The 118,771-nt window shown below is 42.4% G+C and overlaps 1 protein-coding gene and 1 pseudogene across 14 annotated transcripts; one reads left to right on the top strand and one right to left on the bottom strand.

Annotated features, from left to right (window-relative positions):
- Positions 1 to 27,486: 27,486 nt before the first annotated feature.
- LOC147620109 (Nucleotide-diphospho-sugar transferases superfamily protein) lies at positions 27,487 to 103,635 on the bottom strand. Of its 14 annotated transcripts, none has more exons than XM_086772283.1 (14): positions 103,291 to 103,627; positions 73,017 to 73,072; positions 72,764 to 72,938; positions 72,451 to 72,567; positions 61,230 to 61,301; positions 60,113 to 60,229; positions 59,935 to 60,012; positions 59,745 to 59,807; positions 59,513 to 59,609; positions 58,389 to 58,467; positions 58,081 to 58,289; positions 57,462 to 57,607; positions 57,239 to 57,361; positions 27,487 to 28,050 (listed from the first exon to the last, which is right to left on the bottom strand). In XM_086772283.1, the coding sequence occupies exons 1-14, from the start codon at positions 103,375 to 103,377 to the stop codon at positions 27,901 to 27,903; spliced, it is 1,569 nt and encodes a 522-aa protein (XP_086628409.1). In that variant the 5' UTR covers positions 103,378 to 103,627; the 3' UTR covers positions 27,487 to 27,900. The 14 variants fall into 14 exon arrangements, with proteins under 14 accessions (XP_086628409.1, XP_086628412.1, XP_086628413.1 ...); XM_086772286.1 differs by having other exon boundaries at positions 27,487 to 28,046; XM_086772287.1 differs by having other exon boundaries at positions 59,955 to 59,996.
- Positions 95,814 to 96,504, top strand: LOC147620110 (uncharacterized; annotated as a pseudogene).
- Positions 103,636 to 118,771: the final 15,136 nt, after the last annotated feature.

Below are 118,771 nucleotides of genomic sequence, written 5' to 3'. Positions count from 1 at the left end.
GGTATTAACCACTAGAGGTTCTTTTATACAATAGATAAAAAACCTCTGCCTTTGCTCTCCCTTAGAATTTAGCCTTGTACTTATTCTTGAGGTTGATGTAAATCCCTTTTTGTAGGCCCTACAGGCTTTTGCCTCTTCACATGTAAGAAAATTTTAATTTGTTGAAGCTTCACAAATGGCTCACAAACTTTTGTGCTTCCGCTAAGAATTGAATTTTTTCTTTTTCTTCACAAATGTCCATGCTCAAATTCTCTCTTAAATTTGATCATGCTTTGATACCACTTTCAAAGGGTCTTGTACATGGAGATTTGCCTTGACCATATTAACCAAATAAATAGTGGAATTCAAATAGTATAAATGGAACATCAAAACTTGCACCAACACATAAGATAATAATCAAATACACAAGATTGGGTGCAATTTCCTTCCCAACATGTGTGGCTCCTTCTCCCGCACGTGGTATTTCAATCATATTATAAAAATAGCCCTTGGAGCTATTAATAAAGGGCTTTTTCAAAATTGGGCTTTTTCTTTTACAAAATTAACCATTGTCGAATAACATAACATTACCCAACAATTATGTAAAATGGGCCTAAAGTTAATAAATAAAAATTGTGCACACATGCACTTAGAACTTAGACAAAAATAATTCAGACACCTAGGTAGGTGTTCACATCCAACGCTTATCAACATCATCCTCATACATATAGCCTAAACTCATACAATCCACAATGTTAGGTCATAATTAAATTGGAACCACTCACCAAAATAATGCTAACATGTGGTAGCAAGTAATTGGACTCACTCACAACCAACTACTATCATGTAAATACAAAATTGTTTGGATTCGCTTAATAAATCAACTCTCACATGTATGGTACAAGCACAAACACAACAACCTAAATCCATGCAAGCATATATTATTAAATAAATCACCCATGATACTAACCTAAATAAGCCTAAATACAATGACACATTATGCATCTCTAGTGCACCACAGAGAGAGAGAGAGAGTAGTTATCAATGGAGTGAGTGGGTGTGAAGCAAAAGAATGCTAAAAACATGCAATGAATTATTGTTTTAATTGCATAAGATTTTTTGTCCATTCACCAATTTGCATTTGAACACGTGAAATGCATTGCTTTTGTCTTGTTGAATGCAAATTTTTGAAGAAATCTTTGGAGGAATAGCCCTTGTCAACAAACAAGGGTATTTGTCATGATTGAATTTGCCATTTTTGTAGCTTTCATTGATCATTTTTGTCTAGTTCATGCCTGACATAATTCATCTTCATTTCTTCATGGAATGATAACAAACGAATATGGCTTAACCTTCAAGAACTTAGACTTGATTTTTTAGCCCAGTGATTTGTTGTTTTTCTTCCCTAAATACGATTTTCCATAATCTATTATTACTCCTTGTATATGCATTGCAAAATGATACCAAGAAATGTTTATGTCCTCATATATTTCAGCTTTTAAGGCATCCACAATAGCACACACCATTTCCTAAAACTATTATTTACCATAAAAAGTTGTTTGGTAGGCAACTATATATCATCAATGGGAGCATCCAAACAAAGACCCAACCATAAGGAGCATGATCAGAGAGTTTGAGGGAATAGTCAACCCACATACGACATGTATGAAGATCAGCATGATCAACATTTAAGATATACCAAGGATCCAAACGAGCATGGTAATCAGTAAGAGCTTTGTGATGAAAAGTGAACCCTTTTACATCCAAAGTTTCTTTCCATATATTTATTGCATTAAGATAACATAAATGTTATTGCTTGGCTAAGTCAGTCTGGTCCACAAATATTTTTTAAGGGCAGGGATCTAGACACTACCATAATGATATGTAGAGGTTTGGCCCAATGTTCATACACAGTATATACCACCTCTACTAAAAGGACCAATACCACTTCAGAGATCATTGCCAATATCACAGCTTGGCACATTTGGAGGGTCAGATGCTTAGATCCTAATAAGAGAATGTAAATATATGACAATTAGTCCATATATATTATATATGGGGAGATATTATTCACACTCTTATGGTCACACGGCTCATATACAAGGACCATCCAAAGCCATGCAAGCAAAGTGCACGAGGGAGAGGGATTAAGGGATCTTTTTCTCATTGACCCCCACAAGACTCTCTTGGCACCTTTGTGGATTCTACTATTTAGAAGCAATAGCATTTCCTTTCAAGAGCATCATCGATAATGGTTTTTTTTCCTTATGAAATATTTGAGACACCTTTTTCGAGAGCCAACACATATGAGGTTGAACTAGCTCTCTTTGTCATCCAATTTTCCTCTTTGATGGCATCTCCTATCTACTACCTTGCCACGTTTTCCTCTCATACGAAACATCAGCCCATTCCATACCCTCATTGTTGTTATGGCTCACCGTAACCCTCCTTGAAACACATCCAAAAGAGATTACCTGGTGAACCGCAACTGTTGTGAGAGGATCTTTCCAATGGCTGAGCTCGTAACCCTTGAGGTCTCCAAGCTCTACAACTCCTTGAGAAGCAATTCCACCGTGCCTCTTGCGAGCGTTGTCACACTGCCCCATTGCACTATGGGTACTTGTCCCTCCTCTCACCTCACTTCACTCACACACACTCACTAGCATGTATTAGGGAGAAAGATTAGCAAGAGGATTAGCAAGAGCAAGACTCAATTTCACAATGGGAGAGTATGTTGTATTATGAGAGATATTCACTTATATACATGGCCATAAGTGTTCACACTCACTTAAACTGTGGTCGGACGGGCACTTTAGGCTCATATAAGAGGCCTAATGCTATTATAATGACTACTCTTATAATATATCTATGAAGTACATCACTTAGGAATTCATCCTATCTTACTACCACACGCCCTTGAAGCGGGAGTCACCATAAATACTCTGTCACACCATTACGGGCGCCCGTCCAAGTTGTAGATTTGGACACTATTGCTTCATATCTTGAAAGTATGACCCTTTGGTGTATCTATCTAAGATAATGGCAGTAGATCTTGTTAACCCTAGAATTGGGTTAACATCCCCTCCTTCATGATGGTGATCGTGTCCTCGTGATCGCGTTGAAGACCTTTTTTGTGGGGAGAATGGACAAGCTTTGTCGATGGCTTTGAAGTTGATTGACGCTCAATGGTCTTTTGCCCTCCGAAAGAAATAAGAAAAGCTAGTTAATGAATGAAAAGGTTAGTGGTTTATTGGGAATTCCTAACGGGGTGGGGGGTGGGGTTTTTTGCGAATGATTGCATATTTGTGTGAGTATGTCTTTTTTGGGCTTTTTGCTCACCTTGTTTTTGGTAATCATAAGCAATGTTACATGTGATCTGTGTTAGTGTGGGGATACTAAGAGATGTTAATAATGGAAGAGAAGAGAGGGAAGGATCCGGAGGAACGTAGACTTAATCATCAGAACGAGATGGTGATTCTTAGTTCCTCATTTGATAAATTGAAGCAACATTCATTATTTGAAGAAATTGGCCTTCAATGATATCTCTTTGTGCGGCAGGATTCTTGTCAAATATTGTCGAGTAGGACCTGTTCCTGCTTTCTTCTATCCATGTGTTTTATTTTTAAATGTATATTTAAGTGCTCTTATGAAGCAGACATACATGGAGTACAAGAAGTGAGTCATATAGACTCTTATTGAAGTGCTCTGTGTTGAAGCAGCCACTTGTTGGTGAGGATTGAAAGACTTACGTCGATTTGCGAGGCTAATATAGATATCTTCACTAAGGATTGAAGATCATTGATTTGTGAAGATGGTGGCATCATTTGGAGAGCTTTGTAATTTGAAGGAAAATTCCAGGCGATGGGTTATACCATTGACCAGGCTTTTGTCCACCATGGCCCCCCCATCCAGAGATGTACCTGGAAGTTGTCGATGTTGAGTCTTTGGTGTAAATGTTCTCCAGTGCATGAGTATGGATATGTACTCATAGAACAGCTGCTACATTAATTTAGCCATAAGAATAGTAAGCAATAAGCTTAACAAATATATAATGGCTATTGAAGATCGTTGGGAAAGTGTTGGTGTGTGAGATGGCTTAATCCGTGGTGATGTGGATTAAATCGTGAAAGTGCGCATTCTTAAGCCGATAGACTGTAATTCGTGAGAAACCTAAACTCATGAGATTGCAGGTTTTTTGGTCGTGAAGGGATATTCCGTAAAATAGTCTAATCCCGTGAGATTGCAGGTTTTTTCGCCCCGTGAGTGAAGGGATATTCCATGAGATGGAATTCCGTGAAGTTTCATTCCGCGAGATGGAATTCTGTGAGGTTTAATTCCATGATATGGAATTTTGTGAGATGGAATTCTGTGAAGTTTAATTCCGTGAGATGGAATTCTGTGAAGTTTCATTTCATGAGATGGAATTCTGTGAGATGGAATTCCGTGAGATGGCATTCCGTGAGATGGCATTCTGTGAAGTTTAATTCCGTGAGATGGAATTCCGTGAACTTTCATTCCGTGAGATTGAAGGTTTTTATTTTATTTTATTTTATTATAAAGGCCGTGAAAGGTTATTCCATGAAATGGCCTAAACCCCTGAAAGTGCAGGTTCTGACCTCAATGAATTTTGATTGAAATTATTCTATGGGTCAGCTAGAGCATGACATGTGAGCAACAAGTTCTTTTGCACTTATGGTTCATATCCAAAGGGGTGACAAGAGCATTGTGAGTTTATCTTTGATTCGCTCATAAGTCTCCATTGCAGACGTGGGAATCGATTCTTGAATTTTTGGCTCACATATGTTGTTGAGGCCGTAGATAAGACTGCTCGTTGGTTACCATTGGGGTTGCTTGAACATACAAGCTCTTGTGTAGGTGCTGAATGCACGAGATTGGTTGAGCGATTTGCTTGTTGTTGCTTGGGCCTCCATTCTTGTCGAACTTTAGGTAAAGTTGTTGGGGTTGAAGTTCATGGGTGGCGAGTTTTTCTTCACGTTATTCAATTTTGGCAACCATATGATGGGATTACCATCATAGTATCCTTGTTGTTGAAGCACATGCACAGGCTCCTATCTTTGATGAACATTATAAACTGGTGGCTGATGTGCTTGGTGCTGAGGCTTCCTTCTTTGTGCAAGCTTAGACTTTTGTGGACGGTGTTGTGGAGTACTTTTATTTTTCCTTGGCCTTTGAGTGCTGCGTTGAGGAATAGGTTTTGACTGTCGAGGCACCCAAATTTGACTGGCACCTTCATAGTAGCCTTGAGCTACAAGTAGCTCCTTCTCCACCCACCTCTTGATACTATTAAGATGCCTTGATTGTGATTATCTTGATACTATTAAGATGCCTTGATTGTGATTATCTTGGTGGAGTTTTCTTTTGGGTTGATGTGGAAGGCTTGGGGACCTCCTTGACTTTGGTTGGTGCCGAGGCTGCAGGTTTGAGACTCATGGGCATTGTTGACAATGATGAGGCTAGAGTCTCTTGTGGAGGAGTGGTTGTCGATGTGACGAGGCCTTTGAGCATGTGGTCGTCTCCTTTGGTGAGGTTTGTCGATGAAGATGCATAGGCTCCGGGGCCTTTCCTTTGAGTTCCTTGTTAGAGATAGATGGTTGGTGGGCTGTAGAAACTTCTTCAGGAATAGGTCTTGATTGCGAGGTTTTGGCATCGAACTTCATAGGTGAGAATGGGGTTGAAGGAGTAGATGCTCTAACAGTGTCGGTTGTTGACATAGATGGTAGGTCATTATGTAGAGGGGCTTTTGTGGAAGAGGCTTGTAACCTTTTGCATTCAGCATCATAGAAATCCATTAAAGTTGGATCTTCTTCCTTGCAGTATGGTACTGTTAACTTTTTATTATGTTGACCACCATGATGACTCTATTGCTAGCAAAGCACAGTGGTGCTTGGTAAGCAATAATCCAACCATACCATGATAGAATCTTCCAAAGGAACCATGGATGTTTCAGTTTTTGTTTCGGCTTGAGATTCCGTTTCTGTTTCATATTCCCATTCACTTTCATCCTCATTTTGGCTCTCAGCTTTTTCAAGTGTACCTAATGTGTACACTGGCACACTTCACTCTCTAACAATTCTTAATGAGGTCTATTTGGAAGCTTGCGAATCGTCACAGTCTTGTTCTATAGAGTTCTTTATGTCTTGGTATAACTCAGGTTGAGCCCTTAAAGGTGCAAGTGTGGATGTTATGCTGGCTTCACCATGAGAGAAGAGCATTCCTTCAAATGGGCTTTTGTGAGAGACTGTTTTAATCTTGTAAGGGAATTATCAAATTCCTCACATGCTTTCTCAAGCGTATAGTTTGTGCAATCTGTCTCAAATGACTCTTCTGTAGAGAGTATGTCTTCCTCTTGAAAGGGGAATCGGTACTCCTCTGGGCTTTGTATTTTGGTTGCTTTTTTAGGATTGGCATTATGAGCCTCAATCACAATCGGTGACCCTGTAAAACATTCAACCAAGCTAAGCATGCTCTCTTGAGCTTGCTTTTTGCATTCCGCATATGTCATGTGATCATTATTATCAAATTGTGGTGGTTGGGTTAATTTTTGTTTCTTGATTGGTGCATGTGGTGCACTGAGTAAAGAGTCAGAACTTGTTTCATCCTCACTCAGTGACGTACTAGAACTTGTTTCATTTTCAGACTTTCTTTGGATTGTCAGTTTTTCATTATATTTGCCCATGCGACGAGATTGAATTTTATTTTGGGCTTTTGTACCCTGTGTTGCACATATGGGTTCTGTGGTTTGTGTGGTGGCCTTTGATGTGGATGCTTCTACATCATGTGTGGCTTTTGGCTCTATTGGGTTTATGTCCTCCACAAGCTCATTTTCCCTGTCCTTTACTTCAACCTTGGTTTCGATAGTTTGTTGTCCCTTATTTTTCTTGGGATTAGAAGGTTTTACTTTTTCTTTTGGGTTCTACTTTAAAGCATGTTCTTCTTCTTCAGATTGATGTTCCTCATGCTCTTGATTAGTCCCCTCTAAAATGTTTTCTTCATCGTCTTCTTCCAATGTGCCGATTTGAGGTAGTACTTGCACCTCTCATCCAGAGATTCAACCTCCACATGGTCTTAAAAGATATGTTTTGAATGAGGGGAAACTTGTATAACATACCACCACTTTGGATCAATTCAAGTGGCATGAAACACAACTTAATATCACAAAGAAAAAGAATTATACTTTTATTATACTATATCAAGATTTATTTTGGGATTAGTTGCGTTGCTAACATGTTGATAGTGTTGAGGTAGTACAAAAGTATCTTTCTCATCATTCCAAAACTTGGTGGAATCAATTTGAAATAACCCATTTGTCTCTTCACGGTTGCTTGAGCACCTCTATATATCACCTTGAACCATTTGATATCAAAGTTGAATAGAGTAAATGCTCTAAATCCAACCTCAAGAATATATTGAATAGTTCCACAATACTCAATATTGTCATCTATGACATTGGTATCATGTCTACTAGCTCGACTTTCTTGCTCAAAAGTTTCCATCACACCACAATCAAATGTGTTTCTCTTAGAATCCACACGTTTCGTGTGAAAGTGCCTTCCCTCTGACCATATTACATTATATAGTTTGTACTAACATTAAACAAAAGCATGACATTTAGTATAGTGTATTAAACAAGGTATTTTACATGAGACATAGATGAAGAGTGTACTTACTTGAGGGTCACATCCTCTTGCATACTCATTATCTTCACTTGTAATCATCTCTCCATTTTGCTATACCATCAATATTGCCATACGAAGCAATTCTATATTGATCACATTTGGTAGAGGTTCCAAGCTGGGCGGGAATGCCAAGCGTCTATTTACTCTTCTGAAAGCTCTTCTCTCATCCTTTTGTCCTATGGATTGTGTCCTTGTATCTCCCAATCCACTTCTCCATGATGAGACTATTAAGAATGCACAATGTATTCACCTTGTGGCATAATGCTTCATCCAGTCTTTGTTGCCTTCCTTTTCCCTAAGGCACATTAGTGATTAGTCGGTCATCCTTCTCATTTCTCCACAATTGTGGCATGAAAGGATGTATGCAAGATAAATGTTTTGAGATATACATAAGAGACTCTTGCATCAACCATACCTCTGTCATGCTTGCCTATACACGAGACTCTTGCATCAACCATCCCTCTGTCATGCTTGCTTATGGCCTTTCTCTTTGTCTCACAAAGTCCTTTAAGGTTTTAATGAACCTTTCAAGGAAAAACATCTATCAAACATGAACAACACCACACAGCACCACTCTTTTTGTCTCGATTTTCGGGTCGAATTTTGAGGCTATTGGTGGGAGGCCAAAATGATCGATTTTGACTTCGGATGGTGGTCCAAAGTTGAAGAGCTCGATGTCAGCTTTTCAATGAGCCCTAGAGTGCCTTCATTGCATATACGATTTAGGAGATACGGGCCTCCAAACATGGGTGTTTTCTAGAGTCTTTTTTTTGGGGCCGACTAACCCCTTTTCACGCCATGAAGCAAACTTCATGGATTTTATAAATTTTGATTTATCATTATTAATTTATCTACGGACCCCTTTTCACAAAATGAAGCGAACTTCACAGATTTTATAAAATTTAAATTTTTTTTGGCGCGGGTTCCAAGGGCGTGAACCCTTAGGCCGTGAAGTTGTAGAAAATAGTTCACACGTGAACTGGGCCCGCTTCACGGAAAATTAAATTCGAAGGGTCTCACGTCGTGAAGTTGCTGAAAATGGTTCATGCATGAACTGGACTTCACAAAAAAATTAAATTAGAAATTTTTTTTGTTCGTGTGAACGAAGAGTCACACGCCATGAACCCTTATCGGTTCATGTCGTGAACCGAACTTCACAGAAAAAAAAGAGTCGTTTTTTTTGTGCGAGTTCCGAGGGCGTAAACCCTTTGGTCGTGAAGTTACAAAAAATGGTTCACGCGTGAACCGGACTTTACGAAAAAATTAAATTCATTTTTTTGGCGCGGGTTCAGAGGGCATGAACCCTTAGGCCGTGAAGTTGTAGAAAATTATTCATGCGTGAACCAGACTTCACGAAAAAATTAAATTTGTTTTTTTTAAAGAGTCTAGTAGAAAATATGAGTTTTTCTTTTTTGGGGAGATATTTTTTGAATTTAAAATTAAAGAGATGGACATTTTTTTCCAAAAAGGTAAGTGGAAATAAAAAAGGTAAGTGGAAATAAAAAAGGTCAACTTTTTTATGACACCCCTTACACCCTTCATCATAATCCCCAAAATGGACAATTTGACAACTCATGAGCATCTACTCATTGAATGCTCATTAGCCTTAATGAGGTATGTAAAAAAGTGATTAAGAGTTAATACAAGATTAATCCTTTCACTAATCTTTCTCTCTTTTATAGTAATCAAAGACTCTAATTAACCACTAATCTCTAATTAATTCACACAATTGAGCACATCATTGGATAAAGCAAGGGAATGCTAATCTTTATACATCAACTAATTTGTAAATTAATCTAAAATAGGGGATTAATTAGATTCTTAATTATGGTATCTTTTTTAAAGGTAAAATTAAGCAAAGAGAGTCAAATTTCTCCAATTAATGAAAAAATTTATGTAATTAGGTGTTTTGATGCATCTAGATGCTCAAAACACCTAATTAGGTGTTTTGATGCATCTAGATGCTCTCTAAACACTCAAAATACCAATTTCGACTACTCATATGATCAATTTAGATCTCAATTAACACACTATCTAAATTTTTTACCTCTTGAACAAGATTAATCACCCTTATGACAAAAACCAATCCATTAAGAGAAATTAGTCAAATTCAAGGGTTTTTTATGGTTTTAAGAAATTTTATGAAAGATTAAGCTACTCCTAATGCTTGCTAACACTCTAATGTAAACAATTTCAGTAAACAAACACACATTTAAACTAAAATTAATTCTATGTTTAACACTAAAGAGAGCAAACATTCACTAAAAATTGCACTCTATTGCATTGTTGGATGCAATGGATACAAACTAAGCGTAATACAAACTATGGGCAACAAGCCCTAAGAACATGAAAAACCATAATAACAACAACAAAAACAATAAATTAAGCTAAAAATTAAGCAAAAAATATTCTTTTTGAAAACAAAAAAGAGAGCTATTCTACACCAAATCACACACAAATCACCATCAAATCCACATCTTTTTCATGGAAAACCATTAATCAAGATAATCGGCAATAGGTAACTCGTAGATTAGAGAAAAATCGATGGAAAAGTCCAAGGGATGGCTCCCCAGTAGTGGCACCAAAAATGTTATGGCGCACCCTAACCCTCCTTGTCCAAAAGAGATGAACCGCAAGTGTCTCGTGAGGATCTTTCCAATGGCCGAGCTTGTAACCCTTGAGGTCTCCAAGCTCTACAACTCCTTGAGAAGCAATTCTCCTTGAGAAGCAATTCCACTGCGCCTCTCGCGAGCGTTGTCACACACCACCGTGTTGCACTACGGGTACTCGTCCCTCCTCTCACCTCACTTCACTCACACACACTCACTAGTATGCATTAGGAAGAAAGATTACCAAGAGCAAGACTCAATTGCACAATGGGAGAGTATGTTGTATTATGAGAGATATTCACTTATATACATGGCCATAAGTGTTCACACTCACTTAAACTATGGCTGGCCGGGCACTTTAGGCTCATAAGAGGCCTAATGCTATTACAATGACTACTCTCATAATATATCCATGAAGTACATCACTTAGCACTTCATCCTAGCTTGCTACCACATGCTCTTGAAGCGCGAGTCACCATAAATACTCCATCACACCATTACGAGCACCCGTCCAAGTTGTAACTTTCGACACTATTGCTTCATATCTTGAATGTATGACCCTTTGGTGTATCTATCGTGACTCCTTGATGTAAGATAATGGTGATAGATCTTGTTAACCCTAGAATTGGGTTAACAGCTGTCCATGTAGAAGAAGCTGTTAAGTAAACCTAAACCATAGACACAAGACTCAGACCAAAAGTAAAAAACAGTGCAAAGCTGGGCATTGCTTTGTTGCCATAGAAATGCAAATACAAAAAATGGTTTGGTTACTCTTTCTAGGAAATCTAGCCACTTGCACATTCATAAACATCACGTCAAGCTAGGAGCATTTTGAGGATGATGTTGAGTATGGTACGCATTTTGAGGTTGAAAATGATGGGGAGGCAAATGAGATGGCTACATATCAAATTCCATGAAAAACTATAGAGGGTGGTGGTAGACTTTCTAGTGGGTCAAACGAACATTACTCTCCTTGATTGAAAGCCTAGTTGAAAAAAAAAACTGCCTAACACCCTACATTTGACCATAAATCAATCAAGAATAAATCTTTATGTGGAGCCCCAATCACATATATATCTAGTATATCTAGAAGCTACAAACCTCAAACATAGCTAAAGTTCAAGCTAGGTGGAGAGAGTCCACAAACATAAAATAAAAGAGGAAACATTGTGAGTAAAAACCCTAACTTCAATGGAACCATAATTTACACAACCAAGGGATTTTTGGTCTTTTGGTAGACAAACATAAAATCCTCAGAGAAAGAACCGTACCCAAACATAGTTTTCTTACCCATTTGTTGTCCAAACCCTAGTTCAAGCTCCCTTCCCACAGGAAAGACCTTAAACATCTTCAACCTTCAAGGCTTAGAAAAAAAAGGAGTTCAAACAAGCTCCTTCTCAAGTGAAAACGAATATGATACCTCCTATAGCTCTTCTCCTCCAATGTTTAATAAAAATATTTTTTCAACCAATTCAAAATAAGGATAACTCCTCAATCTACTCGATTTTTATTCACACACACACACACACACACACACACACACACACACACACATGAAACCTTGATAATATAAGGGGTTAAAAAATAATCAACCATTTTTTCATATATGATAAAAGGGGGCATTGATGACTTGTGAGTTGGCACATTAAATTTTAATGTTGAACACCTTCATTTTGAAGAGGAGGACACATTTGAATTTTAAACAAACATATGCACTACTCACAAAAAAATTTGAATGAGATAGCAAAAATGTTTAAACATTAAATAATAGCCGTTAGAACAACCAAGATTTTTACCTAAGCCAATTGATTGCCCAAGGTCATCCAACCCCTCACATTTTTCTACAATTGGTAGGACCAACAACAGATGGTTTCTCCTTGAATTTTAAATAAAATCATAAAAAATATTATGTACATACCTATGTATTAGCCTTGTTTAATTTGTTTCATATAATATAAGGATAAAATGTGGAGAGATAAAAATATCCCTTACATTGGGGTGTGTAGGTTAGATTTCGTTTCATGTACTGTAAGAAGAAAAAAGGACAAAGACAAAATGTCTTTTACATGGGGTGTGTAAGAGAGAGTTGTTATGCCTTTTCCTTCTTGTGAGTGATAAATAAGAAGCTATGTCTTCTTGTTTCTTCCTCTTTTTGGAGCATGCTTCTTCTTCTCCTACCTCTCCTCTTCCTTATTCTTCACATGCATGTGAAGAACAAGGAAAAGAAGAAGAAATGGAATTGCTTCTTGTACCCTTTTGTGAAGAAGAAGAAGAAGAAGGTGAATAAGACATTATACCTTCATGCCTTCTTGCATCTTCTTGGGAGCATGCGTTCTTGTTGTTGCTTCTTCTTCTTTTGTTTCTTCACATGTATGACAAGAGGAGAGATTAACCATGCATTGGCCATCTTTGCAATGTTAGGTTGGAGTTAAGAGACACTAAACATGGATCTATCATAGGAACACAACAAGTGAGGTGGATATGGCGGCCCATAGCATATCAACATGAATCTTTCATCATGTGAAGCTCCATCACTTACGCAATTAAGATGGGACCATAAGTTTAGTATAGGGAGGATGGGCTGCAAGCTTACTAAGTTAACAAATAATGTATCAAAGTTGCTTGTTCTACTTTAAAGTCATCAAGAATTCTAGATTACATTTCAAAGTTGCTTATTCTACTTTAAAAGTCATCAACAATTCTGGATTACATTTGAAAGTTGTGGCAAACTTGTTAAGATATCAAGCTTGATTAGGTGGATCAAAGCATATGAGGAACATTATTAGGCATATTGATTAAGATAATCTAAAGAGTGATTAAGCTAATAGCAAGATAATGACAAGTGATTGATAACAAACCCACATAATCTCTTTGCATCAACTTGATCCAAGTACATGTTTATATAGCTCTCATGGAGCTCCCAACTCACAAGATGTGTACACCCTAGTGCCAACCATGTGTCCATAAATGTTCACACTACATGTGGCTCCCTTGCACTTTCTATGTGCTACCTTTTTGACCTTTGACTTCACCTTTTACAAATGACCAAACAAATCAATCTTTGCCAATGTATCCTTAGTCTATTCTTTTCTAATGTGCATGCTCCTCCCCTTGCTCTATTCATGTTGCACCGTCAGACATTTCTTTTCTCAACACCTCCCCTCAATGTGATGAGGTTCTAACACCTAACATGTATTGACCTGACCTACACTCCATACTCATATGGTTGGAGCAGTCCGTCTAGGTTTCTCTATGAGCTACAATGTTGGCTTTGTCTTGAGACTTTACATACTGGGAGAGTGGGGTGACAACCAAGAGTTAGGAGCCATGCTTCTCATATCATCTAGAAGAGATGATCGGTGTTGCCTCCATCCTACGAGGCCACATCACTGTCTTCCTTCTTTGACATTACATTAGCTGCTTCAGCTCTCTTTTTGTGCCAGCAATCCTTTGCTATGTGACCAATCTTGCCACAATGATGACATGTTATCTTTGTCCTTGGTCCTTCTCTGGTCCTTGGTCTTGGTCCTCTTGAGAAGAGTGCTTTCTCCTCACTCGATGTAGCTTGAACTGTCTTCCCTCAAATTCGCTTCTCTTCTTCTATGAGTGCTGCTTCCACTTTTGCAATGGTTGGATCTAGGAGGCACTTCAAGGTAGCCACTAAGGACCCATAATCCTTAAGTGTCATGCTTTTTAACAATATGGCTATGGCATCCTCTTCTTCTACTCATGCCCCAATGCCAGCCAATTGTTGAGTTATACTCTTGATTTTGTTAAGGTGTGCTGAAAGTGATTCACTATCCTTAATGTCCAAGCCAAAGAGTTGTATTTTCAAGCTTATTTTTGAATTCTTTTGCTTTCACCCAAAAAATTTCTCTAGCTCATCCCAAGCATCCTTAGATGCATCTTGTGATACAATGTGATGGACAAATCCATCTCCCAATCCTAATGCAATGATAGCTAATCCCTTTTCATCCCACCTTAACCATTTGTTCTTTTCATCCCCTTCATCCTCTGGACATTTTTCCCTTCCATTTACAATGCCCCATAGCCCATCCTTCATTAATATGAATTTGATTTTGACTTGCCATGTGTGGAAGGACTCCCCTTTGAACTTATCAATCACAAATGAAGTAGACATTTTAGGGTTGAGAAGGTCTTAACACTTGAGTACTACTCAAGGTCAGTGTCTAATCTCAATACAAGAGAGATTTGAATGCAAGTACCCACTTCTTGATGCAAGACTTCGTTTCAATTTTCAACACTTGAGTACTACTCAAGGTCAGTGTACTAATCTCAATACAAGAGAGATTTGAATGCAAGTGCCCACTTCTTGATGCAAGACTTCGTTTCAATTTTTAACACTTGAGTACTACTCAAGGTCAGTGTACTAATCTCAATACAAGAGAGATTTGAATGCAAGTGCCCACTTCTTGATGCAAGACTTCGTTTCAATTTTTAACACTTGAGTACTACTCAAGGTCAGTGTCTAATCTTAATACAAGAGACATTTGAATGCAAGTGCCCACTTCTTAATGTAAGACTTCGTTTCAATTTTCCAATTTTACCTTCAATTATCCCTAATCGTTGTTATTATAACTTAATGATAAGATTAGTACCCAAAACTATGATTAGCAAGCTTGTGAACTCGGAGCCTATAATTAAGCATTTAGAGACACTTCTTCATGGAGATTTTTGCATATATTGAAGGATCTTGATGAGGGGAATAGGCATATGCAAAAATTTCACCTTGAGAGAGGCGGAATCAGCACTAGATGCCTACAAATCGTGACTCATCATCCTGTTGGCTGTGGAGCAATTTCTTGATGAAGCTCGACAAGATTTGGGTTGTGGGCTCACAAAAGGGATTGGCCCAATTCGGCATGTAGACGGAGAATGACACAGAGAGGAGGACTGTTGAAATTCGCAAAATCAAGTGGCCACCACCAATGAAATTCATTAATCCCTCCGGTGATTAGCTTAGCCTTGATGTGACCAAGATGCCCACAAGATATTGTGGCAAATGATTAAGTGTGCAAGGAGCATTAGCCACTCCAAGAGCTAGTGATCTAGGAGAGAAAAGGATAATGTGAGATTAGTGATCTTAAATCAAGATTGATGAACCCTATTTTAGCTATTGGCTTGAGATGAGATGAGTGAAGATGGCTCTGATACCATGTTAAGAAATTAAGCTTAATTAAGCTCAAGGTGGATCAAAGCATACGAGGAATATGATTAGGCATAATACAAAGAGTGATTAGGCTAATAGCAAGATAATGACAAGTGATTGATAACAAATCCATATAATCTCATTGCATTAGCTTGATCCAAGTACATGCTTATATATCTCTCATGGAGCTCCCAACTCACAAGATGTGTGCACCCTAGTGCCAACCATGTGTCCACAAATGCTCACACTACATGTGCTCCCTTGAACTTTCCATGTGCTACCTTTTTGACCTTTGACTTCACCTTTTACAAATGACCAAACAAATCAACCTTTGCCAATGTACCCTTAGTCTATTCTTTTCTAATGTGCATGCTCCTCCCCTTGCTCTATTTATGTTGCACCCTCACACATTGTTTTTCTCAACAAACTCACTTACATATGTTAGATCATGACATTCTAGCCCAAAGGTTAATAATTTGGGCTAGAGTGTCAATGAGTTCAAGTACAAGGTCACACCATCCTCCTTCCTCTAGGAAAAGCTTAAAGGGATGTTGCCACAACTTTTAAATAATATTTAATATTTTCATATCCTTTATTCTCCTCTAGATCTCATTAAGTTCACTAAGTCTTCCATTCTTGCATAACATGGATCTAATTAAGGAAAATCCACCAAACCCTCTATTCTTCCACTACTTGTGTGGTTTCTTTGTGGAATATAATAGGAAGAAGAAAAAGTAAGAATCCATGCTTTTTTCTTTTTATGCATGAGAAGTATGAGGAAAGGAAGCATACCTTCTCCTTCTCCTCCCATCCTTTTTCTACTAATAATGCCTTATTAAAAAACTTTATAGTTCTTCTCCTCCAAAACTCATAATGGTGAGTCCACCAAGCTATTTATCCTCTCATTATTTGCAAAATGAAAGAGGAAGAAGAAGAAACATGCTTCTTCTTCCTCTTCTTCTTCCTCTGCATGAGAAGTCTAAGAAGAAGAAGCATGCCTTCTTCTTTTTCTTCTTCCCATGCATATTTATTTTATACTAATAATACCTTTTTATAATTTTGTCGATCCTCCTCCAAATCTCACCACAATGACTCTTTTTCCTTATCATCAAGAGCATACTTTTGGTTAATGACCAAAACTCAACATTACTTATAGGGGCTCACCCCCCCTAAACTAGATTAGTTGGCCTAAAAGATACCTTTATATATTCACTTTACAAGTGGGGGGAAAACACACTTTCAATCAATACAATTGTTTTATCTTCTCTCTCATTTTATTGTGCCTACATAATAGGGGTTGTCTATTTGTAGCTGTGTGGTCTTAGGTTGGGTGATTCTCCCTTTCTACATTCCCCTTTTTTTAACAAATGATTCATTGTCTCTAGTTATTTTCCTTTAGGAAAAAATAAAGAGCAATAAGGGGTTTCAAGTCATAGAGCTGAGAGAGAGAGAGAGAGAGAGAGAGAGAGAGAGAGAGAGAGAGAGAGTAGGCTAGAGTTATGGGAGATTTTCATGGATCTTGAAGTGATGGTTGAAGGTACTTACTTGATTGTAATCAAGATATTTTTCAATTTCAGGAGAGAGAGAGAGAGAGAGAGAGAGAGAGAGAGAGAGAGAGAGAGAGAGAGAGAGAGAGAGAGAGTTGTTATTAATGTCTACGAAACACCCAAAGGGTCTATAAGACTAAAAAGCTGTTACACAGGTGATCCATAAGGAAATTGCAACATCAAAAAAGTAGAAGACTAGCTACCAAAAGGATAGATAGGGTCAATGTACTACATAAATCTTGTGTGTGTTATAATAAAGAAGGAAGAAGAACCTCATATGTCCAGGCTCATAACTTGTCCTCCTCCTCATGGACGATGTACCCAATTGGCCGCCTCAATATCCACCACATGTGGGGATGTCTCTCTATATCCCTGAAGTAAGTCCTGGATCTTGAGCTAGTGAATGTAGGGTCTGGATCATCAAGAGTGGGTGTCTTTGGCTAGAGGGAACTCTCTGAGAGGACTCCCCGAGTGCCTAATGCTAGCTTGTCATGGGTCTAGAGAGTGCTCACTTGATGGGGATGTACCTTTGCCCTTGTCCATGTGTCTAGGCAAATCTTGTGTAAGCTGAGTACTAGTTAAGGCTCTCTGGTAGGAGCCATAGACGTGAGTGATAGATTTTTGTGCAGTATCCCGCATCTTAGGTTGTTGCCTTAGTAGTTTGACTCTATGGTCCCTTAACTCCAATAGGGATAATCCTAAACATCTCTGATGCCTCCAATGCATCCACCCATGACAAGGCCCCAAACCCCTCCCTAAAGAGACAACAGTAGCATCTGTGTACCTCATAATAAACTAGGCATCTAAGTATGCATAATGCTCTTTAAACTATATCCCCGCAATACTACATAGCTTGCATATACTTGTATGTCTTGTGGGATGCTCTTTGCTCTTTTCTCTCCCTATCTTAATCTGAGTGTGCAATGGCACCCTCAACTAAGCAATGGCAATCCTCATGGAATTGGACATGGGTTTGTGGACATAAATGGGCCTCTTAATGAAACCATCCCCAATGACCCTCAAGAAATGCTCTCTATATGACTCAAGTTTCGAGGAAATCTCGACCACGAGGATATCATGTCCAGTCTATATGAAGTCTAGCAAGATCTAGATGGATAATGATGCAGTTGATCCCTTGCTCCATAAGAGATTAAGGAAGGGGAAGTCCAAGTTATAATTAAAGGGGGGAAGGTGGTCCATTCCAAAGTCATGTGACTTAAACCAACAAGTGAGTGATGCATGCATACTAAAAAGTTCTATGACCCTCCTATACTAGCTATGTAGAGGACTCCAAGACTAATCATGGGAGGCAATCTATATGTAGTGTTGTGTAGATGTGTTGTATGTATGTGATAACCAATAATAAGGCATATGGCACTTATGGATTACTTCTGATCATGCGTGAGAGAATCATAACCTGTAGTCTCTCGACTCTCCCGCTAGTCCTACTATCCCAGGTCTAAGAGAGGTGGCACTGATGGTTTACTTATGATCATACATGAGAGAATCATAACCTATAGTATCTCAACTCTCCCGCTAGTCCTACTATCCCAGGTCTAAGAGAGGTGGCACTGATGGTTTACTTATGATCATACATGAGAGAATCATAACCTATAGTCTCTCAACTCTCCTGCTAGTCCTACTATCTCAGGTCTAAGAGAGGTGGCACTGATGGTTTACTTATGATCATACATGAGAGAATCATAACCTATAGTCTCTCAACTCTCCTGCTAGTCCTACTATCTCAGGTCTAACAGAGGTGACACTGATGGTTTACTTTTGATCATGCATGAGAGCATTATTACCTATAATCTCTCCACTCTCTCACTAGTTCTTGTCTCCCATGTTTGGGAGAGGTGGCACTGATGGTTTAGTCCTGATCATGTGTGAGAGCCTCATAACCTACAATCTCTCCTCTCCCACTAGTATTCCTCTCCTAAGTCTCGGCCCCAAAAAGATGCCCCATATATCATTGTTGGGTGGGACCAAAGTATCAACAAATAACTAGCATTTGGTACTAGGTTCCTAGTGTTTGTTAAAGTGAGATTGAAAACATTCTCTCCAAATAACCACCATTTAGTGCTACTCGAAATGTTCCTTGAAGTGGGCTTGAAAATATACTCTCTCCAAATGAGCATGGGCAACATAACCCTACACGAAATGTGCCTAGGTAATCTAGTGTATCATAAAAATCACATCAATGAAAGTGATCCTCCCTTTCACACAAGGATAGCGACCAATGGTGTTTTACTCTAGGAGGGGTCAAGGCTTTCACATAAGGAAAGGGACAAGGTGTTTGTGTTCCAAGAGGGGTCAGGGATTTCATACAAAGATAGGGACCAATGGTGTTTCTGTTCTAGGAGGGGTAAGGCTTTCACACAAGGGTAGGGACTAATGTGGTGGATCTATGTGCAAAGTGCAAAGTTCCTTGTGGTCATTGGTGGCTCTACCATTGTGTAGCTTTAATAGTGCTTTGGTGATATCATTGGCAATGATGAAAAGGCTATTAGCGGAGGTAGGTGGGGGATGTTGGATAAATCAAGGGGGGACTCATTCGGTATATCTCTCCCACATATAAGTGGTGTATATAAGTCTCCCATATGAGAGGGCGAGTGATAGGTGTGGGTGTCTTTTATTCCTCCAAAAAGTGCCATGCATTTGAGAGTGCATCTGAGATGCCTTTACTAAAAAAGAGTTACTGTGATTCTAATTCGTGTTTTTCCTCTTCTTTTGATATGCGAGGCAATAAAAATCTCTCGCATTTCACATGAAGAGATTTATTTGAAAGGAGACTGGATGGAGAGATCCATCCAGGCTCCTTTTCCTATAGGAGATGATATCATGTGACTCAACACTCATCATCACACCACTCGTTCTGAGGCTGTGAGCCCACCAATCGAAGGTTTGGTAGAGTAGAGCAAAGGGTGTATGGGAGTTGTGTTGTGATAGATGAGAGTGATGAAGGTCAGTAGTATAAGTGATCATACTAGAGTGAGTCTCAAGGTCTGGTGAAAGTGAATATGGGTGAAGCTAGACATTGGGGGATCTTGGGTGTGTGGCAATAGGGGGCAAGATATGGTGAAATCCATGTATGTGTGATCTTGCCAACAACATGTGGTGGTGGGATGGTATGCTGCATAAGAGTAGAAGACCCAATCAAGTAATCCATAGTGCTTGAGCAGCTCTTGTGGGGGTGGAAGGAGGTAAGGCTATCGAAGGCAGGCTAATGGGATATTATCCCATGGTAGATCAATAACTCATGCATGGCTCCCATGTCCAAGAAACTCTTGCCATAGCTAGTGATGTCCCTAGTGTCATGTGATGACTATTCTAGCCCCAACTCCATAGGGTCTATGTTTGCAAGCATAATTTAGTATGCATGGAAGTCATACATTTACACATGCCTTGGATGTCTGTGCATTGTAGTTCCCAATAGGAGGATATCTCCCTGCTGGGTGAAATCCACAATGTTTGCAAATAAAGGGGCATATGGTGACTATCTATCTTGCAACAAACCCCATGTATAAGCAAATGTCTTTGGTGGGGACATAACATACTATAATACTTGCAAATAACTATCCATCTTGTAACAAATTCCATGCATCAGTAGACATCTTTGGTGGGAAATAACATATTACAATGTGTAATATCTTGGAGCTAGCTGGGCTAAGTGCATCCACATAAACATATCCAAATAAAATGGTCGTCTCCTCATTCCACCTGACACGGCCAAAAATGGCCTATAAGACCCGATACATAAATGAAGACCATGAAGGACTTATTCTAAATCTGTAGTCCAAAAAACAAAACAAAAAAAGAAACTCCAAACCAAACTAATAAAGAAATCATAGTGTTCATCTCCTATGTCACTATAAGATGCAACATTTACACTATTGCTAGACTAGAGGTCGTTGGATGTTGTTACTTGTGGAGGAGTTGGTTTCGGGTGGTGAAAATTTTGGATAAGACCTTTTCCATCATTGAAAATAGCCCATTTCATTACTTGGACGTTTGATGCTTTTTAACTTTAGTTGTGTTGGGGTGAGCTCTTCTATAATCCATACTTTAGTACCCTTTAGTTTCCCTTACTTAAGGACATCCACCTTGTTGGCTCTAGTGTCATAAAAGTAAGGACACCGTGATCAGGTTTGAAATTTGCAACCCAACCATAGACTTGAAAGTTTTTAAAATTGAAGGCCTAGGTGCTATCTTGGCCTGGCCAATATTAAGAAAAATTTGTTTTTATGGCCTTTATTTGCAAGCTTCTTTTTAGTGGTAGCCATCACATGAAGGCTAAAATAGCTTTAATGCCCATTGGAGCCTTCAAGTTTCAGGCGCATAATCGTGATGATTAGTAATTGTCCCAAACTTTACTCTAGCCGACCCTTTCCATTGGATTTCTAGGCCTCCTCGAATTCAATAATCCCATAATGTGATATTTTTTCGGCTTCCACGAATTTTGAGTGGAGAGATAATTTGGTTGCTTATATGCTACCAACTTTCTCTTGCAAGTCTTTCCTCGTTCATGTCTTCCTTTTAGTTCACGTCTTCCTTTATTATGGCAATAATCTCCTCTTCGTTTTGGCTATCTAGAGTCAGCTTGTTTCTAAGGTTGTGACTCTCTCTTTCAATCATGTGATTACCTTTAGCAAGCATTATGTTAGCTTGTTTAGCTCAGCTTCTGCGATATTTTTAATCTCTATTGTTTACCCATGTGAACCTCATCTGAAATTTAAGAAAACCTTAGAGATAATTTGTTTGATGCATTTTTTTCAATGGACCCTGGTGTACTAGAGCAAATGATGTGTTGGCTGCTGCTCACTATTAGGGGGGGGGAGAGAGAGAGAGAGAGAGAGAGAGAGAGTAAGTAGGGTGGGAGATCAACATGGATTCTGAAGTGATTTGTTTGATTGTAATCAAGATCAACACGGATTTTGGAAGTGATGGTTAAAGATGATGATTTGCTTTATTACAATCAAGACCCTTCTTGTTGCTTTCTCTTCCTAAACACACACACACACACACACACACACACACACACACACACACACACACACACACTCTCTCTCTCTCTCTCTCTCTCTCTCTCTCTCTCTCTCTCTCTCTCTCTCTCTCTCTCTCTCTCTCTCTCTCTCTCTCTCTCCCATGCCTTCATAAAACATCCACCCTATAAATCTTTATGTATCCATGCACCTTCATGTGTGCACGTGTGCATGTGTGTATACAAGTAATAACCAAAGAAAAGGAGAGGAGACTTTGTATTAACTCTTAGATCTCTGTGTGTGTGTGTGTGTGTGTGTGTGTGTACTAACAAAAGAAAAGTAGACGTGACATTGTATTTTTTAAATATATCTAAAAAAACAATATGGAACCTCTTTTTTCTTTCATAACATTCCATCAAGCAATGTAGCCCACTTATTGATGGGGATCACATCATTTAAGAGGCCTTATTAGCTGACCAAGGGCATCACAAAGGCCTTTATTTCTTTAGCATATGCATGCCATGTTGGCCAACATGGGACATGTGATGCTCCATTTGTAAAACAATTTCTGTTCGAAAATATGAGCTAAGATTTATGTCCAAACTATTTAGATTTTGTGTCTAGAGTGGTTAATTAGACTTAAACACGTGTGGGTAAAGTTTGTTTGTGTCTAGAGTGGTTAATTAGACTTAAAAATGTGTGGGTAAAGTTTGTTTGTGCCGAAACCTCGCAAAACTTATTTGGTTTTTTGGTTCGTTTTTTTACAGTTCATCAGAATTCCACTATTTATTAAGCCCTAGGTATATGGAGGAACGCTAATGTAACCAAGAAGAAGCTATTACTCTTCTAGTTCTTTTATTCTTTACAGTCCTAAATCATTACTTAAAACAATCACACGACATTATAAACAATAGCAAAGAGTTAATATTAATGCATAAAAGGAAGAACTCTCTAAAGGGACAACAAATTGCCCATGTGCTTCCCCTTGTAGTGATATGGAAACTATGTGCAATGAGGATCTTCAAGGGTCCTCCTCAAATTATATCTGCTATTAACTAATAAGAAACATTACATTTGGCGTATGTGTGTATAAGTGAAATTAGAAATGCAACCCACTACTAGCCACTTCAAAGAATTGAGAGAAATAAAAGGAAGAGGAGCAAAGTGCGAAATTACACAACTCATGAGAAAAAAATAGCTACACATACATGTATGTATGTATGTATTGTGTGTGTGTGTGTGTGTGTGTGTGTGTGTGTCTTTGAAACTAGATGTGTGTCAAGTAGGAAAATTCCACACATCAACTTTATAGATAGTCTCTATACCTATAACAATCCAACACCAAATTTAAAAAACGTGTTAGTAGAGGGGAGGTAGGTATTAACAAGATTCTACACTTCTTTGTTGATATCACTAAAGCTAAATGTTTCCACGCAAAGAGACTATCAATAACATGTGTAGAGTCTTGTTGATACATGCAACCATCCAACACCAAATAAAAAAATGTGTTAGTAAAGGGGAGGCAAGTATTAACAAGACTCTACACTTATTGTTGATAGTCTCTATACTTGCACAACCATCCAACACTAAATTAAAAAATGTGTTGGTAGAGGGGAGGTAGGTAATCAACAACACTCTACACTTATTATTGATATCACTAAGGCTTAGCATATGGAGTTTAAAAGAATGTAGGATATAATAAGCTATGCAAAGTGAGGAGGGTAAAAAATAGTGAAACTATAAATATCAAGCCAATGAATCTTGAAAAAATTTACATATGATCTAGAATTGGAAATGAAAAATCATTATAAAAACTTGATTATTAAGAACAATGACACTTGAAAAGCATGGAATCGAAAGAGTGTATTTTGAAAGGCATGGCTATGAGAAACCTGAGAGAGCTTGTAAAAAGCATGATAAGTCATAGGAATAAAAAAAACAAACAAATCCATTTAAACCATTGAGCTATGAGCAATAATTCTATGTGAGTCAAGGTTAGAAAAAATAAAAGGACTTTATTAAAAAATATCATTCTAAGGGTTTTCATAAATGTGAAGGCCTTTATGATGAAGTGAAGACCTTGAAAATCATTTTTCTTACCTAAAGTTTATTATAAATAAGAGGTTCAGTTAGTGAGTATAATCATTTATAAATGTATGTATATATCTATAAATGAATATATATATAAGTTTAGTAGATTTGAGTGTGTGTGTGTGTGTGTGTGTGTGTGTGTGTGTGTGTGTGTGTGAGAGAGAGAGAGAGAGAGAGAGAGAGAGAGAGAGAGAAGTTCAAGATGAGAAAAACAAGTGTAGTGTGTGAATTAAAGCTAAGAATGATTAAATATGAAGAGAAAGGGGAAAGATGGAGTTGCTTAAGTACAAAGAGTATGCTAGGAGGGAAAAACAATTGTAGTGTGTGATGCGTGTGAATTAAAGCTAAGAATGATTAAATATTAATAGAAAGGGACAAGATGGAGTAGATTAAGCATACAGAGTATGCTAGTTTGGAGCCACATCATAGGGTAGATGAGTCTTGTACTCATCCATGCATCTTGCATCACAACGATTGATACTTGTTACTGCGCCAAACCAAACAAAATAGATGATCACATATGGTCTCGCTAAAGATGCTTTTACACATATTCAACACCTTAGAAAGCTCCATGAGCTAAATAAAATCAAGAGAGATGAATTTTGGCAAGTTTACACCCATAGCACATGTATATAATGAGATACTCCTATCAAGATGAGCCTCTACAAATTTCCTAATAGTGGTGGTGGTAATTGGGTTAATCAAGATGCTAAGATGTGCAAGGAATAGTTTGTCACTCACATGCACTAAGAATCTTTATGGGTTGGTGTCAAAACCTTTGGTCTTAGGTAGATGTTAACTCTCTCTATACAAATGACCAAAGTCATTTTGGCAAGACCATAAAAGGGCCAATTTATTTTAGCAAAAGTCAGGTGGTGGAAACTTTCAAGTGTAAAAAAGTAGAAGTCTAACTGTGTACCACAAAAGAGGCAAAGTGCAATAGGGCACACTAAGCATTTGAAATTATAGGGATCAAACTTTTGAAGAAATTTTTACCTTGACACTTTAGTCATACTAGTGCTACTTTGTTAAGCAGATGTATGAGAATGTAGGAGGAGGTCTTAATATATGCAATTTTTGGTGGGAATTTTTAGATGACATTCTTTAAACATCATAATATATACTATTCAAAGTAGTTTCTTCCAAAAAGGGGAAGTAAACGACTAAATGAGCCTTCTTATTTGGTAGGTGTGGTGCATTGCATAGAGCATGGCAACGGAAATGCCTTTTTTTTGGGGGGGGGGGGGGGGTATTGGATGAGCATTGTATGAATGTAGCAACAACAAAATTGTCGAGCAATTATTCTCCAAGCACCATACTTCCTCATCTTACTTGTCACATGAGTAGTGGCTTAACACATGCCTTTTAAGTACTAATGTTTCAACAAGGCTAACTTGTAAGTACCAAGCTTTGAATAAGAACAAGGCTAGATATTATTAGTCAACCTCAAACTTGGTGGCTTAAGGCCTAAATTTTTTAAGTGGCTACCATAATGTAAGCCCTAAAATTATTAGTGGCTATCATATTGTAAGGCCTAAAAGTATCAAGTGTAAAATTCCACCATCTTAACAAGTAAAATAAAGGTTTTTGTTGGCCTACAATTCACTTCTCAAAACAATGGTGTTCTCTCTCCTTCTATGTATCTATCCCATGCACCCATTTCTCGTGTAACTACCCTTATGTACCCATCACTCTTTTGTTAAAAACTAGATAGGAAGTGATCTCAAGCTTATAATTGTTTTAGTTGAATGGAAATGTGCCACCTATCCATCACACTTTATTTTTAATCACTTGATAGTTATTTTCCATATATTAGAAACTATCTATGTTGCTATGCCACTTATTACACTTGTTCCTTGTGATGTGCATGATTTTTCATATCATGAAAGGTCCTAAGGGAAATTCAAAATGATAAAGACGACTATGATAAGAAATATCTTGTTCATTCCATTTAGTATAATAACATTGGATGGGGATTGATTTTTTTAAAAATGTATCATGTACCTTTACATTGTTACTTGATCTTTATTGAGCTAGGGAGTTCACCTTGCCTTGTAGTTGAACTTTCATATTATGTGATTGGAAGTTGACCATTATGTACTTTTGGAATGAAAACTAAATAAACAAGGAGTACAATGTATTGCATATTGCACTTAGGAACATTCTATTAATCTGATTTATTGATTTCTTCCTCCCTCCACATAATGTCATCCCTTACTCCCACGCCTTCCCCCTCCTTTTCTATGCTTTCTCTTCTTCATCTCCCATGTCTAAGAACTAACCCCCCACCCCTCTTTTTCTACCCTTTAGCTTCTTCATCTCACATGTCTAAGGGCTAAGCCCCATCCTTTTCTAAACGTATGCATGATTAGAATTGAAGGCACATAACAAGAATCCTTTGCACACACGAGAGAGAGAGAGAGAGAGAGAGAGAGAGAGAGGAGAGAGAGAGAGAGAGAGAGAGAGAGAGAGAGACCATAAGGTCTATGAAACAAAGAGTTACAAAGTTTATTACACACACCATGTCTAATGTTGGTGTGCCATTACTATCCACATCCATAAGGTCACATACACCCACTGCTAGGGGAGGATGGTTCCGATGTTGAAGTATATTTTGGATTTGGAGCTGTTGCATAGAAGGGCCTCTCCTCTAACGTCGAGGTCGTCGAGTTGGATTTGGCAAGCCCCCTTAAAAGTAACTCCCCATGGGTGTGTGTTCATAATAAGGCGCTCATGGGTGTGCTTGGGCTAAAAATCCTATATATATATATATATATAGATATAGAGAGAGAGAGAGAGAGAGAGAGAGAGAGAGAGACGTGTATTACCATCTTTGAGGAATCAAAATGGCCCATCAAACTAATTATGATACTTGACGAGTGTGATTATTACGATGAGAAATGCAAAAGGCATCCCCTATGCCATTAACAAAGATTAATGTAAGTGAAAGATGGAAGGTGAACATGCACACTACATGATATGCATCCAAGGAGCATAGGCCTAGGATCACACCATTCTTTGATCCCCACTAGATTATAAGATTAGAGGCAAATTTGACTCCCTATTTAGAGAGACCACATTTGGTCCTCTTTGTTTAATCATACTATAAAAACTAGATGTGTGTGGCACTATTTTGGCATAAATCACTAATTCACAAGGGGATGGAGGTTGCGAGGAGAACACACCCAATTTCCCCAACACTTGTTAGAGCATTCCATGCAAGGAGATGCTAATGCACAGTGAGACACGACAGTTGATAGACCCCATCAAACAACAACTGAGGTGTGCTAATTGACATGTTTTTTATTAGCCAAAGATTATCGCCCTTTCCTCACTTTCAATCCCGTGCAAAAGTAGTAAACAAAAAGACTCACCAAGTCTACTTTTACAAGCTAAGCTGCTGACATGGACTTCACCCAACCTTTGTGAAATTCATAATGAGATACTACAATTTCTATCTCAAACCTAAACTGTATGATTTGAGGCATTAAGATTTTTGTATATGCCACCTTAGAAATGCAAGCCAAAGATAGGTATCTTGCTTGATCTACAAGCAGAATTGTTGGTGAGATACTAAGGTTTCTCATACCCAATCCAAATAGAGCTGAAATAACTTGCTTGAGATAGTGTGCTAGTCATAAGTAGCTTTGCTGCCTTAAGTTAACATCATTGTGACTCTAAATATCTTGACTAAGTATACAATCACAGAATATGCTGAAAAGAATGCACCCTACTTAGCCTATGACTGCAACCAACAATGCTGGACAAAAAGTGAAAAAAAAGGGGGGCTATTCAAGCCAAATTCTAATGCAAGGAACCACAAAATTAGTATGATTCCGCTCTTGAAATTCTCACCATCTTCCTGAGCTGCTCTGATGGTCGATGCAAGAACTTTTGCCAAGAACTTCTTGGTGTGTAAGATGTCCTTGGTGAAGCTTCTGACTTGTTGCTTGTGTCATTGTTTTTCCTATCTATCTACAAACAACATTTATCTCAGCTTTTCGCCCATAGCTAAAAGTACGTTCTTTTTATTACAAACAGAAGAATGATGCCTCTATATTTTCTCAGTACAGCTACCTCCTTCCAAGCAGATCAATGACCAAAACCAATCAAAATTAAGTTAGTTACTTCAAAGCTAGAATCTATTTACTTCAGGATCTATGAGTGCATTTTTGAAGTAATGTCTTGAGGCTATGCTTGAGCTCTGGTAATATGCCACTGAGGATTAGGTGAGGGAGCTGGAGATGGAGGGATTTATCATTAATATGGGAAGGGCAGGGCAGTGAACTGTGAATTGTTATGGGGTTAATTAATGATTCCATAAAAGTAAGGGTATTAATAGGGGCAATGAGCCTAAATAGATGAGTGACTTGCACACGACCAGTGATGAGCATCAACCTGTGGCTTGGCAAACCCAATAGTAGCTATCCTCGTAAAATTGTGGTTGCTTAAAGGCCAGGTAGTCCAGGATCTATTGACCTGACACTCCTATGTATACTCCACTCCAATCTCCAAGTGCTCCGGAGTGGTGTGGGGCTGTCAAGCATACGGCAACTTGGGTTGGTGAGTTTATGACCATAATCCCTACTTCTAATACATGCTTATTTGGTGCATTCATGTGGTTGGTAGCTTTTGATGCAAGTTAAGTAGAAGGTGGTTGTAGCACAAAACCCTCTACACCACTTCAGGTCTGGCTTCAATGCAGAACCAACAAGCAACTGAGTGGCAAGTTATTGAACATCATTGGCAAGAGTCGCCACTGATTCCCCCTCATCCTGGACAATGATGTGAGTTGCCCTAGAGGGAGATATCACTGCTGCAAATTCTTGACAGATCCCACTGTTACGGACCTCAGCCTCCTCATTGTATGAGACACCTCAAGCTAATGCCACTGAGGTGGTGCTTTGCCAGTGAGGTGGATCTTCTCAAGGGTGGCTAACTGAGCAGCAAGGTCTGCTACGGGGGCACCACCAACAACAGGTACAAACCAGCCTACTAGGTGGAAAGCTGAGAAGCTGTTGCTTTTTCTTCAGCCTGTTCTTTTTCTCAACGCTGACAATGAGCTTTAATGGTGACTGAAATAGAACCATGCTAAATCTGCACAAGGAAGAGAAGCACGAGCAAACTATGTATCACATGTACACCACATTCCAAAACGATGCATCTTCCCATCTACCTCATCCTAAGACACGACACAAATTGTCATGTGCGTGCCCATTCAGGGATACCCATGGACATCTTGTTTTAGGGTTAGCAGAGGAGAGCTTAGGACTAGCAACAAGACACGTACACATACGATTTGGAATCCCAACAAGCCCCCCCTTCGAAGTGAAGTTGGTGTGACTGATAAAACCTTCAACTAGTTCTTTGATGATCTCTAGAGTGTACCATGTCTCCAACTCAAACATGTTCTACAATGCCAACTCAGAGGCTTAAGTTTGAGCATGGCTCAGAGACTGAACCAAGCACCAAACGCTTGCGTATGAGCATGGCTTAGAGGCTCCATCTCTAAGCATGGTTGCACATAGACTCAGTGGTCTAGTGGACCAAGGTATCCACATCCTAGAACTTTCCTTCTAGGCCTGATTCATGGTAGCTCCATTCATAGCAACATACATAGGCTTCTCTAAACTAACCGCACACAAAAAACATTTATTATATATAATTTTCGGAGGACATCTCGGACAGGGGACCCATGAAACTCACACATAAAAACATAAATAGTTAGAAAAAAGATAAATCTCCCAAGTTGGGAGATGCTCCCCGGACAGGTGTTACACAGGTGTACACACTCCTGCTCTTCGATGATGTCGTCGGTAAGTCCTCGGCAAGAATGCCCCGAAAATAATATTGATGTAGCCCATGGAAACAACTACTGAAGGCAATTGGTCAATGACTCTCAAAACTACAGGGTTAGAACTCTCAATTTCGACTAAAAAGGTCAAATTGAAAAAAAAACCGTAAATTTGTGGGCTACAAATGCTTCAATTTGAAGCTCTTACAAAAAGTCCCAAATATTACATGAACTTCAATTAGACAATTTTTGCCCAATTTCTAAAATATCCCAAATTTTATCAATACTGGTGTGATTAATTAGGCAATTTTTGCCATGATTTTGAAAACCCCCAAATTATGAGCGTTGGAGAGGCTTCAATTCATGCTAAATGTTGAAATTTCAAAAAAAGCCCTAATTCTTTGTGATGCAGAGACTTTCAATTCCCCAATTTAAAGGTTGGCGTAGAATGTGCTATTCAGATGGCGCGGCACTACTTCAAGTGGCAAAGAGAGCAAAGAGCGACTAGAGTTCTGTTACGCGCGAAGTAGAGCTGCTGGGAGCACTGGTCAGCAGCTACTACTGATAATGTTGACAATAGATTGGCGTAAATTGATGTGAGACAATGAATCCAAGCGAGGGCAGCAGATTGGCCTTGGCCCCACCGCAACCACACCATTGATCCCTATCATCTTCGCACCACCTACGCTAGCTTTGCGCATTAGGTGTAGCTCTAGATGCTACAGAGTTACACACAAGTACATGGAGATGGTAGCTTTGATACCATTTCTAACAAAGGAGAGCTTGGGACTAGCAACACGATCATAGTTGTTTCCCTATGGCGTACGACACCATATTGTACAGTACGATACCGTATGGACTCGTACAGATTATTCCAGATTTTTTCCCTCGATTTTTTTTTTGAAAAAATTTAAATTTTTTGGGAGGTAATCTTGTTTTTTCTTGTCTATGGCTGTTTGAGCTTCCTCTGTACTATGATGCTTCCCTCCTTTTTAATACTCCATATCTCAAATTAAAAATACCTAAGTTTATAAGTTTTTTTTTAATACCGTATTTTATCGTACAATATATATATATATATATATATATCATACCGTATTTTCCTGTACAGTATCGTATCGTATGGTATCGTACCTGACAACTATGAGCACAATGAAGTGTGAGCCAAGTATGGAGGGAGAGAGAGAGAGAGAGAAAGAGAGAGTTATATTAACGTCTACAAAAGACCAAAATGACCTATGAGACCAAAAGGATTACATCATGTTCATGGAATACATCATCATGGGTACTAAAATGAAATGAAGAGCTGAGATGCTAGAGTTGATCCATGTACAAAGAGGATAGGCTCGCATATCATCTTGAGAGAGAAATGAAATGAAATGATATATTAACGTCTTCAGAAGGCCAAAATGACCTATGAGACCAAAAAGGTTACAACAATTGGTGGATCTGATACAATGTGTGTAAGAAAAGCTAAAACAACTAAACAACTAACTGAAACTGAAACAACAACTAAAGGTACTAGGAGCTCCTAATGGATAACATCTGGGAAGGAAAACTCCAGCAACAAAGGTAAGCATCATATACATCACTATCCAAAGATGTCTCTCATCGGTCAATGGCGGATATCCTCAATGTCCTCCATGGTGAGTACTCTCACTGGACGTCTCCCATGCCGTGCTAGAGAGAGAGAGAGAGAGAGCATAGATCTGCATGACTCAATGATGATATGATTTGTATTAGATACACCAAGTACAATGCTTTTATAACCTTGAAGGTTCTCTGCATGACATAAGTAACAATGTCAAGCAGGTATAAATATCTAGATATTATGTGAACCACTATAAGATCAAACTTTACATGGCAAACCAAGATCAAACTATCGCTAATGCGTGATGGGGTTTGGAATGCGGTCAAAGGCTCAAAAGACAAGCCAAAAGAAAAAGAGGGATCCCCAGCAATATGACCTTGGCAAGATAAGAACGATAGGGCGCTCGCACACATCATCTTGGGACTAGCTCACAACCTCATCCATCATCTTGACCTAGACAAGCCCCCCAAAGAGGTATCGGAAACACTTGAGAACCTGTTCGGTAACAAATTAATAATTCCAAAGTTTTTCTCAAGCATAAGTTTTTGAACATGAGAATGAAAGAAGTTCAACCTCTACAAGAACATCTGAGCAACCTAGGCTCCGTTCTTCAGCAACTTGCTGCCCTCAAGAAGGTGCAAGTTGATCAAGATGACATCAAACCACTCCTATCCAGTATAGAAGAGATTCCAAAATATGCAAAGACTCTCACTGTTCTCAAGGTGGCCCGTGAGATGTCATATTAGGATATGGTCGCCATCCTCATTCATGAGGATTGTTGTCTCAAAGAGCTTGTGGACGCCATAATTGAAGCAAACAAGGTATCTGTAAGAGGAGGGAAGAGGTACTGCGATAGATGTATGCATGAACACAAAGAGCAGCACCTCCAAACTGGAGACTACCATCTCCCCATCCGGGCCTTGATGGGCTGAACCTCCAAGTTGCATCCTAGCCAGAGGCCAAAAATGGGTGAGAATGTCGGTGATGCGGAGATCGTGGAGATGATGAGAGAGCTCAACTGCCTAACCCCGGATGGCAGCTGCCACTAACTTAGGATCCCACTCTGTCCCAGGGTTTGCACTGAAGGGGAAAGAGAAGATCATCGCGCCATTATTTGGTGTAGAGGGCCTAGAGTAGTGAAAAACCACACATACCTGAACAGGGGCTACTGTCTCCTCAAACACGTCGGTCCCTTCCATTGGCAGACAGCAGAAGAAACCATAGTCCACAGACTGTCCTGGGAGGTGGCAATGGTCATCTCGACCGGCTTGGAGAATCGGTGAATCAAGCGACGGATTGATCCCACCGGCAGTCTCTGCTCCCGGTCAAGGGCTGCTGGGAGGCAACAAGAGTGCTTTGGAGAGGCAGAGGGAGGGAGGGGGGTTTCTCGGATGATAAAGGTGGGGCGGAGTGCGCTGCGGCGGGTAAAGTCGGTGTCGAGACACGGAGAGGAGGAGGGGGAGGTGGTGGCGAGAGAGGGCGGAGAGGCTAGGGAGGGGTGCTGTGAGGGATCCATTAGAGAGGAAAGCTAAGGGTAGGGGCCCGCCAGGGGCTCAGAGAGGCCAGCTGGCCTCTCAGAACATTGAGGGTCGGGGGGGGGGGATCTCGACGAGGGATCGGCTGCCGTACTGGTGGGGCCAGAGGGGCCCGCTCGGGAATTGAAGAGCGCATGTCACCAACGGGAAAATGCTGAGATAAATGCTCGTAACAGTTCTCTGACACAACCGAATCCTCCTGAGATCTACCAGCCTGGCGCGCTCAACGGCAGTGCTCGGCTCTAGTGGTCGTCTGGCGGTCCGAGAGCAGTCCAACCATCTGCCACTCACCGCTAGGTCACCTGAAGTCGGGGCCTGGTGCTCTGCTGCATGAAGGCCTACCCCTCCCTACCCCCTGGTGAGAGTCAGTACAAGAACCAAGGGGAGGAACCACCAGTGGCGGTCTCCTAGATTGCCGCCAAGGACAAGCTCTAGCTAAATGACCCATCTGTCTACAAATGAAGCATTGGCATGGAAAGCCAGAGTACTCCATGCGCTGCTGTATGGGGTCTCCTTAAAGGCTAGGAATAGATATACAATGCGGTACAGACTCCGTCGAGGCCACAAAGATGCAGAGGGATGGAATCCCAACTACCCTCGCGAGGGCCAAGGCAACGGTTTGGGGGGGGGGGGGGGGGGGGGGGGACCATAACTCTCCCAATGGCACCACCAATCACCAGGAGAAGAGGAATGTACTCCTTCCTAAGGCCTGGGAAGCAAACTGTCACTGGGAAGCCCAAAACGCCAGCTAATGGGTCAGACGCAGGATCGAAGCGGTGCTGCCACCGTACAAAGAAGGCCTACGCCATACGCATTGCAAGGGGACTCAGCTGCATGACTCGGTCTGACGCCGATGGCGAGTCGAACTCCACTTGGTAGTATCTGCGCACCAAAGGGTGAATAACGGTGATCTTTGTAGGTTCACCAATGAGACTGGCTTGAAAAAGATCCCTGAGCTGTCCACGCACAAGGTGGCTACCAACAATTTTACAAACCAGGGTGGAGGCCTCAAGTGAGACAACAGTCATGGCAAGAACCTGTAGATCCGCTTCGGAGAAGAAAATGCAAGCAATGGCAGCTTTGATAGAGGATGACCAGGGCAGCGAGCTGGGAGGGAGGTAGTAGCACTACGAAGGGGGGGAGAGGGAGACAGTGGAGCTACGAAGAGAAGGGGGGGGGAGGAGGGATGGCGCAGGCGATGCCAGGCACGCACAGGGGGATCAACAGGAGTGTACGCGACTTACGATGAACTTCTACGTTTCTTACAAATCTCTACTTATCAACCCATCTGCTAGTACTTTGGGGTTGATTTTTCCACCATGTGCTTCTTGCCAATGCCATTATAGGTGTGTATAACTCATCCATGTGTGATTAGTGTATAGCCCACAAATTTCCCTCTCTATGTACTTTGTCTCCAACCACTAATAAGTAAGCTTGGATCTACTTCCACATGGTTTTGAGCATTGGTTTTCATTGATGCCTTGATTTTGGTGCGTGTTTATGAAGTGGATGCCTTTGTTTTGATCTTCCATTGTGCTTCTTTTAAGATGAAGAATTCTTTGATCTTTGATCTTTGTCTTTGTGAGTGTGGTTCTCTTTCCCCTCATAAATTGGTGCCCTCACTGACGATCGAACTCTGGACCTTCAATTTACAATTGCTCTATCAATTAGGTCTGTCCTAGGAAGATGAACAGCTCTAATTTGCCAGTTAGGCCAAATCATCCTTATCAATCTATTGCAGTCCTATCAATTCATGTGGTTCTAAGCCACGAAGCCAATTTCCAGCAAGGCCTTGGATTTCTCTTTGGAGCAAAGCGGTTGGCAAAAATGAATGTATCACCTTAGCCTTTTATTTTTCCCGTTATCAATTATGAACTCACATTTGATGTCCTAAAAGTTGTTTTCTACATCTTGGTTCTTATCTTTCTTCATCTTTCCAAAACCTACACCAATGGCTACCCCATTCCCAACTTTCCATGGAAAACCCAATGAAGATGCACTAGAATTCCTAAATGATTTGGAGATGGCTCATCTCATTTCTAGGAGAGACACTGAGAACGTTAAGGTTAGGGCTGTCCCCCTTGTTCTAAAGGAGGAAGCTAGAACCTAGTATGACACCCTTCCACAGGCTACCAAGGATGGATGGGAGATCCTCCACCAAGCATTCTTACAAAAATATGGAAAAGGAGATACTCCAGAAAGACTATGGCAACAGTGGCTCCTACATCAATAGGAGTCTCTCTAAGATTTTCAAAGATATGAAAATAAATTTCAGGATTTGGAGACTAGATGGAGTGCCTCTCTTCCACCTGAAGATGTAGGTGCCTCTCTTCCATCTGAAGAAGCAACACTAAGTTTTTTGAAGAGGGACAAGTTTGTTATTGGTTTATTTCCTCCTTTAAAGGATAAGATAGAATCCAAGTTTCCTACTAATTTTGAAGAGACACTTAGGGTGGCTAGGGAAAAAGATAAAAAGTTGAGATATCAGGCACATAGGCCTAGATTGGACTTTGACATGGGAAGGAGAGAGGAAGACACTTCTGAGGCTCCAACACTTAACTTCAATGGCCTTAGGAGCATTGTTGAAACCTCACAACATGAGCTTCTCCATAAATTAACCCAACAGTTGGAAAGCTTGAACCTCAACTTGATGCAAAAACCTAGCCCCCACAAGTAACACAAGAGGTTGAAAGAGGACCAAGAAGGCAAGCATAAGAGCTCATTTGCTATAATTGTAATGAATCAGAGCATGAGATATATAATTGCCCATATCCAAGAAGACCTCAAGGAGATGTGTACCCACTGCATCGACCCCGTCAATCGCTTCTGAGAGATGCGTCTCCATTACAACAAGTAGCTGCAATTCCACTAGTAGCATCTGCACCACAACCACCACTAGTAGCAAAAAATTGAGTGGTAAATGTGTTAGGCCTGGACACACTTGAAAAAGAACCCATAGAAGAACTGGAGGCCATGCCAACAATCAAGAGGACCAAAGCTCAACATATGGCAGACAAAGTATAAGATTCGGAGAAGACCATGAGAGAGAAGAAAAGCCAAGCGAAGGAGAAAGATGAGAGTAGCAAAAGAGTCAAGAAAACCAAGAAGACTAAGCGAAAGATTACTATGGAAGACTTTCCTTTGGGTAAGGATCTCAAATCTTATAATCTTTCCATTGATTTAAGTTCACAAAAGCCTAATATTTACTTATCCACAACCCTTGGAGTTATCACCCTTTTTGAGAAAGCAATGAGAAAAACTATCTAGCACTAAGATCCGCAAGAAACAGCACATTAGACCTATCAATTTAATCAAATCCAATCCCCACAAAGATAATGTTCCAATTTTGGATGCTTGGGTTAAGGATCACAAGATATCCACGGTGTATGTAGATGGTGTTAAAATATTGAATAGCATGTGCAAGTTGACTATGATGAATCAAAGACTAATTCAAGGTCAAAACATATGATGAGTAAGAAATAGTAGAAGAGTTGTGTACACACAAGAGAGACAACAATATTCAACAAAATAGATCGATTGATTACTTCATAGACAAGTTCTCTTTTATAGATTCCATATAACTCAATACCACCCAGTGGTTTCATCAAAACAAGTAGTTTAACATAGAACTAAGTGATAGAGAAGCTTCACCCACAAGGTAAGTGATTTGGTCCCTTTCACATGTACATGGTCCATTTGGCCCCATTCTTCTAGGAATGTGTTTAGTGAATATTTCAACACTCCCCTTCAAACGCATAATCATTACAATGGTATTGATGACCTTTGATGACTCGAAACAACTTATGCTTACTTGACATCCATGCGAAATGATTTTCCTCTTACTATGATTGCTTATCAAGATCGTAGAAGTTTAGAATGACAATTTAAGCTTGAGACTAGTTAGGAGCAGTTGGGCTAGAGGTTTAATGGCTAATTTACAAAGATTTACAACACTTATGTAAAGTTGGACATTAAGAGTTTGGGGATGGGCCCAAGACATGGTCCAGAAGAGATGGTCACTTTTGCATTGTGAGGGCTTATGATGCCCCTTGTTGTTCTCCTTTGGTTCTCCATGCTCTTCTTCTTGATCTCCATACTCTTCATGCATAATGTAGGCTTTTTGAGCCTTCTTTCCAAAGAAACAATCTTTCTCAATGTGTCCAAGTTTGTGACAAAAATCACAAATGATTGAAGAGTTGTACTTAGCATTAGCCTTCCCCTTGTAGCCTTTGTTCGATGTGTAGAGAAGTGTTGGACAAGGTTTCCTCTTTTCCTTGACCTTCAACTTCTTCTCTTCCTCCAAAAGAGAAGCTTCAATATCCACAAGCTTTGTGATAGGCATGTTGGTCAAAGTTGTCACAATGTTGTCGAAATCGGCAATGACTTGAGTAACACCCCAATGGTAATGTCTTCATCCACCTTTAGTGAGATGTCTGCAAGTTGAGTCATAAGACTTTGCATATAGTTAAGATGAGATGCAAGAGAAGTTATAGACTTCATATCAAGTTTAAAAAACTCAATGAGCAAACCAAACTTAGAGCTCTTGTATTGAGCCCCAAATAGGGTATCCAATTAATCCCATGAAGCCTTGGAAGATTCACACCCATCCATATGGTGAATGTGTGTGTCATCCAACTCGAAAGTTATGATGGCTCTTGCTTTATCAACTCTGATCTCCCATGCCAGAATAGTAGCTTGGTCTCTTGGCTTCTTCTCCTTTCCACTTCTGATGCTCCAAAGGCCTTTCTTCATGAGGATGAGCTTGATGCGGATTTGCGGAGTGTGGAAGTTTTTCTCCTTGAAACGGAAGGTAGTATCATGTGACACCATTAGGGTTGAGAGAGTTGAGCAACACACTTGAGAGCAAGTATTGAAGAGGGTTTGACTCAAACTTGAGTCACCTTGAAGATTGAAGCTCTTAGTGAATGAGAGATTTGAACTAGAAGCTTGCGAAAGGCTTGGAAGACGCTTGGATTTGATTTCAAGAAACTTGTTGGGCATTGCATGAGAGGCCAAGACCAACATTGAGGTAGAATCAAGTAATAAGACTTAGACAGAACACTTGATTAGCCAAAACAAGATAAGATTAGTGACAATTAATCACTAATTAGATTTAGAAGAGCTTGTGGCTATGGTTGTGAGAAAACACAGTCTTGATTACGAGCTGCATTCTCCAAGCTGAGACGACTAGTGGCCAAGCCCTCTTAAAGCAAGCAAGGACACATGTGGATGCATCTGCAGCTAAGAGAAATTAGGCCATGCTAGACTCTAGAGGCGACACGAACCATACAACCGCGCGGGAGCAGAGAAGCGACTCCTTTTGGGGAAAATGCAGATGCCGCAATGCAAACAGTGAAATCGACCTAATTGTCGTGCCAAGCTGGGCGCCCAGAGGTAGGGAAGATGCTCACGAATTTTGGTGGGCAATGGTTGTGTGAGCTGGGAGCATTGAATCCTCCACAAGCTGTGGGTATGCCTGGCAGCTTTTGAATCTAGTGAAAGACACTAAAAATAGATGAAGATGTCATAGCCACACAAAAAAACGTCAAAGGATGATGACAAGGCTCTTGATACCATGTTAAAATATTCAATAGCATGTGCAAATTGGCTATGGTGGGTCAAAGACTAATTTAGGATTAATATACATGATGACTAAGAAATAGTAGAAGAGTTATGTACACACAAGAGAGACAACAATATTGAGTAAAGTAGATTGATTGATTGATTACTTTATAGGCAAGTACTCTTTTATAGATTTCATAAAACTCAATACCACCTAGTGGTATTATCAAAACAAGTGGTTTAACACAAAACTAAGTGCTAGAGAACCTTCACCCACAAGCTAAGTGATTTGGTCCCTTTCACATGTAAATGGTTCATTTGCCCCATCCTTCTAGGGATGTGTTTGGTGCGTTTTTCAACATACGGAGGGGCCGAAATGTGTGTAATGTCAAAGAGGACTATACACAGGCTACGTCTAGAGGTCAATTCTCCATCCACATTCAAAATAACTTTGGCCAACAACTCCAGCATAACGTATTCGGGTGCCATTAAGGATGTGAGAGTCACTGTTTGTGTAGTGGAGGTAGAAGTTGACATGTACATGATTTCTAGCAAAGAGAAGGGGTACCCGATTATACTAGGAAGGCCTTGGCTCATAGCCATGAATGCAGATCAAAGATGCGGAACATGAATGTTGGTGCTAAATCCATATGGATCTAAGGGATCTTCTAGCAAGAAAATCACCTATGATATGTGCAAGGATAAAGAAGTGGATTTAAGCTATGAGACCACAGTAGATGAAGAGAGTAATGAATACTCGATCACTGAGACTGAGGAAGAAACGTTTAGTACTGACAATGATAGTTCATTTGATGTTATGGGCCTTACTTTCCAGAATAGGAAAGCTAAACAGAAGCTAGAGACACTGCAACCGATAGATGCGGGACTGAAGAGAAATTGAAACAAATGTTGGCATTAGACCTGTCACCAGAAGTGCAAGAGGGCTACATAAACATGCTTAAAAGGTATCCCACTCTTTTCATCACTCGTTATTCAAAAATCATCGGAGTAAGAGATATTGAGCATCATATTGAGTTAAAGGCAAAAGCAAAGCCTATAGTTCAAAAGTTAAGAAGGTTAAGAGTGATACAAAGAGATGTCTTGTTAACATAAGTCAATAAGCTCTTGAAGGCTAGATTTATTTATCCACTGGAGAACTCTGTACGGGTATCTCTTGTGGTGGGTGACTCCCAAAAAGAATGGAAAGTGGCGGGTTTCTGTTGACTGCAAGCCCCTCAACCAACCACAAAAACAGATCATTTCCCTTTACCATAGGAGGACGAAATTTTGAATGAGATGGCTGGCCACGAATGATATACTGTTTGTGATGGATACTTGGGATATTTCTAGATCAGAATAGAAGAGGACCAAATGCAGACCACGTTCATCACCCCTTGGGATTGTTTTGCTTATAGAGTTATGTCATTTGGTCTCACGAATGCACCTGGCACATCTTAGAAGTTCATGAACTATGTTTTTCAACCATTTTTTGGGTCATCCATTAGAGTTTTCATAGATGATTTTTTTATATATAGTAGCATGTCTTTACATTGCCACAAGGTGGAAGAAGGCTTAAAAAGATTGTTCCAGCTCGGCGCATAGTTGCATCCAGAGAAATGTCACATTGCTCAAACTAAGGTAAGGCTCTTAGGCCACTTGGTTTCTTCACAAGGTATTGAGGCTGATCTGTCAAAAGTGCAAGATCTCTTAGCACTCCCATCTTCATCAAATATAAAGCAGCTCGTCACATTTCTTGAAAATATCAAGTACCTTGCCAAATTTATTCACTTGCTTGCATAAATCGTTTCACCATTGCAAAGACTCACCTAGGAGAGTACTTTAAGATGGGATGATGAGAGTGAGGACATATTTAATGAGGTAAAAATCATGCTTAGTTCTTTACCAGTCATCATGCCATCCCAGTGAGATTTGGTTTTCTATGTTTGTCCATGTGTTGGCTCTCACGCAGTTGGTGCAGTATTAATGCAAAAGGATCCAAAGACAACTTTTATGTGTCTAGTTTACTTTGTAAGCAAGGTGATGACAGAGGCTGAGAGAAGTTCTCCAGATGTTGATCAATGATGTTGGCTCTCATGTTTGGAGTCAAGAAGTTAGGTCTTACCTTTTGTCTAAACCCTTTGTTGTTTTAACAATTAAGAACACATTTCCTTGTGTGGTTCAACGCATGAATATCTTACCAAAGATCGCAAGTGGATCTTGGAATTGCAAAAATTTGAGTAAACCTTTTTGGTGAAGAAGTGTACTCAAGTAAGCTTAGCACATGTGTTAACATACCGCTATCATGAGAAGAAGGTGGCTCCAAAAGCAAGGGAAGAGACATATAAGATCCAAAGGTAGAGGAAACTTTCATTAATGCATTCACATTGTATTTTGATGGAGCTCACAAGAGGAAGACCGACTTTGCAGGAGCTAGGTTTATCATTCTAAGCCACGAGCAAGAGGTGGTCCTTCAAGAAGGTAAAATTTTGTCTAATGTCCATTCAAACAATGAAGCAGAGTATACTACCCTTAAGATGGGATTGGAAGCTTGTTTAGGACAGAAAATTACAAGGTTGGTTGTAAAAGAAGATGCCATGCTACTAGTAAAACGGATTCAAGGTATTTGGGCATGTAAGAATTCTAACCTCTTGAGTTGGTTGACGCAAATCAAAAGTCTAATGAAGGAATTTAGAAGGAGAATACTTATAAGAGGTCATCTACTTCTTGCTTTTAGGAGAACCTCTAAGAAATCTGACTAAGGTTCAAAATCACAGGTTAGCCTAGCCTACATAGGGATGTTCAGCATTGGTTCAAGGCTTGTATAGCTAGCCTACTCGTCTCGCAGGAGATAACAGACTCATTTATGAGCCACAAAATCCCATTTTCGCTTATGGTCTATTTGAGAAATGGAGAATTGATGGCATTGGTCCCCTCCATAGAACCCTCTTAAGAAAGGTTTACATTATCGTGGCTGTTGATTACATAACTAGATGAGCAAAAGCAATTAGCACTAGGAGAAAAACATTTGAAGATATTGGTAAGTTCATGTTTGATAATATTTGCTACAGGTTTGGAACACCCTTGGAGCTGGTATAAATCATGGACCAAGATTCAAAGTAGATATCAAAGAGTTGGCACAGGCTAGGGAGATGGTGACCTCTCTATCCCACTCCACTACATACTCACACAGACTCAAGAACAGAACACCACACAAGAGCTACCTAGAGTGGCATGCACGCAACACAAGATGAAGGTAGGCAAGAGTTGGGACACCACAAGACCATGTATTGCGTTGGAGATCCCCCCTCAGTACACCAAAGTCTCTCTATATACAATGGCGTGGCCCCTTGGGCTATCACGAGCCAAGTGCTAAAAGTGGTCACTGACAGATGTCATTGGAGTAGGTGAGAGGCACCGAGAACAAGCACCGCCTTATGGTTCACGAACTTGGTTGCCAATTTGGGAGTGCCCGATCTTGGGGATGCCCAATCTTCGGGGTTCACGAGCTTGGGGTGCCTGACCACTGGCAGTGAGAGTGGCTATAACCTTTGAAAAAATTTGATGTCAAACCTGTTATCCAATCTACTGTCATATCTCAAGACAAGCATACCTTCCTTCAAACCTTTTTCCTTGAGGAAAACATAGAATTTCTCTCTTTTTGGTGGCTTGCTCTATATAAAAGTCAATTGAATAATCTCTATCGAACTCAACCCTTTGTAGGTCCAGTAGGCGCTCATTAAACTTCTCTTGTGGCTCAACTTAGCTCCTTACCAAAACTCTGAGGCTTGGAATCTCCACTTCTAGAGGCAATAAGGCTTCTTGGCCATACACTAGATAAAAAGATGTAAATTGCATAGTTGCTTTGAATGAAGTTCTGTAAGCCCATAAGACTGCTGTCAAGTGTTTGTCCCAATCCTTAGGTCTGCTTTACACCTGCTTGGTGATTATCTTGCACAAAACCTCATTAACTTTCTCCACCAAACCATTGCATTGAAGATAATAGAGGGTGTCAAACTTGTGTTCAATCTTCAGTCTATCTAGGAGTTCTTGAAGAACATCTGCCCTAAATCTTGATCCATGATCTGATACCAGCTCCAAGGGTGTTCCAAACCTACAACAAATATTATTAAACACGAACTTACCAACATCTTTAACAACTATTCTCCTAGTGCTAACTGCTTCTGCCCATCCGGTCATGTAATTAGCAGCCACAATAATGTAAATCTTTCCTCGCTAAGTTCTTGGGAGGGGACCAATGGTATCAATTCTCCATTTCTCAAATGGACCATAAGAGAAAATGTGATTTCGTGGCTTATAAGTGAGCCTCTTATCTCTTGTGCGAGCTAGCAAGCTTTACAAGCCCTGCACCAATGCTGAACATCCCTATGTAGGCTAGGCCAAGTGTAATTTGCCAATAAGATCTTTCTGCTTGTGATTTCTTAGACAAAATGGCCGCTACATACTCCATCATGGCACGAGTGGAAAATGTGACAAATTTAATTGGATAAAGGAACCCTTCTCATCACTAAATCCTTCCCTTTGTAATACAAGTCTTCCCTAATCAACTGATAAGACAAAGCTTTCCAAACCAGCTTGTGTTTTTGAACCTTAGTTAGATTTCCTAGAGATTCTCCTAAAAGCAAGAGGTGAATGACCTCTTGTAAGTATTCCCGGCCTTGAAACTTTGGTTCTTGGAATTTTGTTACTTCAATCATGACATCCAGCTCTTGATTTGCCAATGCATCTGCACCCCTATTTTTGCTTCTAGACACATGCTCAATTTTAATCATTTCAAATTCCTTCATTAGACTTTTGATTTGCGTCAACCAACTCAAGAGGTTAGAATTCTTACATGCCCAAACACCTTGAATCCGTTTTACTAGCAACATGGCATCTTCTTTTACAACCAACCTTGTAATTTTCTATCCTAAACAAGCTTCCAATCCCATCTTAAGGGTAGCGTACTCTACTTCATTGTTTGAATGGACATCAGACAGAATTTTACATTCCTAAAGGACCATCTCTTGCTCGGGGCTTAGAATGATGAACCCTACTCCTGCAGAGTCGGTCTTCCTCCTATAAGCTCCATCAAAATACAATGTGAATGCATTAGTGACAGTTTCCTCTATCTTTGGATTCTCTGTCGCTTTTCTTCCTTTTGGGATCACCTTCTTCACATGATAGCGGTATGTTAACATATGTGCTAAGCTTGTTCGGGTCCTATCCTACACCAAAAAGGTGTACTCTAACTCTTACAATTCCAAGATCCACTTTGCGATCTTCGGTGAGATATTCATGTGTTAAACCACATAAGGAAATGTGTTCTTAATTTCAGTTCCTCCATCTGTCGATTGTAATGTCTCTAGCTCCTGTTTAGCTTCCCTATTTTGAAAAGTAAGGCCCATAACAAATGAACTATCATTGTCACTGCTAAATGTTTTTTCCTCAGTCTCAGTGATCGAGTATTCATTACTCTCTTCATCTACTGTGGTCTCATATCTCAAATCCACTTCTTTACCCTTGCACATATCATAGGTGATTTTCTTGCTAGAAGACTCCTTAGATCCATATGGATTCAGCACCAATATTCATGTTCCACACCTTTGATCTGCATTCATGGCTATGAGCCAAGGCTTTCCTAGTATAATTGGGTAACCCTCCTCTTTGCTGGCAATCACATATATTTCAACTTCTACCTCCACTGCACAAACAGTGACTCTCACGTCCTTAATGACACCTAAACACTTTATGCTGGAGTTGTTGGCCAAAGTTACCTTGAATGTGGATGGAGAATTGACCTCTAGACCTAACATGTGCATAGTCCTCTCTGACTTGAATGTGGATGGAGAATTGACCTCTAGACCTAACCTGTGCATAGTCTTCTCTGACATTACACACATTTCAGTCCCTCCATCTACATACACCCTAGATATCATGTGATCCTTAATCCAAATATCCAAAATTGAGACAACATCTTTGTGGAGATTGGATTTTATTAAATTGATAGACCTAACATGATTTCTCTTGGGAATTTTAATGGTAGATAGTTTTGCCCATTACTTCGTCAAAAGAAGTGATAACTCCAAGAGTTCTGGATAAGTAATACTAGGCTTTTGTGAACTTCAATCAACAGAAAGATTATAAGATTTGAGACCCTTATCCAAAGGAAAGTCTTCCATAGTAATCTTTCGCTTAATCTTCTTGGTTTTCTTGACTCTCTTGCTGCTCTCACCTTCCTCGTTGGCTTGGCTTTTATTCTCTTTCATGGTCTCCTCCGAATCTTCTACTTTGTCTTACATATGTTGAGCTCTTGTCCTCTTGACTACTGGCATGGCCCCCACAGTACTTCTATGGGTTCTTTTTCAAGTGTGTTGAGACCTAACACATTTACCACTCAATTTTCTGCTACAGGTGGTGGTTGTGGTACCAGTGGTACTGGTGGAATCACAACTGCCTATTGTGGTCGAGACACATCTCTCAGAAGCGGTTGAGGGAGTTGACGCACTGGGTACATACCTCCTTAAGGTCTTCTTGGATATGGATTGTTATACATCCCATACCCTGATTCATTACAATTATAGCAAATGAGCTCTTGTGCTTGCCTTCTTGGTCCTCTTCTAGTCTCTTGTGGTGCTCATGGTCTAGGTTTTTGCATCAAGTTAAGGTTCAAGCTTTCCAACTATTGGGTCAATTTATGAAGAAGCTCATGTTGTGAGGTTTCAACAAGTGGTGGTGGTGTTCCTAAGGCAAGTGATGCTCTTTTTGCCAACTTAAGTGTTGGAGCCTCAGAAGTGTCTTTCTCTCTCCTTTCCATATCCAAGTCTAATCTAGGCCTATGTACCTGACATCTCAATTTTTTAATATTTTCCTAGTCACTCTAAGTGTCTCTTCAAAATTAGTAGGAAACTTGGACTCTACCTAACCCCCCCCTTAGAGAGAAAATAAACCAGTAACAAACCTCTCTCTCTTCAAGAAATTCGGTGTTGCTTCTTCAGGTGGAAGAGAGGCACTCCATCTTGTCCACAAATCCTGAAATTTAGTTTCATACCTTTGAAATCTTGGAGAGACTTCTATTGATGTAGGAGCAACTGACTGCCATGATCCTTCTGGAGTATGATCCTTTTCCATATTTTTGTAAGAATGCTTGGCGGATCTCCCATCCATCCTTGGTAGCCTGCGAAGGGTGCCATACAAGGTTCCAGCTTTCTCCTCTAGAACAAGGGGGAAAGCCCTAACCTTAACGTCTGTCCTAGAAATGAGATGGGCCATCTCCAAATTATCCAGGAATTCTAATGCATCTTCATTGGGTTTTCCATGGAAAGTTGTGAAAGGGAAAGCCATTGGTGTAGGTTTTGGAAAGATGAAGAAGGATAAGAAACAAGATGTGGAAAACAACTTTTAGGACATCAAGATGAGCATAAAACATCAAATGTGAGCTCATAATTGAGAACAGACATGAAAGGCTCAGGTGATGCATTCATTTCTGCCAACCGCTCTACTCCTAATAGAAATACAAGGCCTTGCTGGAAATTAGCTTCCTGGCTTAGAACCATATGAATTGATAGGATTGCAATAGATTGATAAGGATGATATGATCTAATTGGCAAATTAGGGTGGTTCATCTTCCTAGGACGACCTAATTGATAAAACAATTGAAAACTGAAGGTCTTGAGTTCGATTCTCAATGAGGACACCAATTTATGAGGAGCATTTTCTCGAAAGGTGGTCTCTATCATGTCCTAAGAGAACCCCACTCACAAAGATAAGCACTAGAGAATTCTTGATCTTAAAAAAAGCACAATGGAAGATCAAAACAAAGGCATCTACTTCATAAACACACACCAAAATCAACTCACCAATGGAAACCAATGCTCAAAACCATGTGGAGGTAGACCCAAACTTGCTTAGACAAAGTACATGGAGAAGGAAATTTGTGGGCTATACACTAATCACACATGGATGAGTTATACACACCTGTAATGCCATTGGCGAGAACTACATGGTGGAGAAAACACCCACAAAGCACTAGCACATGGGTTGATAAATAGAGATTTGTAGAGAGATGGGATAAGAGAGTGAGCATGGGAAGAAGACTAAGGACTTTATGGTAGCATGGGTGTTGGGAAGAAACAGGTTAACATAAGCTGAAGGGCTAAGGAGAAAAGAAGAAAGATGTATCTCCCTTGATAGTGATAGATGGTCCCTTTTTTATAGGTGGAAAGTGGTTTGATGAAGAGGTTATCATTGGACCAGGTCTTAGCTATTGCTATATCCAAGGTGATGAGACAAGATTCCAAAAGATATTACAATTTTTTTCCATTTGAGCCAAGGTTTTTCCATTAAATGAGAAGTGTGATTGTGGGTAAGAGAAGAAGTGAGGAAGAGATTTGAGCAAGCTGTCCAAAATTTTTGCAAGCCAGTATTTTGCCTATAACTTTTTCTGTGTAGCTCAAATTAAGAAGGTTCAAAAAGAAAAGTTGAAAATCGCAACCCATTCGACATAAAAATTTTGCACAAACTACTTCGCAGGTCGTGAACTTTGATTGCCAAATTTCAAGCGGAAGATGCTTAAAAATGCGAATCAAAATTACCTACCCCAAAACAAGAGTTTTTTCTTTTCTTTTCAAAAAGAGACTTCTATTAAGTATGAGAAAAACATACAACAATCACAGCTATAAGCCAAAAAAGAATAGAATCACCCCAATATGTAAGGTGATTTCAACCACTGAGGAGCATCATGATGCCATGTAAGACCTGTGGTACTAGAGGAAAAGAAGATGCCATGGTCCCACTCCCACATAAATATCACGCGCTTCGCCTGCGCAGAACGAGAGGGCCCCTGAATGTGAGCCCAAGTAGCCATAAGTATGGATGATATCACCCCATATAGTACTAATGCACTAAGACACAAAAATCTGGACACCCTCAATAGCCTCCATGCATCTAGCTCTCCAGATCTGCCATGCTGTAATACTAACAACAATCTCCCAACTAGTGTCAATTCTCTGTCTGGGGGGTGTATAATGAGAGTGAGAAACATCCTGCAATAAACCATGCAAGGCAATACATGTATGAATGAAAATAGCAGAATCTGTACCACTGCCCTCATAAAAAAGCTGCGGACCGAACTGAGAGAGCCAAGCAACTGCCCCCCAAGTCACATGCATGGCTCGTCCACTCAATTTGTCCATAAGTTGGGCTACAGAACCCCAAATCTACTATGCACTGCTGCATCCCCATAAACAATATTGTACAGTCTCAGAATCTGCCGCACCCCTAGAAGAGGACCCCTTCATTTTTGCATTCTTTATTTGGAAGATGCTTCCTTAGTTACTCACCACAAAAGAATAAGGCACGTGAATTACTTATGATATATGGACTTAGCACTTTAATGAAAGGTCAAAGTAGTTCCCAGTTATAAAAGCATGTGAGCACTCCCCTGTATCCATCTTAAGCAAGATATGCATGCACCTCCTAATAATATTATGATATTGAAAAATATTGACTTATTCACTCACTACATAATAATGCATATCAATAACTAAGGTATGTCTCTCACTCTTTCTTGACTTCATTTTGATTGGCGTGTGTACTTGGTTTGTCAAGAGTTATTCATGAATGCTGTTTTTTTCCGCCCCCCTCTGTCTTCCGCCCCCTCCCCCTCTGTCTTCCACCCCTCTCCCTTTGTCTTCCGCCCTTCCCCCTCTTCCCCTCCCCGCTCCGCTTTTTCGTGCAGCTTGGTTCTTGCAGGACCCTCCGTTTTTCGCTTCGCCCTCGACTCAGCTTCAGACTCTGATGGAGGTTCCTCCCGCCCCACCTCAGAGGGACTCTTCCGCAACCCCCTCGCCCGCCCCTGAGGATACCCCCATCAGGCTTTCTCTTTCGCCAGAAGAGGAAGCGAGCCTCGCCGCAGAGGTGGAACGCCTCCAGGCACATTCCACCATCTGCCGTATAGTTGGCACTCGCCCCAGCAGAGGGGAGATCCGGGATCTTCTCCAGGCCCGCCTTCTTGCAGATGTAGGCAAGATCCTGGACGTTCAATTACTAGGCCGCGGACACTACCAGATTGAGTTCGACACAGCCCAGAGCGTGGCCCAGGTCCTAGCCATGAGTCCCCTTGACATCAGGGGCGCTCACGCCTTCTTCAGACCTTGGCAGCATGGCTTCGACCCAGCAGCGGCCGAGCAAGGAGAGCGCCTATTCCAGTTACAGTTTGCTTTCCTGGACTTCGCCGCGAGTACCTTCCACTCCTTTCTAGGATAGGATCATTGGTGGGCTCGGTGCTTGAGACTGGCCCCACAGCAGCTTAGTGGTGGCTAGAGCAGCTGGCCTGCCTTCGGTTAGAGTTTTGGTTCCTGACATCTCCTCCCTTCTGAAGGTCATTCAGTTACCTAGGATAGGGGGGGGGGGGATGGATCGATCAGAGAGTGGAGTTTTCGGGGCTCCCGAACCAGTGTTTTATATGCAGGCAGGTCGGCCACCTGGCCAAGGCCTGCCCTCGCAGGAGACCCCGACCTTCACCGCAGCAGCAGACTCCCAATGGCTCGCCCACAGATGCGGCTAGGCAGGCAGCCTCCGAGACACCTGCTCAGCCCACAGAGACCTCAGATTGGCAGCCTGGACAGGGGCGCCGTAGAGGGAGACAACCACAGCAGCATGCCCAGAGACCGACGCAGCAGCAGTCACAGCCTCAGCATCACTGGGTTCCAGTGAGGAACAGCTTTGCTCCCCTCCAGGAGGAGACCCAGCGCAGACTGAGGGTCAGGCGATGCCAGCACCCCCCCTTCGCCCCCACCCCCCCTCCCCCGTCCCCCCCTCATGCCTCGCTTCCACCTTCGCCTCCTCCCGTTCCCGCTCCCGCTTTTTCAACGGCTCCTTCCCCACCCCCTTCTCCCCCCCCTCCTCCCCCTCCGCTCGCCTCAGCTCCCCGAGAGGCACTGGCAGTACCCTGGCGCTCACCTGCAGTCCGGCGGGCACTGAGCACCGACCTTGCTCGAGCACCGCAGAGGAGACCTACCATGCCGATTCGTGCTTCACGGATATCCTCTATCCGCAATCGGCTGAGTAGTCTCGACACTAGACAGCGCACGGAGGCTTTCGACTACTCCTTCACACGCCTTTTTGGAGCGGAGGGCCCCCATGAGCCAGCACCCATCAGAGTTCATGTGGTGATACCTCCGGCCCGAGGGGAGGAGGCACTTGATTCAGCGGTGGCCTTCTCCATCCCTCTCTGCGGCACTAGCGACCGGGAGTGGACTCTGGATCTCGCTCTTAGTATCTTGAAGACTCAGGCAGTTGAGTTTTCTCACCATGTGAGTGATTTGGAGATGACAGACGTGATAGGCCGACTCTGGGAGTTGGCACATTTCTTTGATACTGGGAGTGCGGATGCCTCCGGGAATCGACATTTGGTGGTTCGCATAGTGGCAGACCTAGCACGAGACCCTGGCTATGTCTGCATACATGAGGTTTCTCTCTCCGAGCGGGAGGCAGTCGCTATGGGACACAGCCATTGGCGCCTGGTCCGAGATTCTTGCAGCACACCGGGTGGGCAGATTCGTAGCCGCTCGGATGGGGATTACTCTCCATCCAAGCCGCTTGCGAAGGCCCGCCGTATGGCTGAGACAGCCTCCACCTCGGCAGGTCACCCATGAGGATCATCTCATGGAATGTACAGGGCCTTGGCGGCGCACACTATGTACGTTATCGTGGTTGCTTGAGGCAGGAGCTTCAGAGATGCCTGGTTGGGGGCAGTATTGATATTCTGATGATGCAGGAGCACCATTTGAGTGAGAGCAAGATTCGGAGATATGGTTCGGTGATGCCTGGTAGATGGGACACATTTTGGTCTGCAGGTTTTGGCCCCTTGGGTGGGCAGGGAGGAGTATGTATGGTCATTGCGGATGTATGGCGGCAGGCCATTGTGGATCGCGGGGTCATTGTGCCTGGTAGAGCGCAGTATGTTATTTTGAGGATGCACGATGAGCACTTTGGTGTGCTCAATGTCTATGCGCCCAACCATGCTAGTGCCAAAGCAGAGTTCTGGACCCTTGTCACAGATGCATTGCCAGAGGCCGCACATTGGTGTGTCGCGGGAGACTTCAACATGCTTGAGGACCCGGCCAATAGGGTGGGAGGCAGTCATGTTACAGTGCACGGCATGGAGCTTGCAGCTTGGGAGCAATTTTGTATGACACTGCGGATCACTGATGCATGGCAGCATGAGGCTTTCTCCCGTTCTCAGGACAGTCTTAGTTTTTTCTCGGTCGGATCGCCGACAGGGAGGGACTAATCTATCACGGATTGATCGCTTCTATGTGGGCGCGATAGGTTCGGGGAGCGTGGTGGCTCCGTTGGCATTCTCGCTGGCACCTCTTTTTCAGACCATGCGCCAGTTATTTTGACACTTGAGGAGAGGACACGGGAGACCAGCTTGCAGTTGAAGATCCCAGAGAGGTTACTTACTGATCCTAGTCTCTCTCAGGACATTGAGAGGATATGGCATGATAGCCAAAGCTCTGACCTGGATGCAGCAGGCCAGTGTGCCCAGGGACTCATCGAGCTCAGCTCTTTTTTGCACGCTACAGCCTTGACACGGCTGGGAGAGACACGAGAGCGGGAGCGTCGCTTGAGACATAGCCTTGCTTCGCTCCAACGTCTTCAGGAGCAGCTGCCTACATGTGAGTGGGTGGCGTCCCAACTGAGCCACGCACGCCAGGAGGTTAGAGAGCAAGAGGAGCAGAGACATGAGTTCTACTATCATCGCCAGGCCTCTCAGTGGACGCAGCTTGGTGATAGAGTGACGGGGGAGTTCTTTGAGATCACCGGACCCCGCCATGCTCGAGCAAGAGTACGCCAACTCAAGAGAGGCAAGACGGATCCGTAGCCACTGAGCCCGGGGAGATTAGAGCTATTGCCACTGAGTTCTATAGAGACCTGCTTTCAGCGGAGCCAGCCACGGAGGCACGTGATGCTTGCAGACAGACTGTGTGGGCCCATGTGCAGAGGAGGGTCACAGATCGTATGCGCACAGTTTTGGGTGAGCCCCTTTCAGAGGATGAGCTTGTTGAGGCTTTGAGGGTCCTTCCGCGTCATAGTTGCCCTGGGGAGGACGGATTGACGCCTGCCTTTTTTATGCGCTATTGGGACCTTTTGGGGCTAGGCCTCCGCAGGGGCTTTCAGTATGTTTTGGACACTGGGGTGATGCCACAGAGTTTTTCAGAGGGCTTGATCTTTCTTATCCCCAAGGGGGAGGGAGTGTCAGATGATATTCGGCATTGGAAGGCTATTACGATCCTCAATACTGTCTACAAGGTCCTAGCAAAGGCCTTGAGTTTGAGGATCCAGCCCTTCCTTGGGGAGTTGATTCATGCTACCCAGACAGGATTCGTCAAGGAGCGCAGTATCCTTGACAACATTTTCACCTTCTGGGAGGCGACGGCCCGAGCTAGATTTCTCGGTGAGGACTTGGTCGTGATGCTTCTCGATTTTGAGAAGGCATACGATAGAGTCGATTGGGGTTTTCTAGAGGGCACTATGCTTCGCCTGGGTTTTGAGCCAGACTAGATTCGAGGAGTGGCGGCTCTATATTCCACAGCTCGTAGCCAGGTGTTGATGGCTTGAGGACGGGGGCCGAGTTTTGAGTTGACCAGATCAGTCCGTCGTCAGGGATGCCCTCTCGCCCCGTTCCTTTTTCTTTTCTTTGCAAGGGCTATGAGCATGTATCTGACAGCAGAGGAGGTTGGTTTGAGAGGACTCCAGCTTCCAGTCCGGGGTGAGGACCTGCTCGATTCTGAGTTTGCTGATGACACGGGATTGTTTCTGATGGCCAGGAGGCCAATCTATAGAGGGCAGAGCAGTCGCTACAGGTTTTTGGTGTGGCTTCGGGAGCATTGATCAATTGGCGCAAGACAGTGGCTTTTTGGATCAGTAGCGCTCCCGCTCCGGCATGGAGCCCAGACCCGGGTTTTAGATGGATTTCTCCTGGCACAGCAGTGCGGTATCTGGGATGCCAGATTGGACTTGATTTGTCACCTGAGCAGCAGATCGCCCCGCTTCTTCTGAGCATTCAAAAGAAGCTTTTATATTGGAGTACAGCTCGGCTGTCCTTGGCTGGGAGGGTGGTGGTGACAAATCAGGTGCTTTTAGTGACTGTGGTACATCACGTCTTGCTGGATCTTCTCGAGCTCTTGCATCAGCCAGGTGTACAGAGGCTGATCAGGAACTTTCTTTGGTCTGGGCGGGATGGTCAGCCGGCCCGGGCTAAGGTTGCTTGGGCAGTTATTACTCTTCCGCTGGCCCAGGATGGCTTGGGCATTATAGATCCAGCTGATCAAAGTAGAGCCTTGTTGGGGAAGCTTATTGTTCGGGGGCTGCTGCCAGGCGCTGAGCCTTGGAAGGAGCTTCTTTTTCAGCGGCGACTGCAGGCTAGAGCTCCCCCAACAGGAGGCACTTGGGCACCAAAGATACGGTGGATCTTCATAGAGATGAGGAGGACAGGCCTCAGTAGAGGATGGGAGGACAGATTTGCCTTGAGCATCCCGCGAGCTTGGGAGCTGCTGAGACCGGGGCTTTCTCAGAGACCTCCCACTTGTGATGAGGAGCGGGCCAGAGACAGAGATCACCTTTTTCCAGTACACTGTTCGGTTGGGGAGGCATATTTTGACTGCGAGGAGGATGGTCTCTCCTGCTGCATCAGAGCATTGGCGGCTACAGGGACTCTCACAGGAGTTCCTGGAGGATTTTTGGACCAAGCTTTGGGCTAGCCGACAGGCACGCAGGATCTCGGCTTTCCAGTGGCTGGTTGCCCACAGGGGCTCTGCAGTTGGCACCTGGCTTGTCTACAGTGGCCTTTCGCCGGCCTGCGTCCGATGCGGCCACCCATTGAAGACACAGAGACATTGCCTATGGGAGTGTCCACAGGCGCAGCATATTTGGCTGAGGATGTTGCGCATCTTGGCCCCCCTCTCTCCAGAGGGCATGTATACGTGGGGAGCTGCTGTTTGGTCGACTTCGTCAGGGCCAGCTCTGGGATACAATACGAGACGGAGCAGGACAGCCAAGCCATCAGATTCATTAGGGGCCAGCCTCGCCTTGTTCCTTCACCGGATTTCTCGTCTGCCGGCTGGACACAGGAGAGGGATTTATGATGGGAGCTCCTCAGCAGCCTCACCATATGGTTCACCTCGAGAGCCCGTTGTTTCAGGGCCTTTGAGGGGAGACTGGAGCCACCAGCAGAGACTGTTCGGGCTATCTGGCAGGAGTTGATTCACACCCTGCGAGGACAGTATGACCGCATCCGGGGCGACTCGGATCGAGCGATCTTGCGGCGCCAGGCCTTCCACACCACTTGGCACAGCGGCCCTTTCTATACTCTACACGCGGGTACCCCCCGCTGGCACTACAGGCCACCTGTTTGGATTTTCTCCCCTCCTATTGTATGATATAGCCTCTCAGTTATTTGTACTTTTTTGCACCTAGGGAGAGTCTCCCTAGCTGCCTTGATTGGATCTCTGCTTTGCTTTCTTATGAGCAGGAGAGGGTTTTGTAGCCCAGTGGGCGTTTTTTTTATAACTAATGAAAGGATCTTTTCTGGGGAAAAAAAAACACCCAACAATATAAATGAAAATACTTAATGTACATATATATACATAGATGTAGGGAGAACATAGTGATGTGTATGATAAATAACAAGGAGAAAAATGAAAAAATATGTGATTTGTATATAAGTTATAAGGTCTAGAAAAATTACCCCATAGTAATGACAAGATGTGAAATAATTGTTAAAAAAAAGGTTTCTATGAAACTTGTCTCATCGGCAACACCTAAGGGGAGTGGAAACCCACCATACACCTCATTGATCTTCTCCCAATTAGCCCCCGTGTCCAACAATGTCTCAGAGCACTATTGGCGCAACTCAATGGTACAACAACTAATTCTAGTGGTGGGGTTCACTGTCATTGTATTTTCCTTTAGTAGATCCTCCACGAAGAAAGCTGTTAAGCTGTGGTTTGGAATGTGGGAGGGAGGGGGTACGTGGTTTGTTTGACATGGAGCGTTGGTTGTGGAGGTCCTTGAAGGCTTACAAAAAGGACTAATCTATGACTGTGCAGGGGAGTGGAAGAGTGTTATCATCGGGCTCATCCCCTTGTTGCTTTTTAGGCATGGCCCTCCTTTGTGATCATGTGACCACTATGGCGGATAGTGGATCCTCATGAGTGGGTGATGTGGGCATGATGGACACACCAAGGGTGGAAGAGAAAGGGGAGCAAGTGGATAGAGGATGTCCTACAGAGACTAAGTTGGTGGTCGGGCCTGGAAATGTGAAGTCGGAGGAAGTGGACGCCCTTTGCTTTGGACAATCCCGGATATAGTGATCCTTGGATTCTGGAAAAGGGGTCATTGCCTTTGGTAATGACCATATTGTCCGCATCTGTAGTAGAGGACAAGACCATTGCGGGCCTGCGGGGGGGGGGGGGGGGGGGGGGGGGGGGGGGTGTTTGGAGGATACCAGTAGGACAGTTCATGGGAGTTGTTGCCATGCTGGCTGGTGTAGGAGGATTAGGAATGAGTGGTGGAAGGTAGATCACCTGAGAAGTGGGTTGGCAAGGAGGAGGTGTAACAGTGTGAAAGGTTTGTGGAATGTTAAGAGCAGTTGTAGCATTATCGGCTAGGTTGGGGGCTGCGGAGGCGAGGTGAGGAGTTTGTTGCTGATGAAGTTGACGGAAACCCTTAGGTACTAGTAATCTTTGTCTTCATGTCCTCCTTTTTTACAAAAGGAGTAGTACCTTCTTTTTGGACATTCTTGAACGGTGTGTCCAAGTGACTGGCATATAGCACACCACAAGCTCTTCTTGGCTTCTTGCTGAGTCTTCAATTATCTCCCTTTTGAGTTGGAGCAGGGTACTTTCCTCGCTCAGAGATTTCTGGCTCACTTTGAGTGCCTCGAGTTCCCGTTTCAACTGAGCCACCGGGTCATCCAGTGGTGTCACGGTTGGATGTACAGAGCCCACATTGCACACAAACATGAGTCATGCATTTTCAAGTTGAGAGGCTAGTCCTGGAATTCCAACAGTGTAGTTGGTGAGGGCCGACTCTTGAATATTCTATTGGGTGGACCTGGGCAAGGCCTATATCACCCACCGACGCACCAGGGTAAGTCGGTAAGCAGCCACCAGCACTATGGTGACTGGTCCGTGTCATGAGTTCCAACACCCTCTCCTCTGGTAGCAGTTGTAGCTTCCCCAGCTCTTGGAGAATGCGGTCCTCATAGTTACCATGACGGAAGGTGCGGAGGAAGGTGTTCTCCAGAGTGGTCCACTCTGCAAAGTGGTCGGTTGGAAATTAACCGAACCACTTATTTGTAGAGCCTTGTAGAGTGGATGGAAAGAGTACCAAGAAGACATTCTTCCACTCAAGGCCACGTCTCTTGTATATGGAGATGAACTGCCGGATGTGGTCATCCACATCCTCGGTGGATGATCCTTTGAAGGTTGGAAGCTTGACATTGACTCAACCCAGCACCGTGGAAAGGGGTTCTGCACCAGGAGGATTTACTGGACCGCGAGGGTTGGCTTGGCCTGCAGCATTATTGCCAAGAGTGGGATTACCAAGGTTGGCTTGCATAGGGAGAGGTGGAAGGGAATCCCTAGGTGGTACGTAGTTGAACCTCTTCCGACTATAGCCGCGTATTGAGAGAGGACTCTTAGATGGGCTGACTCGACTACCATAGGAGCGTGTATCGGGCATACAGAGAGGATACAAAGATAAGGGTGAGCTAATAGGACTCCAAGTTTCAAAAGTCCCACCGTGTGCCAAATTTTAGTGTACTTGTATAGCAAGGTTGGTTGCCTCACACACTAAGTGGTGGCTCTTCTCTGGACAGTATGTTCGAAATCCTCGATGCTCACAGCATGACACACTAGACACTATGGAGCGGAACACCACACAAGAGACAAGATTGCAAGAGCAACAAAATACTTGCACTACGCCAAGAACACTATTGCATGTCCTTCACTGTACATGCACACTCAGCAAAGGTCACAGTGAAGAGGACGACACACAGCTCAAGTTGATGACAAGTGACTGCAGAACACAGGCTACAAAGTGGTATGAGGGATGAAGCATGCAGGATGTCCTTCAGGATGATGGGTGAGGGATGAAGGATGTCCTTTAGGATGAGTCGAGGGACCATATATGCCTGAGGTCGAGTCGATGGCATCCTCTATCTTTGGAAGATGTCCTGGGAGCAGTGGCCTTTGGTAGAATCTCCTATCTCTGGGAGATGCCCATTGGAGTGTCAGAGTGGTGCCTTCAATGCCGTTGCGTGCACCGCTGCTTCTGGATGGTTCCTCTGGGTTAACCCACTGTGGCAGTGTTAGAGTGTTACGGTGCTACGGTGTTACGGTGTGATGCCCAGAGATGGTCAACCAATATGGGCACCCTTGGTGGCTACCCTACAACCTCTCAATGTCAACCTAATTGTAAAACTTAGGGCCTAGCCATGCATTTGTGAAAGTAACTGAAATTTCCTTCTTCCCATCACATGGCCTTGAAATCCAATGAAACAACTCTTTCTTTCACTCATCAGTTCTTAAAAGAAAGTCCATAAACGAAATCATCTATAAACACCCCTCTTTCCCTTGACTATAACAACTCGACCAATTCTTTTGGAGTTCTTACCTTGTAGATCTTCCCATTACGGAGATGGTATTGCACACCGGCCCAATCAATTGACTGAGTACAGTGAGAGTATACAGCTGACAGGGGGTACAAAAAGTTATCAACAATAAGAGCCCAAAAGACCTGCAAAGCCACCCAATACCCGCAGGTATTAAACATATAGGCTTTCTCAAGAGGGGTAAGCATTTCATTTCCATGAAAAAGAATGCATTTCTCTACTTACAAGAAACCAGTTAAAGGAATGGATAGAGAATGGATCCTGCTCTGGTGACAAAGAATTGCATAAATCTATCTCCACTCTTGAAAGATTCCAGAGAGCAGACATCTCCATTATAACGCAAAGAAGGTGACTGCATGCGAAGAGGGAACCTGCACAATCATGAGAAATTGAAAGTTTTACAAGGTATGAACCACTGCAGAAGTGTATGTGGTAATTTATAATCTCATTCGGGTGTTTGGAGCAGGTTTACAAATTCAAGTGATCTGCCTGCCCACCTATTATCCTCCATTATCTCTCTGTATGCAACATTCACATTGACTTCTTTTGGTTGACTATCATGGCTAAGGGCCTTTAAAAATCCCCCACCCACCGCCACCAGGCTTGGAAGATCCCCTGGCCTAGAGGCTGGGCAGCCATGATCCCAATGTTCACAGAAGGGGGTGTGATCTGTAAGCACACTAAATAGCCCGTCTGATATCCCAATAACTTAATGCCCCAAAAGCAACAGTAGAATGGTTGCAGGGATTCAATGCCTAAGGCTTGGTCAATGCTTAGGATCCCATCATCCCATATTTTCAAGTAATGAAAATTTAAAAGGAAAAACACCCCAAGTTATACAAACCAGTAGTACTCAAGTCTTTCTCCAGGTAAGCACTGCCAATAAAGAATCTGAAGAGGGATAACAACTGCACTGCCGACATCACAAAGGGCAGAACAAAGCTCCATGATAACCAGCAGTGTGAATAGAACAAAGCCCGGTTCATCAACCAATTCACATGTGTGTTGTACGACTCTAAGACAAATGTTTGCTTCCTCAAATAGTTCCAGTACCTGTATTCCAATAACATTACACAAAACACAAGCAGTTTATTGGCTCCTTCACTTTAGTGAGGCAAATTCATACATTATTGCAAACAAGTGCTTCCTTACTGCGAGAAGGTGATATTTTTGGCAAGAGGATGGAAAAAGATCGCCACTGGAGGAGAACTGATTATTCTCTTATTGGCTCCTGTTGTACACGAAGAAAAATACGAGCACGAGCATGTACACAAATTTTGAAAAAAAAAATGCAGACAACGTCATTTCACAAGACACAGAATCACATAACTTCCACCACAGCAACCAGGCAAAGTTACATGTTCCTGAGGCTTTATTTAACCTGCCTTTTCCGTTGTTGACCACCAAGCATGGGCTGAATTCTCGCTATTTCTATAGTTGCTTGCTCCTGGAGGCTTATTAAAACAAGGGCAGTGCATAGAAGAAAAAAATTACCCAGGAGTTGTGGCAGGATGCTGATGAAAAAGATCCTTTCCCAAATGTAGAGGTTGACTGCTTATTGACACTCGTGGACAGCCATAGAGTCACCCTAAATCTGCTCCCAGAAGATTCATTAAGATCTCCTGGGAGCAGTTCGCAGCTGCTTGTTGACACTCCTGGACAGCCTGGGCCCTAAAACTGATCCCAGAGAGATTTCCTAAGAGGCAGTTTGGGACCCAAGATAATTGCTGTGAGTTGGCCTGTGAGGCAATGATACTGCTGATCATCGTCCACTACAAATCCACTGGGCACGTGCTGACCCCAGCATATCAATAAGCCATATCCAATGCTGCTCTAAGCCTAGTGTTAACCATCATCTAGTTGGTGAAGAGCAGGTGGGTCAACTGCTTCTAAACCACAGCTGAGCTGCAGGACAGTCCCATGTGTAGTGCCTCTCCACCTCGATTGCAGCTCCGCAACATTTGCAGCAGCATGTCAACCAGTCACCAACCACCCCATATTTGCAAGCGAAAAAGCCTGATGTCTCTTTTTTCATACTTACATGAAGATCTTTTCTTTATTAAAAAAAACCAACAAGAAGCACCAAACAAGAAAGGTGGCATAGTCAACATCAATTTTTGGAAAAAAGCAAAAACTAGAAGCACATCATCAACAGCAAGGCAGCACTAGGATGCCTTCGAGATGTTTATCGTGCATGCATTGTTGTCTCACTAAACATGTGAAGGCATTTCCAAGCAAGAGCAATGGTCAAGCTTTATGTGAGGGAATAGACATGCCTGCCACCGCAGCAAGTGTCATATCATCCGAGTAGCCACCATACTGCAATCCAGTCACCATACCATATAGGTCCCTTCGAAAATCATCTGCATGCATCTGCAGTTCATAATTTGCTTCATTACCTATCTCTAATTGACATTCTTGTTCAAAAAAGGGGGGAGAAGAAACCCAAAAAAAGAAATAACAAAAAAATGATGCATTTGCTTATAAACGTCACTTGCAAAATTTTACCATCATGCATCCACCCCACAAAAAAAATGTCCGCCCGCCAGTAGCAAAGCCCATTGAGCAAGGCTACATAGAGCAATAAAATATTTTAGTAGAGACAAAGAGTACAGGAAAAGTAAGCCCACAAGAGACCCATGGTTAGGGTGCAAGGGAGTCTACACTCCCTTACATACATATTGAGATCACCAAGTACCATGTGGTATTCAAACATACAATAGCTTCCCAAGCTTCCTGATGGAATGTCAAAAGGATAGCCTGTCAAAACAAATATCTGCACATTAAAAAAAAGTCAGTGGAGAGATCAGTAGCCTGCCACAAAAACAAAAAGGCAACATAAAATGTAACTATTATGCAGCATTGTAAGCACCAACCTTCGGATTTGCCTCTATACACGCCACCAAAGTTCCTATGGTGCCAGGATGAAGCCTAACATCATCGTCTAAGAACAGCACATACTTGGTCTCCCCGTGCATTGCAGAAATACCTGCCTATCAAAGTAAATTTTACTTTCAGCACTGCATTCTTTTATATATTCTTTTTCTATTTTATTCGCCTTATATTGATAAATAGATCTAACTAATTATTTTATGCCTCTCAAATTAATTGAATCTGATTTGCCAAGAGATGTGTAGCCTAGCAGTGTGGGTTTGTGACCAGGAAGGGGGGATCCCGATCTGCAGGCTCATCTGCAGGCTCCTCAGTGATTCTGGCCCTTGGGCAGGAGACTGAGCAGCCTTCAGGCAGGAACTCAAGTTTCTGCTACTTCAGAAGGATCTACTCAACAGAGAATCTTATTTGAAATTCACCATCACATACATGCACACACAAATCCGACTCACTTCTCCAGGGGTGGTCATTCCTGCCTAGTAGCAATGAGAAGTGGAGAGCCATATCTCAGGCCGGTTATGCTGCCAGTCTATTACATGATCCACACCTAGCATGCACTGCAAAGCTTTGAGTATCTTGCAAGTATGCAAAGAGCATTATGTAGTTCTTTTGCAATTGTGTGTTGTTTGAAATTCCCTCATCCCATTTTACAAAATCAAACTCCTGCTTGACCTGTACATAAAACCACTCAACTAGCCTTTGATACTTCAAATGATAAAGCTGATTATCTTCATTTTATCTTGCTCATATTTATCCAAAAACATTGAAAAGAAACCTAAAAAACCACTTCTCAAGGTTCCAAACCTTGGGTAATGAGCCTCCAAGGAAAATCCCTTAATCGAATCCACAGAGTTTCAAATACATATATACATGCATGCATGCACACACACAAGCAGATTTGATATGTATGCCTACCAGCGTGCACGTGCACCTACATATAAATGCACATATACATACATATAAACAGTGAGCAACAACATGAAATCATACATAGATTGTAACAAGAAGAGGGATAGTGAAGCACGCGTGCACATAAACACTCACACAGATTTGAATTGAATCTTTTTTGAGCAGAAAAAAAAAAAAGGAACATTATCAGACCAGTTGATTGTGTATTTTCTGGCTGCACGTCATAGAGAGGCCAGCCACAATTACTTTTGCATCTACTTGTCCCTGAAAATCATTTAAAAAAAGTGTCCCAACCAGGAGTAAGGGATAACATCACAGGAATAGAGAAAGCTAGCCTTGAATAATGTCGAACAAATAAAGGCGATATTGCAGTTAAAACAGAGTAAAAACATTGTGTAGGAAACACTTGACACTGGCCGTATCTTGTTATGATGTTGTTTAGGATGTCATGGTAGATAAACTCTTCCATGTCATGGCACCGAATGCATTTTGTGTGCCTTGGGGGATGTAAGGTTTGATGGATTTGATTCATTGTGCAGTGTGGAGGTTGTGTGCCATTGAGTGTATGAATGCGCATATTTAAAGTTTTGAGTTCTTTTGTTTGGATAAACTGGTGTGCACACATGCGTGCATGTGTGTGGCACACCTGCATGATCAGGATTAGCGGGCCAAGCAGCAGGAGCCACATTTGTGTGCCAGACAGATATGGACAGGTGGCAGAGAGCTAGGTGGCCAGGGCGGATAGATGCCAAGCAGGTCGCGGGATGTGGTCCGTCAGGTTTGAGGTTGGGGGTAGTAGATTGACCAGAAAATATAGGGGACTGATGGCCCTATAAATAGGTCCCTCCCATCCCTACTTCAGGCATTCTACATCGGTCAAACAGCCCTGTGAGCTCATACGCATCGACTGGGAATGACAGAGGCCAGCCAGTATTTGGGCTGCAGTCTTCCGCTGCTATTCCTCTCTATTAAACGCTTGTATCTAGCTAGTAGTCTTACATTTGGTATCAAAGCCTTGCTTCCGCTAGGATTCCATTGAAAAGGTTCCAAAGTGCAAACAGGCAGGATACGTGGATACTCTACGATTGGGACCCACTATTGGTTTGTCCTTCTTAGCCTAGAGTTTTCCAAAGTACAAAAAGGTTAAACCATAAACGTCAAACTCACTTTCATTTAAGGTTACCCTTTGCTTCTTTCAGTTCACAGCTTTCTTCTTCATCATAGCCACAAATGAGCCGATGATGGCATTGGCCATTATTTGGGGTCCCAATCACTCACTTAAGGCGCCCCCCTCTAAAGAGAGTATTTGCTTGAATTTCTTTAAGTGAATGAGCACAAAATAACGGACTATAACTCATGCGGGACTTGCACTAAGACTTTGACATTGACTAGACCTTAGATATAGATAGTTGTCTAGAGGCAAGGGAAGCTAGAGAGGCCGAAGTGGATGGCAAAGAATTCAAAGTGTGAATAGTATGGAGTTCTATTATTATAGCAAACCAAGTCATATAGTAAAGGAGTGCAATATGACTTGGTTTGCCACAATAATAGCACTCTATGGAGTGGAAATAGCATGGATTGCTTTTATTATGGCAAACCAAGTCATACAACAAATAAGTGCTATAAAAAGTAGAATGACATTGAAAGTGGGAGCTACAACAAAGGGAAGTATGCATCTTTAAGAAAGTAAGCTGAAGATAGAAGTGAGTAGCTTTTTGTGATGCATCATCATATGCTTAGTTCCATGACTACATATGCCTATAATCCTGGAAATGTAAGGTATGTTAATTTAGGTGCATCTAATCACAAGAACAAAAAGCTTCTCTCAATAATAGCCAAATAAGAACTTTGCTTCAAACTTCGGGTACTTCAAACTTCAACTTGAAAAATGGCTACCACTTGAAGAACATGAAGCACAAGGACAAAGTGGATGAAGTGGAGGAGTGCATCAGCATCGTTTAAGACCTCCGCAAAGCCACCATGAAAGCTGGCACAAGGGCAACCATTTCACCCAATCTCAAGATAGCCACTAAATGTGACACTGCAAATGTCAACAACAGAATCATTGAACTATCATTAGGGGCGATCACAGTCACCACGACCATTGTCGTGAGAGCTGTCATGAGATCTAACACCCTAGTCGCCACAAGCATCTTACACCTGGAACAAGCAGTTAGAGTGATCTTTTCTCTCAGGAGGCCCTTCAATTGGCGGATGAGCTCCTCACTAATGTGCCTCACATGACTCCCATGAGTGAATTCAGGTTATGAATAGAAGACCCTGGTGGATGAGCTCCTCACTAATGTGCCTCACATGACTCCCATGAGTGAATTCTTTTTTGTCCAGTTCCAATTCCTCTTCCTATTCCCATTCTCCATCCCCACGCGGCACGCCACCGTCCTTGCTCTAGATTGATTGGCATGTGTCCCATTTCCCGGATTGAGCAAGCCTAGACACTTGACATGATGCAGCCTCCCAAGTTCATGGGAAGATGGATGGTGGCACAGTCACGATTGGGATTGGGAGACGTCACATTAGAGGCAGTAGCTGGCTCCAGCTGCACATTATTCAAACAGCTTTTCACTGGTCTGCCTGGTTATGGTGGGAGGATTCTTAAAAGCATCATGGGATTTGCACTTGGGACCACTCACATCAGATGATCTTGAAAGAATTTTTCCCCGCGGACAACGGACGCAATCTTAAGAAGCACTCACAGATTTTCTCTCAAAAGCAAGGACAGGAGGTAACCGACTACCTAGCCCGCTTTAGAAGGATGTTGCTTGGACTCCAGAAGTCCACCGAGCCAAGTGGACAAATTCACAGATGACTTGAAGCCATCCGTACATGTGTTTATTCGTGTGCAAAACCCTGGAGTCTCCCAGAGGCAGTTTGTGTAGCAATGGCCCTTAAGACTCAAGAAATGTCTCAAGCCTAGGAGAACACACCACCAACAGAAAAAGGGCAAGGATAATTCCAATGAAGAAGCTATTAATGCCATAGAGGGTAAGGGCAGTTCACATGGGGGAGTGTCAGAAGCCTCAACTCTCTCCGAAAGAGTTTCAAGCCAAGCAGTAGGCAAGGCAATGTTTCAAATGTGCCTTCACCAAGCATATTGCAAAAAATAAAGGAGCAGTTTCAGAAGAAGGCTAATTGAGAGCCAAAGGATGATCATGGAGGACATACCCATGCCAGCGAGTCAGTTCTTTTTATTTCTCCAGTTAGCTGCACCCCAGGTTTACAAGAAACGATGTACCAGATTATGCCAAGCTTATGCTTGAGTTTGGCGCAAAAATGGGAGTTTCCCATAGGGCATACCCCTGGTCCCCTAAACCTTAGTTTCCGGCCATGTATGCGCACAAAAATCTACAAAACAATCAGAGGAGTTTGGTGGAGAATCTTCTTGGTGGTTTCTTCAACAGTTGCAACACCAGTGTAGGACCGGTCAGTTGGTGAGGCTTCACCGAAGGGGAAAGTAGGTTTCTTGGAAGGTGTTAAGACAACTGGAGTTTCTGCTCCAGTGTATCATAGAGTTTATTTCCTTTGAATATGTTCCACAAAGGGTGTCCATAAGAGAACCAACCATCTATGGAGTTGCTGGATGTTGATGAAGAGAGCTAAAGAAGCTCAGCTGAAACAGTTAGGGTTTCATGTGGGAGACTACACATAGAGAAGAAGGGAGAGAGAGAGAGAGAGAGAGAGAGAGAGACGTGTGGGGATAAGTCAACTCACAAAGTATGAGTGTGTGACTCCCCTATCACACATGTATATTTGCTCTAGTACACATAGTGCACTTAGTACATTAAAAGTACTAAGTGTACTATGTACTATAAAACTTATGGGCTTGTACACACTACAAGGGTGGGCATAATGCCTTTACCCCAACAATCTTTAGCTCAGCTAAAACAGTTAGGGTTTCATGTGGGAGACACACACAGAGAAGAAGGGAGAGAGAGAGAGAGAGAGAGAGAGAGAGACGTGTGGGGATAAGTCAACTCACAAAGTATGAGTGTGTGACTCCCCTATCACACATGTATATTTGCTCTAGTACACATAGTGCACTTAGTACATTAAAAGTACTAAGTGTACTATGTACTATAAAACTTATGGGCTTGTACACACTACAAGGGTGGGCATAATGCCTTTACCCCAACAACCTCCCACTTAAAGGCAATGTGCCCTTAAGTGAAGGAAAAGAAAAAATCAGCATGTACATGATAATATACAAGGCCATATCAAGGCTGAAACTGGCCTCATCCAATGCCCATCAAGTGTCTGCAATGAGCAAACCGCTCTCGAGGCAAACTCTTTGTCAACAGATCAGCCGGGTTGTCATCCGTATGAATCTTGACAAGCTGAATCAGCTTGTTCTCTATCACCTCTCTGATGAAGTGATACTTCACATCCACATGCTTCGTCTTTGCATGAAAGGCAGGGTTCCTTGCCAACTGGATGGCACTCTGACTGTCACAATGCAACAATGGAATATCCCCTGTATAACCCAAATCAACCACTAACCCAGATAGCCATAATGCCTCCTTGCAAGCCTTTGTGGCTGCAATATACTCGGCCTCTGTAGTAGATAAGGCAGTGCACTTCTGCATCCTGGATATCCATGACACAGCACCTCCTGTGAATGTAAACACATAACCGGTAGTAGACTTCCGATTATCTGGATGACCGGCATAATCCGAATCCGTGTAACCATGCACTAATGCATCCTATTTGCCAAAGCAGATGCACATATCCTGTGTGCCCTTTAGGTATCTCATGACACCTTTCACTGCTTCCCAATGCTTCTTTTGCCAGGGTTGGCCATGTATCTAGTAACAACTCCCACTGCAAATGCAATGTCCGGCCTGGTAGCAACCATGGCATACATGAGACTGCCACAAGCTGAAGCATATGGAATCTTGGCCATATCAGCCCTGTCACTATCTGACTGTGGGCTGTCCATAGCACTGAGTTTCACATATGGAGGCAAAGGAGTACTAGTCTTCTTCCCCCCCTCCATATTGAACCTCTGCAAAACTTTACCAATGTATTCCTTCTGAGACAAATACAACACATGCTGATTTCTGTCCCGAAGTATCCGCATACCCAAAATGTGATTTGCATTACCCAAATCCTTCATATCAAAGGTCTAATGCAGCCTTTTCTTCAAGGCATCCATCTCTTTACGAGATTTCCCGGCAATCAACATATCATCAACATACAAGATGAGGATCAATAGACTGCCATCCAAAGCTTTCTTGGTGTATAAGTAGTGATCTATGTCACTCCTCCTGAAATCCTGGGATTTCATGAATGTATCAAATTTATGATACCATTCCCTTGGTGCCTGTTGAGCCCATAAAGACTCTTTTTCAGCTTGCATACAAGCTTCTCCTTTCCATTCACTGCATAACTCTCTGGCTGTTGCATATATATCTCCTCATGGAGATCACCGTTGAAAAAAGCAGTCTTCACATCCATCTGAATCAAATCCAGATCATCATGAGCAACCAAAGCTAATACAGCTCTAAGTGTGGTCATTTTGACCACTAGAGAGAAGATCTCATCAAAGTCCACACCATATTCCTGCTTGAAGCCCTTAGCCACTAACCTGGCTTTGTATCTTGGCTTTGCATCAGGTGCAACTTTGAGCCTGTAAACCCACTTGCATGGCAAAACCTTCTTGCCTGTAGGCAAATGCACCAACTTCCATGTTCCATTTTTGTGCAGAGAATCCATCTCTGACTTCATAGCACGCTCCCAAAGAGCCTTGTCTGCCCTCTGTAATGCCTCCTTATAACATGAGGGCTCCCCACAGTCAGTGAGCATTAAGTAGTCAACCCCTGGAACAACCCTGTCAAGGGGTCTGGAGGGTCTTGTGGACCTCCGTACCCAATGATCATCATTTGCAGGTTGCTGTCCAGCCTGCATATCACCTATTGGTGGCTCCTGTTCCATGCCATAAGGTTGAAAGATCATGCCCGGTATCTCCTCTAACTGTGGGATATCCATAGGGATATCTTCTGCCATCTCTGGCTGTCCATTTGGACCATTTTCAGCACCATTTAAGTGCTGGTTTTATTGCTGTAATGGCTGATTTACAGCCCTTGGTTGTTGTCCATGATGTCCATCATCATCAAAGATGACTCTGCCAGGCTCCTGTTGCCTTGCACGCTCCTTATACATGCATGTTTCATCAAAAATGACATCATTGCTGCGTATAATCTTTCTATTCACTGGATCCCAAAGTCTATACCCCATTTCACCTCTGTCACCATATCCTAGGAATATGCATTTGTGAGACTTAGGATCAAGTTTGGTGCGTATTTCCCTGCGTATGTGCACGTACGCAATGCAACCAAACACTCTCAAGTGCTTGTAGGACGGAGGCTTCCCTGTCCATACTTCCTCTGGCACTTTCCCACCAAGCCTCGTGTTAGGTGACCTGTTTATAAGATGAACGGCTGTCATAACAGCTTCAGCCCAAAAACCATAAGGTAACGCAGCATGTGACAACATAGAACGGACCTTCTCCTGAATGGTCCTGTTCATCCTCTCTGCTGTACCGTTTTGTGGAGGATCATAAGGAGCAGAGAGCTCCCTCTTGATGCCTTTAGCATCACAAAAGTCCTGAAACTGTTTGGACATATACTCTCCACCATTGTCGGAACGCAAAGCCTTCAGTGTTTTGCCAGTTTGATTCTCAACAAGAGCAACAAACTTCTCAAACACTGAGAATGTATCACTCGTCAAACGAAGAGGATAAACCCACACCTTGCGTGTGGCATCATCAATAAAAGACACAAAATATTTTGCCCCTCCCAAAGAAAGCTGAGGCATCTCACATACATCTGTATGCACAAGCTCTAACTGAGCATCTTTTTGTCCAAGAGCTTTCTTGTGGGGGCACTGGAGTTGCCTGCCATATATACAATGCTCACAAAACTGAAAACTTGAGAACTTTAGAGAAGGCAAGTAGCCAAAACGAGACAATTGCTCCATTCCTTTGACACTCATGTGTCCCAACCGGCTATGCCACATAGAGATTTCCGGCAACTCGGTTGCATTTACATTAGCATGGTGACAAACACCAGCATGCATAAAGTAAAGAGTGTCCACCTTAGAGCCTCTGGCAACAACCAGTGAGCCCTTACTAATCTTCCACTTTCCACTACCAAATGTGGTAACATAACCAACATCATCAAGCTGTCCAGTAGAAAACAGGTTCTTCTTGATCTCAGCCACATGCCTGACATCATGGAGCATAAGCTGTGAGCCATCTGAAAACACAAGCCTCACATCACCTCTGCCAAGAATCTGGCATGCATGGTTGTCACCCAAATAAACTACTCCTTCATTGCCAGCAGTATACCTAACAAACAAGTCTCTGCAACCTGTGACATGAAAGGAGGCACCTGAATCAATGGTCCATGAGTGCATACCATGACCATCTCCTGCATGGAGTGAATGGGCATCAAGTGAAGACATGAATAGGACTTCATCCTCACTGTTACTTGCATGTGATACATTGACTTCTTCAATCTTGACTCCACTTTTGCCCTTTGGCTTTGCATCTTTGGCTTCATCTTTGTCTTTGTCTTTTCCTTTGCCCTTTTCCTTTTGATCATTCTTCCATTTGTAGCATTGAAACTAGAGCTCCTATGTAGATCCTCAAATATAGAGATCCCCTATTACTGCTTAGTTGTGCTTGTTGAGGTTCTCGAAATTGCTATCAGGGCACCCTAAAGCCAAGAGGTTGATGAGACCAACAATCTTGCCTTGAGTGTAATGGTTGGACAAGAAAGGGAGTACCTTAGTGTTCATTCAGTGGCTTCTTCTACACACAACAGTCTTTTGTATACAGTTGAGTACCTAAATAATTTAAATTTGGATGGCGGTTATCCTCCCCATTGCTTGCTTTTGAAGATAAATGCCCCTATTATCTTGCTATGCAATTTGGATCCCCGGCGAGGATTGTAATGGGACTAGACTAATCTGCAAGCAATTACACACAAGAAATTATCATGGGCATTCCAAGTCCTTTTTGGAGCGGGACTTGCTCCTTCCCCATTCTTGGCTTTTACCCCTTTGCTGGGATCTCCCACGTGCATTCATTGCATTGGACTTTCCAACAAAGTTGTTCTTCCTGTTCATCTCCTCTTGAAGGAAAGCACCCTCCACATCTGCATATGACAGCATAGCATTTGAATTGCTAGTGGCTGTCCTGAATGTGTCCCAACTCTCTGGCAAAGTGCATAAGAGAAAGGTGGCTTTGAACTCATCGTCCATTGCCAACTTTTGATTGATGACCTGGCTGACAACACCATTAAACTCATTTAGATGGGCTGTCATAGACGCCCCTTCCTTCATTTGAAGACCTATGAGTTTCTTCAACCAATACACTTTGCTTGAGGCACTTTGCTGGGCATACAAGTCCTGCAATCTTTGCCACATTTCCCAAGCTGTCTTCTCTTCACGTATGATGAAAAGTAAAGAGTCTGACACAGACAACATGATAGTGGATCTTGCCAGCTCATCCATATCTTCCCATTCTTCAGCAGTAAGAGAAGAGGGCATTACACCCCTTTCTTTGATGGGCTTGTGCTGCTTTTTCCGGAGCAACACGTTATAGCACTGGGTTTGCCAAATGTCATAATTATGTGAGCCTTCAAGCTTCTTGATGTGAAGCAATGAAGAGCTCTCACCTGTGGTTGCCATAGCAATATGCAACCTTTGACACAATCAATGCCTGACTCCCTGCAAGACACAATCAATGCCTGACTCCCTGCAAGATGTGCAAACACTGCACCAAAGCACACAAAGTGCTTACAGTTGTTCTCCCAAAGTTTATCTCCCACTGCGGAAGCACGAATGCAACTCTCCTCCCATTGAATGTGATAAAATCACCAAAATCTGGTTGCTGCAGATTTATGACAGCACCTTAGATGTGCTCTGTTTCCCTTCCAAAATACTGTACAACAGTACTAAGTGCTCACCAATGATGTACCAAATCTGTACCGGCAAGTACAGCAGCTGAAAATGAGCCTTTTCCTCACTCAAATCAATGTACAGCCATGCCAAAACTTGTACAAAATTGTACCAAATTTGTACCAGCAAGTACAATAGCAATAAATGCTCTCCTGGCTGTCCAAATGAGTGAAAATCAGACCTTGACAGTCCTCACCACTGCATACGACAGTCCCGGACAGAAATTGAGCAAAAGCCCCTTGACTGCAAGTGGATTACTGAGGGTTCAAGGCATAAAAGTCTTCCCTGCTGCTTTGCCAAGCTCAACAAGCACAAAATCTTGAAAAGCCCCTTGATTCAAGATCAATTTTTGATCATGAATGGTACATTAATGCACATGAAAGGCATCCAGAGTCTTCACAATGCTTCCCCCTGGCCACATATACATCCAATACATAAAAGCCCCTTGATTTACTGGCACATTGAGTGCTTGACAGGCATCAACACATTGCCCAAAGCATCAAATGCCAGTGCCTGCATGCAAAACAACCCAATTGGCACAAAAGCCCTTTGATTTGCACTCGAATTTCCTGCAATTTAGCCCCGAATGTGAGATTGCTCACATCATACAGCATGTATGAATGCCCAATGGCACAATTACATCAAAAGCCCCAAATGTTAATACCCAATTTCCTGCCAATTGACCCGGAATGTGACCAATGTCACCCAATGTTGCCAATTGTGCTCAAATCTGAGCCATTAGGACCTGTACCTGCTCAATTGATGATAATGAACATGCAAATCCCAAAAAATTGAAGCAAATACCTCTGAAATTTCTGATTTCTGTTGCAGAAAAGGAGGGGGGCGTCGTATTTGCTAACTCGTGTAGCCGAGTTCACAGGCAATGAGCGAACTTTGAGCTACGCATGCGGGAGCCAATGACGAAGAGGTGGTTGCCGGACTGAGTCGTAGACGGCAAGCTGCAAACGCAGGCGGGAGCCAATGACGAAGAGGTGGTTGCCGGACTGAGTCGTAGACGGCAAGCTGCAAACGCAGGCGGCGTGGGAGAACCGGCAACGTGCAGACGAGTAGGGCGACTATACCTTGGAGCCGGCAACGACGACTGTGCAGCAGACAGGCAAGGGCTGATGTTGGGAAGTCACAGATGGCGGAGTGGAGGCCGTGACAAAGCACACGGACGGGAGCTGCCAGAAGACGAAACAGTGACACGGTCGATGGTAGGGAGCTACCGATTGGAACGGAGCCTCTCCCGCACGGCGCCCGACTCCTCCAGCTGCGCGCGAAACTCCTCAAACTCCCGGTCCATAGACACTTGCCTTCGTGCTAGCTTGGCATGCAGGTGTCCTCAATATTGGAAGCAGTGCCGCCATAGCCAGTAATTACAGATGTCGCTTCATCATGCACTGAGGCTCTGATACCAGTTGAAGGGAGCTAAAGAAGCTCAACTGAAACAGTTAGGATTTCATGTGGGAGACACACACAGAGAAGAAGGGAGAGAAAGAGAGAGAGAGAGAGACGTGTGGGGATAAGTCAACTCACAAAGTATGAGTGTGTGACTCCCCTATCACACATGTATATTTGCTCTAGTACACATAGTGCACTTAGTACATTAAAAGTACTAAGTGTACTATGTACTATAAAACTTATGGGCTTGTACACACTACAAGGGTGGGCATAATGCCTTTACCCCAACAGTTGATCTGAGCATAGATGGCCAAGATAGTGTGATGATGAAGGATCTCCCTGATCCGGAGCTGCCGTGTAGAGGGAGGTTGTGGACCGTAGGTGCACTGAAGCTGACAAGTACCGTCCAGTGTGACGTCAAAGGGTTGAGGTGCTCCACAAAGCGGCATAGTTTGGTGTCCAGGCCTCCTAAACCAACCAATACGTGCCCAAGCTTATGTACTCCCACCTGTGAAAGAAACCCATCACCTTGAACTATGTGCACTCTTCCCTGTGGCAGGTGGAACGCCCCAAAGCTAACTAAGTCCTACAAGGGTGAAAACACTCTATAAATTTTTGAGCACACACTATCCTTCCCCACCCTACATGCATCAATGAATGGGGTATATGTGATGGCCATTTGTGTACTTAACCCCTTTCCATCTTCTTTGGGGGATGCTCTCCTTGGAAGGCCCATCAACCCATACATGAAGTGCCCTTGTTTGCCTCTTCTTTTCTTCCTCCAAAGTTGCCACCATGATGTGTTATGAGCTGGTTTCTGTTTCTTGGTCACCTCCACCCACTTGGAGAGAGACCGATTGACTTAAAGGGTTATGACTCCATAAAAGTTTCAATTTATTTTTTCCTTTTTAAAAATAACCTTGACCAGGCTAAAAAGGGTCTTGATTCAAGGAGCATCACTAAGGCCTCCCATGGCAAGCCAATAAAACAAAGGCATCACATTGAAATATATAGCCGTGCTAGTGCTAACCTGCAATTCCAAAAGCAGCTTTGATACTACTCCATATGCTTGATCATCTTTACTTTCGACAACAAAGAAAAACTCCAGAGGTCCTCCATATAGAGATATAACCTTGCACATGGAAGCCTATGGTTTTTACGTGATCACACAATCATTGCTCTTCAGATGGAATTAAAGGATACTACGAAGTTAAAAACTTTAGTGGGAAAATTACTTGAAAGACTATCATCCTAAATGCTTGAAACAAACAGAAGGATCATATTGATATCCATTAGTGGACTACTGCGCAAATTTGTCAATTTACTTAAGGTCAAAAACTCACCTGACTCTTCCAATTCCTTATACTGTGCTCTGAAACACCCTTTACCGGCATCACAACAGACACACGAGGCAGCTTCTCTTGCACAGAATGCTCCAGATCATTTATATCTGGATAAAGAAACGCAAAGCTGTTCTCTGACTGTTCTTCCTTCTTGATTCTTTTTAGCTCCTTGCCTCTGCAAGGCAATAAATGTAAGTTTACTGTATAAGAGGCACAAAATGCAGGAAACATGTGGTGATGTTACTTTTCTTACCTTACTGAAGCTGCAAACACCCAACCAAGTGCAAGGAACAAACATATTACACAACCCTGTGGTAACAATCCAGTTAGTGTATAGAATCAAAAAATATCAAAAGTCAATTGCTTCATATTGTACACCCCCTCCCCCCCTCTTACAAACCACAAAGCTAGGGTTGTAAGTGTTATTTCACAACATGGCCCATTTGTGTTCTTGGACCACCTTCTGAGTTTGAAGCTAAACCTAAGTTATCTCAGTTGTTGCACATCTGGATAATCAGATGCTTGAGCATTTATGAAGATAAAAATACTAAGACTACATAAATCTATTGTATATCGCTGAAGATATAAACAAGGTATCTATAAGAATCGCAACTAGAGCAACTAAAGTGTAGGATGAAAACTATGTAAACCCTAAACACAAGCAACTGCAAACTTGTGTTATAGCATACAACCGGTATGATCAAGTAACGCACAACAAGCCCTTCTGTATACCTTTATGTTAGTAAGCATGAAGGAATCCACTTTAATCTTTATTCACAAGAGATAGAGCTACTATTAGGTATGAAAAAGGCATACAACAATCACCCCAATATGTAAGGTGATTTCAACCACTAAGGAACATCATGATGCCATGAGAGACCTAGGGACTAGAGGAAAAGAAAATGCCCTGGTCCCACTCCCGCCTAAATATAACGTGCTTTGCCTGCGCAAAACGAGAGGACCCCTCAATACAAGCCCAAGTAGCCATGAGAGTATGGATGATATCACCCCATATAGTACTGATGCACTGAGACCCAAAGATCTGGACACCCTCAATAGCCTCCATGCATCTAGCTCTCCAAATCTTGCATGCTGTAATACTGGCAACAATCTCCCAACCGGTGTCAATCCTCTAACTGGGGGGGGGGGGGGGGGGTGGTTGTATGATCAGAGTAATGGACATCCTGCAATAAACCATGCTGGGCAATACCTCTACGAATGAAAATAGCAGAGTATGTACCAGTACCCTCGTAAAAAAGCTGTGGACCGGACTGGGATAGCCAAGCAACTGCCCCCCAAGACACATGCATGGCGCGGCCACTCAATTTTCCCATAAGTTGGGCTAGGGAACCCCAAATCTGTTGTGTAGTGCTCCATCCCCATAAACAATGTTGTACAGTCTCAGAATCTGCCGCACATCTCAAGCAAGTAGGTGCTACACTGAAACCCGATCTCCATTGATTGGTGGGAAGACCACCATGTAAAAATAACCAAAAGAAATGAGAGATCGGACTCCTTATGTATGAATGCCAAAGCCTATGCCAATATATCCATTGTATCGCTGGAGAGATATCATAACTCTCCCAATGAGACCTGAGAGTAGGGATCCTATGCATCTGTTGAGTGAGGAGAAGCCTGGCATTCCAAACCGTGAAACTGAAAAAGGGAAGGCTTTTCAATGGATCGAAGGCATCAATCCACTCCCACTCTCCTGGATCCCATTGAAGATATCTGATAGGACTGCCACCATATAGCCACAAACACCAAGAGCCATGAGTCACTATCTGAGGAGAAGAGTCAGTGAACCAATGTTTCCCCGAACGACCAACGATCCTCACAGGCTCACTGGACTAAGCCTAGTATCTGGGATGATTCCCTCCATGCTACATCTCCTCAATCTCCCTCCAGGTAATCTGAACAACACGTATGCGAGAGCCCCTAAGATGCTGAATGGATGCAGCTTTCCGATCCTTCGGAAGACTCTTAAAGGTCTTCCAATCAAGAACTGTGTATGCACATCTCTCCCATCATGACCACTGCATGTAACGAGATGTACCAAGTGGCCGATTGGCCTTATCCCTGATGAACTCGTTCCACATAATGGGTTGTCGGTCAGCCTCATCCAAAGACCTATGAAGCCTTTGTCGCAAAAATGGTCTCATGCTCTGACAATGGCTGCAATAAGAGGGGAAGATGGTGCCCTGATATCAACCTCTCTGTGAACAAAAACCGTGTGCTGGGCAGCCAATCTCTCCCAACATGGGATGTACATCCGGAAATCTGAGACAAGAAAAAATCCTTCCAAGGCTCAGTGCGCCTGGTAGGGAACCTCTGACCACACCACAAGTTTGCAGAGCAATGCCTTGAACTGAACATCCGGATCAATAATATTCAGCCCTCCCTCTCGTCTGGGCTGAATAACTCTGAGCCAAGCTACCCTGGCACGAGTGTCTGTGACTCTGTGGTGCCATCCAAACCTGACCAAAGAAAATTGCAGGTCAATCTCCGCAATTGACCAATGCACACACGAGAGAAGCACCAACAAGAGGCAATAGCAATAAACCAAGCCATGGCAATAGCAATACCTGATTAGCCACCAAAGCTCTGGAGGCTAAATCTAATCTCCTAGAGCTCCAATGAAGAAGCTTCTTGCGGATACTCATAAGTACCGGAGCAAACTGCTATGCAAGAAAAATATCAACCCCAACTTGGCATCCCAAATATCTAGCAGTACATCTCTATTGATCCAAGTAAAACCAAGCTCTGCTCCCCAAGAAATTCTCGGTGAGTCACTAATCCAAAAACTAACAGATTTGTGCCAATTAATGAGTGCCCCCGCTGCCAAACAAAACTCTTCCAGTGCTACCCAAAAGGAACATAAGCATATGTGTGAAGCCTCCAAGAACATGGCTGTGTCATCAGCTAACTCGGAGTCAACCAGCTCCTCTTGACTACAAAGAGCCAACCTCAATCCAGAAATACCAACAGTGGAGCGGAGGAAGATACTCATGGCCTCTGCAACTATGATATATAATAATGGGGCTAAAGGGAAAGGGAAACCTTGCCATACTGAGCAAGAAATCTAAAACCGCTCTCCTCTATCGCCGCAAGTGAGCACACTACGGTGGGCATCTAACACATGCATGAAACTCCCTTGATCCATCTCTGAGAGAAAACCACATGGCTAAGAGTACCCTCAAGGAAGTCCCAATCCACTCTATCATAGGTCTTCTCAAAATCCAACAGCAGAATGGCTAAGGGCTGATTGCTCGCTTTGGCCCATTCCACTGCCTCCCAAAACGAGAAAATGTTATCAAAGATGCTCCTTCTGTGTAAGAATCCATTCTGAGTATCATGAATGACATCCTACAAAACTAGCTGCAATCTAATGCTCACTGCCTTAGCAAGAATCTTATATGCAGTCTCAAGTAAGGTGATAGGTCTCCACTGGCCAATCAATGTCTTATCCCCACTCTTAGGGATAAGATAGATAAGCCCCTCAATGAGAGAAGAAGGCATAGAACCTGTGTCCCACATCTCCTGGAGAGCCGATGTGAACTCAACCTAGGCCAATCTCGTCCCAAAAAGTAATGAAAAAAACAAGGGAGAGGCCATCCTCCCTTGGACACTTACCATGAGGTAAGGCATGAAGAGCATGACTGTAGAAAAAGGGGCATCCAGAACGGCACACATCTCCTCAGTGAGATCAAATGTGACAATACATTCTAAACCTTCCTCTGTGCCCTATGTCTCAAATCAGAGTGAGGCTCAGCACTAAGACACTGGTGATAGAAATCAGTGGCAATCTGTCTAACCATAAGAGGATCTGAGTGAAGAGTGCCATGTGAATCCTGCAACTGCCTGACACTATCTTTGGCATGAGACGGGCCGTGAGTAGCAAAGAAATGTTTGTTTCATCATGTAAAAAACTTATTGAACACGGTTGACTGAGGATTCCCAAACGCAAGGACGATGTAGACCAAACGTCCGGCTGAACCATCAAACGGATTCAAGACGACTGTGAAGCCACTTTGAAAGCCTTATGCACACCCATATCTGTTCAGGAAGATCCAAGAATGGAGACTGAATGCTAAAGAGAACTTTGGACTGCCTTGGACTGAAGCACAATGAAGTGCTTGGCTGAGATTATGTATGCACAAGCCCTAGGACTTAAGCACACATACTTTTGCACTTGTTTACTGATGAATCTATGAGAGAATAAGATGATTTATACAAGGGATCGAGGGGCTTCTTATATATGATCATTTGTGTAACATGTGGAAGCTTACAAAGACGAGGATTATACTTTTGATAAATACCTTCAACCTTGGTTCTTGACGATAGCACAATGTAATGATAATGAGAGAAAGAAAGAAAGAAAGAAAAATATATTAAGCGTCTACTAAAGACCCAATGGGCCTATGAGACCAAAGTGGTACAATAATGTCCATAGCATATCTCATCATGGAATGGAAAATAAAACAGAATGAAAACATAAATATAGCTATCTCCCTGGGGTGATAAAAAACTATCCATGGAAACTCGTCATGGAATACAGAGAGAGAGAGAGAGAGAGAGAGAGAGAGAGAGAGAGAGAGAGAGATATTAACGTCTGCGAAAGGCCAAAGTGGCCTATGAGACCAAAACATAGTACACAGCTGATGGTGTCTCATCAAAGGTAAGAGAAAAAGGACTTCAAAAATCCTAAAACAGTCCTAAACAGCTATGAAAGGAAAATACTCCTACTAAGGTACAACAAAAGTGTATAATATCTACAACTAGCATAAGACTGGAGTAATCTGCTCATCTCAGTATCTCTCTCATGGGGTGCTGTAAGATAGAGAAACTAAACTAAGAGAGAGAGACATAGGATTGGGTCCCAGATACCCTTTGAAGGCCCCCCACCAAGGATGGTGTATTTGCTTTATTGAATGTGTAAAAGACTGACTTGGGCTGGAAATACCTGGACTGAAGTGATCTACTGAGATAATCTTGGCTGAGTGTTACCTCTGCCCTTGACCTACTTCATCCACATTGCAGAGAGCAATCCCTTGGCTGTCCTGGCCCTGGAGACTCTAAGCACTCGCAGAAGAATAAGATGAATAAAGCCCTATGCTGCCTATTGCTTATATATGCCACCAACTGCTGGTCGGTTTGCATATTTGACTGTCGGCCAGCTGTTCCTAAAGTCCCACGACTTGAATAAACATCCAAAAACAAGCGCCTTTCACACGTGTGGTAAAAAGGGCTGACCGACTGCCCTAATGTTGTCCGACTGGTGAAGTGTCCCAATAGGCTGCCAACTTGCTCTTTTTACGTACCTTACATATTTAATGTACCTCAAAATCTCAACCAGTACCTAAATGCATACCTTACGTACCTGATTCGTTCCGTACCTTATGTACCTATCCACCTTGGTTCCCACTTACCCTGCTAATCATGGACATAGCATTTCACCACGTCGAATGCCAATTGATACTAAATCTATGTCTGGTCGTCCATAAATGAGTGATGGTTAATTTCCATCACTACTACAAGTAAATGAACCACAAAGTCTCTGCTCTATTGAATTGTGCTGATATAAGCTTACTTCCATTACACTGCATTCAATTGTTGTTGTTTGCTGCATACACACCGTTCAGACTTCGGTAAGCGAGGTCTCTCACGATTGGTATCAGAGCTTAATAATAGTTCTGTGACATAGGGAACAGAGAACTTTTTGCATTCTTTCTGTGTAGAACCCTTGTGCCTGAGTACTAGGGTTATCAAAGATAGATAAAAGTGCAGTGGAACAAACATACAGTACACGCATAAGAGCCCTAAACTACTGTTTGTATTATATACAAGAAAGACCTGGCAAATAATCAAACTGAGAGAGAAAATGCCACCACCTTAATTGGCTACAGTGATGACTGTGTCAACAAATATCTGAGAGATTGGTGATCCATACGGATCCAAAACTCTAAATGCATTGGAAAAAATCAACTTAGTACCAAAATTATCAAACAATGCCCTCCACAAATGATTAGTAAAGTTGGCATCGCATCTGATACAATGGTCCTAGGTATACCACCTATTGATAACAATGCCGGATAAACAAATTTGCAATATCTTCAACAATCACATTAGCCTTGCATGGAATAAGCATAACGAATTTGCTAAAACAATCAACAACCGTCAAACATTGTGTGTTACGCTTATCCAAATTGGGAGCTAGACTTGTTACAAAATCCATAGAGATATCTTGGAAAGGACTATCGGGAATGGTTGTAACAAACACGCTTTCTTCCCATGCGACGCTTTCACCTTCTGACAAATAGGACACTCTTGCACATACGTGAACGCGTCTTGCCTCATTCTAGACCAGTAAAATTGCCTCTTTATTTTCTTCAACGTTGAGTTCATACCCCTACGGCCACCACTTATGGTGTCATGGGTGTCATGGAGAATTGTTTCTCGAAACTACTTCAAGACACAGAGTCGACTCTTGTAGAAAAGCCAACCATCCCGTATCAAGAAATGACATGGTCAAGTGGCATCCAATGCATGTTCCCATCGAGTACCGAATTAATCCGAATCCATGTACTTGTGCTTCATTTCATATACTCCCTACACCAGCGAGCTCCATCCGTGTGGATTGGATGTAGGACACTATTCCTTTCCTGCTTAACACTCACTGGGTTGGCCTTTCCTAGAAGATACTCAATCATGCCACCAAATTGCTCAAAAATTTGGCTCCAACGATGCTGCCGCTCACTCCATTGTGCACTTGGCATTGTCTGAAGCCAATGCAACGCCTTATGATCCATGCAAACCTCAAAATCGCGCCCATAAAAAAATGTTTCCAATGCTTTTAGGACTTATAGCTAGGAGTTCCCGATCATAGACTAAGTAATTCTTCTTTACAAGAATTATCTTACAAGACATGTAAGCTACTAGATGACCATTCTATTGTAACATAGCTCCAATGGCGATGTTACTCGCATTAGTGATTACCTGGAATGGATCATTCATCCCACGAGGCAAGCGCTAAACAAGGAGCCTCAGACAAAGCTACCTTGAGATCCTTGAAAGCATGTAGTCCACGAGAAGTCATGCGGATGCATTGCCTACGGATCTTGACCCCTTTGAGCAGATCTGTGAGAGTTGTCGAGAGGTCAGAGAACTTGTTGATGTGGGTGGAATATGCCTAGCAAATCACCACAAACGATCGAACATCGTACACTATTTCTGGAATCTCCCAATTCAAGATTTCTGCCACTTTGGCGGGATCCAATCACATGCCTTTGACACTAACTATGCATCCAAGGTAGTCTACCTCTCGAACAAATAAAACTCCAATTTCTTTTCATTGATATAAAGCTCGTTGCTTTCTAGCAACTTCATCACTTTTTCGATGTCAATGTCATGTTGCTTGACTGTAGTTGAAAAAACTAGTATGTCATCTAAGAAAATCAAGACACTTTCCAATCAAGTCCCTGAACACATGCAGCATCATGCAGTTAAATGTTGCCAGGGCATTCGTCAATCAAAAGGGCACGACCACAAACTCGCAGAAGAATCGTTCAGTAGTGTGGAAGGCTATGTTTGGGATGTCCCCTTTGACGATCCGTACCTTTTGGTATCCACTTTTTAGGTCAAGCTTTGAAAACACCTTGGCAGCCTCTCTAGAATATAGTCAATCCAAGGCATCGGGAACTTGCTCTTAACTAGCAGCTTGTTCAAAGCACAATAATCCACACAGAGTCTGGAAGACCCATCCTTTTTCTTCACAAAAAGGATCAGTGCTGCAAATGAATACACACTAGACCGTATGAACCCTGATTGCAATAATTCGTGGAGTTGGCAATCCAACTCCGATTGCATAGCCTTGGATAGGCTATGATACGCATAAAATCCTGGAACATGGCGTTCATATCACCACTGGCAACTTGGCTTCTTGATGCAATCGCTATAGAAGTGACTTTCTTCAAGGATCTAGTGTTCTCTCTCATCCTCAAATTTCGTCACAACAATAGTAGTCACGTTTTTCCCTCACCGCAAATAAACCATCCACTGTGTGAGAGACATTTCCATTCGCTTCCACAAGATATAAACCAAATGTCCTTCGAGGGACAGGAGTCACACTAGAATGGGGCATGCTACCGGCATCTCTAAACCAACCAAACAAGCCCAAAAAAAAATTCCTTTCTTCACCCCCCCCCCCCCCCCCCCCCCCCCCGGGCTGAATTTCTTCACTGAAAGGCAAAGCTGCGATACTGCTGTAACATGCAGAAGCTTACAGAGGATTATACTTTGATAAATACCTTCAGCCCTTGGTTCTTGACAATAGCACAATGTAATGATAATGAGAGAGAGAGAGAGAGAGAGAGAGAGAGAGAGAGAGAGAGAGAGAAGAGACAAACACACAAGATTGGGTACACTCTAAAGGGCCCCATCAGGGATGATGTATTTGTTTTATTAAATGTGTAGACAAAGACTAACTTGGGCTAGAAATACCCAGACTGAAGTGATCTTCTACTGAGATGATCTTTTTCGATGTCAATGTCATGTTGCTTGACTGTAGTTGAAAAAACTAGTATGTCATCTAAGAAAATCAAGACACTTTCCAATCAAGTCCCTGAACACACGCAGCATCATGCGGTTAAATGTTGCCAGGGCATTCGTCAATCAAAAGGGCACGACCACAAACTCGCAGAAGAATCGTTCAGTAGTGTGGAAGGCTATGTTTGGGATGTCCCCTTTGACGATCCGTACCTTTTGGTATCCACTTTTTAGGTCAAGCTTTGAAAACACCTTGGCAGCCTCTCTAGGATATAGTCAATCCAAGGCATCGGGAACTTGCTCTTAACTATCAGCTTGTTCAAAGCACGATAATCCACACAGAGTCTGGAAGACCCATCCTTTTTCTTCACAAAAAGGATCAGTGCTGCAAATGAATACACACTAGACCGTATGAACCCTGATTGCAACAATTCGTGGAGTTGGCAATCCAACTCCGATTGCATAGCCTTGGATAGGCTTCTGTCCAAGGATTGATTGTCCAAGAAGAAGGACAAGACCAAGGACAAGTCTTCATCTCAAAAAAAGAGCAAAGACACAACACATGACAGTGATACAGATTCTTCTAGTACCACTTCTAGGGCTCCCAGGGCACTTCCGGCTCAAGAGGGCCCAGATGGTGTACTTCTCTAGTATACATGCAATTCCCCCCATGTGCTTCCAGCTAGAGGAGGCTTGTGGGCAAGAGAGGAGACTGATTAGAGCTCCACTTACTAGTGCATGGGAACCATGATTCAGAGTTCCAAGCATTAGACATCTGGAAAGATATGGTTATCTTTTGTGTAACAAAGATTATGAATTGGATTTGTTTCGAGTTCATTGGGCATTTATCTATTTTTCCTTGATTTAGTTGGTCGTGGAGCAGTCGATCAGTTCCTCATATCACTATATAAGGGCCTCCCCATTATTCACTTTATCATCGAATCCCTTGCACAAGTTCTTCACAGTCTTGCTGGCTAATTGCCATAATAAAGCCTATTGCTAATATAAAAGGTGATCTTGTCCACAAGCTCTCTCTACTCTCTCTCTCTCTCTTGTTCAGTTTATGCTTCCGCCTGTGCATTCTCCAACAATAACATTAAAGCTTTCGAATGAGAGCTATATCCAAGAAATCTACACTTCTTGGATTTGGGATCAAATTTGGATCTGCCAAAATCAGGAATATGAACATAGGTGAAAACCCTAAAATGAGAGACGGAAGGTTTTTGTACAGTAAAAGCCTCCTCTGCAGTCATATGAGAAACCACCCTTGTAGGAGAATAGTTGATGATGTAAACAGCAGTGCTCACACCTTCTCCCCAGAAAGAGGGAGGAAGATCAAAAGAAGAAAGCATGGTACGGGCCATCTCCTGAATAGTCCTGTTCTTGCGTTCAACCACACCATTCTGCTAAGCGTGAGGTGTGGAAAAACGACGGCTTATACCTTTCTGTGAGCAAAAATTATGGAGAGCTTTGGAGATGAACTCTCCTCCATTGTCGGAGAAGACTTGTCAAACCTTCTGTGTGGTTGCAATCTCGACCAAAGTCACCCACTCTTGGAAGCAGGAGAAAGCTTGAGATTTTTTTGCGAAGAGATAAACCCAAACTTTGTGTGAGTAATCATCAATAATAAGCGTAAAGTACATGGCTCCTCCTGGGGTAGTAGTCCGCATGGGGCCGCACAAGTCCATATGAATGAGCTCCAGAATATGAGAAACCGAATGAGTAGCTTCATGAGGAAAGGCATCTTGGTGTTGCTTGCCATGAAGACAAGCCACACAAGTGGAGTGGGAGCGTTTTAGTGGTGGAAAACCCTCAACCATCTGTTGAGAAGACATCAGCTGCAGAGAAGTATAATTCAAATGCTCGAAGCAAGCATGCCACAAATTCGTATCCACATGAGAGACCAAGGTATGATAGTTGTGAAGAAGTTGGAGCAGATGAGATTGGGACTCAATCAAAGAGCCACCAAAGTTCCTCAATCGATAAAGACCACCTGTCTCGATACATGTGGCAATAATCTGCAAGGTGCTAGTGTCCATGATCTCAAGGATGGAATTGTCAAAGTAGACACCATATCTTTCTCTGCAATCCGAGAGAGGAGATTGTTGGAGAGCTTGGAAACATGAAGCACATCCCGAATGGTAGAAGGCTAGCCCAGGGAAGAGTTAAGTCGCACATTACCAAATGAAGAGACCTCCTAGTTGGAAGCATCACCAATAGACACCGTCAAAGAGCTGGGACGAATGTCATGAAGAATGGTCCAGTCAGAAGCCATGTGAGTACACCCACTATCAACCACCAAATCCGTAAGACGTGAGGTGAAAGGCACAGGGGAGTCAGAGGGAAGCTCCTCAATACCGATGAAGGCAGTCTCCTTTGTGGAAGAGGATTTTTAAGTTTGGTTGGTGGATGAAGAGGTTTGATTGGGGGGTTTCTTAGCAGAACCACTTTCTCTCTTCTTCTTGCCATAATCAGGCTGAATGTGACCTTTGAGACCACAATAATGACAAGTAAGCTCCTTATGAGCAAGATTGTGGCAAGTTTGTGGTCACCTTTGTTGCTCATGGAAACCTTGCACTGCCATTTGCTTTTGCCCTTAGCCTGTAGAAGGGTCTCAAAAGTACCTTGGCTGGTCTTGTTTCTCATAACCCTATCCTGAAGCTTGCCAACAATGGTATATAGATCAAGAGTGGAAGGAAGAAGTGATATAGTATCACAAAGAGCAGAGAAGGTCTCGAGCAATTTGGCAAGGAGCCAATTGACAAAGTCCTCGTCGGTAGCTTTGCTCCCAAAAGAGACCAACTACTTCTGAATGGTTATGAACTCCGTAACAGAATCCATGACATTAGCAATATTGGCAATCTTCAAGTTGGAGAGATGATTCTCCAAGGATACCTTTTGAGCAGAGTTCTCACGGCGATACCTCCTCTGGATGGTATCCCACAATTCTTATGCAGTTTCCTCATCATTGTAATCAAATTGACGAGCAATAGAGGGTTTTATGTTGAAGAAGATAAAAGCATGAGCCCTTGCATCTTTGTCAGCCCATGCATCAATCTCAGCCTCAGGAGAAGTAGCATCGGGAGAGGCAACAGTATTAGAAATAGCCGATGATACCAAAGGAGAGTCTTCATCCGTAGTGCCCAATCAATATAATTGGTTCCATCTAAGATGGATTAGTATTAGAAATAGCCGATGATACCAAAGGAGAGTCTTCATCCGTAGTGCCCAATCAATATAATAGGTTCCATCTAAGATGGATTCCTTAGGAAGTTGAGGAACGGATGAAGAGATAACAGTTGGTGTAGAAGTAATCTTCAACCGGTAGCAAGAAAAACCTGCATATAGGAACCCGGGCTGCCTACTCTCCCTAGAAGCCACGTGAGGGGTTGGAAAGAGGTAGAAGGGTGTAGAAGCTAAGAAAGCTTCACTAGAGGGGCCTCCTTTGAAGGGGGGGAGGCCAGAGAATGAAAAACACAGACAAAAAAGACTAATATAGAGGAAAACACAGCAAGGTACTGCTATATGTCACGTGCATCCCGCACTTGGATGCCACGTAGACATTTCTGTAGAGAAGGTGCACGATCTGGGATGGTGAACTGGTCCCATGTGAGCCCAGTCTGGGACGAGTCAGCCAGGGATCCATCTCAGTCGTCCAAGGTAAGGTGTGCATTGTCCTGCACATGAGTCCAAGGTTAGGTGTGCACTGTCCTGTACATGAAACAGTGCCAGTCCACGCTGTGAGTCTCCCTCTAGAACGATGTCAGTGGTTCTGTGTATCTGGTATGGTACCGGATGCCAGATCACTGAGTAGATAGTGGTTAGGACAAGGGGCCAGCCCATAGGGCTACCCCGGATCTTAGTGTGGGCATGGGAATGGTGTGGAACCACCCCCATGAGGGCCAGGAAGGCCCAGGCTGAAACCACCAGCCATGGAGGGGCTGTAGGACAGCCCTAGGGCAAGCTAAAGGCAAATTTCAGGAGAAAACAGCCTTTGCATGGATGTAGGGCAGGTATGGGGCAGCCCATACATGCTGCCCAGCCCTCTTGAGGTTTGCAAAGGCTCTGTCCAGCCAATCAGAAGCAGGCGCATCATGGCCAGCCTTTTAAGGAAAAAATGCAGCATTTTATGTGAATATTTTCAGCATTTTATGCTGAATTTCCAGTCGTGGGAGCATTTATTGCTGGCCGCCTGTAGTAGTACTGGCCGACTGCTATAGTTGGGCTAGTATAAAAGGGAGAGCCCATGTTCCCATTCATTTATCTCATTCTCCACCAAGAGCTCAAGCATAAGAGGCTAGACAAAGCCAAGAGGGTGCTAAGCAAAGGAGTGAAGGATTCAGGTCAAGGGCAGGGTATTCCCAGCCAAGAAAAGGTCCAAGATTGCTGTATTTTCTTTCAGATTTCTCATCATTCTAATAAAGCAAATACACCATCCGTGGTGGGGGCCCTACAGAGGGTAATTGGGACCCAATACTGTGTCCTCTCCATCTCTCCCTCTCTCTCTCTCTCTATTTTCTGCACATCTCCTTTCAGTTTGTGCGTTAATTTCCGTCGCGAAAAGAGTGCTGAATTCTAAGTATTGAAGTTACCGATTCTTCTCCGAAACTTCCGCATATTACAATGGTATCAGAGCCTACTTCAAGTACAAAGATTCAACAAAGAAACCAGAATTTTTTCTCGCTCGTGTCGTTGGTTTTTATACGCCGGTGGACTACCCCTTTCGGAGTGACTCCTGTCCCTCGAAGGACGGTTGGTTTTCAACCTCCGGAAGCCTCCGGATTGTGTTCCGGAAAGGAATTGCATTTTCCTGCTATGGCGAGCTTCGACAACGAGAGAGACCAAGAACCATGGGACCAGAGTGCACCACGCAGCCCAGCTAGGGCACCAGGCTTGAGTGTCACAGACATGTTCCAACAGATGAGGCAAGCAATCGCAGAACAGACAGCCAAGTTGGATGAGCAGAAGGCGCAGATCTTGGCTCTGGAGGAGCATACCCGCTCTCCAGCGTCGCGTTTTCCATCTCCTCCTCCCTCTCCTTCCGTATCCCAGATACCAGATCCTTGACACAGGGACCCTCTCGCGGGGTCACAGCCGCACCCAAGCTCTTTGCTTGAGTTGCAGATGCGTGCATTGGAGATCCGACAACGAGAAGACAAAGCCATGCGACGCGTGAAACACGAGCGTTACCTCAGAGCCTTGGACGCCAGATTGACATCGGCGGCGCCCTCGAATCATTTTCCCGAGAAAATGAACTTTAGTAAGTATAATGGTAAACTCGATCCCACAACTCTTTATTCATGGTTACATCAATTTGAAGCTTACTTTGCCGCAGTAAGGAAAACAGATACTGACAGAGTGATCTTAGCTAGTTGGTACTTGGAAGGTGAGGCCATTCCTTGGTGGACTCAGTGGGCTCATCCCACACCAGAGCAGGTATGGCAGCTTATGTGTGGGACGAGTTTGTCCGCGACCTTAAGCAACGGTTTCTACCGCCCCACTACCTTGAGCGACTCGAAGAAGAGTTCAGGGGAGCGCGTCAGAACGCGCAACCAGTCCTTCACTTTGCCAATAGAATTTCGACTTTATGTCTGCAATTAGGCTTATCTGATATATACAGACAAGAAAGGGCAGTTTTTGTATGGCCTGGACACGCAAATCCAATGGGAGGTGCGTATGTTTAAGCCAGCCACCTTTAAAGACGCACTCTCGCTTGCGCAGAGTGCAGAAATGAAACATAATGGTGGCAAGCCCAAGACTTCCCAACCGGCTTCTCCCAAGGCTAACGCCTCGGGGGGCAAAAGCCAGAACCAGACGGGGTCTTCCTCAGGACACAGCCCGGGAGCCTGTGGCTCCAAGAACTCAAACAATGCGTCTAAGCTTACTCCAGACCAGAAAGCGGAGGCAGGCAAGACACGTGGCAAGTTAAGTGCTGAGGAACTTTCTCAGTACAAGGAGGAGGGTAGATGTTTCTTTTGTCATACAAACGGACATACTTCTCGGGATTGTCCTAAGAAGCCTCCAAAGCCCGCTGCCGCCACCTCCACAGCTTCCGTGGTGAGCTCAGCTCCCACACAGACCCCAGCGGCTACCCCTAGTTCTTCAAACCCCGGTGCTTCAGTTGGAGGAATTATTAGCCGGAGCTCGAAGATAAGCAGCAGGACGCCCATGACCAGGAGAATGAGCGCAACGAATTGCTCAAGTCCTTTGGCTACATAGGTGGCCAAAGAGTCGTTGTCTTGTTTGACAGCGGCAGCACGGAGGATGTGGTCACGGAACAAGCCGCTAGGCGTGCCCGTTTCGAGCTGACTTCGGTGGACAAACACGTTGAGGGTTTTAGCACAGGCATGACAACGAGCGTCAAGTATGAAGCTCTAGGTGCTAAGTTAGTGATTCAGGGCATAGAGTTTGTGCGTGATTTTATGGTTGCCCCTCTTGTAGGAGCAGACATAATTTTGGGTATTCAGTGGTTTCACAAGTTTCTTCCGGATGTCAAGTGGGACAAGCACACGTTCCAGATCAATCGGAATGTGTCACACGCCCCGGTGACCATTAAGTGTGAGCGAGGAATTCCGAACTTTCTGCTCATAAGCCACTTGCAGGCTAAGCGAGCAGTCAGGAAAGGCGCACAGTGTGCGATGATTTACATCCAGACAGTGTGCGATGATTTACATCCAGATAGCCCAGACGGTGGCCAATGCTTCCGAGAAGTACTCGGTTCTCCATGAAAAGTTCCAGAAGATTTTTCTTCAGGACAGCCTCCCTCCCCAGCTCCCCCCCGTCCAGACCGAAGGATCACAGGATTGACCTCCTCCCAGGCTCGGAACCCCTGAGCAAGTTTCCATATCGCCTTTCTAAGGCAATGGAATCGGAGTTGGACCACCAACTCCAAGAATTGTTGCAATCTGGCTTCATCCGCCCCAGCGTGTCGCCATTTGCAGCACCGATCTTATTTGTCAAGAAGAAAGATGGGTCTTGCCGTTTGTGTGTCGATTATCGTGCACTCAACAAGCTGACTATCAAGAGCAGATTCCCGATGCCTCGAATTGACTATATTCTCGAGAGGCTGAATGGAGCAAAGGTGTTCTCAAAACTTGATTTAAAAAGTGGGTACCACCAGGTGCGGATTGTGGAGAGGGACATCCCCAAGACAGCCTTCCGTACGGAACGGGCCCACTATGAATTTGTGTTCATGCCATTTGGCTTGACGAAAGCCCCAGCTACATTTAACCGCATAATGATGCGTGTTTTCCGGGATTTGATTGGAAAGTGTGTGTTCATATTTCTAGACGACACACTCATATTTTCAGCTACGGTTGAGCAACATGACATTGATGTGGAGAAAGTCTTTTAAGTTGCTGGAAAGCAACGAGCTCTACGTCAATGAAAAGAAGTCAGAATTTTATCTGTTCCAGGTGCATTACTTGGGATATATAATTAGTGCTGAAGGCATTCGTCGACTTGATCCGGCTAAAGTGGCCGAGATTGTCAACTGGGAAGTACCTCAAACAGCCTATGACATTAGATCATTTGTGGGTATATGCCAGGCATATTCCACCCACATCGACAAGTTTTCTGACCTCTCGGCAGATCTCATCGATCTGCTAAAGGGAGTGAAGACAAGAAGGCAAAAGATTCGAATGACTCCACTAGCGTTGGAGGCATTCCAGAACCTCAAGGTGGCTTTGTCAGAAGCGCCTTGTTTAGCACTTGCCTCGTGGGACGACCCATTTCAGGTGATCACCGATGCGAGTAACATCGCAATTGGAGGTGTATTACAACAAAATGGTCATCCAGTAGCTTGCATGTCTCGTAAGTTACTGCCCGTCGAGAAGAACTACTCAGTCTATGATCGTGAACTCCTAGCACTTATATAGACCTTGAAACATTGGAAACATTTTCTGTATGGCCGTGACTTCGAGGTTCGCACTGACCATCATGCATTACGCTGGATTCAAACGATGCCGAGTGCACAGTGGAGTGATCGACAACACCGCTGGAGTCGAATATTCCAGCAATTCGGTGGTATGATTGAGTACCTTCCAGGAAAGGCCAATCCACTGGCCGATGCTTTGAGCAGTAAGGGACAAGTGTCTACGATTCAGACCACTAGACTTGATCTTGTTGGTACAGGACTAGAGGACATGAAGCACACGTACGCGGATTCCGAGGAATTCGGTACACAGTGGGAACAGGAATTGGATGCCACAAGACCATGCCACTTTCTGATACGTGATGGTTGGCTTTTCTACAAAGGCCGACTATGTGTCATGAAGTCGTTTAGGGCAGCTCTTCTCCATGATGCCCATGACGCCATTACAGGTGGTCATAGGGACATGAATTCGACTCTGGAGAAATTAGAAAGGCAATACTATTGGCCAAAGATAAGGCGTGATATGTTTACTTATGTACGACACTGTGACATTTGTCAAAAGGTGAAATTGCCTTGTGGAAAGAAGATAGGGTTGTTACAGCCCTTACCAATTCCTGAGGGTCCTTTCCAGGACATTTCAATGGACTTTGTCACAAATCTGCCTCCCAGTCCGAGTAAACGTAATACGCAGTGCTTAACTATTGTTGATAGGTTTAGCAAATTTGTTATGCTTATTCCTTGCAGGACCAATGTGACCGCTAAGGATGTTGCCCAGTTGTTCATTCGGCATTGGTACCCGATTGGCCGGATTCCTAGGACCATAGTGTGAGACCGAGATGACAAGTTTACCAGTCATTTTTGGAGGACATTGCTTGATAATTTTGGTACTAAGTTGAATTTTTTCAGTGCATTCCACCCACAGACGGATGGCCAGACAGAGATATACAACCAGTTGGCCTTTGATGTGCTGAAGTGTTATGTCCACAATCACCAAGGTAAGTGGGAGTCGTATTCGCCTTTAGTTCAAGCTGTTTTGAATGACTCTTTTTCTTCAGCTATTGGCAAGACTCCATATGAGGCAGCATTTGGAAAACCTTTCTAGTCGTTGTTAACCAAGACTTTGTCTTCAGTACCGGAGGCGAACAAAGTGACGGAGTCTTACCAGGAGATCTTAGAGTCAGTAAAAGACAGATTGGCTAAAGCGCAAGAGGCCTACACTCGACAGGCCAATAAAGACCGAAGGGATATGAAGTTTTCGGAAGGAGATTGGGTTTATCTTCGGATTATGAAGCAGAGACTGAAACAGGTGGGCAAGCGATGCCCAAAGTTGTATTTCAAGAGCTTCGGACCTTTTCCCATCCAGAAAAAGATTAATGAGGTGTCTATGCAGTTAAAGCTACCTCCGAGTTGGACTATGCACGATGTATTCCATGTCAGTTGGTTAAAGCCATATGCAGGTCAACCCCTTCAGATGTCAAAGACGAGACATTGTGTGGATGAAGCAGAAGTTATGGTTCCAGAACAGATCCTTCTATGCCGTTTCAAGCATGGCTCAGGCCGAAGACTACAACAGTTCCTCACGAAGTTTCAAGACCGAGGAACTCATGAAGCGGTATGACTCGACAAAGAGTTTTTCAAAGACTATCCGACGTTATTGATGGATTATTTGGAGGCTATGCAGCTTCCGTCAAGTTAAGCAGAAGGGGATGTCACGTGCATCCCGCACTTGGATGCCACGTAGACATTTCTGTACAGAAGGTGTAGGACTTGGGATGGTGAACTGGTCCCATGTGAGCCCAGTCCGGGACGAGTCAGCCAGGGATCCATCTCAGTCGTCCGAGGTCAGGTGTGCATTGTCCTGCACATGAGTCCAAGGTCAGGTATGCACTGTCCTGCACATGAAACAATGCTAGTCCGCGCTGTGAGTCTCCCTCTAGAATGATGTCAGTGGTTCTGTGTATCTGGTATGGTACCGGATGCCAGATCACTGAGTAGATAGTGGTTAGGACAAGGGGCCAGCCCATAGGGCTACTCCGGATCTTAGTGTGGGCATGGGAATGGTGTGGAACCACCCCCATGAGGGCCAAGAAGGCCCAGGCTGAAACCACCAGCCATGGAGGGGTTGTAGGACAGCTCTAGGGCAAGCTAAAGGCAAATTTCAAGAGAAAACAGCCTTTGCATGGCTGTAGGGCAGGTATGGGGCAGCCCATACATGCTGCCCAGCCCTCTTGAGGTTTGCAAAGGCTCTGTCCAGCCAATCAGAAGCAGGCGCATCATGTCTAGCCTTTTAAGGAAAAAATACAGCATTTTATGTGAATATTTTCAGCATTTTATGCTAAATTTCCAATCATGGGAGCATTTATTGCTGGCCGCCTGCAGTAGTACTGGCCGATTGCTGTAGTTGGGCTAGTATAAAAGGGAGAGCCCATGTTCCCATTCATTTATCTCATTCTCCACCAAGAGCTCAAGCATAAGAGGCTAGACAAAGCCAAGAGGGTGCTAAGCAAAGGGGTGAAGGATTCAGGTCAAGGGCAGGGTATTCCCAACCAAGAAAAGGTCCAAGATTGCTTTATTTTCTTTCAGATTTCTCATCATTCTAATAAAGCAAATACACCATCCGTGGTGGGGGCCCTACAGAGGGTAATTGGGACCCAATACTGTGTCCTCTCTCTCTCTCTCTCTATTTTCTGCACATCTCCTTTCAGTTTGTGCGTTAATTTCCGTCGCGAAAAGAGTGCTGAATTCTGAGTATTGAAGTTACCGAAGCTTCCGCATATTACACTATAGGAGAAAAAACTCAGCAAAGAAGTGTTGTCTAGGAGGCAAATCACTGCTAGAAAAACGCTGATTTGTGCTTGAAGTAGATCTCCAAAACACAGCCACCAAGGGAGAAAAAGCAGAAAAAACGCAGGCTGAAATCTCTTCTTGCTGAACTGTGGAAGCATATGAGCTCTGATACCATGTGAGAATATGAGAATATGGAGCGGAAGCAAGTAGAGATCGAACAAGAGAAAGTAGACAGCCAAGATCTGAAATGTATGAATGAATTATGAATGAACAATGTCCATATTATATACATATCTATAGAGCCAGTTGGCTGTAGCAAAAAGCTACTAATTTTGACAATTAATAAAATGCCTAAAAACCCTAAAACTAAGCTATATGATAGCTGAAAAATATGGAGAAAATCCCTAATTACATCAAATAAATATCTAGATAAAAAGTGACATAAAATGAAGTAAAATGGGTTGGAGATGACATGTCCAATAGTTGAGTGTTACCTCTGTCCTTGACCTACTTCATCTGCCTGGCAGAGAGAAATCTCTTGGCTATCCTCGCCCTGGAGACTCTAAGCACTTACAGAAGAATAAGATAAATAACCTATTGTTTAAATATGACACCAACAACTGTTGGTCGGTTTGCATATCTAGCTGTCAACCTGATCCTGAAGTCCCATGACTTAAATAAACACCTAAAAGCAGGCGCCTTTCACATGTGTAGTAAAAAAGGGCTAGCCGACTGGTGCTGTGTGCCCCAATAGGCTGCTGACTTGCTGCCCAGCCCCCCTATGTGGTTGCTTGGGCATGGGAGCCTCCTTTGTTGAGATGTCAAGCTCAATTATTGCTACGGACATTGATGACCCGCTTGGGTGATAGTCTCTGCACTTATGCCACTAGCGTGGTTAGTGAGATTATGGTTGATATGCCACTAGTGGATGACAAGCTGTGTGACAACCATATTTGGATTGCTAGAGTATGGCATAGTTATAATGTCAGCTCCTCTAGTCGGGTTCACACTCTGGACCAACCATTGTATGTTATAGTAGGAGAGTACTTTCCCTTATAGTATGTAATCTTATCTCTTTAGTTTATGGTTGTAGAGAAGAGAAAAAATCTACCATCCATCTCTCGTGTCTTGCTCTCTCGTGTGTGTGTGTTTGCTTGCAAGAAACTCAAGCTCTCCCTCCACATTCTCATTATGGTATCAGAGCTCCGGTTCGTGTGAGAGTGAGGGAGGCAAGCAAGAAGCAAGAACAAGGCAAGCAAGGAAGCAATACACACAGGGTATTTCCATCTCTTTCCCTCTTTGATTTTGGAGAAACACCGTTGGTAGTTGTGAGAGCTACAGATAGACAACGAAGTCATTGTCCCATATTGAGGCATCCTCCTCGATGAAGAAAGAAGACCATATTGAGGATAGCATCCTCTTGGGTTAACTGAGTTTTTGCACCTTTCTATGCGATTCACGTGTGTTACAAGCACCATTTTGACTTTGCAAGCACTCTATGAGGTGTCGATTTTAACTGTGTATGCCTAATCTTCAGTTCGGTGCGAAGTTGTAGCAAAAATTTGGTTGCAAGATAGTCTATGCAAAGAATCCAAGTGTTGGTAGATGTACGTTTATGTGACTGGTTCACATATAGTGACATTATAACAGGTTTACAGTGCTATTGTTGAAGATTACAAATTTGTTGCAAGTGCAAAACGTTTTTTGCAAGCACTGTTTGGTAAGTTGCTACACGTACAGATGTTTGATAGATTGTCATAGATTGTGAGCGAGAAGCTAGACAAGAATAACTTCCAAGCGTAGAAGTTCGAGATAACCAATTTCCTTATGGAAAAAGGATATTGGAGGTTCATCCCAAGTGATGAAAAGGAGCCAGAGATTAGTGAAGAAATCCAACCCCTTAGCAAGTGCAAGCATATAAAGTATGGCATGAAAGAGCCAGAAAGGTGATGTACTGGTTGTCTGTCAGTTTGACAAACTCTATGATTGTGCATATACAGGATGCACGAACACCTTAGGAGGCTTGGGACACCTTGGTGAAGGTGTACAACGCACAAACACCCAAGCTCGAAAGATGCAACTAAAGCAGGAGTTACATAATGTGACTGAAGGAAAGCTGAGTATAAATGATTACTTAGTGAAGAGATTAAAGGCCTTACAGATGCCCTTGCTTCTATTGGATCACCAATAGATGATGATATGGTTTCGGTGACCTTGGATAGTCTTGGCAAGAATACAGTTAATTTCAAACCTCCATTGGAGTTAGAGAGAAGTTTCTTGATTTTCAAGAACTAATCGCTCTTCTCATTCGTGAGGAGATGAATATTGAGGAAGGTTCATCCTCTGGAAATTCAAATAAGCAAAGCCTTCTACTCGGATACAAGTCGAGACGGAGGTAGATCGTTATCTAGAGGCCAAGGTGGATGCCCGTTTGGAAATAGAAATCATGGGCAGCAGCAACAACAGGAATCTATCACAAAATTCCTCATTGCTTCTGTCTTCTATTGTTCATGTGTGGTATATGGAGCCTGACATGACATACATGTATGACTTGTGGAGCTTGACATGGTGTGTTTGTATGGCATATGGAGCCTGATATTACAGTACATGTATGGCTCATGAAGCTTGACATGAGCTTATGGAGCCTGACATGGTGTACATTTATGGCTCATGGAGCCTGACATGATGTGATTTCCCAGGACTAGCTATCCTGGTGATCTTCTATATTTATGTTCTGGGAAGATTCCGGAAGGATCATGAAGCCCTGAACACTTTATCTAATACAACTGAGCAGATGGGTGTTTCTTTCAGTCTAGTTGCACTCATGTGTGTGCATGACTTTGATTTTATATTTGGATGACTTGTCTTAACTTTGTAGACTCAGAGAACATATGAAGAGTAGTCGAGGCAGCCGTCAGCAAAGCTCGGGCTCAATCTCAAAAGAAAAACCGCACAATCTCAGAAGAAGAAGTGTTCTCCACAGGTACCGGATGCCACAAAGCCTCAAATTAGCAAACGAATATCTTCTAAACAACTGTAGAAGAGGAAACGCAACACTTATAGTACTACTACTCTGAAAACAAAGCAAGCTGACAGCTATAAAGGGCCCCAAAGGTCAAAAACGATGAAGATTGACAACAAACTGCAACGGGAAAGTGTCTAGAAGAGGCAGGCCAACCAGTAGTAGATCTGAGAAAAAACGCAAAAGTGAAGGTGCTGAAAACAGGGCATAAACTAGGGACAACAGAGTGAACTCTGAACCTAGAGCGATGATACCATGAAAGAGTGCACTGAGCGGAAGCAAGATATGCACTAGAGTGTGCTCATCTAAGAAGTGCAAGAGAGAGAGAGAGAGAGAGATATGAAGCAAATATGCTGAATATACCGCAATGAAAGCAATCCCGAGCAAGAGACAAACTAGTCTCATAAGCGAGGGATACAAAAGATGACCAAGCTATGAAAAAATGAGGCGGCAAGCCCACCTATAAACAGGTCATGAGGGCTGGCCAACTGGAGCAAAGCATCTGGCCGACTGGACAAACAAATGCTAGCCGACTAGAGATAAGTCACGCAACTTGGGAAAAATACCAAGAAAATATGGAAAAATAGGGGTGGCCAGCCCACATCCAAGGGCCATAAAAGGGATCAAAAGGGGACACCAAACATGGGCAAAATCTGGAGATGAATATGCTAACAGTAGAGAGGACCATGTGCGTTATGGTGTGGCCTTTTCTGCTTTGACACTATCAGACTCCGGTTGGTTGCTTATTATGGCATCATTGGGAGGTACCATGGTACATCTACAACTTTTGTTTGGAAATTGAGTGTATTTGATATTGTGCCCGCATGAATCATCGCTCCTCTCACTTTGCCGCAGGAGATTCAATTGGGTGGGTGGAGAGATTCTATCGAGTTTCAGACTTGGTGATAGTAGGTCGCATTGTTGTGCTTCACCACAACACATATGGCTACCTTGAGACTGTTGAGCTACGTACCGAGGTAAGATTGGGGTGTGCTTGTTTGCATGTTTTGTTAAAAATGTGTTAGTTGTAGTCATGCTAATATTCATTATGTTACTTGACGTTTCAGTGTGACACTTATGTGCTTTTGATGGTTCATCATCGTGGGATGCATCCGCCATCTTACATTGGTGATAGTCTGCTCTACTTTGATTGCTTACGCATGTAGCTTGCAGACATGGTGTTGCGTCACTACATGCCACATGCATGTATGGCATTGGCCCCCTCAGAAGAGACATGGCGAGGGAGTCTTGAGAGGAGTCAGAGCTTTCTTGGTTGTTTTCTGGAGTTGCTGTGCCGACGAGGAGGTATTTGCCTTGAGTTGGGATGTGGCACAGCTCCCATCCTCAAGGCATGTTTGCTTACAGGACGTGTTTGTGCATCCATTGACATGGATGAGGGACTTATACGTTCAGTCTTTGCTTCGCACTAGGAAGCGGCCTAGGGAGGATGATTCTACATCTTTTGGAGATAAGGATGTAGATAAAAATGCGGGTACAAACCCGTTCGGTGATTAGTGAGCCCCACACCTTCACTAGCTATATGTTTCTTGCTACTTATGGATATTTATGATAGGGTTTTGATTGCTAGGAGTTTTTGATGTGGTGTATGTTTTGACATATCAAGGACATATATGACACGGTTCTGGTTTTGATGCTATCAATTTGTCTTCTAAGTGGTGATTTCTGAAAGTTAACGTATCTTTTGGTTTCTTGGAAAAGTGTATTGCCGACGTATGCTGAAGCAATGGCAAGATCAATGGTGGATGATGAACGGTGCGAGAAGGATGTCCGACAACGCCAAATAAGGCGCAACGTCTTCATTAATGATGAGTGTGACTTACCTTAGTCATTCAGATTAGCTCTTATATTTGTGTTTTGATTTTGTTGCGGGGCGATCTTTTTGTGAGGGCAAAAAGGCAAGAAGGACTAGATATACGAGAGATCAGAGTAAAACCACACAACATGAAATATGTGAGTGAATATATATAAAAAAGTGAGTGCAGATATGTCGTCGAAGCTGAAGCACGGTCAATGACAAAGATGGTGGTGCAGTCTCTGATGACACACGTGCTGCGTACCTGAAGCAGAGAGGACTGTTGTCCCGAGTGGTGCAAGCTCTGGTGACACAGGTGCTGCGTACCTGAAGCAGAGAAGGCTGCCGTCCTGATGTAGCAGAGAGGGCTGCTATCCCGATGTGTAGCAAAGAGGGCTGCCGTCCTGATGTAGCAGAGAGGGTTGTCGTCCCGAAGTAGCAGAGAGGGCTGCCGTCCCGATGTGTAGCAGAGAGGGCTGCAGTCCCGAAGTAGCAGAGAGGGCTGATGTCCCGAGGTGTCATAGAGAGGGTTGCTGTCCCGAAGTGTAGCAGAGAGGGCTCTTGTCCCGATGTGTAGCAAAGAGGGTTGCCATCCCGATGTAGCAGAGAGGGCTGTTGTCCCGAAGTAGCAGCGAGGGCTGTGCCAAAACGCACAAGATATGCTGGATGTGAGCCCTGATGTATGCGCTGAAGAAGGCTGAGATAAACGTTGATATAAACCCTAACGTAAGCCTGATGTAAGCACAGATGTGGGCTGATGTGAGCTGCAGCAAAACGCAGATGTCTGCTGAAGCAAAACGCTGATGTATAAACGCTGATATATGCTCTGATGTAGGCGCTGACATATGCTGAGATGAAACACAGATGTGAGCAGAAGATGGCCTGATGTAAGCGCCAGAATACAGCCTAATGTTGGCTGATGTGAACCCTGAAGTGATGAAGTGGTACATGGATAATGAGGTATGGGCAATGCTGTTTATAGTAAAGGGGGGTGCTGGTCGGTCACCATAAAGGTGTAGGCCAGCAGCCAAGACAAAAACCCCCCAAAAATATAAAATATAAAATAACCAGAAAGTCCCTTTTTAGGGCTGGAAAAGTGTTGTTTCTTCACGCTTTTTGCCTAGTATCTTGTTTGATTGTTAGTCTTTCGATATTAAACTTACATAAGCTGCAAATATACCAAGGGTCTTTTGTATACAATGCATTCAAAAACAAGAAACTAAATTGTATACTGTAATCTTTTGTTGTGAATGCAAAATCTTCATTAGCGATAGGTGCAACTTGTCTTTGTCTTTGTTTTTTGGTTTTGTTACATAGCGATAAAGTACTCTCGTATGTTGGTTGATCGTGTGTCGTTTTGATGGGTTCCGCTCAGTTATTTTGATTCGCTCGGAAAATCTCGCTTAGTGTTTGGTAGAATTCGCAGGTATTAAGATAAAACTGAATGTCAAAAGTCAGAAAGAAATTTAAGGTCAGTAGTCCAAGGAGGAAGGATGACTGTCATCAAGTTTAGCAAGAGGAGATGTCACGTGCACACTCGTGCCATGGCTAATCTCCAACATGAACAATCTAATCCCTGAATTAATCCATCAGTTAGGACAGCATGTAGGACATCACCAGTGTCATCATTAACATCATCAGAATCAAAATCACCATCAATATCAACAGTAGCATCAACATCAGACATAGCATCATCAAGCAGTCATTCATCAGTTTAGCATTCTTCTAAGTCAGTTCAACATATGTAGGACCAAAGGTCAACCCCATTTGGGGCTAACCAAGGGTCTCAACCATGTACATTCATTAAGTGATCTTTTTGTACCATATTAAATACAAGAAAAACCCTAACACCAATCCCTCTCTTCTTCTCTCTACTCTATCTTAATCATGTTTAAATCAACGTCTTTTTCTTAATTAAGCTTAGGATTGTGGATCAGTACAACAAGGCTTCCACGCATGCAACAACTATGGGTGAGCCCATGGATAGGGCTGTTGTCATTTATTGTGACAATATGAGTAGTATACAGTAAGCCAGTAACCCAGTATACCATGCGAGGACAAAGCACATTAAGATGCATTATCACTTTGTGTGGAAGAAAGTTCTAGCAGATGATGTAGATATAGTATATGTCAACATAAAGGATTAGGTAGCTAACATTTTCACGAAGGCACTTGGTACAGAGAAGCTCCAAGTTTAGGAGCTTTCTTGGAGTACAATGTGTAGCATTGAGCTCGAGGGGGAGTGCTGTGATATCGAGCTCAACTAGTACTGCAGACATTGATAACCCGCATAGGTGATAGTCTCCGCTCTTATGCCACTGGCATGGTTGGTGAGATTATGGTTGATATGCTGCCAATGGATGACAAGCTCTGTGATAGCTATATTTGGATTAGTTATAGCGCCAGCTGATATAATCGGTTCACACTATGGACCGACCATTGTATATTATAGTACGAGAGTACCCTTATAGTATGCACTCTTATCTTTTTAGTTTGTGATTGTAAAGAAGAGAAAAAGATAGAAGAAAATTTAGCCATCCATCTCTCTCGTGTCTTGTTCTCTCTTGTGCGTGTGTTTGCTTGTAAGGAACTCAAACTCTCCCTGTCCCCCGCATTCTCTTTATCCATGGCCCCTAGGGTAGTCTCTAAGGACTGCCCACCTTGTAGGCAAAGCCTCTGAAGTATAGTCACAGGAATCGGGCGAATCCAAGGGTTGAATCGTTGAAACGCCGTTTGTAAGGTAAGATCAGTCAAAAATGGGCTGAAACAGCTTGAAACTCCATGTCATATTTTTCCGACAGGGAACGTATGGAAAAGGCTTGTTTTTTCTCAAAACAGCGTTTTTAATCGATAGTTCATGCTATACATTTTTTAATAAACGTTTTTTTAAATAACATATAGAACCGGCGTGTATTTTTATATAACGTATGGAAATGTTTTTTAAAAAACATAACACACGTTTTTTTTTAACGTTTTTTAAAAAACGTAACACAAACGTTTTTAAAAAACGTTTACAGTTGTGTTATATTTTTTAAAAAACGTTTTTTGTAATTTTTTTTAGAACGTTTGTGTTTTAAAAACTTTTTTTTAATTAAAAGTTCAATTTTTAAAAAAAAGTAACACAAAAGTTCAATACCATAAATTTATTTATGCTAATTTAATTAAGTCTTGCTAAGTTTGTAATTATTCGTTTTCGTTCAATAATTTAACCAACCTAGTCTAGATGCCGTTTCCGTCCGTTTCCTATACATCTACCAGTTCACATTTCTAGGGGGTGTCGATCTCGTCTCCATTTCCCGTTTCCCGTTTCTGGTGACTATGCTCTACAGCCTTATGGGGTGGCCCCTAGGGCTGCCCCTTTGCCTAGATGCCCACATGCATGCAACAAGGTTCTTGGCTCCTAGATCCGGTGTCCCAGGCAAAGCCCAATACACCTCTACATCATTCTAGAGGGTGACACGTGAGTGCAAGATATGCACACCTAACCATAACCATGTACGGGACTCATACATCTAACCATGGATTATAAAGTAGATGCCTCGCTGACTCATCCCAGATTGGGGCTCACAAGGGGCCAATTGTCTTGCACCTAGTGTACAATTCTGGCCACGTGGCTCATCCCACATTGGGGCTCACACAAGGGACCAACTGTCCTGCACCTAGTGTACAAATATGGCCACGTGGCATCCAAGTGCAGGATGCACATAACAATTTGATGCTGGTCAATTTCCTTTACTGTTGTCGGCCTACTAAATATGCTCACAATTACAAAAATTAATCATTAAATACTATTAATTCCACAGGTGTGATACTAGGATACACCTACTGTTGGCCGACAAGATAATTTGTTGGCCAATAGGTATCTATGCTCTTTAAAAGAGCTGTCGACTGGTTACAAGCCATTTGTATTCCCCTTTTTGGTGGCCCATATGCAAGGCTCCTAGAGCCTTGAATCCCCTTGCTAACAAAAGCTTCTTGCAGCTGTAAAATAAGCCATTGATCTACCATCTTGCTATAAAAGCCAGAGCCTTAAATCCCCTTGCTAACAAAAGCTTCTTGCAACTATAAAATAAGCCATTGATCCACCATCTTTTTCTTGGGCAGTCTTGGGAACATCCCAATCCAATATAGTCTGCACCTTTTCACGGGCAATACGAACACCGGAAGCACTCATCAAGTATCCTAGATAATGGACCCCTAATAGGCCAAATGCACTCTTCTTCTTGTTGATGTAGAGCTCATTGTCCTACAAAAATCGCAAGACCTTCTCCACATCCCACTCATGATGGTCTGCAGTGGCATAAAAGATAAGTATATCATTCAAGAAGATGAATACACCTTTCCAATGAGCTCCATGAACACCTGAGACATCATTTTATTGAACGTCGCCAGTGCATTGTTGAGACCGAACGAACTGGAACAACAGTTATCTCAACTACTCCGGGCAAGATTTATCCGCCCATTATCCTCACCGTTTGCTACACCCATCTTATTCATGTAAAAGAAAGACAATACCGCACGTTTATGTGTGGACTACAGGGCATTGAATAAGCTCACCATTAAAAAATGAGTACGTTCTGGAGCATCTCAATGGTGCTAAGTATTTTATCAAAATAGATGTCAAGAGTGGCTACCATCAGATTCAGGCCGACATTCCAAAGACCTCTTTGGCCCGAGCGGCCCATTGGAATTGAGGCCTTCCAGATGTCAAACTTTGACCATGGCTCCTTTCCCGCTGTGGAATTTTGTTGAGACAGTTGGGAGGTGTAAGGTCCCTCTTCGGGATCCAATATGATGTCCCATTACAGTTTTAGGTAACCATGCGCAATGCATCTGTGGTTCCATAGATTCAGCACCCCCTTCAATCTCCTCCAAAAGCACTTTACACACCTAGTTGCTGGTTGAGAACTTCTTACCCCACATAGCAACAATAAGCACCAAGGCACTCAAACCAAAACAACTGTTGATAGGTTCAGCATGTCTTCCAAACGATTTCTGAAGCACATATGTCAAGCAAAATCGAGACTGTGCCCTTGCAAAAGACTATGTTCTGCTGACCCAATGTCACTAAAACATGGCCAATGTGGTCGTCCAAAGAGCACTCATAGTTCTATGGTCACTCTCACCAAAGCATTATGCTACAGTGGTGCTTGAATTGACTCAGTCTTTTTGTGATCTGTAAGTCAAAATGCTAAACTCTCGGATGCAACCTCTTCCAGGAATCGACCATCATTAATCGTGGGCTCCACCAAACCTCCTGAGCTGTTCCATCTAGTCCATTACCTTGTAAAGTGTAAGCAGCAGCTTGTGAAACAACTGCGGTGATCACTGGCTTGTCTCTTGCTTCTTCAAACATTTATCCCCTTTGCAAAAGTGAAAATGCTACAGTATAATTGCCCACTAAAAAAGGACTTCATCAGTTGATGACGCCCACATACCCATCAGATCTTTCATAAGCCACGAAAACACCATTCAATTCTCTGACCACATTCATCAAGAGCTTCAACATCCTCAGCATGTGAGTTTATAGAAGTGCCAAAACCATGCCTAGGTCTAAGATTTCAAACGAAAAGTGAGATAAATTGAGCTCAAAGAGCTCAATAAGTCAGTGAAACTTCAAAGGATGGGAAATTCAGTACCTATGAGGTTGAGATCAGGAGCAAGTGGAAGTAGTAATGCAAGCCCTGACATTGAATACCTAAACCCACTATATGATGTTCTGTAACAATGACGACTACTGGAAGTAATTATGCAAGCTAAAAACTGGTGCCTATGGCTCTTGTCTGTGTCAATGTCTGCATGGGCAGCCAAAACTGGGCATGTGCAGCATGCCCTTCGCAGAGGACACCCACTTCAGGTCTACCCACCCCTCTCATGGTGATGACCTGAGCCAATCACATATATAGTATTTATATACCAAGTTCCAACCATGTTGAGAAGATGCACATGCTGCTTGTAGTCTATGCTAATTACCTAGAAACAGATAAGATATCTGCAAGTGTGGCAGTGATGCTTTTTGAACACGCTAATGGGTCTGGGATCCCCATATTTAATGACAGACCCCCGAGTGGAAAACTGTCTCGTCCAATAGCAATACATCAGGGAGAAAAAACAATCGCTCCGGTCATTCCCTGCATTCACATACGTCCAGAATATCACAGGGTCTGAGCTTCTTGTCCAACTAATGCATACAGATATGCTTGCACATGTTTGGATGCTAACATGAAGGCCTGGCTTTGTTGTTTATTTTTCAATGAGTAGATTCTTCTGTAGTAGCAACTTGCCTGAAGCTGCATGGTCTTTGGGACATACAATTGTGGCTGCAAAGCATCCCGGATACCAATCGGGGGATTTGAAACTCGAGACTTCCCCCTTCTGAGTCACAAACCCACACCGCTACGCTTGGCCACATGCAGGTTTTCTTTGCACGCGTTTGAATAGAGAAAAGCAGAAGGCTCCTACAATAGCGAAATCAAAAGTTGTGGTACCTGTAGTTGGATTGCAATGGCGACTGGGTGGGAGCAGCAAGCGCTGGACCAAGCCAGCCACAGATCGATGGAGTGAAGAAGACTCATCGCCCACCACTGTGAAGTGATTTGAGGTCCAGAGTAGTTTGAACACAGGATCTAGCTAGCCTTGTAAGATCTGCACAACAACAGGACATGGCTCTGAGTTTTGTAACACGCTTATGTTGGAAAAATCATAATCGACAGGCGGGACTCGGGAGTATAAAATAAATTTCCCTTTCACAAAGGGGCGGCTGGCGGACTCCACTACGTCCTGGGCAGTGCGCTCGAAAAAGAAAACCGGCAACGTAGTGGAATTAACTCACACCGCATATTTTTTTCGTCTTATAAGCTACAAATTCCAAGAGAAATTAAGTACACACACCAACCTATGATAGGCTCAGTTCCTAGATTTATGTACCCCAGGTAAGACTCGTTGTAGCAGGGTTGGTTGCCCGGCACACTAAGTGGTAGCTGTTCTCTAGACAATATGTCTGGAGTCCTCGATGCTCACAACGCCACGAAATGACACTATGGAGCGGAACACAATACAAGCGACAAGATTGTGAGAGAACAAGACTGCAAGAGGAATAAGGAACATTGTTACATGTCCTTTACTATACCGTGCACACTCAACAAAGGTCACACACAACTCAAGTTGATGACAAGTGACTACAGCACACCTAGGCTTAGGCTACAAAGTGGTATGAAGGATGTCCTTCAGGATGAGTCCAAGAACTATATAAGTAGTCTGGCAAGATGTGGTGGCAATAGGTGGCATCTCCTATCTTTGGTAGATGCCCCAGAATCTCCTATCTCTGGGGGGAAGCTCGTTGGAGTGTTCATCGATGCCTTCAACGCCAATGCATGCGTCGTTCTTTGTGTTCGTTGTGGTGCACCTCCACTTCCAGTGGTCCCTAAATGCTCCAAGGTGGTACTCTAGGTTGACCCACTATGGCGATGTGACGGTATTACGTTGGTACAACGTGACTGTTACGGTGGTCCACCCAGTGTGGGCACCCTTAGTGGATAGGTCGCCTACCACTAGAGTGCTCATCGTCCCCTCAGTAAGGAAGATAAGAATATTTTGTAGTGAAGATTATAGCATTTATGGAAAAACCTAAAAGGATGCATTATGCAATGATTACATTATGAAGAAGATGCAAATTTAAGTGTTGACATCATAAAAAGATAGTAAATTCAATGAGAATAATAACTAAAAATGTTCCACATGATAGTGTAGAAGTGCTACCAAAAGTAGTGCTAGGTGCTCTAGTAGATAAAGAAGTTGGAAGACCAGAGAGAAGGGACTGGAGAGGGCGGAGGGACTCTTGGAGAGTATCCAATTTGGTTCCTTGGGCCCATAAAGAGACCAGCTCTCGATTCTCCTCCTCCACTAGATTGCGTAGCACCACCACCACCTCAATGCTGTGGGAAGATGAGAAGCACAGGTAGTTGAGCTCGAACTCTGCTTCCTGCAAGTGCTACTCTAATGTGGACACTTAAACTGAAGACCGCGGATGGTGTTTGCAGCCTCACAAGTGCTATTACGATTTGTCTGTCCGTCCATCCCTCTTTGGTTAATTGCGATGCCTAATTACCATTATGTTTGTAGCATGGCACTTAGGTGATTCCAAATATTCCATGTGAATTTAAAGATGGCTGGAACTAAGTGTTAGATTTAATGCTTATGTGGTGTTGTGTAATTCTAACATGTGTTGTTTGAATGGACAACTTGTAGGTTGGTGAGATTGACAAATTCTATGCTCTCATAAGCCGGTATGGCTGGGGCATGATGGCAGTAATTTGACGTAAGCAATTATCGAGAAGGTTTTCCTTTTAGTATTTTGGCATTGGCGGAATAGCCAATGATTTTGCTATTTTGCTCATGGTTACTACAAGGTATTTTCCTATTTTGTTGGCCATCCACTTTTGTTATACATGGGCATGGACATATTAATTTAGTTACATGTGAACTAGCCCTTGGGGGTTTCTATATTTTTTTTCTTAGTGATTTGGATAGGAAGGAATTATTTAAGCTTTTGGTAAAAGCAACTCCTATTTTTGTAAAGGGCAAGCCCATGCAAGAGCATGCAACTATTTTTGGCATAAATACCCAAGCAATAGGGACACTTCTTGTTGGGGAGGGGGGGATTAGATTGCACCCAATACTCTCTTATGATTTTTTTTAAATAAAAAATGTTTTATGCTATCTTGCTTAAGATAATTGTTGAAGTCTATGTAACTTGATCGGTTTGATAGTTAGCAGTGATGTGTCTCCCCAATATCCAATTTCCTATCAGTGGTATCAGAGCATGGTTGGGTGGAGTGAAGGTGATAAATATTTAGTACAAGAAGAGAAGATAATCGTTGAAGTCTATGTAACTTGATCGGTTTGATAGTTAGTAGGTGATGTGTCTCCCCAAGATCCAAATTCCTATCAGTGGTATCAGAGCATGGTTGGCTGGAGTGAAGGTGATAAATATTTAGTACAAGAAGAGAAGAAATTCAATATATATATATATATTTATGGCTTCAAAAGGAGATGTGACCAAAAGAAAGCTCGAAAACAAAGGGCACATAAAGCGACAAAAATCACTTCAAAGGTTGGAGCTTTTATGGTTTTTCTACAACTACATGGAGTACTCACTTTCTAGGCCTTCAATTAAGAGGACACTCATGTGTGGAGCCTTTTTAAGTCAAAAACCCCTCAAAAATTGTCCAAAATCAATCAAATTTGGCCAGCTTCAAATTGAAGGAATTTTTAGCGTCTCACAAAATTTAAAGAAAAAATTTACAAATTAAAATTTTTAAAATTTGCTCTTTAGAAGCTCAAATTCTCTTTTGGTACTCAATATTTTCCCACCGAACGACCTGACGATTCATGACTACTTGTAGATAAATTGGAGATTGCCTTGGACAGCCGCATCACTCTTCTATTTTGCCACGGGTCATGCGAACTTTATAAATCTTTATCACAAGCAGGATCTACTATAAATATTTCGAAACTTTTTGCTATTTATCATCATTCATGGTGGATAGTTTTCCTACACTCTCATCTATTCAAGAGCAACTTACTACTTTGCAAGAACAAATGGTCAATGAACGCCCTCATAAACTTACATTAGAACACCAATTGAAACATCAAAAATGGCGTAGGCATGATTTTGATAGTGATAGTGTCGAGGATTCTATTCGTCGAGCTGTCAAAGCAACTCTTGATGCTCAAACGGCTTGGAAAGAATCTCACATTAGTCGCAAGGCTTTCTCTTTCCAAAATTTTGATGGAAAGAAGGACACATGCACTATTTTAGCTTGGCTTAGTAACTTTAATGACTATTTCTCGAAAGAATGCTACCATGAATGGGCGACATAAACCTCGTACTTGGGAGGATTTTCATCATGAAATTAAGAGACACTTTCTACCTCCTTAGTACAAAGTCAAAGCCCGACAACATTGGGACACTCTTAGACAATTGAAAGGGGAGGATGTCCAAACTTACATTGAAAATTTTTGAAATGCCCTCATTCAAATGTAGTCCATTAAAAAAGTGCGTGAAAGGAAGCTTAAAGGAAGTTTATTTCAGGGATGGATCCAAAGATTAGAGTGGAGGTCAACATGTTTCGTCCTCGTACTCTTGCATCTCCTAAATCTCTTGCTTTGAATTGTGAAAAGAAAAATGGTGTGCCAAGGTTTCCATAGGAGAATTGTACTTCTAAATTCTCAAAATCTTCGACACCTTTTAGCGGTTTGGATAGGCATTCTACAAATGACCTTTTTATAAGTGTTAAGATCAAAGGAACCAGCAATTAAGTAAAGATTGGCAACAAGAATGGAGCAAGTGGATAACCAAAGAAGATAGATGTTTCAGATTTGACGAATCGAGATGAAAACGTAAAGAACATCCAATGTTACACTTGCCATCAAAAGGGGCACTATTCTAATAAGTGTCCAAGTAATAATAACAAGAAGTCAATTTCTCAACTTAACATGGTGGATGGTGATGACGCTTACGATGACGACTATGACCCAGAGTCTGATGCTAATGAGTTCAGTGGTAAATCTGATAAAAAAGGTAATCCTAACCTTGATCCTCGTTCTTTTTCACCACACACTTTACTTAAAATGAAAGGAAAAATTCAAGATAAAGAAATCACAATCTTGTATGACGATGGTAGTATACATGATTTAATTTATGAATGTCTTGCACATGCTCTTTATCTTGACATGATTCTTTCTCGTTTTAAAGTAAAGGCTACTTTTCAAACTCAAAAGTATAATTACACTAAGAAAGTGAAGAATCTTGCTTTGTCTATCGCAAAATTTTCTAATGAATGTACTTTCTTAGTAGCACCTTTGCATGGTATTGACATGATTTTGGGAATGCCTTTTCGACATCAGTACATACCACATATTGATTATATAAAGTACACAATGTCTTTTATACATCGTGGTAAGAATGTTTGTTTACATGGAAATTTTGAAATCAAGTGTCAACCACTTTTGAGTCATATTCAAGCACAAGATGCATTGAGGAAGGGCGAGAAAACTTTCTTAGTTTTGGTTAACTAGCTTAGCGCTAAAGAAACACCTCCTAGGGATACCTCCCATGATTTCTTTCTTTCAAATTTTTTTGATTGTTTTCTCAATGAGTTAACTCCTAGATTACCTAGTGCATGTCCTGAGAATCATCAAATAAATATTATTCATGGAAGTGCACCACCTAGTAGAGCACCTTATAGAATTAACCCTCTTGAGCAAAAAGAAATTCATACTTAAATCGAGGATTTGTTTTACTTCTTAGACCAAGTAGTTCACCATATGGAGCACCAGTCCTTCATACGTGTGTAGACTACATGACTCTCGACAAGAATACTGTCAAGAATAGATTTTCAATTCCTAGAATTGATTATCTACTCTATAAATTAAGAGGCGCTAGCATCTTTAGCAAAATTGACCTTAAATCCAGATATCATCAAGTAAGAATGGCTGACTAAGATATCTATAAAATTGCTTTTATAACTCAGATTGGTCACTTTGAGTTTTTAGTGATTCCATTCGGTCTTACTAATGCCCTCGCGACTTTTAGTTGTATGATGAAAAGGATTTTTCTTGGCCATCAAAACTTTGTGGTTGTCTTTTTCGAAAATATCTTAGTTTTTAGTAAGTCTGAAAAAGAGCACGAAAAGCACTTGGAAATTATATTTAATTTGCTAAGGAAAATAAACTTTATCTTAATCGTGAAAAGAGTAGCTTCTTTCAAAGTGAGATTGAGTATTTGGGACATATAGTTTCTCTTAAGGGACTCCATGTTGATCACAAGAAAATAAAAACTAATGCGTCATGGTTACAACCTAAGAATCTTCATGAGTTACGATCTTTTCTAGAATTGTGTAGCTATTATCGCAAGTTTGTCTGTCATTTTGCATATAAGGCACATTATCTTATTGAACTTCTCAAGAAAACCAAACCTTATGAATTGACTGAAGTTCAAGAGATATTTTCTTGCATTAAAATATGCACTTACTCATGCACCTTTGGTACAATTACTTGGTTTTTCACATCCTTTCTTTGTGGTTGTAAACGATGCTAGTGGTAAGAGCATTAGTGCTGTGTTAATGCAAGATGGTCATCCTATTGCTTTCGAGAGCAAGAAATTCGTCCTACTGAAAGTAAGTATAGCACCTATGACAAAGAGTTGTCTGTTGTAGTCCATGCATTAACAATTTGGAAACATTATTTGATGGGCTCAGAGTTTCTTAAAAACTGATCAATAGAGTATTAAAAATTTACTTTCTCAACCACTTATCTCTGATAGACATATTAAATGGGCAACTTTTATTCAAAGTGTTCAGCCTATTATCCAATACCAACGTGATAGAGAAAACGTAATTGTTGATGCTTTGAGTAGGAGACCTATTGTTCAAAATATTTATATGATTGAGAATACATCTTTTAACTCTATCTATGAGACTTACGAGACCAAGATCCTCACGTTAATGACATTTGGTCTAGATTTAGAGAAAAACATTGGAACCCTTTTGCCAAGTATTCATACAATGATGGATATCTTATCTTCCAGAAATGGTTATGCATTACTCGACCATTTAGACGTTCTACTCTAGAGGAGTTACATCAACCACCTTATGGTGGGGCATCGAGGTGTTTCATCTACATTTCACACCATGTATGGTGAATTCTATTGGCCTAAAATGAGACCTGGTGTAGCTAGCTTTGTTTCAAAATGTGATGTTTCCCAAAAAGTGAAAAGTTACAAGGGTAAGAAATTCAGCTTGCTTATGCCTCTTCAATTTCTTAACGCTCCTTGGGAGTAGATTTATATGGGTTTTATCACTGGTTTTCCCATGACTGCAAGCCATAATGATATGATTTGGACTACTATTGATAGATTTAGTAAACATGCATATTTTCTTCCTTGCAAAAAGACTCTGATTGCACATCAAGCTAGATCCAGTTTCCTATCAGTGGTATTAGAGCATGGTTGGGGGGGAGTGAAGGTGATAAATATTTAGTACAAGAAGAGAAGAATTTATATATATATATATATATATATATATATATATATATATATATATTCATGGTTCAAAAGGAGATGTCGTGTGACCAAAAGAAAGTTGGAAAACAAAGGGCACATAAAGTGGCAAAAATCACTTCAAAGGTTGGAGCTTTTATGGTTTTTCTACAACTAATTGGAGTACTCACTGTCTAGGCCTTCAAAAGGTGTCAAAACAAGGCTTAAATGCCTAACCAAAGGCTTCACAAAGGCTTTAACTAAAGCCTTAACAAAAGCCTAGTCTAAGCTCTTCCAACTAGCCTCTACAAGGTTAAAAAAAAGCATGCAAATGTGAAAAATGAAAAAAGTGTGTAGGCTGGGTGCTCATAAGCTCTACAAATCAAGAAATTACATTGGAATGAAGATCTGATCAATTGGATACGTCTAGAATGGTCTCTTGCACAAAACATGTACCTTGCTTGCAAGCTTTCGTCAAGGATCAAGTAAGTTGAATTTGCAACGGTTGTTGTAAACTGCAGAAATCTATGGCTTACATAATTCCCCTCTTTCTCTATTCATAAAAAGCTTCAAAATTAAGAGGAGATTCATGTGTGGAGCCTTTTTAAGTTAAAAAACCCTTCAAAGTTTTCCCAAATTCATCCAAATTTGGCCCGCCGACTTCAAACTGAAGAAATTTTCAGCATCCCACATTTTTTTAAATGCAAAATTTACAACAACTTAAAATTTTCTAAATTGGTCATAGTTTGCTCTTCAGAAGCTCAATTCTCTTCCGGTACTCAATATTTTCCCACCGATCAACCTTCCAACGCTTCACGACTACTTATAGATAAATTAGAGATTGCATTGGACGGCCGCATCACTTTTCTATTTTGATACGGATCACGCGAACTTCATAATCATTATCACAAGCGGAATCTACCAAAGTATTTCGGAACTTTTGCTACTTCTCTTTATTTCTCATCATTTTGGGCTAGTTTTCCTGCACCCCCATCTATTCAAGAGAAACTTACTACTTTGCAAGCACAATTGGTAAATGAACGCACTCATAGACTTGCATTAGAAGACCGATTGAAACGTCGAAAACAGTGTAAGCATGATTTTGATAGCAATAGTGATGAGGCTTTTGTTCATTGAGCTATCAAAGCAACTTCTGATGCTCAAACGACTTGAAAAGAATCTCGCATTAGTACATGGCTTTCTCTTTCTAAAATTTTAATGGAAAGAAGGACACACGCACTATTTTAGCTTGGCTTAGCCAGTTTGATGACTATTTTTTGGGAGAGAAATTTTCCAAGAAAGACAAGGTCAAGTGCACTACAAATCATTTGATTTAGAATGCCGCTTTATGGTGTAATGCTACCACGAATGGGCAACATCAACCTCGTACTTGGGAGGATTTTCAGCATGAAATTAAGAGAAACTTTCTACCTCCTCAGTAGAAAGCCAAAGCCTGCTTGGCAGCATTGGGACACTTTTAGACAATTGAAAGAGAAGGATGTCCAAAGTTACATTGGAAATTTTTGGAATGCCCTCATTCAAATGTAGTCTATTGAAAAAGTGCATGAAAGGAAGCATAAAGGAATTTTATTTCAGGGTTAAATCCAATGATTAGAGTGGCGATCAATATGTTTCATCCTCATACTCTTGTATCTCCTAAATCTCTTACTTTGAATTGTGAAAAGAAATATGGTGTGCTAAGGTTCCCACAGGAGAATCGTACTTCTAAATTCACCAAAGCTTCGACATCTTCTAGTGGTTTTGATAGGTGTTCTTCATTCAAGCAACCTTTTTACAAGGGTCAAGATCAAAGGAACCAGCAATTCACTAACAATAAAGAAAATATTGGCAACAACAATGGAGCAAGTGGAGAACCAAAGAAGACATATGTTCTAGATTCAATGAATCGAGATAAAAAAGCAAAGAACATCCGATGTTACACTTGCTACTATCAAAAGGCATGAGGATCATTATTAAATAGATATTATTCATGGAAGTGCACCACCTTGTAGATCACCTTATAGAGTTAACCCTTTTGAGCAAAGGGAAATTTAGAGTCAAATTGAGGATTTACTTTCTTGAGGACTTATTAGACCAAGTAGCTCACCATATGGAGCGTCAGTCCTTCTTATATAGAAGAAAAATGGTACTTATCGTATGAATACTGGCAAGAATAGATTTCCAATTCCTAGAGTTGATCCTCTACTCGTCGATAAATTAAGAGGAGCCGGCGTCTTTAGCAAAATTGACCTTAAATCCAGATATCATCAAGTAAGAATGGCCGACCAAGATATCTATAAAACTTCTTTTCGAACTCATACTGGTCACTTTGAGTTTTTAGTGGTGTCATTCGGTCTTACTAATGTTCTGGCAACTTTTAGCTGTATGATGAATATGATTTTTCTTGGCCATCAAAAATTTATGGTTGTCTTTTTCGATGATATCTTAGTTTTTAGTAAGTTTGCAAAAGAGCATGAAAAGCACTTGGAAATCGTACTTAATTTACTCACCTTAATCCTGAAAAGAGTAGCTTCTTCTAGAGTGAGATTGAGTATTTGGGACATATAGTTTCTCCTAAGGGAATCCATGTTGATCCCAAGAAAATAGAAACTATGATCCCAAGAAAATAGAAACTATTAGTCATGGCCACGATCTAAGAATCTTTATGAGTTAGAATCTTTTCTAGGATCGTGTAGCTATTATCGCAATTTTTTTCTGTAATTTTGCATATAAGGCACATTATCTTATTGAACTTCTATAAAAAAAACAAACCTTATGAATGGATTGAACTTCAAGAGAAATCTTTTCTTGCATTAAAATATGCACTTACTCAAGCACATGTGGTACAATTACCTGATTTTTCACGTCCTTTCTTTGTGGTTGTAACCGATGCTAATGGTAAGGGCGTTGGTGTTGTGTAATGCAAGATGGTCATCCTATTGCTAATGAGAGTAGGAAATTTCGTCCTGCTGAAAGTAAGCATAGTACCTATGACAAAGACTTGTCTGTTGTAGCCTATACATTAAAAATTTGGAAACATTATTTAATGGACTTAGAGTTTCTTATAAAAACTGATCAAAGTATTAAACATTTGCTTTCTCAACCACTTATCTCCGATAGACATTGAATGGGCAGCTTTTTTCAAAGTTTTCAGCCTATTATTCAATATCAATGTGGTAAAGAAAACATAGTTGCTGACGCTTTGAGTAGCAGACCTACCATTTAAAATATTTATGTGATTGAGAATACATCTTTTGACTCTATGCGTGAGACTAACGACAAAGACCCTGAGTTTAGTGACATATGGTCTAGATTGAGGGAAAATAATTGGAACCCTTTTGCAAAATATTCCTACGAGGATGGATATCTTTTCTCCCAAAAAAGGTTATGCATTACTCAACCCTTTAGATGTTCAATTCTAGAGGAGTTACATCAACCACCTTATGCGGGGCATCCGGGTGTTTCATCTACATTTCAGACCATATCTAGTGAGTTCTATTGGCCTAAAATGAAACGTGATGTAGCTAGATTTGTTTTTGAATGTGATATTTCCCAAAAAGTGAAAAGTTACAAGGGTAAGAAATTCAGTTTGCTTATGCTTCTTCCAGTTCTTAACGCTCCTTGGGAATAGATTTCTATGGGTTTTATCATTGGTTTTCCCATAACTACAAATCATAATGATATGATTTGGACTATTGTTGATAGTTTTAGCAAACATGCATATTTTCTTCCTTGGAAAAAGACTCTTACTGCACATTAAGATGCACACTTGTTTGTTAAATAGATTTTCACACATCATGGCTTACCCCACAAGTGATTGTTTTTATCGAGATTCTAAGTTTTACAGTGATTTTTTGACTACATTGTTTGATAATCTAGGCACTAAATTGGAATTTTTCACTACATTTCATTCGGAATCTAATGGTCAAATTGAAGTGACAAATAGCACAATATTGGATTTACTTCGTGCATATGTTTCATCACAACCTAAACAATGGGATAAGTATATCCATATTTTTTAATTTGTATACAATAATACACCATATTCATCCCATTGTAAAAGCAACTTTTGCAATTGTGTATGGCAAAGTTTCACCTACTCCTATAACTCATTTGTCACATACTATTGAAGCTGTAGATCAATTCACCATTGATTTTACTTTCATTCATGATCATGCTCATAATACTATTTCCAAAGCACAAGAGCAATACACTAAATAAACTAATAAAAAAAGAAAGCACATGGTTTTTCCAGTAAGTTGATATGTTTTGCTTTGTATTAAAAAGAGACATCTGAAAAGTGTTGAGACTAACCTTGTCATTAAGTTAGCTCCTTGTTTTTATGGTTCTTTTCAAATTACTCAGAAAATCAATGACCTAGCATATCAGCTTTCACTTCCTTCTCATTGGAGAATTCATAGTTCTTTCTATATCAGCCTTTTGAGACCTTATAAGGGACCACTTTCTACACATCTTGTGTATGAGGAAGTTCCTATTCTTATTGACAGGGTAGAAGAGCTTCAACCAAAACTATTATTGACCAAGAGACCACTACCACTTGCACAGGTGCAGTGTATAATACATACCTTTTAAACTTTAAAAAACATCCTATAGAGAATGCTCAATGGATGCCCGAGCAACTTTTCTGCATCTATCCTGACCTCATTCAATCTTACTTTCAAACATGGGCTAATTGTTGATATGAGGTAACTAAGGACAGTTGCTATCCTAGGCAGGAGGGATGTTACGGTTTGTCTGTCCGTCCCTTTGTGGTTAATTGGGGATGCCTAATTACCACTATGTTCGTAGAGCATGGCACTTGGGTGATTCCGAATATTCCATGTGTAGGACATGAATTTAGGGATGGCTGGAACTAAGTGTTAGATTTAATGTTTATGTGCTGTTGTGTAATTTTAGCATGTGTTGCTAATGTGTAATGTGTTTGAATGGACAACTTATAGGTTGGTGAGATTGATGAGTTTTGTGCTCGTAAGCCGATATGGCTAGGACATCATGGCGGGGATTTGGCATGAGCAATTACCGGGAAGGTTTTCCTTTTGGTATTTTAGCATTGGTGGGATAGGTAATGATTTTGGTATTTTGGTCGTAGTATTTACTATGAGACGTTTTTTTATTTTGTTAGTGGCTCACTTTTGTGTTTATGGGAATGGACCTATTAATTTGGTTGCACATGAATTATCCCTTGAGGGTTTATATATATTTTTCCTTAGTGATTTGGATAGAAAGGGTTTATTTAAGCTTTTGGTAAAAGCAAGTCCCATTTTTTGTAAAGGGCAAGCCCATGCAAGAGTGTGTAACTTTTTTTGGCACGTGGCCTATTTTTGTTAATAAAAACATAAATACCCAAGAACTGGGAGTATGCCGACACTTCTGGGGGGGATAGATTGCACCATATACTCTCTCATATGATTTTTTTGGTTAATTTTTGTTTTATGATATCTTGTTTAAGATAATTGTTGAAGTCTATGTCTAGATTAGGATGGAGGTGGTCACCATTGAGAATGTCCCATGGGCAACTAATGGAGGGGAAGAATTCGAGAGTGGCACACTGGAAAGGAAAAATACAGCCTCATAGTGCTCAGAGGAAGGGTTGATGGAGTCATTTGGTATCACGGTGATGGTCACCATATAGGATGTCAGTCCTTATGCCCGCTTAGAGCCAATTAGGGAGTTTCGACTCATCACCATGGGGAACGAGGCCTTCTTCTTGCATAGGCCAAGAGGTGGGCTTTTTGGAGAGTTGAGAGATGAAATGGAGGCTATTGTGGCACCATGGATCCCTTGGTCCATACTTTCCTCCAATTTTAGCTCCTTTGGACCATGCCCTTAAGGAATCCACAATCGGTCAGAACCCAGTCGTGTAGAACACATGTACTTCGAAGCCATGATTGACTAATGAGTAATGAGTAAGCCCATCTGACTTCAGGAAACTGGATCACCACAGAGTCTAGTAGGAATGGAATCCCCTAGATAACTAGAGTGACACCTTCTACCAGGCCGACGGGGGTCACATCCCATTGGTCGGCCATCCAAACATAGAAGTTTGCCAATTATGTTACCTTGAGACCTACTGGATGGAGGTGAATTCTGGCATGAGGTTTACCCCCCCATAGTCACCATCAACAATTTCCCCAAAAAATGGGGTACCATGAATCTCCACAGAGGCAGGGGGTCCGATAGTCTATAAGGTAGGGAGTAGTACGGTTGACATCCATGCAGTCGGCAACACCTAACCCTGTGGGGAGTGGAAACCCACCATACGGGCCACCAAGCCACCCACCACTAGAATTGGTTGGCAAACCATTGAGTTTTTCTAGTAGTGCATTGAGACATTATTGGACACGGGCTAATCTGGAGAAGATCAAAGAGGTTCACTGGCATTGCATTTTCCTTCAGTAGATTCTCCATGGAGAAAGATGTAAGCTGTGGTTTGGAATGTGGGAGGGAGGGTGTAGGTGGTTTGTCCGACATGGAGAGTTGATTATGGAGGTCCTTGAAGGCTTGCAAAGAGTACTGATCTATGACTGTGGGGGCAGTGGAGGAGTCTCATCTCCCATTTGCTCTTTAGTCATGGCTTTCCTATGTGATCAAGTGACCACTATGGCAGATGTTGGATCCTCATGAGTGGGTGGTGTGGGTGTGACAGACACACGGGTGGGAGAGGAAGGGAGGCAAGTGGGTGGTAAGGGTTGGGAATGTGAAGTTGGAGGAAATGGATGCCTTTTGCTTAGGGGGGAAATCCCTGGAATAATGATCCTTGGATTCCTACAGGGTGAAGCACCTTCAAGAAGGGGGCATCGGCTTTTGTGTAATGACCATATTCTCCATATATGGAGCAGAGGACGGGGCGATTTGTGGGGTTGGGGAGGGCAAGTAGGATGGTTTATGGGGGCTACTACCATTGTGGCTGGTGCAAGAGGATTAGGAATGAGTGGTGGAAGGTAGTTCACCTGAGGCGTGGGTTGGCAAGCAGGAAGTTTAGCAGTGCGGAAGGTTTGTGAAACGACAATGGTAGCTATAGCATAATTGGCTAGGTTGGGGCACAAGTGGGCGGTGGATTTCCTATTGAGACTAAGTGGGTGGTGGTAGGGGTTGGGAATGTGAAGTTGGAGGAAGTGGATGCCTTTTGCTTGGGGCAATCCCAGGTATAATGATCCTTGGATTCTGGACAATGCCTACAGGGTGGAGGACCTTCCAGAAAGGGGCATGGGCATTCGTAAAATGACCATATTCTTTGTATCTGGAGCAAAGGACGGGGCAATTACGGGGTTGGGGAGGGCAAGTAGGATGGTTTATGGGGCTGCTGCCATGGTGGCTGGTGGAGGAGGATTGGGAATGAGTGATGGAAGATAGGTCACCTAAGGCGTGGATTGGCAAGCGGGAAATGTAGTAGTGTGGAAGGTTTGTGGAACGGCAAGGGTAGCTATAGCATAATGGGCTAGGTTGGGGGCTATTGAGGTGGGGTGAGGAGTTTGTTTGCTGAGGTTAACGGAACCCCTTCAGATAGTAGCAATCTTTGTCTTCATGTCCTCCTTTTTCACAAAAGGAGCAATACCTCCTCTTTGGGCATTCTTGGACGGTGTGTCCAAGTGAGTGGCATATACCACACCATAGGCCCTTCTTAGCTTCTTGTTGAGTCTTCAATTCCTCAATCTCCCTTTTGAGTTGGAGCAAGGTGCTTTCCTCGCTTGGAGATTTTTGGCTCACTTTGAGTGCCTCTAGCTCTCTCTTCGGCTGAGACACTGGGTCATCCAGTAGTACCACCGTTGGATGTACAGAGCCCACATCACACTCAAACATGAGTCATGCATTTTCAAGTTGAGAGGCTAGCTCATGGAATTCCAACAATTTAGTTGGTGGGGGGGAACTCTCTCGAATCTTCTGTTGGGTGTGGACCTAGGCAAGGCATGTGTCACCCTCACCCACACTGATGCACCATGAAGTTGCCAGGGTAAGTCAGTAAGTGGGCCACCAGCACTATGGTCCGTGTCATGAGTTCTAACACTCTCTCCCTTGGTAGTAGTTGTAGCTTGCAAGTCTTGATTCACAATGGGGAATGATTATGCATTGCTTAATGTCAAAATTGTGTTATATACAAAAAGCTTCTATTCACACTTGCTCGACCTAGCTTTCACAATATAGATCTATGAAGTCCTAAACTTTCCCATATTCATCCATTAAGCATAAAGTAAGACCGCTTTATATGAATTCCTAAACTTGCTCGACCTAGTTCTCATAATATAGATCTATGAAGTCCTAAACTTTCCCATATTCGTCCATTAAGCATAAAGTAAGGCCGCTTTATATATGCTAGTTCCATATTACAAAAGTTGTGCACAAAAAGATGGAATGGGCACCTTACAAAAGGTACAAAATAACTAGGTGAGTAATGTTAACCAGAGTGGTTAACATTAACCATTCCATTTGCGATATGCTAGTTCCATATTACAAAAGATGTCGTGGGCACCTACAAAAGGACTAGGTGATTCAATGTTAACTAGAGTAGTAACAGTAACCATTTGCTTTAATTGTTCAAATACACAAGGCAATATAGTACACACAAGAACAACCACAAAAAAACAAATCCAACTACAATGGAGTATGTGCACTACAACAAGGACAAAAAACCAAACTAACCATTACAAAGAACAAAGCTTGATTTTACATTCAATAAAATGAAAATCTTCTAAACTTTGGTTCTTGGATTGGCATATATGTTCATAATAATGAGATTGAAATCAAAGAATAATTAAAGCATGTGAGCTTTGTGAGATGTCTAATTTTTCGCTCTAATTGAGATCATTAATTGAAGGCCATATACACCTAATAGGAATCTGACCTTTCAAATGAGTCACACCTACATCTAATCTTCTGTAGACAAAGACGTACATATTCATACCAAATGATAT

This window comes from Cibotium barometz, chromosome 32 (assembly GCF_041138505.1).
Source record: "Cibotium barometz isolate CiBa-2024 chromosome 32, ASM4113850v1, whole genome shotgun sequence".
Lineage (NCBI taxonomy): Eukaryota > Viridiplantae > Streptophyta > Polypodiopsida > Cyatheales > Cibotiaceae > Cibotium > Cibotium barometz.
The sequence above is the reverse complement of the archived record's forward strand: the minus strand, read 5'-3'. Positions and strand labels throughout refer to the sequence as shown.

What these genes read in the sequence shown, in the direction of transcription:
- LOC147620109 (XM_086772283.1), bottom strand. Translation starts at nt 103,377, where the DNA reads ATGAGTCTTCTTCACTCCATCGATCTGTGGCTGGCTTGGTCCAGCGCT. An exon ending in AGCTGCTTTTGGAATTGCAG is followed by an intron (nt 61,302 to 72,450) that starts GTTAGCACTAGC and finishes AATGATTTTCAG; the next exon opens with GGACAAGTAGATGCAAAAGT. An exon ending in GAAAGACTTGAGTACTACTG is followed by an intron (nt 57,608 to 58,080) that starts GTTTGTATAACT and finishes ATGATTGTGCAG; the next exon opens with GTTCCCTCTTCGCATGCAGT.